The 141,931-nt window shown below is 52.1% G+C and overlaps 3 protein-coding genes and 1 long non-coding RNA gene across 9 annotated transcripts; 1 reads left to right on the top strand and 3 right to left on the bottom strand.

Annotated features, from left to right (window-relative positions):
- Positions 1-11,403: 11,403 nt before the first annotated feature.
- On the bottom strand, positions 11,404-20,797 carry GATD3 (glutamine amidotransferase class 1 domain containing 3). Of its 2 annotated transcripts, XM_081301109.1 has the most exons (7): positions 20,541-20,794; positions 20,179-20,231; positions 17,636-17,749; positions 16,928-17,047; positions 14,238-14,330; positions 12,844-12,992; positions 11,404-12,212 (listed from the first exon to the last, which is right to left on the bottom strand). In XM_081301109.1, exons 1-7 carry the CDS (start codon positions 20,700-20,702, stop codon positions 12,079-12,081), a joined length of 825 nt encoding a protein of 274 aa, XP_081157235.1. In that variant the 5' UTR covers positions 20,703-20,794; the 3' UTR covers positions 11,404-12,078. The 2 variants fall into 2 exon arrangements, with proteins under 2 accessions (XP_081157235.1, XP_081157234.1); XM_081301108.1 differs by lacking the exon at positions 11,404-12,212 and having other exon boundaries at positions 12,578-12,992; positions 20,541-20,797.
- Positions 20,798-20,943: 146 nt separating this feature from the next.
- On the top strand, positions 20,944-25,039 carry LOC308652935. Of its 3 annotated transcripts, none has more exons than XR_014022940.1 (3): positions 20,944-21,154; positions 22,836-22,917; positions 24,823-25,039. It is a non-coding gene; the product is annotated as an uncharacterized lncRNA (long non-coding RNA). The 3 variants fall into 3 exon arrangements; XR_014022941.1 differs by having other exon boundaries at positions 24,653-25,039; XR_014022942.1 differs by having other exon boundaries at positions 24,650-25,039.
- Positions 25,040-27,194: 2,155 nt separating this feature from the next.
- Positions 27,195-44,578, bottom strand: PWP2 (PWP2 small subunit processome component). Its single transcript, XM_081301107.1, has 21 exons — positions 43,999-44,578; positions 43,156-43,268; positions 41,771-41,865; positions 41,378-41,477; positions 40,822-40,965; positions 39,233-39,368; positions 38,733-38,977; positions 36,505-36,648; positions 36,115-36,185; positions 35,560-35,696; positions 35,154-35,302; positions 34,912-35,059; positions 34,497-34,647; positions 33,553-33,733; positions 31,987-32,134; positions 31,035-31,143; positions 30,618-30,683; positions 29,382-29,600; positions 29,131-29,281; positions 28,907-28,981; positions 27,195-27,927 (listed from the first exon to the last, which is right to left on the bottom strand). Exons 1-21 carry the CDS (start codon positions 44,014-44,016, stop codon positions 27,741-27,743), a joined length of 2,787 nt encoding a protein of 928 aa, XP_081157233.1. The 5' UTR covers positions 44,017-44,578; the 3' UTR covers positions 27,195-27,740.
- A 1,607-nt stretch (positions 44,579-46,185) lies between these two features.
- Positions 46,186-122,518, bottom strand: TRAPPC10 (trafficking protein particle complex subunit 10). 3 transcript variants are annotated; one of them, XM_081300696.1, is made up of 23 exons: positions 122,293-122,518; positions 106,324-106,405; positions 101,901-102,036; positions 91,341-91,537; positions 86,960-87,155; positions 83,282-83,393; positions 81,108-81,355; positions 69,254-69,400; positions 68,580-68,694; positions 68,094-68,170; positions 67,025-67,116; positions 65,331-65,471; positions 64,955-65,067; positions 61,744-62,258; positions 60,879-61,020; positions 59,500-59,658; positions 58,614-58,843; positions 57,527-57,627; positions 56,207-56,333; positions 55,199-55,369; positions 51,386-51,563; positions 48,352-48,546; positions 46,186-47,591 (listed from the first exon to the last, which is right to left on the bottom strand). In XM_081300696.1, the coding sequence occupies exons 1-23, from the start codon at positions 122,357-122,359 to the stop codon at positions 47,353-47,355; spliced, it is 3,780 nt and encodes a 1,259-aa protein (XP_081156822.1). In that variant the 5' UTR covers positions 122,360-122,518; the 3' UTR covers positions 46,186-47,352. The 3 variants fall into 3 exon arrangements, with proteins under 3 accessions (XP_081156822.1, XP_081156823.1, XP_081156824.1); XM_081300697.1 differs by lacking the exon at positions 106,324-106,405 and having other exon boundaries at positions 122,293-122,512; XM_081300698.1 differs by lacking the exons at positions 101,901-102,036; positions 106,324-106,405 and having other exon boundaries at positions 86,960-87,042; positions 122,293-122,510.
- Positions 122,519-141,931: the final 19,413 nt, after the last annotated feature.

Here is a 141,931-nt window from a genome sequence, read left to right as displayed (position 1 = left end):
GCTTAATGAGAAAGATTTCGGTCCTTCTGCTTTTTGGCTTTGGCCCAAACCAGGAAGTCAGGACTCTGGGAAATGAGAACATGAAGGAGCATCCAAACAGTGGGCTGCGCTGTGATCTCCAGACACCTCCACAAGCCTTCCCGCCACTGCTCCCCTTCCCTTTCCTTCCAGAGCCAGGAACGAGGGCCACGGGGTCAGGATGGAAACCATGAACCACAGGACACATCGAGGGGAACCCGATCTCTGATATCACAGCCAGAAAACTGGGCACCTCCCAGAAGCAGGAAGGCTCCAGCTGACCACAGAGGCACACCAGGACCCAGTGCTGCTCTGCGGCCTGACGGACGTCCTGTGGCCCGTCTGCACCTAACAGGCCCAGCCAGCCGCTGGCTCGTCCAGGGCAGTGCTCCCTGGGGTCCCACCGTCACTTTCTGTGTGGTGCTGAGAATGGAACCCAGTGCCTCACCCGTGCGAGGAGGCCTCCCACCGAGCCCCAGCCCAGCCTCCCATTTCTGACACGATGCTTCTTCCAGGTCTGTAAGTTTACCTGAGCGCAGGTGGCCTGAACTGTGAGACCTTTACCGCCACGAGGGGTGGACGTGTGGCCTCATGTTAGGAGGTGTGTGCCCTGCCTTCTTGGAACCTGTGAATGGTGGCCTGGCAGCCAGGTATCAATCAGCCCAGCTGCCAGAGAGGGAACACGTGCCCCACTGGATCAGAATTCCTGAGCCTATCTTCAGACGCGATCCCTCTGACTTCAGACTGCGTGCAGCAGACCTGGCCTTCACCATGTGAACTACTCACAAAGGCCCTTCAGTTACCAAAATGTGGCCTAAAAATTCACTGATTTTAAGCAAATATGTACACAAAAATAAAATTGTAAAGATAACCTGTGTCTCAAATGTTAAAAATAAACAAGACTTGTAATTAAAAAAAAAAAAAGAATGTGGCAGTTAAAGTACGTGTGGTGCCTGGCACGTGGTGGTGTGAGCAGCAAGGCTGGAAGGTTCCAGAAAGCCTACAGGATGGGGGAAGAATGTGGGCCAAGCCCTGGGACTGACCAAGGAACCAAGAAGGGGCCTGAGCCAGGGCCCAGCAGGTCCAGGCTGGGCCGACCCCCGCACTGCCGCCCAGCACCCCACGTCCAAGTACCTCCAGCCCGTGGCTCGGGGGCCGAGGCTGGGCTTTGAGGAGACAGAGGCAGGACGACTCCCAGCTCACGCATGACCCTCCATGACCCCTGGAAAACCAGAGAGCAGGTTCTGGTGGGGCCCAGGCTGTCCCTTCCGCACCCTGCTGACTGAGCCGTCGCTCACAGCCTCGCCAACCCTCTGGGCTGTGGGCTCCTGGGGGACCATGCCAGCCACAGACACGTCTCAGGACAGATGCCAGCCACCACACTCAGGGCCGAGGAGGAAGAGGCCTCAGAACAGGCACGAACCAGAATCCAGCCCCAGAGCTCATCTGGGGTCCTGTTGGTCAGGACCCTGTGGTTTCATACCTGAGCACATCTAGGCCCCGAGACCCCTCTGACCTCCAGGTGGACAGTGGGGAGTGGTACCGCAGAGCTGTCCGAAGCCTCTCTGAGTGGCCACAGCACCAAGGCCAGCAATCAGGTAAGGACTCAGCCCAGAGCAGCAGCCTTCTCCCTCCTGTCTCCCCTGCAGGCTCTGTTGCCTGTAGCCGCAGGGCACAGCGTCCGCCTGAGGGTCAGCCCGTTTGGCATGGACCTCCTGTGGCTATGGTGTGTTCTAGGAAGTCAACTCATGCTTCCCTGACACACCAGGGCCTGGCTGATGGCCCTCACCCCACATGTCCCCACAGACACCACTCAGCTCCTCACCCCCACATCATAGTGTCCAAGGTCAATCAGCCATGCGTGCCGTGGGCCGGAACTGGGCCCCGCTGGCCGACGGTGCCTCCAACCCCAGATGGGTTTTCCCTGCCCATGAAGCCTCCCATGGTGGCCACAGGGCAAGCGCCTTCACAAGCCACGGAGAAAACCTGCTGCTGTCCTCCCGCTTCTGTTGGTCAGACGGGCAGCAGCCGTCACCGAGCACTCTCCAGCTGGCCCGGAGCCACCAATGTCAGAAGCAGACATCCGCGCCAGCTCAGATGTCCACAGCCCTCCCTCAGGCCTTGTGAGCAGCTGTCCAGGACGCACGGGCAGGACCTGACGGTGCCCCTGACTGGCAGGTCTGTCCTGAAGAGGCCCCCAGCCTGGTGGCCCATCTCCAGGGTGACCCTGTCCTGCCCACACAGTGCTGTGTCCTCCTGTTTTCCAGCAGACGGGCTGTGGCTCGGGCCTTGGAGTGCCCAGCCACACGGCGGGCTGCCCTCTGCCTTTCTGCTGGTGCATGAGGCAGGGCTGTCCTCATGTCCACAGGGGCCTCCCAGGTCCAGCTCAGGGCGGCCCAGAGCAACTGCTCCAGTCATGAATGAGGGTGCCCCTGGGGCTCCTGCACTCCCCACAGGAGTCCAGGGTGGGCAGTGAGACCACCACCAGCGACCGTGAGGCCAAGAGCAGCTCCCTGGGAAGGGCCCCAGCCATGGCCAGCAGGAAAGCATCGCAGTGGGCAGGACGGCCAGGGGTAGCTGGTGCGTGGGGAGTGGGGGAGGCAAAGGGACGCGGCCCGCAGCTACACGTCTCTGCCGCACTCCAGGGGTCAGGGAGACACCCACACACCCATGTTCACGAGAGCCACTGCGGGGCGTGACCCAGGTGGCCCTGGCTGCATGAAGGGCAGGGGAGCCGAGGCTCACGGTGGAATGTCACTCAGCCCAAAGGACTTGACACCGCTACACGTGGGTGGGCCCTGAGGACTGTGCGCACAATCCCACCCACAGGAGGTCCCCGGAGTGGGGGTGCCTAGGCTGGGAGGGGAGGGGAGCTGTGCTCAGGACTGAGCCTCAGCTGGGAGGATGGAGGCCTGGGGATGTGGGGTGGCGGGGGCTGCACAGGTCCTTAATGCTGTGAACTGTGCTGCTAATGATGGCTAAGGGATGCCTTTCATGCTGTGTGTGTGTGTGTGTGTGTGTGTTGCTGGGGGCTGAACCCAGGGCCTTGTGCACGCAAGGCAGGCACTCTACCAACTGAGCTTATCCCAGCCCCTCATGTCGTGTATTTAACCAAAATATAAAAGCAAGTAATCCAGGTGCGGTGGCACACACCTGTAATCCCAGCAACTTGGGAGGCTAAGGCAGGAGGATCACAAGTTCAAGGCCAGCCTCAGCAACTTAGTGAGATCCTATCTCAAAATAAAAAATAAAAGTCCTGGGAATGTAGCTCCGGCACTTGTCTAGCATGTGTGAGGCCCTGGGCTCAGCTTAATCCCCAACATGGAAAAATATAAATCAAGTCTGACAAGACAGGGTGGTAGCCCAGCCTGAGCCTCCCCACCTGGAGCCCCCCCCCCCCCAGGAGCCCACCTCTAGCCTGAGTCTCTGTCTTGGCTGATGGATCCTCTGGAACCCCTTCCCTTGGTGCCTCCTCCTAGCACAGGCCCTGGCCCACCTAGACAGACGTGATGCCCACACAGGTTCCCAGTGCTCCGTCCAGCCCAAGCCTGCTGCCCAGCCACCCCCTCTCTTCTTTTTTACACCTGCCTGGACAGGCAGGCAACGGGTGACCTACTCATGCCTGGCCCTGGCAAAGCCAAGGGAGACGTGCAGCCAGTGCCCCGGGGCTACCCAGGGGGCTCCAGAGAGCCCACCCCCCATGCCGTGGCCCTCCCCCAGCTCCCAGCCCCTCCACCCAGGGACAGAGGAGAGCAGCACAGACCTGGGGAGGGAATGCCTCCCCACCCACTGGAGCCAGCACGTGTATCCCTCCAGGTCACAGGAAGTCGCTTACCCTGCAGCACCAGGCAAGAGAAAGCCAGGGCTCCCAGCCAGCTCCCTGCCTGCCTGGGTGCCCTGCCCTGGGGCTGGCCCTGCCCCAACTCAGAGCTGACTGGAAGGGACACTGTCAGGAAGCCTAGAGCCAGGTTCAGAGCATGCCAGCTGCCGGAAGTCAGAAAGACAAGCTGGGAAGGAGCAGGGAAAACACCCTCCCTGTAGGGAGTCCTAAACGCCCACAAGGACACAGAGGGAACACCAGCCAGAGTCCGCCCAGGGGGCTCAACCTCCAAGGGAAGCAGTCTCCAGGGAGAAGGGCTGCCACCGTTCAGACCTCAACCGGAAGAGCCTCGCGGGGCGGGGGGGCGGGGGGAAGCGAAGGTGGGGCGGGCGGGGCGGAGTGAAGGCGGGGCGAGGGCGGGGAGGGGCGGAGTGAAGGCGGGGAGAGGGCGGAGCGAGGCGGAATGAAGGCGGGACGAAGGCGAAGGTGAGGCGAAGGCGGGGCGGAGTGAAGGCGGGGTGAGGGCGGGGCGGGGCGGAGTGAAGGCGGGGCGAGGGCGGGGCGGAGTGAAGGCGGGGCGAGGGCGGGGCGAAGCGAAGGTGGAGCGGCCGGTTCGCAGCCAGGGCAGGCAGCACTGAGTCTGAGCATATCTGCCCTGTGTACCTGTGCGCACAGGAGCGCCCTGGGCACGGCACGCCAGGGCCCGGGAATGCATGATTACTGACAAGATACTGACGCCACCCCTGAGTGGTAGTGTTATTTGAAAGTGGGTGAATGTGTGTGCAAATCCTAGAGCAAACTTTAAAAAAGTTAAAAAATAAGTAAAAGTGGTGCAACTGATATGCCACAAAAGGAAGGAAACAGAACCAAGGGCCGAGCGTGCTCACCACGGGCAGGCCTGGCTCGTCCTCCCATGAAGACACAAACAGACCCACAGCGGCCAGGGAAGAGGGGACGACAGGCGCAAAGAAGCAAAGACCCACGGGAAGACACAGAGGCAGTGGACATCAACCCAACTCGCTCAGAAACACGGAAACGATCAGGTCTAAAGGCACCAAATGACGAAGGCACCAGAGTGGATCAAAAACCAGATCCAATTATATGTGCTTACAAGGACCCCACGTTAAATCCGAAGGCAATGCAGAGTTAAATAGAGATGGGCTGGGTGTGGTGGCTCAGAGGCTGAGGCAGGAGATCACAAGTTCAAAGCCAGCCTCAGCAATTTAGCAAGACCCAAAAAAGGCTGGTGATGTGGCTCAATGGTAGGGTGCCCTTGGGTTCAATCCCTGGTACAAAAAAATAAAACAGGATAAAATAAAGCGATAGAGAGAGAGATCCTACACAGTCATCAGGAGAAAGGGGGAGGCCGGAATGGCTCCAGGCAGCAGACTTGGGCAAGGAAGCTGGCCAGGGACGAGGAGGGTACTGCCTGGTGACAAAGTACACCAGAGGTGGCTCCATGGTCGCTGGGACAGCAACAGCTCTCAGCAACCCCAGACCCACAGGCAGGATGGGTCAGGGCGTCCCAGCCCAGCGGCAGGATGGGTCCCCTGGGTTCGATGGACAGCTACGGCTGCCCCATCCCATGAGGGCAGAGCCCACTCTTGAGCGCCCACAGACACTCACCAGGACGGACCAACATCCAGGTCAACAGACACACCTTAGGTGCAAGGGAACAGAAGTCACACAGGCCTGCTCTCAGATGGCCAAATTGAACAGACCAATCAACAACAGAAAGCTGGACACCCCCACTCAGACCAGAGAACCGCTGAGGCCTGCTGCACTACGGAGCACGCGCTGACAGGAGACTGACAGGAGGAACCGTGCATGACAGAGGCCAACCTGAGCTTCCATGGCAGGCAGCTGGGGAAAGAAGAGCCAGTTAAACCCACAGAGAGAGGACAGACGACGGACGGGGAGCGAAATTAACAAAACTGAACACAGGCGCTCAACACAGAACTCAGTTCTTTGAAAGGATCAGTGAAATGGATGAGCCTGGGCTAACTGCAGAAGACACGGAAGACACGAACCGTGAACGTCACAAATGGGTGTGGCCAGAAGCACAGCCTTGGGCTCCCAGCTGCCCCGACTAAGGGAAGGGACCAGCTCCCAGAGACAGCAGGCGACACCCACGAACCTCAGCCACAGACGGCCTTCAGTGGAGAGCACCAGGCGGGTCACTGCGAGCCCAACAGCAGCTCTCCACGGTGGCCGCCGAGGTCAGAGCAGAAGGAACACATCCGAATCCGTGCTGTGAGGCCAGCATTACATTACTGTAGCCAGACACAGAAGTCCAAGAAAAGGAGACTACAGACCAGCATCTCCACGAGCACAGAGAACCTCCTTGAGAAAATACCAGCAAATCCAACCTAATAACATCTAGAAATAGTTACACACCAAATCCAAACGGGTCTGTCTCAGGAAAAGCTGGTACAGCCTGTGAAAATCAATTAATGTAGCCCACCACATCAAGAGGTGAAAGAGCACACGATCTCATCAACACATCAGAAAACCATCTGCCAAACCCCACTATGGCAATGTCTTGGCTGGGCACAAGATCACAAGCCACTCACAGCTTTGTAGATTCAAACAGCAATTCTTTATTCCCGAACTCACACCGGCCTCTACACACACGTTCTGGGGAAATCCCAGTTCTGCCGCCGCCCCATTCACCTACTCCACGAGGCTTTTTTCAAATACTTTCTGAATCTCACGAGAACTCAAGGATCGGGCGTGCCTGAGGCAGCAGGATACGCCCTATTCCCCCGCAGGGTACACCTTAAACCTGGAACTTCCCTAAACCCAAGTCTTAAACCGGGAACGCCTTAAACCCAAATTATCCTAAACCGGGATACTTCCTCAAACCTGATCAGCTCTAAACCCGGATCCGCCCTGGTCCTTGAGCAAGGTCACCTTACATGCAATGTCAACAGCGAAATTCCAAGGAAGTCCATTTAACATGGGGTACACTGGCAAGGAAATTTCGATGCGTCATTCCTACTTGGCAATGGCCCTCAGCACCACTACCCATCCATGAAACCCGAGAAAGAGTTCACACACATTCCTGCTCAGGAAACTAATACCAGAGGAAACCTTCCTCCGTGGGATAGAGAATACCTACAAAACACCGACAACTACATCATTCTTGTTTGTTTGTTTTTAAGTGCCTAAGGTTGATATGATTTCTCCTTCACTGCTAATATCCTATGTTGTGTTTTTACTTTTTTTAAACAATAGAATGCATTTTGACACACTGTACACAAAGGAGCACATCTTCTCCGTCCTCTGGCTGTGCATGGTCAGAGTCACTCCAGTAGTGACACAGGTATGTAGGGTAGCAATGTCTGTCTCATTCTATGGTCCTTCCCATCCCCACTGCCACCCCTCCCCTCCCCTCCCTCGCCTCTGCACAAGCCAAAGTTCCTTCACTCTTCCCTGCCCTCTCCCCCTGCCCCACTATGGATCAGCATCTGCTTATCAGAGAAAACATTCGGCCTTTGGCTTTTGGGTTAGGTCACTCAGCATGATGTTCTCTACTTCCATCCACTTACCTGCAAATGCCATAATCTCATTCTTCTCTAAGGCTGAGTAATTCTCCATTGTGTGTATACACCACATTTTCTTGACCCATTCATCTGTTGAAGGCCACCTGGGTTGGTTCCATAGTTGAGCTATTGTGAACTCAGCTGATATAGACATTGATGTGGCTGTGTCACTGCAGTGTGCTGATTTTAAGTCCTTTGGGTATGAACCTAAGAGTGGGATGGCTGGGTCAAATGGTGGTTCCATTCCAAGTTCTTTGAGGACTCTCCATACTGCTTTCCAGAGTGGTTGCACCAATTTGCAGTCCCACCAGCAGTGTATGGGTGTGCCTTTTCCCCACATCCTCACCGACACTTATTCCTGCTTGTATTCTGTTTTTTTTTTTTTTTTTTTTTTTTTAGTTGTAGATGGACACAATACCTTTATTTATTTTTATGTGGTGCTGGGGATCGAACCCAGTGCCTCACATGTGCGAGGCAAGCGCTTTACCACTGAGCCCAGCCCCAGCCTCTTGCCTGTATTCTTGACAACTGCCATTCTGATTAGAGTGAGACGAACATCCTTCTTAATGCTGAGAAACTAGGACTTTCCTGCCAAGATGAGGACATGACGAGTACATTCCTTCACCACTACTGGAAGTCCTCGCCAACGCAGTAAGACCACAACAAGAAATAAAAGGTATGCAGACTGGGAAGAAATAAAACCATCTTTGTTTGCAGTTGAAATGATTGTCTATGTAGAAAATCCAAGAGATCTGGCAAAAATACCTCTTGGAACTAAAAGGCAATCATTCCAAGGCGGCAGAACACATGGTTAATACACCAAATTAATTGCTTTCCTATACACCAGCAATTAACAACTGGAATTTGAAATTAAAATTAAAATACATCTGCATTAGAATCCCCAATGTGAAATATTAGGTATGAATCTAACAAAATGTGTATATGATCTATGAAAAACTACAAAACTCTGATGAACGAAATCAAAGATCTAAACAAATGGAGGGAAGACTTAGTGCTGTTGAGACATCAGTCCTGCCCAACTTGATCTGTAGATTTAACACAATTCAGTAAAAACCCCAGCAAATTATTTTATGGATACCAGCAACTGGTTTTACAGTTTATATAGCAGCAGGGCATGGAGGTGCACACCTGTAATCCCAGCAACTTGGAAAGCTGGGATTCCCGAGTTGCAGGAGAATTGAATCCAAGGCCAGTCTCAGCAACTTAGTGAGACCCTGTCTCAAAATCAAAAGGGATGGGGATGTGGCTCAGTGGTAAAGCACCCCTGGGCTCAATCTCCAGTGCCAAAACAAGGGAAAACAACAACAACAACAACTTACATAGCAAGGTGTAGTCCCCAAAGAGTCAACACATAACTGAAGGGAACAGAGTTGAGGAAGCAACGCTACTGGACTTGGAGACTCGCTGTAAAGTCTAGTAACCAAACGGTGGAGAAGTGGCTAAGGAACAGAGGTCTGTGGAGGAACTGGGCCCAGACATGGACACAGCCAGCTGACCTTGACAGGCGGAGAGGGCAGTACCCTGGGGCAGAGACGGCCTTTGTCAACACAGGTGCTAGAACAACTAGACATCCACGTGCAGAGATCAGGGAATGAAGAAGGGGAGCCAGACACAGACCTTCCACACCCAACCACTGCCAGGAGAGGTTAAAATCAGATTCCTGCTGAGAAGACACCGTCAGGAGACATGGGACAAGCAACTGAGTGGCAAAGAATGGCAAGAGATGGGGGCTAAAGGACAGGCAGCTCAGACTGCAAAGAACTCCAACCCTCCACAGGAGGGAATGCACCCTGATTAAAGATGGGTGAAAGACCTCGACAGACACCTGCCAAGCAGGTCCACACAGGTGGCAGGAAAGCACACCGCACGTCCCTAGGGAACTGCAGATTACAACGAGAAGCCATTACCCGTGCATCAGAACCGCCAAAGCCAGCCCACGGCATTCCTTCCATTCACCCACAGGAGCTGACCACTCACTCCACAGAAAAACCCGCACGGCAGTTCACCTCCTGACGGCTGAAGGTGAGTGAGAAGTGTCCTTCAGCAGATGACGACAGATGGTGTGCGTCCAGGCAGCGGAGCAGAGTGCACTGCCAAATAGGAGTGAGCTGTCAGCCACCAGCATACGGAGAAGCCAGTCCGCGAAGACTAGGCAGGTAGGAATGAGAGCGCCGACCTTCTGGACAAGGTCCAGCTGTTGGCAGGGCTGGGGGTGGGTGCAGAGGATTTCTGGGGCAGTAAAGCCAATCTGTGTGGCACTGCAGAGGTGGACATGACATGGCACTCTTGTCCAGGCCCCAGAACATGTGGCTCTGGGCGATGACATGGCAATGTAGGCTCACCCACCAACAGATGGGCCGTCTGGGGGGACGGCGGCCGTGGGGGAAGCTGTGGGGTGGTGCACCTTCCCCTACCTCCCTCTGTCGACCTGGGAGCGGGGCCCAGCCAAGACGGCTCTGCCAGGACCCCTGGTGTGGAGCCCCACACCACAGCCCCTCCAGGGCAGTGCAGGCCTGGCTCCAGGCAAGCTGCCCCAACTTCCCGGCTGGCTCCCTCCTCCAGGAGGCCTGCTCCCTGTCCTGACCTGTTCCCAGCTCGTCCACAGGCTTACCCCTGCCCATGGGTGCCCAGCCTTGAGGGGCAGTACTGTCACCTAGAAGAGTGCACGCAGCAGGGCCTCAAATACTGTCCAACAAGTCGCTGGCTGAGGCCTTGGTTCTGCTCTGGCGCAGCCCCGCCCTGGGCTCCCCACAATCCAGACCACCTCTACAGTGGGGTCCTAGTGCTGTCCTGCCTGGACCTGCGTTCCCCTCGGCTCCAGCCCCCCAGGAACTCCGTGAGCAGGGACAGTGCAGGGCACAGGAGCCTGGCTACACCAGCAGACATGGTGACTGCAGGTGTGCTCTGGACACACTTGCCAGTTGGGTGTGGCCATGCTTGGCCACTTCAGACTGAGGTCAGAGAACATGCACCTGGACACTTTGGACTGGACAGCCAGCTGCACACCTGAGCACAGACAGTAACATCTGTCCACAGGGCCTGTGCAGACCTAACTAACTGCTCAGTGTGTGGGGGCCTCTCCCAAGTCCTCACTTCCCTCAGTGGTTAACTGCCGTTGGGTGGCCACCAAAGGCCACACAGCTTCTCCACTACTGCCGTCCCATCAGATGGTCCATCTGTTGGGGATGAACCTACATTGCCACGTCATCGCCCAGAGCCACACGTTCTGGAGCCTGCGCAGGTGTGCAATGTCATGCCCGCTACTGCAGTGCCACAGGGGAAGCGGCCACTCCCTGAGCAAGTGGGATATGGACGAGGTGCTCACACCAAGGGCTAAAGGAAAGGAGCCACCCTCATGTGGACGGGGGCTGGCAGGGTGCACAGGGGACTCAGGGTCGGCACTGCCACTCTGGAGACCAGTGAGCGCATGTGTAATCCATGCACTTCTCCAGATGCCACGTGTGAACACGTGTACAGCTGTGTAGGTTCAGCACACACGCTCAGGAGGAAGGGAGCCTGGACCCTGGCCTCCTGACTCTGGATAGCCCAGGAAGGCTCCTTGGCTGCCTCACACAAGGGCCAACCTGCTGCCACCCGAGGCTCAGCACACTGGTGGAAAGACAGGCCACCAAGAATCACGGTCCCGTGGAGAAGAACCTCAAACTGTTCTGCAGCGTAGGGAGCTGCGGGCCCCTCCCCTCAGCTCTGCAAGACCTGGCCAGTGCCAGAGGCACTGTAGTGGGAGGGGGGCTGGGGGTGTGCAGACACTGCACAACCAGGGCCCTGTCTTGCTCTGCACAGGGCCCACGGCCGGGTCTGGCTAGTGCTCCCTGCACACGTGAACAAACAGCGCTCTACCAACCCAGCCCAGGCTGCAGCCGCTGCCCCCGCGGGCCCATCTGTTCAGGCCCACAGAGCAGAAGGACGTCCAGGTGAAGTGTGCAGAGACTGGGACTTCCAGCCGAGTGAGCCCCTCGCCAACCAAAGTCACCCGAAGGACACCAGCACACAAGCAGCCTTTATTCTTCCCCCTCCACACACCTGTGAGCTTCTGCCATCCGGGAATCCACAGTCCACCCACCCAGTCACAGAGGGAGGCTGAGTGACAGCAATTTCCCCCTAACCGCAAACTAAGAGAGCTGAGGCTGATTTAAGAAACCTCAGGGATACAGCCCATTCACCAATTCCAGAAGGCCCAGACGTCCCTGTCAGGAGTTTCCAGTTTGGACAGGAGCCATGCTGCAGCTAAAGGACTGCCTGCTACAGAAAGTCCCTCCCTTAATCAGTGTCCACTTGAGACCACAGGGTCTCTACCCATCAACATGCACTTCTGGTCTCCTGATTATCAGACAGGTAACATAACAACTCGTTTTCTTCCAAACCCAAGCATCCCAAATCATCAAACCCAGACCGCAGCGTGGTATTTCCCTCAGGGTCTCTCCTGGACAGGGACAGTTGCTGGGGGAAGTGGCGACTGCTTGCTCCTCAGGGGTGGACAAGGAATGCTCAGCTGCCCTGTCAAGGTGTGGCTGGCCACTGTCCTGTGTCGAGGAGCCTCAGGCCAGACCCCTGTCCCACCGCAGAGCTCCCTGCTCAAGCAGAAAACATGAAGTCAAACAGAAAAGCAGCTCTGGCCCTGTGCCCAGCGGGTCAAGGGTGGCCGCCGGCTCCGCGTCATTTCCCTGTGAGTTCCAGCACCTTCTTCACCATGGCCCCGATCCCGTCGTGGATGTGGTGGAGGGCAGTCTCACACATGAAGGCTGGGGTCGTGACCACCTTGTTTTTCTGGTCCACGTGAGCTTCGTGCTCTGAAGTTAAGGAAAAATCATCACCCAGCAAAACCAGAGGCGGCGGCGAGCCTCGGCGGGCGTAGACTCTCCCCAGGTGCCCTCCCTGCCTCGGGGCCCCTGCTGGCCGCTGGGCCTCTCGGTCAGGTGGAAGACTGGTTTCCAGCTCCTGTGTCCAAGAGGACAAGGAAGCCTGGGAGCCCAGGGAGCAGAGAGCCGCTTCCAGAGGCACCGCTCCAATGCGCTCCAACGCGCTCCACCCGGGACGGAGGCTCTCCACGGCCCCAGCCCTCCTGAGCGCCGGGTGGTGCCTGGGCCCCCAAGGTCCCCACGGGCACCTCCCCTCACCGTGCTCAGGACCACAGACCAGGCGACCCAGGGTGCTGCCGTTCAGGGGACGCTCACTGACCACTCAGTGAGCAGGTGGGCAGTGGGTGTGGACACACGGGCTTCCCTGGCCAATGCAGGCCCATCCTCCAAACACATGGCATTAGGCTGGCCTCCCGGCCAAGGGCATCCACAGCAAAACCAGCAAGTACAGTTCTTGGGGACAAGGCCCTCTGCCAGGGGACCCTGAAGGGCCAAAAGAGAGTGTCCCATGTGCGCCATGTCACCACAGAGGCCATAGCCACCAAAAAGGATATGGTCACACCCTTCACACAGTGCTTGGCGCCCAGGGCCTTGATGGCCTCGGCAGTCCCTGCGTAAGGCCACTTGCCACCCTCTTCCTGCTCATGGCCCACGGTGACTTCAACACCTCTGAGCACTTTGGCCGCAAGGACAGGCGCGATACAGCACAGGCTGAAAAGAGAAAGCCTGCCGTGAGCACAGGGGCTCTGTGGAGCTGGGGCACTGTCCATACCCCGCAAACCGGTGCCTCGCAGGTGGTGGCACCGGGTGACCTGGGGCTCTTCATGAGCCAAAAGACCCCTCGGGGCACCCAGGCACTGGGCAGTCCTGGGAGAGCCAGCCCGTGAGGACCAAAGGGCACAGTGAGGCCAAGCTCCCCCAAGCCAAGTGGCTGACAGCCGCCCAGAGCCCCTGTGACACCCAGAACCCTGGCGTACAGGAACACAGACGTCCTCTTACTGAGAAAATGGACGAGGCCACTGGCCTCGTTGATGGTCTCCACTCACCAACAGGGAACACATCTGTACCCACTGCTCAAACCAGACCCTGTCTGGGGGCATGGCTGGCGTGGGGACACATCAGGTTCTGCTGGCAGTCTTGCTTGAGCTCTGACCTGTGCTGTGACCTTCAGTGTGCAGAGCCCAGCTGGTGTGCGTCAGAGGGCCCCAGGCGCAGAAGGCCAGGGGCTGTGACAGCCCCATCCACCCCCAGGGCAGAGCCTACAGTGCTCCTGTGGTGGCCAGGTGCCAAGGACAGGCCCGGTTTAAGGCACCAGTGCCTGCCCTAGGGGACCTGCTCTGCTCTCCACCAAGAGCTCTGACCCCAGACAGCCAATGCAGGGAAACCTCAGGCCCCTGGGTAGACTGTCGCAGTGCTGGGGTCCCCGCACAGCCCGCACCCCGACCACTCCTCCCATAGCGCACCTGGGCTTGCTCAGCTCTTCAGGGGTGCCCAGCCCAGGGGCCGTCTCCAGGGCAGAGCCACCTCCACACTGCACCGCCTCCAGCCGGGGAATGAGCTGCAACAGGGCTGGAGGACTGAGCAGCAAGTGCAGTGGCAGCTGTGGGCTGCACTGGGACGAGGTCACGTGGGACACTGAGCCTGGGCTGCGTGGGATTTCCTGAGGGAAACTCGCAGCACTGCCCGGCCACTGTGACCTGGCCCTTGACAGCTGTGACCGCACCAGTGAGAGAGTGGGGGGTGAGCTTGCACAGGCTCAGGGGCTGCTCTGATGGAGGACAGGGACACTGCTGCAGCCACGATAATTCTGAAAGTCCCCACCAGAGGGGAGGAGCCCCTCCTTCCTGGTCAGTTCTCAAAAGAAATGGACTCCCGAGGACAAGTGAGTGGTTTTGGAGCCCATGTGGCTCAGGGGGGCAGCTCCAGCGGAGGCTGCCCAGCCGCAGGTGCACCTACCCAATGGGCTTCCCAGCTCCGTGGAACTCCTTCAGGACCCGCTCCACGTCCTGGTTGACTCTGCAATCTTTCCCGTCGACAGCGAATGTGCTCCTGCCAGAGGAGAGGGCCTTCTCAGCGTGGCATGGCAGGCCGTGGTGTGGTGTGCCCACGCATCCACACTCCAGGTGCGACCCCACCCCCAGGGCCACCTCAGCCCACTAGCAACCCAAGCAAGCAGCGTGTGTGGATGTGCAGGGGTGCACGGCTGCCCACGCCCACGTGGCTACAGGCATGTTCCTGCTTCCCATAGAGCAGCAGGAAGGCAAGAGGCAGCTGGGAGGCCGCCAGGCATGGACAGAGCCAGTCTGCAACTACACCCAGCTCCAGGATCCAGGCACAAGCCCCGAAAAGTTCCAGAAAAAAAACTGCAACTAGCCTAAAAACAGCAAGAGATGCTTGCTTCACCAAAAAGGACTGAAACGACATTTGGCAAATGTCCACTTTCCTGCCTTTGAGAGCAGACCACTGGGGAGGCCTCTGCACTGGGGGGTGTGCAGCTGGCAGAACCTTTCACACTCACAAGTGCACGTGCCCCTGCGCCTTCTCCACGCTCTGCCTTCAGAACCTCGGCCTGCTCTGTGTTCTCCTCCCACTCTAGGTCCTCACTCTTCTGGTGGTGAGGGACACTCAGTGTCCTGTCGCAGCCACTATTCCAGAGGGTACATAAGTGTGCTGAACTTGCCAAATTCACCCTTTAAATGTGTGCATGTTAACTGTAACTCCAAACACCACTAAAAACAAACAATTAGAAACCCCTAGTGACCACCAGCAGGGACAACCTATCCTCCCCAGCAGGGCTGTGCTGGACAGCTTACAAACCAGCTCTGAACTAGACAGCACAGAGCAGGCTTCAGATGCTCCTGTCCGGCTACCTTTGGACCTTCCCATGTAAACAGGGCGCTGGCAGTGGTGGCCAGAGAGGGCCTGAGGTCAGGAGGGGGAGGGGGACTGGATCCCCACCGAGCCTCTGTCACTGCGGGACCCTGCCCTGCAGGCCCAGCGGCAGCCATTCTAAGGAGGGCCTACCTTTCTCCTGACAAGGTCACAAAGAACAGAATGGCAGTCAGAAAGACCGCAGCGTCTCCCAGAGCGGACTGCGAGCCCAGACAACAGTGTGACGGAGACCCACGGTCCTCAAACACCAAGGACTGCCCCAGAGTCGACTTCTAAGTTAACACAGGGGACACCAGCAAGCCACACAGGAGGCACGAACAAACCCTACCGCTGGCCTCTCACCCACGGGGCAAGGTGCCGATGGGCAGGGGTACGGTCACATGAACTCTTCTGTCTTTCAGGGGAACACTGGTCCCGTAGGAAGCAGAAACCCAGCTGACGATGCGCACACCCTGCTGTGTCCCCAAAACCAAAGGACACGGGAATCCAGGAAAGGCACGTGCCTGCTGCCTGCCCAGGGGGCACTCACCAGCTCCCCGGTTTGGGGACAGGGAGTGCATGTGAGGCAGGACAGTTCCTCGAGGGAGAGCGGTGTGGGTGCTGCAGCAGGGGTGGGAGCGGGAAGAACCCAGGAGCCGAGTTTCTGTATCAGGAAGGCCCAATGGGCCTGTCCCTCCCTTGTAGGTCCAGGGTGCCCAGAAGGTGCCCAGAAGGTGCCCAGAAGGTGAGTGGCCAACCAGGTTGCTTTATTCGTTGCCAGCTGAATAAAGGTCAATTTGTCACTGACCACACTGAGAAAAGGACAATCAGCGGGTACCCGGCCTCAAGGCAGCTGGCTGCAGCACCCGGGTGCGCCCACTCCTCCCGCCCAGAGTCTTAGGGCCTCAGGAGCTGGTTCAGTGGAGGTCAAGGCAGTGGAGGGGAGTCGGCTTTCAAACATTCAAATGACTCCTGCTGGACACATGGGTCAGGAAAGCCTCATGCCTGCAACCTAGGTGTGAATGCCACATGCAGGGGGAGGACACACGGGGAAGGGCAGCCAGATGGGCGGGGCAGCACGAGGGGCACCGAGAGATCAGCAGGCGAGGGTCGGGCGGCCCGGGCTATGGGGGGGCAGCACCAGAGGGCTGGACATGGGGCAGGCAGAGGTGCAGGCAGCTGGACTCTGGCTCCCACGGGGCACTGTGGCACTTGATAGCACCAGGGAAATGGCCTGGGGACTTGCAGAGCTCTGTTCAAGGCTCTCCCAGGAGAATCAGCATTGCCATCTCTAGGCTACAACACACCTAGGCCAGCCCCAGGAGGACTTCCACGAATGTCCAGGGACAGAGAAAGGACCTCTAGCGAACCTGAGGAGGACCTCCGCCTAAGACTCTGGCTGCATGCCAGGCCCTCAGTCACCAAGCTGCTTCCTACACAGCAGCCCAGGAGGAGAGCAAGCAAGGTCCTTCCCTCTTGGGCTACAGAGACCAATTTTCCCTTCTACAGGCTCTGAGAGAACTGGTCCTGGGAGGGAATCGCATCAGTGGCTGATTCTGCCCAGACGAGATCCACCAGCATGGAGCTTAGCTAAGAGGGCCACCAGGTGCCACGAGAGCTCAGAGAATGCAGGGAAAGAGACACGCCTCACTGAAATGCTACCTGGGCCCCAGGCCAACGTGGCTCCCTGAGCTGGACACAGGCAGGCACATAGCCAGACCTTCAGCTCAGGGCAGGTGTGCATGCTGCTTAGACCCTGAAGCTTAGATACGCACAGATTTTTGGCAGCTCCAAAGCCTCCAGGGAAGATGGCAGCATCGTGGTTGGCTGCACTGAGCTGAGCCAGGTCAGAGATCTTGCCTCGGGCGATCCTGGCTGACTCCGTCAAGACGTTCCTGGGAGAGAACACAGAGGGACACAGAGGAACAGTGTGCAGTCAGGAACAGAAAACAGGTACCCATGGGGACGCGTCCTGCGTGCAGCTTGCAGCACAGAGGGACTGTGTTCGTGTGTGAAGACTTGATGCTTGTCAATCAGCACTTAGGATGGCCACCCAGAAGAGGTGAGAGAATTCCAGTGGCCCTAAATTTATGTCAGAGGTTGGCCCTGCCCAAGGACTTGGAGCCTGGAGCCACCAGGAGTGGAAACTCATCAGGAGGTAGGAGAGAGGAGGGCGGGGAAGGCACCACTACTCCAGAGGTGTGAACCAGCCAAGGCTCAGTCACGGCAGGAAGCAACCGTCTGCCCAGGCTTGTGGGGCAGGTGCAGGCTTTAGGGGCCAGGGTCTCAGGAGGGGAAACGACAGGGGTCCTAAATGGGGCTCCCAGGAAACACAGCAGCAGCACCTGAGAGGCACCCCCTGTATGGAAAGGAAGGCGTGAGCACCTGGAGTCACAAGAGGCAGCACGCGCGGTGCTCCTACTCTTCCAGAAAGCATAGCGGGTGGGGAATATCCCGAGCAAAGCAGGTGCTCCTGGACACACCTGCTTTCACTCTCAGAAGGCTGCCCCTTGGTGTGATCGACCACGTGCATCTGACGGACATCAGGGGCAAAGATCTGGACCTCAGCCCCGCCACGGCTCAGGTGCACCAGGATCCTACAGGGAGAGAACCACAAGACCACAGCTTGGGGCATGCCCAATCCAGAAGATTCATGTCAATGTGCTTTTGACAATGGATATCAGCTAAGTGACAGACAAAAATTCCTAGTGTTTATGGATACCATATTTGCTCTGCAAAGTTAGGGTCACTTTGCTAATGACCCAAATGCCAGTGGTGCCAACTCACCTCCCCCTGGTGGACCACAGCAGAACTGCAGAAGCTGGCTTTCGGACAAAAGAGGGGGCAGCCGGGTGGCGAATGGATGGGCGTCACAGCCCAGAGGTATTCAGGTTCCTAGGCACCCTTCTTCACTCAGAACCTATCTGACCTCCTGTAGGCTGCCCACATGAGCCTCCAAGTATTAGGGGACAAGCAGAAGAGGATGGTGGGAGCACAAGTTTAGGAAATAATTCTATAAAATGGGCCCATTCTGCTGACCCCCACATGCTTTCTTCCTTTTTTTTTTTTTGGTACCAGGATTGAACGCAGGGGCACTTAGCCACATCCCCAGCCTTTTATATTTTATCTAGAGACAAGGTTTCACTGAGTTGCTTATGATCTTGCTAAGTTGAGGCTGGCTTTGAACTCACAATCCTCCTGCCTCAGCCTCCTCAGTCACTGGGATTACAGGTGTGTCCCTAGCCCCATATTTATTTTCCAAGAATCAATTTACCTGAAGCCCTGCCTGGCCTGAGTGGACAGGCTATGTCACATATTCCTCAGCAAACTACCTGCATTAAAAATGCAGGACTGAGATAATATTGATGGGAGAAACCGAGGTTACCCTGAAGGGGGAGACTTTTGTGAGCCTTTTCATAGACCAGATTCTGAAACCGAGGGAGATAAGAATAATTCTTCCTAACTATAAAATCTATAAGAAGGTATGGTTAAGAATCCAATTAGAACTGGTCAGCATAGGACAAGGTGACCTAAGTTGTCAAGGCAGTGGGAACTTGAAGGGTCTGATGTCACCTTGCTATCAGTCAAAAGTCAAGAGGTGGACCTGGGCGGGACTCTCTGGAAACTTTCCTGGGATCCCAAATAAAACTGGAGTGCAGGAGAGGTACTTTGTCCCCCTCCTCTCTGAGACTTCCCACTCTGTCCCTTGAGAGTGTCCCCTTTCCCTTTTCTTACCCTGCAGTAAACGCATTCCTGTTACCCTAAGCAACATGTCTGAAACTTTTCTGACTTGATCACAAGAATGGGGTTTGGGGGGGGGGGGTCTTTGTGCTGCCTCAGTTTCCTGGAAGGCCCCAGCCCTGTAATAGAGGGGACAGCAGCAGGTATGCAACACAGAAGAATGAGGGGCCTCTGGTTACCATTCAGGAAGTCCCATTGCTCATCTCCCCTAACTTTCCTGCATGAGCAGTGGGGGAGAGGTGCAGAGCTACATAGGAACAGGACAGAATGAGGTCCACCTCTCCAAGGGCACTAGACCACAGTGGGGGCAATACTGGAATTCACTAGGGTTTTCCTCTGTCTGCCACAATTCCAAATACCAACAAGTCCAGGTTCCCTAATCCTGCCCAGAATGCTACTCTGACTACCCCCCCATACACAGAGGAGGAAACTGAGGCAGGAAGGGTCATAACTTGCCCAAGATCACACAGTGCCTGCAGATAGGATCTGGTCCTAGTCACCTTAATGCTTCAAATAGTGCCTTGCCAATTAGCCCAGGACATCCCCATTCACTGGCCAGTTCCTGCCTCATCTGCTCTTTCTATCCATGCCCAAATCAGGAAAGGCATCGGGCCCTTTAGTACACCAGCTCAACCACTCAGAGGCTCCTTATGTCTGGGCCAACTCCAGGCCCAAGCTAGCACAGTGGGTAGCACCCTCAGGGTGGCTGCCCTGCAGAGCCATAGCCTCGGGCTCCTAGTGGATGACGTTCCTTTCTAACCTATGAACCAGAAGTGAGGTGGGGGATCTGCCTGTGGGCACTGAGCCCCCTACTGCCTGCCTACCTTTCCAGCAAAGCAAAAAAACCCCAGTTACTACCTCGGCCACTAGAAGATTACCTTCTGCACCCCACCAACAGATGAAGTTAGCTTCCTTGCAGAGGAAACACCAAGTGCACTAAGCCTGATCCCCAGGTTTCTATACGTAACAAAAAGCAAGTGAAACGTCACCGAAGTGAAGACAACTTTTGCCATTTTTAATGCAAGAAAAGGTATGGACGGGCTGGGGATGTGGCTCAAGCGGTAGCGCGCTCGCCTGGCATGCGTGGGGCCCGGGTTCGATCCTCAGCACCACATACCAACAAAGACGTTGTGTCCGCCGAGAACTAAAAAATAAATATTGAAAATTCTCTCTCTCTCCCCTCTCTCTATCTCTCTCTCTAAAAAAAAAAGAAAAAAGAAAAAAGAAAAGGTATGGACAATAGGAGCTTTTCTAAATCGCTGGAGAGCTCCCGCTGAGGACTTACGCTGAGGCCTCGTGGATCTCCGACCCGTCATAGACTCCGCAGCCCGACAGCACCTGCGGAAAGAGGGGAGCTGACCAGGGGGCGAGCTCGGCCGGCCGGGACCGTGCAGGGCAGGGGGCGAGCTCGGCCGGCGGGGACCGTGCAGGGCAGGGGGCGAGCTCGGCCGGCCGGGACCGTGCAGGGCAGGGGGCGAGCTCGGCCGGCGGGGACCGTGCAGGGCAGGGGGCGAGCTCGGCCGGCCGGGACCGTGCAGGGCAGGGGGCGAGCTCGGCCAGCGGGGACCGTGCAGGGCAGAGGGCGAGCTCGGCCGGCCGGGACCGTGCAGGGCAGGGGGCGAGCTCGGCCGGCGGAGCCGCACTCACCAGCGCGACCCTGGCCCCGGGGCGCGGCGCCGAGCCGTGGAGGGCCGCGCGCGGGGAGGGGGCCAGCCCACAGAGAGACAGCGGCCGCAGGAGCTCGGGGAACGGCGCAAACGCGGAGGCGACCACCAGCCTCGGGGCCACTAGGGCCCTCACGGCCGCCATTACAGCGCAGAGACTTCAGGGTCGGCGGGTCACGCGTGGCGGAGCCCTGAGCAATAGCTGGAGCTGCGCAGCTGCGCCGTGGGGCGGATCCCGAGCGCGCCTGCGCAGTGGCCGAGCTCCTTCGCGCTCCACCCCTCTGAGCGCGCGCCTGCGCAGTGGCCCTGGGAGCGCTGCTCCGCCGGCTTTAGGCCGCCCCACTGGTGGTATCCGCTTGTTCCTGTCTTGTAACTCTTCAGCGCCGTGCCCAGGGTAGCCGCGCACACCTAGTTTGTGACCACCCGCTCTCGCGCTTGCTGCCCGCGTCTCCCAGTTGTGACCCCATTGAGTCCCCGCTAGTGGCCGCTTTCCGCTGGCCCGCAGTGGATGGCGGGGCAGGCTGGGCAGCAGCCTTCCTCCCGGATTTACCAGATGCTCGCTGTTGGAGGACTCTGCAGCAAGTGATTTCACCCAAGGTCCTTCCTGTCCTAAAGTGACCGTCATTAAGACTTACTGTTAAACTCTACAAGATTGGGAGTCTAGAATAACAAGCACGAGGCATGGGGGACATGCCCTCGGAAAGTTCCACTCCTTACTCTTGGGCCTCTGTTCCGACTTCCTTATTTCTGGGGCGGGGACCTGAAGAGCCCCCTTGGAACCTTCTCCTGCTGCTGGGGAAGGTTCCCTGGAGTGTGCTGGCTTCTTATGGCTCCTAGGGCACATGACACCAACTGCTGGGAGTGTTGATTTCATTTAGGGTCCCAGGATGGAAGGCACCTATCCCTTTTACGATTAGGCAGCCAAACGCACATAAAGATTATTACAAGTGCAGGGACAGCAGCCCATGTGGAGTCAGTTGTGGAGAGGGCCACAGACTTCCGTCGGGGGAGTTAACTGGTGGCTTAAAGCAAGCAGGCCAAAGTTCCAATTGCCATTGTGGCATATCTGCCCAGTTTATACAGGGTGTGGGGAGTCAGTGGGGCCAATCAGGCAGGGAGGTGGTCACTAGGGAGTAGCAGTGTGAGGCAGAGATACCTGGAGAGATCACATTGAAGAAAGGGGACGAGGGAGCAAATAGTGGAAATAGTCCTGCTCCTAGGAATTAAACATCAAAATGCATCCATTTTGGTTATCACCAGGCTAGGGATACAGCTAAGAGGTAGAGTGCTTGCCTAGCATGCATCCATGCCTAGGATGGCTCTGGGTCCCATTCCCAGCCTTATAAACAAACAAAAAAAAAAAAAAGAAGAAAAAGGAAAAAAAGATGAGGTAACCCAGATGGCAGAGTTCACTACCACAGATGGGTGCTAAGAACAAGACATGTGCAAGGCAAGGCAGACTTTGATTCAGTGGGTCTGGGAGACCAGAGTCCCACCCACAGGCTTGGGACACAGGGCAGAGGCTCCTGGGCCCTATTGCTGAGCTCCGCCTCTAGCATGTCACCCAGAGCGCTGCTCAGCTAGTCACTGGACATGGATATCACCAAAAGCCTCAGGTGAGGAGGGAGCCTAGAAATCCTATATAGGGCAGGTAATAGCAAGGGACCCTATTTTCCAGTCTGTGTTGCAGAGATTATATAGGATCAAAACCAGTATTACCAGGCCTGAGCGCTTTGTTTCTAGTCTGCAAGCTTCTGTGTAAGTGCAGGTGGCTGAAGCACTTGGGTTAGAACACCCTGTGAGTCTAATGATGGTCTGGTGGTAGCAGCTCCCAGCACACTGGGTGTCACATGAGCCATCTTCCCCAACCTGTGGTGTGGCACCAGCTGGAGGCAGGTGGGCATGTTATTAGCTCCAGCAACTAGAAGAGGTGGCTTGGGTGCACCATCCACTGACCTGGGTCTCACTGCTGGCAAAGAGGCTGTTTGGTCCTGGTAGACAGCATACATGTGTTACAAGGGTGAAGCACTGCATGGGGGAATGGTGTCCCCTTCTGTGTTGTGGGGAGCCACTCTGAATGACCATGCCTTCCAATACTGATGCACCAGGCTGTCTTCTTTGTGGGTGCACCCCTGGGGTTTACACTCACCTGTTCCCTTGTAGCCCTGCCCCTTCTGCCCATTTATGGATAGAACCTTCTAAGAACAGTGTCCCCTGCAAGAATTAAGCTGACTTTCAATCTCTCTCTCTCTCTCTCTCTCTCTCTCTCTCTCTCCAGCCTCTCATGACTTTCTCTTCTTCTCCCTTTTTGGGAGACTGAGGTCAAGAGCCAGGGAAAGTGTCCTGAAGCTTGTGTAAAGGTAAGTTGTGTCTGTGTCCCTACAAATTCACACAAGTGACCTTAGTTCAGCTGCCCATGCTGGCAGGTGGCGCCTGAACAGGGACATTGGGGGGAGGTGAATTTGGAAGTAGACTTCGGTGAGCATGCTTTAGAAATTCAGAGAATTGGGCTGGGGATGTGGCTCAAGCAGTAGCGCGCTCTCCTGGCATGCATGCGGCCCGGGTTCGATCCTTGGCACCACACACAAAGAAAGATGTTGTGTCCGCCGAAAACTAAAAAATAAATATTAAAAAAAAGAAAGAAATTCAGAGAATTGTGGTGTTTTGGGGTTGTGAAAAAAGCAAACAAATTGAGAGCCAGGGATGTTTAAAAATTATTATTGGCAATTGCACATCTTCAGAAAGATTTATCTGATGATCCTGGACACTTTAATTAACCAGAGAGGGAAACAGGTCAAAAGGGCCCAGCTGGCTCAATTCCTAAAAACAGTGACATATGCCCGTGGTTTTGTGAAGATGATTTGCCAGATTTGCGTACTTGGGAAAGGCCAGGTAGAAAATTGCCTGAAGGCTGCCTCTCTGCCAAGCTATCCAGGGGCACGATAGAAAATATTCAAAAAGTCTTGACTGCTCTAGAAATGTGTCTTTTTGATAACCCAGACAAAGACCAATGGTTTTCGGAAGATTTGTTGAAAGGGCTGCAAAAAGAAATTAGAAGACTGGAGCAAGAAAACAGCCCACAACTGCTCCCAGGCAGTTTTCTCTATCTGTAGCAGAACTGAGGGCAGAGTAAATTCTCGCCCAGTCTGCAGCTCACAAACAGCAGAGGGCCTTGGGGTGAGAACAAACGTTCAGCCACAGCTGAACCAGAGACAGTGACTCACCAGCAGCCAGCAGAACTCATGGGTAGGGGCATGTGCTAGAGAGGAAACCAGCCCTGATTGGGTTTCCATGAGGCTGATCCAGGATGGAGGGAAGGAAAATGGACAGGAAGATACTGATGAAGCTAAGCCACAGTCTGAAGAATCCCAATCAGAGAGTGAGACTGAGCTGGAGGAGGGCTTTGGTAGGTTATGTTTGACGGGCCCTGCGTCCACCATTCTGATCTGGCCACTCTCCTCCAGGAGAACGAGGTTCAATAACTATTCTGTACTGGCTGTAGCCACACTTTTGCCACGCCAGTGTGGCCTTAGGACAGCACTGGAGACGGGGAGGACGTTGCAGGTTTTCAGCTTTTCCCAGTTTTTGAGCAGGTTAACAAGCAAAACCAATGTGTCCATGTGCATGCTGTGGTTCCTTTTAAAACTCTAAAGAACTCAAAAATTCTTGCTGTACTTAGTCTAAATTCAGCATTTGTTTAAAGCCTGCTCAAGTCTTTATGTAGTGAGCCTCTGCCCCTGCATGATTGGATTACTGGCTAAAGCATGCATGCCTTTTTTTTTTTGGGGGGGGGCGATTATTTATTGTGGCAGTCCAACTGGACCAATTATTGCACCGAACAGGCTGAGAGAAACTGCAGGCAAGGCTTTGAAGCCCCTCTAGAGATGTTAACTGGAACTGGAGATTTTGCCAAGTTGAAAAGGCAGCTAAATTATGATCTGCCAGTTTACGATCAGATTAGCTATTGTCGAATAAGCTCATTTATCTATTAAGCTATAATCACAAAAACAGAAAGGGGGAGATGTGACTAGAACCCCCCAAATAACCTCAATCATGCTCTGTTTGTTTTAAACTTTCTAAACTGTGACTCAGAAGGTCGCCCTGCAGCTGAGCAACACGTCTTCCACAGCAATAGGCCCTTTAAGGAAGCGTGGAAGATTTGCAGACTGGCCAATGGAGAGGACCAGATCCAGTGACTATGTGGGGCAGAGCTCATGTTTGTATTTTCCCAGAAGGTGCTTTTCTTTCTATTTGGGTACCTGAAGGTGCCATCAGACATGGAGGACCTAGAACCAAGATTCAAAGATTGAAACAACTGAGGATCGATCCAGAGCCACCAGACCTGTCTCCCCCCAATAAGAAAAATTCAAAAGAAGAGGGGAAAGAAGATGGCCCAGAGACCCAATAGTGAAGCTACCCTCATGGAAGCAGCTAACGAATCTGATGCTGCAGGCTGAGCAAATGACTCCGCAGCAAGGAAAAACTAGGTCTCTAACTATGATGCTCGCCACAATACTAGCTCTACCGAGCTGTGAGGTAAAGGGGAATCAGGGAGAAACCTGTTGAGCATATTTTCCAGATCCACCTCTTGTACACTCAGTGGTGTGGACTGGAGAATCCATCCCAGTATTTACTAATGACTCATACACGATGGGAGGATTTACAGACACCCATATTACTGTCACCCACATGACTGGATTTACTTGTCTGGCTATAGTGCTCAATTTCCAGGTGTTGGTCCCATGATAAACATGCTGGCTGTCCAAAAGTACCCTTTGAGGAAAAGACAGCAGTTGGGGGACCTAGACCAGCTAACCGTACTATCCCCAGAGACTCAAAGCATTAAATCAGATCAGTTATTAAAATGGAACTTTCAGGGCTGGGGATGTGGCTCAAGCGGTAGCGCACTCGCCTGGTATGCGTGCGGCCCGGGTTCGATCCTCAGCACCACATACAAACAAAGATGTTGTGTCCACCAAGTACTGAAAAATAAATATTAAAACATTCTCTCTCTTTAAAATAAAATGGAACTTTCTCATAACAAGCCAATCATTTCAGCAGAATGTCCATGAATACCTCACTGTCTTAACTGTTCTGCGATACAAATTGGCATCTTTCCTAAGTGGATGGATTGTAGAAATACTTTCCCAGTACAGCATAAGGTGTCTAGAAATAGACTGACCGCCTAGATTTGACAAAAAGCATTTATGCAAGGGTGCTGCCATGACCCCTGGAAAATTTTAGTAACATCTTGACCTGCAGAAAAGGTGGTATTCAGAAAGATGTCTGGTGCTTAATTGCTGCCTCGGAATTTTTACATTTTACTGACAAATCTTTACCAGACTTTGTAGGCAAAAATTGTAAGGAGGGTTACTGTTATGGCCTGTCCAATCTCCTTTAATTACTGGAAATGTGAAAGTTAAAGAATAGATATTTTGTAGCATGTAATAACTGTAATTTAACTCACTGTATCACCAGATATAGTAGAGGGAAAGGAGCGCAGATACAATATGTCATCAGCCCTCTTTGCTCTCATTGCCAGCTGATACTTCAGAGCCAGGGTACGCTGAGGCTGGTTTCTAAGTCTTACAACAGGCACAAGCCCAGCTAGCAAGACCTAATGTGCTCTTGGACTCGGAGTATTGGGAGTAGTTGCCTTAGTTTCATTTATTGCTTCCATGGTCACAGCTTCAGTGGCCAATCTCAAAATATTCAACATACAAATTTTCTTAATAATTTGACTAAGAACACTTCCAAAGCTCTTCATAATCAAACAAATATTGATAAAAGGATCGTGACTAAGCTAAATGCCTTCTAGGCTACTGTCATAAATATTGGTAATGAGCTTTCAGCTTTGAAATTCAAGGAAAGGCCAAACATCATGCTGACTGTGTATTAGTGCTGCCAAATACAGTGCTCCCCAATGGGATTGGGAGAAGGCTAGAAACCATTTGTTAGGTATTTGGCAGAATAATAAGAGCAGCTTGGATCTTTTGGAGTTACATTACTATATACCAAGATATACAAAAGAGTAAGATTGATTTTTCGGATCCTACTTCTTTAACTGATCAAATACCTCGAGAGTTAAGTGGCTTTAACCCTGGAAGCATTCTTAAACACTCTGCATGGTACTGTTCTCCTTGCTACTAATTCTCTCTTGTGTTGTAATCATAGGATGTCGTGCCTTCAGGACAAGAATCCAGGGACTCGAGATAGTGACTCATCACCTGCTTTTTCAAAGAAGGGGAAATATGTGGGGAGCTGCAGCTTTAAATGACCACGCCTTCCAGGCCTGATGCACCAGTCTCTGACCACATTTGTTGTGGCTTGGGCATTGACCCAGCTTGGACAGCAAGACTGTCTTCTTTGTAGGAGTGCCCCTGGCGCTGAGTTACACTCACCTGTTCCCTTGAAATCCTACCCCTTTCTGCCCTTTTATGGATGGAACCTTCTAAGAACAGTGTCTCCCCAAGAAAAGCTGACTTCTGAACGTGCTCGCTTGCTCTGTCGCCAGCCTCTCGCGACTTTCTCTTGCTCTCCCTTTTTGGGAACCTGAGGCTGAGAGCCAGGGAAGCCGTCCTGAAGCTTGTGTAAAGGTAAGTTGTGTCTGTATTTTGTTTTGTGTCCTGTGCTAGTCGGGGGTGGCACTGTGTGGTCGTGCAGGCTGGCACAGCAGCTCTGAGAGAGCTCCCCCATGTACACCCTCCAATGTCAGCGTTCTGAGGGGCTCCCTGCCCTGACCTGTGCAGACAGATCACCAGATCACAGGTCCAGGCAGGCGGCCACTTGCCCTGCCTTCCCTGCCTCATCCCGGGCATGCCGTTCAGCTTCTCATACCCACTAACAGTATATTAACACATTTCCAGAATCTCATGTTTCTAATCCCAAGTTTATCTTTAGAACTTTGTATTAAAAATATAAATAACTCCCATTAAGTTTATATGAGTCCACAAACACGAACCTATTTACATTTCGTGAAGGCAATGTTAGAAAGTCCTCACTGAGGGATCCTGGCCCATGGCACCCAAGTGCCTGCCTGGGTGCTAGCAGGTTGGCTCGCTGTCCTGATGGGCTGTGTGCTTCTCAACGGAAAAGGGAGACCCCATGACAACATCCCAGCACTTTGGATGCACTCCCATGTCCTGGGCCCAGGTGACAGGAGGTTCCATCCCTCTGGAAGGTCTCAACCAAGACAATCAGGAGCCGCAGTGGCACTGGGCTCATCTCCAGCCCCTCCTAGCAGGTTCAGACTGTCCTCATCGGATGCTTCCCCATCATCCTCAACTCCCGGCAGGTCCAGGGGGCGTTTCACACCCTGCTGCTTGGAGATGGCCAGAGCATACCGCAGGTTGTAGCGGTTCCAGTCACAGCTGTGGGTACAGGGCATCACGTCAGTACAGGCATCAGCTCCACTCCACCAGCACCCCAGCCCACCTGCTCCACAGGATCCTCTGCCCTCCCTGCCCAGATCTGGGTTCTGCCCAAACGAATGGCCTCCCTGCCAGGCCCTCGCACTGGTCATTTAGAAAGTCAATTGGTCACATCACACATTCCTGACACCAACAGCTCCCAGGAAGATAGCAAACCGACTCCGTGAAGGATCACCGGGGCAACGGGTGGCTAGCAGGGTCCTCCCCCAGACTCACAAGTTGGAGCACACCAGCAAATCAGCAACAAGCCACCAGATGAGGAATGGCACCCTAAAGCCCCAGCCTTCCTGCAGGGAAGCCTTGATGCCAAGGAAGCAGAGGCATCTGGAGGAAGGGCCTGTTCTAGACTGAGCCCCATTATAAAGACGAGGGACAGCTCAAGGATAGAACACCACTGGGACTAGACTCCAGCGTTGGCCCAGGGACCCAGACAGGGCAGGGAACAGACCTGTCACCAGCCCAGATGGGCACCAAAGAGAAGCAGACATCCTGTCAGGGCAAGCTGGGAGATGCAGTCAGGTTGTCTAAGCAGAAGGGGTGGCCTTGCAGAGTACCTTCAGTGTCTAGGCACCGTCCAAGCCCCTTAGATACACTCTTATCAACACCAGGCACCCTGTCACCAGCCAGCTCCTACTGCTCATGCAGGAGACATGCAAATCCAGAACAGACAACCCCGTCCTAGGACTGTGACAAATGCCCTGAGGTTGGAGGTTCAAGCTGCACCTCAGGAACACCCCTTCTCTGGCTCAGCTCCTTTAGCACCAGCTGCACCAAAGCTGTGCTTCAAACCCAGCATGGGTGGCACACTCTCCAACACTGGAACCTTCTGTGCCCAGGTCAGGTGGTGCAGGGAGCAGTCCCAGGCACAGAACCCACGACAAGAGCTCGAACCCCACCCTACCGCCAGCCCCGCACGTACAGCTTTGCCAGATCATCCAGGTGCCGCTGAAGGCTCTTCTGAAGGAACTGGACGGCAGGCAGCAGCCGCCCTGCACTGGAAAGGAGACACCCTCAGAGTGCGGTGGTTACTGGGGGGCAACACCAGGCCCAGTGCATGCTGCTCCTGAACACAAAGCCCCCATCACCACCAGGATCAGCTGGCCATGTGAAAGGTCACACCAACAGCAGGGAAGCCCAGCATACCTGGGCTTCAGCTTCTGTCCATGGGACATGAGCAACTTCTGTGTCCATATGAGGTAGAATTCAAGGTGACGAGACACTTCAAATGAGGAAGCTAAAAACTCAAGTGCCTTTTCTACATACAGCTCAGGAAGAGAAGCACTGACAACTTCAACTGCAAAAGAAAAGCTACGCTTATTCTGTGACGAACCAAAGTAGCAAAGAGAGCAACACCTCGGGCCCCTGAGCTTCCACCTGACCAGGCCCCTGCTCACTGTCTTCCCGCGGCACGGCCTCCAGGACTTCTTGTACCAGCTTCTTCTCGTTGAGCCGGAAGGCCATAAGGATGGCCCGAGTGAACTCCTGCTGGTGCAGGGCCTCCCGTACCCGCCCAGGGGTGATGCTGGTGTCCAGCTCATATGGGTCGAAGAGCATCTGGGCATCCAGGGAGAAGATGAGGAGCCCTTCTGTGCTGGTGGCTGCCCAGCAGCGCCCTGGGGGATGAAGAGTGAAAGAGATTTCTCAATCTTTAAAAGAAAGGCAAGATGTTAAATATATGCTCACAGTCCAAACACCGAAGTGCAGGAGGGCACTGGGACATCTTCCTTTTGCCACCCTGCCCCGGGGAAGGAACTGCCTGGGTCACCCTGTTGGACGGCACCCCAGGCCTACTGCCTGCACACGTGAGCAAGGACACACGTGCCTGTTCCCTCTGCTTGCACCAGGAGCCTGTAAACTTTTCAGTATGAGAGAAGCCAAATGGTCCCTGCTGTAGCTGCACAGTGCCTGGGACACGATCACAAGTGATTTGTCTCAGGAAAACCTGAGCTACAAAACTAGGGTGCTGGCTGGGTGTGGTGGTGCATGCTGGTCATGCCAGCGACTGTGGAGACTGAAGCAGGAGGATTGTTGATTTCAAAGCCAGCCTCAGAAACTTAGCAAGGCACTTAGCAATTCAGTGAGACCCTGTCTCTAAATAAAATATAAAACCATACTGGAAATGCGGCTCAATGATTAAGCACCCTGAGTTCAATCCCATTACCAAAAAAAAAAACCCCTAGGTGGCTGGGCAGAAGTGGCCCTGGGGTCCTCTGGTTCACAGGATGCAAGGCTCATGAGTGGTTCTGCACCTGGCTTTTTTGCTTCATCCATTTTGGAAAGCGCTGGCTGATGATCCTCACCTTGCTCTGCCCAAGGGGACCACGTGTTCCTGAAAGGCCCAGATGGACCCTCCTGCACGCCTGAGTGCGCTTAATAGGCCTGAGGAGGCCACCTCCCAGGATGGCCCTGAGCCACCACATATCAAAGCTTAATGTGCCTGGGGCAGGAGCTCTCAATAGCAGTCCCTTCTCAGGGACAAGGAGACCACATGGCAGCAGGGTTCATCACCACATTCCCACTTGTAAGGGACAGAGTGCAGTGCAGAGCCTGAGGGCAGCTCTGACTGACCTTGTCCCTGGGAACACAGGTCATGACACATTGGGACCAACAACCCTTCACTCAGGGCTCACCAGTGGGAGAGAAGTGCAGTGAAGTCACTCTGATTTCAGGTTTAAAGTGGCGAGAGCTCATGTCACCTGGGAAGAAAAGAACAACTGCAGTTACTGGGGAGCAAGTACATTCACATTGCTCCCCAGTAATCAGAAGATGCACAGGAACCCCTGATCCACCCTGTACCCCAACAGGGCAGAGTGGCATAGCTGCGTGCAGTAACTCACAGGACAGTCTTTTGTGCCCGGCAGGGATGATGGCACCAGCACCCCACCTGCTGGGTCTTCCCCAGGCACCCCCCCCACCACCCATCCAGCAAGACACCAAGATGCGGTAACTGCTGACTCCGTAAACTGCAGCCCCAACCAAGAGAGCAGAAACACTGCCACAAAGAAGACCAGGCGACAGGCAAGACACAGAAGGGGACCTCTGCTCACCTTTCTTCACACCTGGCAACGGAATAGCAACCCCGTCCTCTTCCCCGGCATCTTGGTCAATGAGCGCCAGGTTGCCAAACTCCGTCATCTTTCTTCGATTCAGAAATTCCTAGAACAGCAAAAGCCATGAACACCTTCTCCTCATCTCCCTCTCTTGCTTGTGTGCCAAGCAGACAAGCCGCCCACAGTGGACGAGCCTCTAGCCATGAGTGGAATGGAGACCAGACCACAAGTGGGCCCTGAGAACACAGGACAAGGCCAAGGGGTGCTGTTCCTGGTCCCCAGTCTTCCTTCAGGGCTGGCTGCACAAAGCGCAGGTGGAGGCCACTGGAGCTGAGTGTAGGAGTCCCACTCACCCTTGCACACTGGACACCACTGCCACCATTACAGGAACAGGCCCTCGCCCACAGCGGACATCTGCTTGCACATGAGGGCAGCTGCTCCCCGAGGGAAATGTGGACACTTTCTCAGGAGCAGGAGGGTGGCTTCTGGTACCACAGAAGGCCCTCAACTCTGCCCAGAGGCCTCGGTTCTCCTCAGTCCACATCCTGCACTCCTGAGAGACCAGGGCACGAGGAGCGACTTGGACCACAGTCTGAGGTGTGCAGAGAGCAGGCACCCATGGGCAGTGGAGGAAGAGCCCTCCCACACTGCAACCAGACAGATGGCCCAGGTGCAGGCAGCCCACCAGCACCTTCCACCCCCACTCCTTCCCTTATAGGGCTTAGTGTATGGCCCAAGCCAGTGCACTGGGCACTCCAGCCCTGGCCACCCGCTCAGGTGGGGGTCAAACTCTAAAAGTGGGGAAAGTGTCAGGCCCTGGCAGGTACTGCAGGCATGTGGCTCAGGAACCGCTCAGCCAGTCACAGCTGTATGTTAGTGCTGACCTCACAGCTTGGCTGGGGCCCAGGTTGTCAGAAGCACCTATGTCAGGGCCCACACAACTGCTCACCTCCATGGCGTCCAGAGAGAGGTTGCAGGAGAGCTCAAACCGCTTCACCAGGATCTGCTCCCGGACGTGGTAAAGGCACACAAACCTGGACATGCCCCCCGCCAGGATACTCTGGCCGTCTGCAGAGTAGCACAGAGTGGTGAAGGCCCTGGGCAGAGAATAAAGGCACTCAGACTCACACCAGGCCTCTTGACGTGCAGCTCTGAAGAAGTCAGAACCCCATACCAGCGTCCCCAAAGGGGAGCCCTCTCTCCTCTCCAACGCCTCTGAGGCTCCCTGCCTGACCTTACGTAAGACTCTCACACCCACGGCCTCCAGCAGTGTGTGCACCCACTCTGTCAGGAGAGAACCAAATACATCTGCCAGGAGGCAGAACAGGACCACGTGGCTAAAACCAGGTCCATATTGGCACATATAGTCACCCGCCCACCTCCAGTTCTCCCACAGCCCCTTGGTAGGTCTGCAAAAAGCAGCAGCTATGCCCTGACTGCCCTGGGTGCCAAAAACAGGGAAAAATGGCCTTGGGACAGCAACGGTTTTTGAGATATGACACTAAAAGAACAAGGGACAGCAGAAAAAAAAAAGAAAAGAAAAAAACTGGATGCCACCCAAATTTGTGACACCACCACAAAAAGTAAAACAACTCAGAAGAGAAGGTATCTGCAAATCCCCACCCGCAAAGGCTTCATGCCAAACAGGAAGAACCACCACAGCTCAGTAGACACCCGTGAGTACACACCAAGGTCCCACCCCTCCTCCACAGAGGGCAGAGCCAGCAAGCGCACCACCTCTGCTGGGCAGAGGAATACGGGCTCTGGACACCGACGCACCCGAGCAGACCGGCTCTGTCTAAGGAAAGGACGTTGGTGACAACACAGGGAAAAGGGACCTGGTGCTTAACTGGTGGGAATGCAAAACGGGGCAGCCACTGCAGAAACAGCCTGGTGGTTCCCCACCAACACAGAACCAGGCCTGGCGGATGCCTGCCAAGCACCTGGAAGGCAGCTGGTGTACAGAGGCTGGGTCTGCTCTCGTGCAGGGCAGCTTTGGGCCTTTTTGTTTTAAACACCAGGCTGATGACATCATTGGAGAGAGGGAAGTTTGGAGTTGGTTCAGACTTTGGGCTATGCACATTCACATTCAGCAAATCAAGACGGCCTCCCCAACCCCTTTCTCCTGCAGTAGCACTCTCAAGAACTAAGAATTACACCAGAAAGAAAGTGGCTGTAGGGCTGGGTGTGGTGGTGCAGGCCTGTAATCCCAGCGGCTTGGGAGGCTGAGTCAGGAGGATCACGAGTTCAAAGCCAGCCTTAGCAACAGTGACATGCTAAGCAACTCTGTGAGACCCCGTCTCTAAATAAAATACAATATAGGGCTGGGAGTGTGGCTCAGTGGTTGTCTCTGAGTTCAATCCTTGGTACCCCCCCACCCACAAAGAAGTGGCTGTAGGAACTTGGTCCCAGGGTCCTGGTTGGGGGAAGGCCTCAGAAACCACCAGTCCCTACAAGCTGACAAGCCAACAGGAGCGTGCGAAGCAGCTCTGGCCTGTGCCCTGCTGGCACTCACTTGCCCTTGGCCGAGTGCTTGGCCGTAATCTTGTCCAGCTCCTTCCTGCCTGTCTTGAGGTCATGTCTGCCTTCGATGGAACCCGTCTGTATCGCGTTCTCAGGGTCCCAGAAGGTGATCTGTGAGTTTAGCGTGGCCACAGCTAGCTCTGCACCATCAGGCCGAAAAGTCACAGCTAGAGCTAGAGAGAAACAAGCCTCAGGCTCTGAGAAAGACCCCCAGCTGGCAGACAGGCCATGCTCCACACCCGAGGAGACCCACAGCCCCTCTAGTGCACAGGAAGCTCCCCCCAAGGGAGGTGCCAACGCCAGCAGGCAAGGGAATTGCACACCCTGGCTGGGAACAAGCTGGAGGGGACAGGGAGACCCCCAGGACCCCGGATCAGGTTGGACTGGCCAGAGGTGAGGCTGGCAGCTGAGTCACAGAAAGACCACTCAGGGGTAAATGGACAGGCCAAGTGCAGAGAGGACATGTAGTGAGGGCTGCAGTTGCTGAGCCTGGACTAGGGGTGGGGGGTGAAGCAGGGCCTAAGGCCTGATTCAGGAAAAATGAGGGGTGGTCAGGCACCCCCACAGCGGGCTCAATCCCAGGCGCATCAGCAGTGCACCAGCCACTGACTGGTCAAGCACAGCGGCAACTCTAGAAAGCAGGGGGAGCAGCTGCTCCTGGGAGCCCTGTGCGCAGCAGACTGGGAGCCCAGCTGAACCCCCCAGCCCCAGGGGCGTGATGCTAGAAGCACTGCCGCCCAGTGTTGGCTAAGCACCGTCAGCCTCAGGGCTGCCCTGCACTGCGGGGTCTGGGCTATTCTTCTCACCTGCTAGGCTCATGTCACACACACAACCAAGAGCCAGGCAGGCAGAGGGATGAGATGAGACCAGAGCTAGACCAGAGCAAGACACACTTTGGCCCCCGGTCACTGTCTGCCAACCCCAGCTGCAGCTCACCATCCGACGTGAGGGTCAGCGTCTCCTTGGTTCTCCAGCTGTCGAACATGTCCCACAGGCGCACCGTCTTGTCCCAGGAGGCACTGGCCAGGATGGACTTCATTGGATTAAAACACAGACCACTGATGGGCCCCTCGTGGCCAGACAAAACCTACAGAGGCACAGAGGTGTGAGAAGGGCCGACACAGTGCTCCAAGAGCTCCACACCACACGTGAGAGGGAGACCAGCTCCACCTCTGCCCTCTGCCAGGCCTGCAGGAGAGGGCCCCACGTCCCCAGCCAGCATGCCAGTGCTCTGGGGGCCAGACCAGGGTGGCCCCTTCCCCATCAGGGCATGGTCCCTGACTGATCCTGACCCCAGGTCAGCTGGGGCTGGACTGCCCTGTTCATAGGCACTGCACACACAGGCACTTACGTCAAGGAGCCTGCCCGTCTGCATGGACCACACAAAGATCTCAAAGGAGTCCTGGGCCCCGGCAGAGATGATCTCCCCACTTGAGTCGACGGCCACACAGGAGAACTGGGTGGGGCGCGGAGATGTGAAGGTGCGGAAGTTCCGGTACCTGTGGGGAAAGGAGCCCCCGGCTGGCATTACAGGCCAGTGTCAGACACCCTCGCCTGTACGTGGGCAGCCACACCCACGGCAGAGGCCATCACCTGTGGAGGTCGAAGGCACGCACGGTGCCGTCCAGGGAAGAGGTCACGATGACAAAGCCGGTGGCAGTAAATGCCACACCAGTGACCCCACTGGAGTGTTCCGTGAAAGTGATGAAGCAAAAGCCACTGAGGGTGTTCCACACCTTGACCTGCAGTGGGACCGAGGGACAGTGTGAGCACAGCCAGCCACCTGCCTCCAGGTGAGCGAAGCCTGAGGCAGAGAAGCAAGCACCTGGCTACCTCAGACCCAGCTGGGGCAGGAATGGGGACACAGGGACACCCCAGCCCTCGCCATTCAAATTCCTGTACATGTCCCCAGTCTTCAGAAGCCAGCAGGAGCCACCCACAGCTCTGCATGGATGAAGGCCCACCCAGCTGCCTGCTTCCAGTGCTGGCCAATGCCCACCTTGCCGTCGTCCCCACCAGTGACGATATACTGCCCGTCCGGGGAGTAGGCCAGAGATACCATGCTGTTGAAGTGGCCTTGCTGCTTCAGCACATAGGACTCGCTCTGCCATTCCCATACCAGCAGCTGGCCAAGGCCTGTGGGTACAGGGCCACAAGTCCCTGACTGATCCTGACCCCAGATCAGCTGGGGCTGGACTGCCCTGTTCATAGGCACTGCACACAGCACAGACCCGAGGACCAGGGCAGAGAGCAGCCCCTGCCTGGCAGGTGGCTGGAGTGCAGGCCACTAGCCACGACTGCAGACTGAGAGACTGAGGCCAAGAGGCCATTCAAGGAGAGCTGTGGGCAGGACCACAAGTCAGACAAGAAACCCCAGGCCCCAGACTGGAGAGGAGCAATCACCCTGGAAATCACTCTCCTGGCCACATAAGCCCCTGAGGAGCTGTTCTGCTCACAGCCATGGCCTGTAGCCCACGACACCGAGGGACCTCAATGGTCCTCTGGCAGACTTTTCTAGGACATTCGATGTCTACAGCTCGGCATGGAAACAAACCTGAGCAGCCAAAGGCAATCCAGTCCCCAGAGCTGTTGATGGCAACTGAAGTGATCCTCTGATCTGAGATGCTGAGCAGAAAAGGGCAAGAAGAGATGAGCAGAGGAGTGCCCGTCGACCCAGGGCCGCCCCTCTCCCTGCAGCATCCTCAACCGCACTCACTTGTGGAACTAGTATTTTAATTTTTTTCCGTTTCAAAGATGAAGAACAGAAGAGAAAAACCAAGGATAAAGAATAATCCCCCCCCCCCAGACCAAAATCCAGGGCCACAACACAGGCTACAGGCTGGTGGGAGCCACCCCGGGGACTGTAGCAGGCTCCCTGATGGCCTCCCAGCAATCACTAAGCCCCGGGGCAGGTGCACGAAAGCCCAGTGAGCAGAGGATTCACCTCAGTGAGTGGATGAGGTTGAATTCTGGGAGCTCATGCAGATGGAAGATTCCAGAAGCAAAACCTGTGACCAAGAGGCGAATCTTCTTGTGATATGCTGCAGCTGTCACGCTGTTGAAGTCTCCTTCTTTATTGAAGAAGTACCTGGATTGATAGGTGGAGTACTGTAGAAGGAGGACCATGGACCTAGCTGGCAGATCACCCTGCTCACCTCAGATGGCCACACCCCGGCTGCACCTGGGCACCGGCTCACTCAGCTATGATCTGAGCTCAGGACCAAGACACCTCTGATTGTGTGGATATGAAGTGTCCCCCAAAAGCTCCAGCCAATGCAGGGATATTCACTACTGGACTGTGAGAGCAGTGACCTAACCAGCCCACCCCAGTCTGAATGGCTGACTGGGTGCTAATCGTGTAGCAGGAGAGGGTGGTATGTCTGGAGAAGGGGCCCCTGGAAGGGTGCCTGTTCTTCCCTGCAGCCTTGGCCCCACTCTGCTTCCTGACCTAGCCAGCAGCTGAGCAGCTCTGCTCTGCTGGGCCCTTCCACCGTGATGCTGCTGCCTCACCATGGACCCAGAACAATGGAATTAGCCATCTATGGACTGAGACCTCTGATATCATGAACCAAAAACACACTTCTCCTCCTGGAGGTGATCCTTGACAGGTATTTTGGTCACAACAACACAAAAGTAAACAATGCCTCTTAGATGGTCTCCCCTCCTGCCCCTTGCCAAAGAGGGTAGGGTGTTCACAGGGAACATCACCTACAGGGAGGCAGGGGATAGGTGCCCATCACTTCCTGCCCGTATAACCAAGGTGACCCTGATGACACCTCTGGCTCTCTGTGATCTAACCCGTTCCTGGCTCCACATATGCACAGCACAGCTGTCCTCACCTTTCCCTCTTAAGGTGACTGATGCCAAAAGGGCCATCCCCCGCACTCTACACTGGTGACTGCAGTCCCTCCAGTGAGTGACCCTCACTGGACAGTGCCCTGCAGCTCCTCCTTCCTGGGGTCTCCTTCAGTCCTCACCCAACTCCTCACTCCAGCTGCACTGTTCTGAGACTCCCACGGGCACCCAAAGTCCAGCCAGACCTGCTCCCCCATCTCCACCTCCGCCTGCCCACGGCCCAGCACGCTCCCACCTCTCACATCCTAAATTCCCTCTTAGCCCGGCACCTCCAAGGCCAGTCTAGTCCGGCTGCCCCAGCCCCAAGGTCCTGCCCTTGTCACTCCCCAAGGTCCACTCCCCTTCAAGCCAGGGAACCTCCCAGAACAGAACTGAACATGGACACCCCCACCCCATGGCCTAGCATGAGGCCACCTGCCATCCCACACAGCCACACTACCACTGTGCATCTCTCATTCTGCCTGCCTCTCAACTGGGAGGGAGCCTCACTAGACAGATAATAGGTCCAGGCCAAAGTAACTGCTGAATGGAGGCATCTAGGCTAGTAAAATCACAACAGGGCAGGTTACAGGTGATGCATGGTCCTCAAGTGCCCACAACCTACCTATGCCCTGTACCCTGACTCTAGGACAGTTTCTCAGCCACCCAACAGACCTAGTTTGGAGGCCACAACCCTAGTCTGTGAGGTCCTGGTCACCCACCTGGGTGTGCTGCTAGAGAAAATGAAGTGCGTGGAGTTGCCCAGCCCAGCCGATGCAGGGATGTTCACAACTGTGAGAGTAGTGACCTAACCAACCCACCCCAATCTGAATGGCTGACTGGGTGGGTGCTAATCATGAAGCAGGAGAGTGTGGTATGCCTGGAAGAGGGGTAGCCCAGAGCTCCAGGGGACAGGAGCCAGAGAACCCACCGTTCACACCCAGCCAACGTCTACCAGTGCGTCCTCCTCGCCTTCGTCTCATACCTCATCACCTCAGCCCAGCTCATGCTGAGTGCACCACGGACCCCTTGTCCCCGAGGCAGAGGAAGGCTCACCTGCACTGAGCAGTGTGGGGGCTGGCAAAGCCACAGCATTCTCAGGCACACCTCCCTCTCTGCCCCGCCTCTATGTCCTGCCCCAGGTCACTAAGGCAGGCCGGGGCTCTAGGTCCTGGGCATGGTCTCAACACCACAAGTACTCATGGGGTCCCAAACCGGGATCCAGACAAAGGTCTGTTCTCTGGACCTCCATGTGAAACCCATGTTTACATCTGAGGGTAGGAGATGCCACCACCACACAAGTACCACACCAAGGCCACCACTGCCCTCAAGACCTACTTGGCCAGACGTGAGTACTTCACTTTTCCCTTCTTCTCCTCCTCAGCAGGTGTGGCCTTCCCCCGAATGGTGATCTCTCTCTGTCTCTCCTCCTCTTCCTCCTCCTCCTCCTCCTCCTCCTCCTCCGCCTCTTCTCGCTGCAGCAGATCTGCCTTCCAGCCTGTGGGGGCTTTCAGCCTCAGGCCCTCTGGGGGTGTGTCACACTGCCACACACACAGGGCTCCATCCTGGCTGAGTGAGTACAGCTGCAAGGGAAGCACATGGCTGGGACTGAGCCAACCAACCTGACCCAGGCCAGCCACAAGCCTCTACACCAAGAACCCCCTCTCCCGCTTAGGTTCTGGGCACAGTTCCACTCAAGGCCCCTCAGAACTGCAACCCTAAAGGTCTTCCCGACAATTAGGACAGCCAAGCAGCAGCTCAGGGAAGAAGGACCTGCAGCCTGCCCCAGGGCATTCCGCCATCACTGCTGGCCTAGGGATCTGGGGCCCAGGGCATACATCCAGGCTGTTGGACTCGAAGAAACAGGCCACGATGGCATCCTTATGTCCCCCCAGTGCGTAGTAGATGAGGTTGTCCCAGCGTTCAGCTCCAAACACCCAGGTAGACATGTCTTTGCTTCCAACCACAAAGCACCTGGAACAAGACCACACAGCTCCTCAGCATTTGTGACCAAGTGCCACTACCACCACAGCAGTCCATGGCAATGGAGACTCATCTGCCCTCCAACATGAGCTGTGCAGAGACCACCTGATCCCCTGTGAGGGACTGAGAGGTGGCTCGGGTGCCTGTGGGCACAGGAAAGGCATCCCAAAGCAGTCCTGTCTCCTCTCTGGAGCTGTTGCACCCATCATGTGCCTTTCCTGGGAGGCCACCTCCTTACACCTTCCAGGTGCAGCCAAGACGCAATTCCAGTGCACTCTATATATGGCACAAATAGCCGTACGCATAGGACTTAGTGGCCCTTGGTGGAAGGAGGACAGCCACAAGGTACACCTGCCCAAGCCTGACCCACAGTGTGGGAAACCATCCTTACACGTGACTGAGTCACACTCCCTGGCTGGGTGCTGAGGTGCTCAGTCACAGAAAGGTGACAGAGCTTTCCCCTCCCTTCTTGGGTGCGAGGGTCAGTGTCTCGTGCATGCGTGTGTCTTGCTACAGCCCCATGGGTGGAGCTATGCTCACCTGTTCCTTTGTAATCTAACCCCTTGCCCTGTTTAGGATAGAATCTTCCATGGAAGTGCCTTGTGTGTGTCCCCTTCTCTTACTGTGCCCTTGGGTGTGGCCTACCCAGGTGTCAGTCAACCTGATGACACTGGACATCATGAAGATACTCAGCCCCCTGAAACCTGAGCCCCTGCCTCATTTGAATAGCTTCTCAATAAAAGGGATCAGCGCGTGCTCTCGCTCTCTCTCTCTTTCTGCGGACCCTTAAGGTCAGAGGAGCCGTCACAGCAAACCCAAAGAAAAAGGTATTGTATCTCTTGTGTGGTTATTTTGTGCAGCCCAGTTAGCCCAGTTTAACTGGAGTGACCCCCGACCGAGTCTTTTAGACTCGAGAACAGAAACCCGGCACTACAGGACACTCAAGCATGCTTGGTGCATTCTCCCACACTGCAAGCCTGTCCTGGGTGCAGAACAAGGTGGTCCTGTGAACAAAAGCCATGCCACCTCTACCAGCTGCTGACCCAATCGAATGCACACTGTCTTTAGGAGGCCAGGAACTCCCTGGTCACCTCTGGAGCAGGAACAGCTGTGGACACAGACTTGCTGTGGCAGGGCCTCAGGCAGTCAGCCTGCACATCATGACACTCACCAACTCCTGGCAGCACAGCTGCCTAGGGTGTGCGGTGACTCAGACTGAAACTTAATTCTCATTTCTCCCCAAGATCCAGATTCTGTTGTCTGATTTCTAGTAATAAAATGCCACATCACTGCAGACCTGACCAGGAGCTAGCCGCCCGGGGCCTCATACTGTGGGCCACACCCACACCACACAAGGCTCAGGTGAAGACATTTCAAAATGCAACCCTGGGGGGTGAGAAGGAAGCTGTTTGCTAGAGACCGGTCAAAGGCACCTCAGCCCCACCTGGAGTCATCGGTCCAGTCGATGCATGTGGTCTCATCGTATGGCCCAAAGTAGGTCTTGTCTAGGACGAATGCATTGAATTCTCGCTTCTTCCCAGGGGCATGGTACATCTGAGCGAGGCTGCCCTTTGTGACGACAAACTTTCTATAGGAGATAGAACAACGACAGCCCTGATGCCACAGAGCCTCAAGACACAGCTTGGCCGCGGGAGGGAACACGAAGAAACAGAACCAAGTGGCATCCTGCAACACAAGCCTTCTGCTGGCAGGACACCAGCAACGCTAGAGGACCTAGAGCCCACCTTCCTCTGCCTCGCGGCTGCCCCCACCCTCAGACAGATCAGGGGTTCCTGTGCCCACTGCTGCCACACGCTGCTTATTTTTTATAGAAATAAGAAAATGCAAAGAAAGAAACAAACAACAAAAAAAAACTAGCAATGATGACAGAGTATGCCTTGAAGTGTCAGAGCTAGGTTCTGGGCTATGTGCCCAGGTGACCGCCTTGAGCCTGAGTGGGAGGAAGTAGGCAGGTGGGCTGGCGATCCAGCCACCCTTACCTGCCATCCGGAGAGAAGGAGACGCTGTGCACAGAGCCCTTGAAGTGGTAGTGGTGCAGCACCGACCTGCAGACCAAGCTGACCAGGAGTGCAGCACCCCCTGCAAGAGGCCAAGTACAAGCCTATAGCTACTTGGGGACCCCCAGAGTAGTCTCAAGCCTCATCTGCAAGGTCAAACCATAGCAAGGTCCTGTGCTAACCATGGCCCCTGTGTGACTAGAATTCTGGCCCCAGGGAGGCCAGAGAGGATGCAGAACCCATCCTTGGTACACGTTTGTCCTAGAGACCCACTGGAGTGTACAGTGGATGTCTTAGCCCCTGGCCCACCCTCAGCGGACCTGGTGTTTGCTTTATGCCACCTTCACACCCTAGTCCTTCCTCCCACCCTCTTACCTTCATCAACAATGATGGCGAGGCGGCCATCTGGGGATAGCCCCACACACTTGATGTTGTACCTAGTGGCCAGGGGTAGTGTGTCAGACTTGTTGCTGAAAGAGACAAAAACCACGTTGTGCAGTGGGTCTGTGTCATCAGACAATGGAGACAGGGCGGGCTTCAGACCAGAAGCCAACCCTCCCCACACGACCTCGTTTCCATGCCACTGATTCTGCACAGAGTTCATCTCTCACACTCCCCACAGAGGAAGAAGGAATGGCACTGTCCCTGGAAGAAGCTTGGCAAGACACACTAAAATAAAACCCTTAAAAACAGGTTTTGGTTACAATCAACTTTGCCTCTAGACTGATATCCAATTAGATTCTGTACCAGTTCAAAGTCAGGAAACTGGAAACAAGCTGAGTGCCCATCAAAGGGTCCCACCACAATAGCCACATGTTGGCACACTGCTCATGTTTTTATAGAAACAAGAAAATGCAAAGAAACAAAAAAACAAAAAAATTAGCAATAATGACAGAGTATGCCTCTAAGTGTCAGAGCTGGGTTCTAGTTCTGTTGTTTTATTCTTAGTGAGCATGTTCTCCTAACTCTGGAGAGCCCCCCACTAGATGTTATTTAAACAAAACAGTCCTAACAACACAGCAGCCGACCTGACCCAGGGGTCAGCGACGTCCTTCACCAGTTACTGCCTGCAGGCAAAGCAGGTACCACTGCCATCTCATCTTACAGATGGAGAAACCATGGCCCAGAGTCACCCACTTGGAACAGCCTCAGAAAGAAAAAGATGCCACTCAGACCATTGTGGAGGGTTGGCCCAAGGACTTTCCAACACTTCTGGGAAGGAACTGAGTGCTGCCTGTAATCAGACAGAGGGGAACTATGCACGTATTCAGAAGAAACATTTAAACCTGAGCAACCAGAAATGGTCTCCAGCTGCCAAACTGGAACTGGATACCGTGGGACTGCCCATCAAACTAGGAGGCAAGGCCACTCGGGAGGCCTCTGAGCAGGGGTTGAGATGGCCTTTGCTCCCCCAACCAACATCTGGCCTTAGAGAACTGAGGCACCTCCACCAATGGGGAGGTACTAACCCTGAGCCATATACCACCTGCCTGTACCTCCATAGGAGAGGCAGGGTCCTTTCCCATGCTACTGACACAATTAAAGATGATGTCAGCCTTGTAGACATTAGGGGCTGAGCTAAGACACTAGAATAAAGAACAAGGAACTGGGCAGGCAGTTCCACTACTGACCCTACTAAATCCTTGATCTGTCTCAGGCCACTTAACTAACGGGTGTGCCCCAAAAGGCAGGCGAGAAAGATGCCAGCTGCCTTCACACACAGGTTACCACTGTTATTAATGTCACTTCAGCATACTTACTTCTTAAGGTCAAATATTGTGACTCTATTCCCCACAGGACTGATAACTGAATTTCCATCGCATGTGAAATTTAAGTTTCCACGCCGATAAACTGTACCCAGCAAATTTGAGAACTGAAAGGAAAATAAAGCCTTCTTAACAACAAAAAAAATAGTCTCAACTCCCTGAAGGGCAAAGTGAGGGTACTTGACAAGAGATGAAACCGAGGGCCAGGCTGCAGGATTCCTGCTCACGTCGGGGGCATTTCCTGGGCAGGAGCGGAAAAACCAATCCTCAGGACCTCAGGGCTCCCCCAAAAGGGTAAGCTCCCAAGAGGGGCGGCGGCCTCTGCCAGGGGGAGGCGACAGAATTCACATTTCATGAGAATAAAGCTGCAACGTTGGACCAGGGCGAGGAGCATGCAGGGTGCAAGACACCCCCAACAGTGTCACATGACAGCACGGGCCGTACAGGAGATGCTGTCAACCCCGCAGACCTGGACCTCGCGCGCCGTCTAGAGGGGCTCAGCGCACACACAGCGACCCCAGCGGCTACTAGCAAGGTGGTGGGGGGCTGCTTCCGGGGACCACCGAGCGGCGGCCTCTGTGGGCAGGAGGGCCATCTGTCGCCGTTCCAGGGCCCTCGGACCCTGTGGGGACGCGCAGGGTTGGGGCCCGACGCCTCGGGGACACACCGCCACGCCTGGTTTGCACTGCTGGGTCCTGCTCCGGCTGCGACTGGCGGCGACACAGGGAGCGCTCGCAGGGACGGGGACGAGCACAGTGCGACCCCGCCTTCCCCCGCCTCGCGGCCGCCCCCTCCCTCAGGCCGACCAGGGGTTCCCGCGCCCACCGTCCTGCTCACCCGGTACGCGAACTTCATCGCGGCCACCACACGTGCCGCGCCCCAGTCCGAGCGCCGAGTTCCGGCCTGCGAAGGTGGGTGCACAGAATGCACTTCCGGGGCGGAGCCAAGCCGACTTCCGCCGCGCGCACTTCCGGGGGGCCGTGGGAGGGTTCCGCCACGCGCTTAGGGGGCGTCCCGAGGCCGACGCCCGCCGAGCCTCGCAGCGCCGAGGCCGCGGGTATAAGTGGCAGCCCCTTTGTGGGCAGCCCGATCCTGGGGACGGGACGCAGCGGCGCCCTACAGAGCCGCAGCGCGGGCTGCCCCCGGCCAGCCGTCCTCCCTCGGCCTCCGAGGCGCTGGGAGCGTGCGGCCCCGAGCCGGGAGGGCGAGAGCGCGAGGCACCGCGGCCCGGAAGCGGGTTCAGAGAAGCACGGTTTGTCAAACTGCGTGTTTTCAGAGTTTTATTACATTTTAAACGGTTTGATACAGTGGCTGCAGCCTAACGGTGTCGCCGAAGGGTGTGACTTTCCCTGGGAAGCTCGGGCGGACCCCGACCTGCGGAGCGAGTCCCGCCCCGTCCAGGGGGGCGCCGCCGCCGCGGGCCGCCTGGCCACCTGTCCTGACCCGCGACGGTAGAGCCAGGAGCGCGGCGACGGACGCAGCTACAGAAAAAGCAGCGTAACTTTTTATCTTAAATTAAACCTGGTGTTTATTTCATTTTAAAATGCAATTTATTTTATACACAAACAGTGCATAAAGCTTTGTGTGTCTTTATGGGATTTCCAGCCTCAGGACCGCAGACTCGGTAATGCAGGAACCCACCGGCCGGCGCCCACGGGGCTGAGGCAGAAGTCACCCATCTCGGTACAGTATATTCCCACAGGAGAATCAGGAGTTATAATTTTTCCAATCATAGGAGAACCCATGAAATTCACAAAAATTATAACCAGTTTTCTTTTCCACTTACACGTTCCACAGGTTCTCTGTACAATGGCCACGTATTCTTTGTTTTTGATACACACATCCCATTAGGCTTCACAACTGTTCAACAAAACCAGCCTCCTCAACACAAAACCTTGCAACAAAAATCCAGTGACAGCCTCTTGGTTACTCGTATGGTGAATTAAAGAGACAAAAGATGTTTTTCTTGTTGTTATTGTTTTTTTTGAGTGACATTCTTTTGTCAAAAAAAAAAAAAAAAAACATTCATCTTAGTTGGCTAAAGATCTTCTAAGTGATTGGGGAAAACTGGTTTCACTCATTTTCCAGATCAGAAGAGACACCATGGGGCTGGGGATGTGGCTCAAGCGGTAGCGCGCTCGCCTGGCATGCGAGCCGGCCCGGGTTCGATCCTCAGCACCACATACCAACAAAGATGTTGTGTCCGCCAAGAACTAAAAAATAAATATTAAAAATTCTCTCTCTGTCTCTCTCTCTCTCACACTCTCTCTACAAAAAAAAAAAAAAAGAAAGAAGAAGAAGGAGACACCATAAACATTTTGAACCTCCCCTTTGTTTTCCTCCTGTAGATATATGGAATTAGAAAATTCAACCTGAGAAAGCAGACGCCAGAAAACTGAAATAGAATAAACTAGACACTGAATTCTGCCCCTCTCCCAGAAGGTAAACAGGGGAACTGCATATCAAAAAGGCCTTTTTTTTTTGGCTCTAGGCCAACAGAGACCTTTGCTCAGGGTCTGGGCAGGATGGCAAGCCAAGCATCATTTTTATATATATAATTAAAAAAAAAAACTCGTTGGAGACCCTGGACTTTAGTGCCTGGAGTTCTAATTTGCCTACCTAGTTTGACCAAGTTTATATGAATATCTTCTTTACACGTTTCTCCAATTTCTAAAAAATGAAAAGGGGGGGAAAATCATACCACCTTTATTTAACTGAATGAGTTAAACGCCAATGTACAGAAGTCTGAAAATGACTGCTCGGTTGCTTGGCTTCACTCTGGGCTCCGTGCTCCCTGTCCCCTCAGCCTCCTGAGCGTGGCACCTGCTGTGGTCAGCCTTGCTGAAGAGGCTCCTGATCTCTCAAGTTAACCAAGGCCCCACCCTCTGCTCCCACTGATGTTGACAAGTTCAATTCTAAGCACACTGTACCGGTGAATTCAGAGAACTATTTCATATGTACAAAAATACATCGCTTTGGAGAGCTGGAAAAGGTTTAATACATACAACACTTATTTACAAGCTGTTAACTTTCACACCAGTAAAAACAAACATTTATTTTGTCCTTGATTTTTGGTGCAACTTATACATAAACATTACATTAGTTAGTCTGTACTTTTAAAAATAATAAATCAACCATATATACAATTAAATTTACAACTGAAAGTAAATTAACTTGTTGGTATGGTCTGACTGCAACTGAGTGGACCAGCAGAGGTTACCCCAGGCCCTGAGTCCTACACACAGCCTGGAACACACCAAGAAGACCCCTCTAATCTGTACTTTAGATGGAGCATCTAAGCTTCTAAGACTTAAGGTGCAAAAGAAAGATGCTGATTATACAGTTACAATTACATGTACAGACTTTAAAAGTGAGAGAAAAGTAAACAATATTAACCCTCACATATGTAATGACAATTAAATACATATTTAATTCCAAGTGCATATGATATTCAATCAACATTAGGGGAAATGGGTCCAGAAACATTCTTTCCTAAGAGCTTCCAATGCTGCGTTGTTCCTTATGCCCTGTTCTAGACTTCCTCAAGTTCCTCAAGTACCTTTAGCAGGCTCAGCCGTGGACCTCCCAGTCAGCCTGGCTCTGGCATCCCAAGGCACACAAGGGGTTTGCTCTCTCCCAAGCCCACCCTGCACCCCGCCTACCTGCCCTAGGAGGTGTTACTGTAGAAAAGCACATAGTAGTGGTCTGGAAGGAAGGGTTGCATTTCACCCCTTAGAAGACTCACAGTCCTCTCGGTCAGGAGGCCAGGCAGCTGTGTGGCCAGAGGGCACACAGATGTCACAGGAAGACTACAAGGCTTGCTGAACTTCCATCTGAAAGTCAGATGGGTCTGCACACAGAACCAGCAGAGGGAGGCTGTGGGGGAGACCCAGGGTAGCTGTGTTAGGAGCAGCGAGTGGGTAGGTGAAGGAAGCTGGGGCTCTGGGCAAACACTGGACACCAGCACAGGGAAGGGGAGGGAAGACGACAAGAAATCCTGTTCCAAAGACAACACAAAAGACGCTCTTTCTCCACTGACCAGCTGACTGATGCCATTCCCCGACACCTCCCTGGCCAAGCAGAACAGCCAAAGTCTGGTTAGCACTAGCATGTTACACCAGAGAACAGTCCAGGCACGATCCCTCAAGTGCACTCACAGCCAGTCTGCGGTGTCGGCCGATCCGCAGGTTGTCATGTCACACTGACTTCTAGGACATGGTCATCTTGACTGGGAATGACCAGGACCTGCATGCCCATGCTGGAGTTGAAGACTTGCCCGGCAGGGAGCGCCTGGAGCCGGGGCATGGGCAAGCCTTTGTGCTCGCTGCTGGCGACTGAGGCCACACTGCCTCTACTCCGCACACTGCTGCAGTCCAGCTGGTCGTCTGGGTGCTTGTCCACCGACAGGCTGTCGTTTTCTATCCAGCTGTCTGCAGAACACACAAAAGTGAGACTGAGCAGGAGCACCAGCCCAGAGGGGCAAAGCTGCCCTGTGCTGACCTGTGGGTGTGAAAGAGTGTCACCCCAGGCCCTGCCTTAACAGAACCCTGTGGATAGAGAGAGGCTCAACCCTCAGAGCGAGGCCAACTGTGACCGGGGACAAGGTTCTGTACTAGTTCTATCAACTCTGAAAACAAGTTGATTCTCCAGTCTGCCCTGCATACGGAGAGCACCTCTCCATGAGAGGCTATAGCCTGCTTACTGAACTGACATGGACAGTCCCTTCCTTACAATGGTTCCACCTATGACCTTTTCCGCTTTCCAAAGGAGTGAAAGCAGTACACATTCAGTGGAAACCACCCTTCAGATTTTGAATCTTAATCTTCTCCCAGGCTGGTGACATGTGGTTGGACCCTCTCTTGAGAGCTGCAGCAACCAGCAGCCTGTGATTACCAGGGGACAACCAGCCCCAGGGTGCACCGTGGTGCCAGTGTCTTCTGGGTACTGCGTTTTGAATGCTCTGGAACCTGCACTTATCTGTGCTCACAAGGCTTCAGGTCAGAGGAGTCTGCCCTCCCACAGGCTAAGGACTGTGCTGAGCCCCTGAAGGGAGGCCTGGCTAACCAGATGGCCGGTGGGTCAGGCATAGTGGAGGTATTTCCAGCTTATGATACTCTGGCCTGATGGCGGGTTGTCAGATGGCCTGTCATAGGTCAAGGAGGTCTGTGCCCTGTCTCCCGAAGTCCTTACCAGCATCCAGCTGTGAGGAGTGTGCAGAGTGATGAGGGAGGTATTTAAACAGCCGGATGTCAGGCAAGGGCAGGTAGCCCGCAAAGAGAGGCATGACTTCCATGTGGACTCTGTGAGTGGCCTGAGCAGCCACAGGCATGGAGACGACACCACAGCTCTTTCCGCACACAGCCCAGTTGCTGCTGTTGTCAACAACTGAAATGAGGAGGCACAGGACATTCAGTACTCACGCCAAATTGAGGACCACCATACATTAGCCCTTGCACCCCTGACAGCGGAAGCTCCAAACGAGGCGGCTGCTCCTTAAAATGCCGTTTGTGCTTCTGTGGCCAAGGTCAGCATTTCTGCTAGTCCAGTGCTCATCAGCCCCGGTTCAGACTGGATCACACTGGCCCGCACAGAAAAGCACTTTTCCTTCTGAATAAAGAATGGTTAAAACAGCCAGGGGCAGCAGTACAGGTAGCAGTTCTCTCTGATGAGCAGCAGCATCAAGACCAGCGGTCTGGATCCAGGCCCTGCCACTCACACAAGCCTCCAGGGCCTCAGGTTCGACCGCCCTGTAGAGGCCACTTCCTAAGAACGAGAAAGGGAGATGCACAGAAAGCACGCAGCTCCACGCTGGGACGCAGCAGAGTCCCAAGGTCTGACAGCTGCTGTCATCAACAGCAGTGCTCAAGACAACCTGTACTGGCTCAGCCAGGTCTAGCACCCCAGCAGGCACTCAGCAGGACCAGCCTGGGAAGGGACAGTAGCAGGGTGGAACCTGGGGACAGGAAGGCAAGCAAGACAGGACTTGGCCTCAAGAAGGAGATGCAGCAAGGGGGCTGCAGCTCCCCATCCCAGGGACATATGGAGGCACAGACTCGCTTAGTCCTGACCTTCCTGTTCTTCACCACCACAGACCTAGAGGAACAAACTGCAGCTTAACTAAAAGCATCCACCACGAAGCAGCCACCACTGTCAACCCAATCAAACAAGGAGCCTGGGTAGGCACCTTTAAAAACCACGGAGGTTTGTGGAGCAACAGTGGGAAGAGGGTGAAGCCATCACCAGCCGCCAACCTGTGCCACCTCACGTAACAACACAGTGACCAGATCACAGCCCTCCTGGGATGCCCAGCTTCTAGAGGTACTTGTGGCCTGGTCTGCCTTTGGGTACAATTCCACAGCATCTGCCCCCCATGTGGAATCAGAGACCAAGCACCACAGCGCAGGCACAGAACCGTCTGCTATCACTGTCACCAGCCCCCACTGCCTCCCCACCCACACTGACCTTGTCCACACTGACCCCCCTCTTGCTCCCTGTACTGCTGTCGTTATGAGAATATCACAAGGGAACGGCAGCACCTAGTCGGCGGGCTTGTCAGACTACCCAGGGTGCTCAGCCCCTAGGAGCTGAAGGACATCAGGGTCCCCAGGTCCTGAGCAATTGCACTTTCACCACCTCTGGCCTCTCAGGGGGCGTGTGCAGGCTGTGCTGTGCGCTGGGCTGGCTGCTGTTCCCAGGGAACAGTCTTCTTACTTGAATCAGTGACAGAGAAACACGAGTGGTCTTGGTAGTCAGCAAACATTTCTTGAAAGTGGACCATATGAGGCTGTCACTTCAGAGAAAACCTAACAGTATTTGTTGCCAGTGATAGAATTTAAAACTTCTTCAGGATTTGGAGAAATTTGCAATTACCACTACAGCCTGGCAAAGGTAGTGCTCAAAGACTCACCAGGTGAGCTTCCAAATGTGGACATTTTTTTGGTACCAGGGATTGAACCCAGGGGCTCTTCACCACTGAGACACATTCCCCAGCCCACACCACACACTTTTTTTTTTTTTTCTTTTTAAACTCAGTGAGACAGAGTCTCACTGAGTTGCTTAGGTCCTCACTAAGTTTCTGAGGCTGGCTTTGAACTTGTGATCTCCCTGCCTCAGCCTCCCGAGCTGATGTGATGTGCGCCACACGCTCAGCTCAAATGCAGACTTCCGAAAGTATGGAGTGGAGCATGTCAATGCTAGAAGGTCTGCCTGTTTTCCCAGTGGCCAGTGCACGGCATCACACAGGGAGGGCCAGGCAGAGATTCACTCAAATACAGCATGAGCAGAAGGGTTTACAGAAATGAGGGCCTCAGGGGCACCCATGTGAGTTCAGACTCCTGGCACACCGGGTCTTAAAACCCACAGCATCAACAAGAAGAGCCCGGGGTGGGGATGTGGCTCAAGCGGTAGCGCGCTCGCCTGGCATGCGTGCGGCCCAGGTTCGATCCTCAGCACCACATACCAACAAAGATGTGTCCGCCGAGAACTAAAAAATAAATATTAAAAAATTCTCTCTCTCTCTCTCTCTCTTAGGAAAAAAAAAAAAAAAAAAAAAAAACAAGAAGAGCCCAACAGCTCCAACAGCCCTCTCCCAGCAACAAGTCTGACCAGCTGGAGATGCTTCGTGTTCTCCAAATAATCAACCCATCACCTCAGAGCACAAGTGAAGCTTCAGTGGCTGCTATTAAGCTAGACATCTAAGAGATTGCCATGTCATTCTTCTCACCATTTTGGGGGCAGTTACTTTCATGAAAAATGCCATGCTATGGGGTTACTGTTGTTGTTCTAAAGTAAATATGTACATATTTGGCTCATCAGTCACATTTACAGTGGGTCTGAGAACTTCTGGACTGAGAACTTCCGAGCCAGGGCCTCGGTGGAGGAGGGACAAGAGGGCCTGGGAGAGAGCAGTATGGGAAGCTGGCAGGCGTGTGGTCCTGGAGCCTCAGCAGCTGAGCAGCGGGGAGCAGTGGTCAGACCCTGGGACCCAGGTAGGCAGGAGTGCCACTGTATTCTCCATGTAAGCCCTGAAATGGCCACATAAATCCTCACTAAAAAGCACTCCAAGTAATGAAGTTCAGCACCCGGGAGCCCAGGCTGCACATGAACCTGTCGGTCGGCACTTGTCATTCTAGAACACTCTCTCCTAGGACTGCACTGTGAGGGAAGGGGTACACCTGATGCAGTGGACTGCCACAAGTCAGGAAACAGCAGCCTCGAGACCTACCTTCATACATAAGCTTTGTCGAAAAGTACTCATCAGACTCTGTCAGAGCTTCGTCCTTGTCCACCTCCAGCAGGTCTGCGAGTCGTGTGATGGACACTTCCAAGGAGCAGAGTGAGCCTGTTCTGCAATATTCTGCCCCCACTGCAGGGGATATCTCAGCCTTCACGGTGTACAGCGTCTGGGAAAGAAGGGACAGAAATGACCTGAAGAAACGCTGCTGGAGGCCAGCACAGAGCTCCCCACATGCTTGAGAGCAGCCGAGCAAAGTAGCTGCCTGCTCAGTCAGCTAGCAGGGCAGCTGCACCCTTGCCCTACACAGCTCCTGCTGGAGACGCCATGCTCAGGAGTCCAAGTGCCAGGGCCTTGATGCCTTTTTCTAAAATTATGGGCATTTCCAAGCACAAGAAGAAAGGAGAGTCCAACAGCTCTTCATGTGCCTCCCACCTGGATTTAAAGACTAGCATTTTGCTTTGTTTCCCCCTCTGTATAGTCATCCATATTTCTGAATATGCCTGAGGTATTTTGAGGCAATACTGCTCACCCTGTCGTTGCACCCTCTGTGTTTAGCATGCGTTACTAACAAACAGACACTTTCTTACCAAAACACCATGCTATTACCACAAGAAGCAAAATTAACATGAATTCCTCAGTATCATCCATTCAGTTCACACAGAAAATGGCAAGAGGCTCATTCAACACGCCCAGGGCTGAAGGAGCCTGCAGGGGAACACAAGCCCATCTGAGGAGGCCCAGGGGAGCACCCCTGGTCCTGAATGCTCCTGAGCCCTGGGAAGGAGATAGGTGAGCTCACCCGAGCGTGGAGGGAGCTCAAGTCAGAGTGGTGATGGCGAGTCTGCTCCCAAGCATGTGTCCCTGAATGCTGTTTCCTGGCCACCTCTGGGAGGGAGGAGTGTGGCCAAGGACCAGCGGGGTCCTTCAGAGAGGAGCCGGGCAGCGCCTCTTGCTGGACAGCAGCTGCTGAGGCTGCGGCACTGATCAGAAATCAGCCTCTTTGGAAATGAGCTCCAACAGGCATGGTCATCAGATTCCTGACAAGGGTGTCCAAACCACCCCATGGGGCAAGAGGTCTTTTCAATCAGTGGCATGAAGACAAGTGATGAGCCACCTGGAAAGACTACACGCGGGCCCTCCCTCTCAAACGCAGAAATCAAACTAACTGCATACCTAAATGGAAGCATTAAGACTATAAAACTCTTAGATGAAAATGGAGGAGGAGAGCTATGACCCTGGGTGAGGAGATGATTTGTTAGATCCTATATCAGAAGGTCAAGCAAAAAAAGAGAGAAACTAGACTTCATTAAAATTAAAAACTTCTGGGCTCAAAGGACACCATCAACAGAGTAAAAAGACAACTTACAGAATGGGGGAGGTATTTGCAAAGTATACATATGGTAAGGAACTGATACATGGGATATATAGCTTATAATTAAATAACTGTGGGGTTACAAAGACCTCCATTTAAAAATCAGCAAAGGATTTGAATAGACATCTTTCCAAAGAAGACATACAATGGTCCGTCAGCCAAAACATGTGTGGCATCAGTAGCCACAGGGAAATGGACATCACAATCATGAGATGCCATCTGCATCCCCAGAAATGACTGCACTCAAAAGGAAACAGGAGGGCTGGTACACAGCTCAGCTGGTACAGCGCTTGTCTCGCATACACGAGGCCTTTGGTTCAGTTGCCAGCACCACACCAAGGAAAGGAAACAGAAGCTAGAGTTGGTGAGAATGTGTGGGAATTGGAGCCGCTGGCTTGCTGCTGGAAACAAGAGTGGTGAGCCCTCTTCCATCGACAGTTCACCCCCAAGGGGTTTACCCAAGAGACCTGAATACATCTGTCCATGCAAAAACCAGCACACAGATTTCCCCTAAGTGGAAATACCCAACCCCAGCCACTGGTAAATAGATAAACACATAGTCTATACACACTGGGGACTATCAACCAGCCCCAAAAGGAAACAAAGTCCTGACGCATGCTTCAAAATGAATGAACTCTGCAGGGCACAGTGGCACACACCTGGGATCCCAAAGACTCAGAGGCTGAAGCAAGAGAATCACAAGTTCAAGGCTGGCATTATAATAACTTAGACCATGTCCCAAAATAAAAAATAAATAAATAAAAAGGGCTGAGAGTGTAGCTCAGTGGAAGAGCATCCCTAGATTTCACTCCCCAGTACCAAAAGAAGCAAAAAAAAAAAAAAAAAAAAGAACTTTGAAGGCACTGTGCTATAAAAAGCCAGTCACAGCTGTCACACCTGATATGATCCCATTAATGCATTAATGTAAAAGGTTCAGCAGAGGCAAATGCAGGGATGCCAGGTCCCCTTTCCTGGCTGGGTGATACCCGCTGTGTGAGTGGGCCACATAACCACCTGTTTATCTACTCGGAGGTGGCTTGAGTCTGGTGGCTTCACTTTGGGGAAATCTGGGTATCAGCTTTTACATGGACAGATATATTTGACTCTCCTGGATAAACATCTAGGAAATAATAATCTGCCCACAGATTATAGATTTGCCAGGGGAAGAGAGAAGGAGGCGAGAGCATCTGCATCCCCACTGATAGGTGCCGGTTTCCTGTGGACGGATACAGCATTCCAAAGTATGACCAGACCCAACTTGTGCACTTTAATGGGTGAACTTAACGGCACATGGGTAACATCTTAATAAAGCTATTCCAAAAGCAAGTGGTCCGATATATATTTCTGGTCTCAAAACTCCAGTTTTGAAAAGAGCACTAATTACCAAACACTTTCCTCTACCTTTCACTCAACCTCCACAGCTCCCCACAGGGAACTCTCGGCACTCTTGACCTGAAGAGGAAGAAAAGCACGGAGACAGTGCTGCCTCGTCACAGCCGTGTGCGCACACCACACTGATTCCACCGCAGCTGCTCACAGGCCACAAAGGCACCTGTCTGCTCCAGAAGGACACGCTGTGCCAGTGACCACACGTGGCTCCAAGGCAGACCAGGCAGCTAGAGAGGCGGGGTGAAGGCTTCCTGCCAAGGACTGCAGGCACAAACACCTTCCCAGCAGCCTCGAGACGAGAAAGCAGGAGCCACGAGCTGAGCGCTGCCTCTGGGTCGGCCCAGCACTCAGCCACGCAACCTCCTGCAGGGACGCGAAACCCACTGGCTCGCTCACCCAGCTCAGTGCCACGTCCACACCACACTCAAGCTGCCTTCTACCAAAAGAGGCAAAGACGGTAAGAAGATGTGCCATGTTCCACAGAAAATCTTCTGAAACATTTTGGCTTTTCATCTAAAAACACCAGACATGCCTTGGAAAGCGATGCCCTCTGCCCCAGGAGCTAGCAATCAAGATGGAATGGCTCCAACGAGTGTTCCCATGGAGTGCAGAGCACTGCGAGGAAGAGAGGGGCGTCTGTGCCTCAGGTGTGTGTGCCCCTTGGGGTTGCCACCTGGGAAGGACCTGGGTTCCACAGTAAAGACAACCAGTGACTCAGTTACTCCAAGGACAGGCCATTTTCCTTGAGTTGCTGCTTCATAACACTGAATAATCAAACAACTTAAAATCTTGAGGATATAAAAATATACGCCACCTAGCTGGGTGTGGTAGGTCATGCTAATCCCAGCATGAGGCTGAGGCAGGAGGATCTCTAGTTCAAGGCCAGCCTCGGTAACTTAGCAAAACCCTGCCTCAACTAAGCAGGGGATACAGAACACTAGTCTAGGGTGCAAGAGGTCCTGAGTTCAATCCCTAGCACCACACACACACAAAAAAGATGCCACCTTTTGCTTTCCCCTCCCAAATAATACATTACATACAAAAAAGTTTTCCACTTGAAATTCGTAAGTGTAGGGCTTTAAGGAGATGGACAGCCGTTCCTCAGAAGCTGGGGAGAATCCAACGGAGAACTGGCAGTGCAAGGCTGGGGGAGGCTCCTGCGTCCACTGTATCTCCCAGACAAAGAACACCGACTGCTTGCTGTGGATGTGCTGCAAAGAGAGCCATCATTGTGATGTCACACAGCACAGGGGACACAGAGGACCAGACACTGCACTGCACACAAAGGGACCTGTGTGTCGGAACCTAATCACCTGCCTACACATGCTGCCCGTGGCCCTGTGGTGCCACTGCCACCTCGGCCTGGTCCCACAGGACTGGAAGAAGGTGCTGAGGGCTTAGGGGCCCAACTTCACAGCACCAGTGATCACAAGAAAGGAGCTTCAAGAGTGTGTGTGAGTCTGCAGTACCCCACACACCTCTCGCACAGGGGATGCGCTAGGTGTGAGCATGTCACGTGTCCGTGGGAAAGCCCTGTGGAGACGCTGAAGGTGCAGACATCCACAGGAAACACACGGGAGGGCGGACCAGCTGCGCAGCACCCAGCCAGGCAGGGAGGCCCTGACACGACCTCACAGAACTGCACCGGGACCTGGGGCCCCTCCTCCCCGGCACAGGCAGTTTTACTTAGAGGCAGAAGGGAGCCATCTCCCAGGGGAGATGCAAGCACAAGCCTGCATCTGCATAGGCATGTCTAGAGCAGAACAAGTTGAAGAGGAAATTCTCCCAAACACGAAGTTACATCTGTTTGTGGTCCATCAGCTGCATCCCCCAGCCCACCCTAACAAGCCCGATACCCCACAAGGGTGCTCACACAGCACTACGGCGTCTGCGAGGCACCTTAGAAGCTCCTCCCGCTCCACACGGGGACTCTTCTCTGCAATCACAGGCTCTGCCTCACAGAACGCCACGCCCCTTTCCCCTGAACGCACACTGCAGCCTGACGTGGACCGTTGCTGAGAGCCGGGGTCAGTCCCCAAGAAGCTTACCTGCTGGCACCGTGCATTCAGTGGAGCCAGCTGCAGGTCAGCAGCATTGCCGACGTCCATGAGGCTACTGTCTGACAGCTGGAAGTCCAGTTCTGACAAGTTCTGGACACACACCTGAACATACTTCCTAGAGCAGAGACAAAATGTGACTTTGACATCTGAGAGTCTTGTGAAATACATTTCATCTCTGTTAGGAAGACCCTCACTGACTAGGGAGCCACTACAGCAAAATAAGAGTGAGTTGTTGCATATATTTTACTTCAGATTCCACACATAAAAGTGCCAGAAAAAAATCAATCTTTTAAAACAAGCTATTTCGGCGGCAGAGGGTTGGCGCGCCATGCTCATGACGCAGCCTCTCTAGCAGACAGCAGACTGTGAGGAGGGCCAGGAAGAGCAGCTGCCTCCTCCTGGGAAGCCCAGGACGGGGCTCCCCCAGCGCCACCCCATGGAGCTGTGAGACAGCTCGTCATCAGCTCTCTAATGACAAGGTTTCTGACATGTGCCACACAGCACCGTGGCTTCTGTTTAGCGCATTGAGCTTCCACCATTAACATCTACAATTCTGACACTTTCGTCTCCAATTTACCCAAATACCATCAATGGATGAACAAAAGAGAACCACACAGTGAGAGGCAGGCGGTGCCCGAGCCCCGTGATCAGCGCAGCACCATCACTCCAAGCAGAACAAGCAGACGTGTGCCTCCCCAATGGTGTCCCACGTCACCTCCAAACTCTCCTATCCCTCCCGTCTCTATAGAGGCTGAGCGGCCTCTAGAGCAGCAGGGCCTGAAGACGTGTGGGGTGGGGAAGGGCTGCTGCTAGCACCTAGAGGAGAGCCTGGAGACGCTGCTGCATTCCCTGGAGTACACACAGGGCAGCCTGCAACAGGAAACCCTCGGGCCCAGGCCAGGTTCTGGAAATCCCTCGCTGGAAACAACTAGCAACTGACAAGAGATCCAGGAACAGGAAGCCGAGTTACCCAAATATCGAGGACACAACCAGCCAAATCCAGAATGGCAGTCCTTCTAGAGGTCCCAGAGTCAAAATACAGGAGGACAGGTAAGAAGAGCTACTAGATGGGCTTTTATGGACTCCAGATCAAATAAACCAACTATAAAATGTCACTTGTGAGACAGGCAGGAAAATCGGAGCACACACTGGGAATCTGTGCCTCAGAATCAGTCCCTGCACTACAGGGCGTGGACCCCTGAATGAGCAGGCTGCAGACAGCCTGTGTGCGGAGAATGCACCTCACTCTCACTGGAGCCATGCTCTCAATCAACAACCGCCCCTCAGCAGAGTCCTGGGCCTCCTTACCGGGTTCCAGAGGAGAGCAGGGAGTGCGTGGTCCTGAAGGGCACACTGAATGTCAGTGCAATGACAGTGGAGTAGATGGACCATGGGCAGTCGATTGACACCTGTGGAGGACACAGAGGGGCACACTCAGCCTACCTGCCCACCAGCACTCCACCACCACCACCCGTCCGGCTCTGCAGCGCTGCTCATGCCCTGGACATCTCACTATGGCTCATTTTACTCACTTTTCAGAAAGCCCATTTCTATCAAGCACATGCACAAACAAGCAAGTAAGAAGTTAATCACACAGACAACAAAGACAGATCGGGCAGGCGCGGTGCGGCTCTGCAGCGTGGCCTGAGGGCTCCAGGCACCTGGCAAGCAGGGAGCTGCCAGTTGCTCTCCCACAGGGGAGCTTAGTCCTCAGACACATCTAAGGACACCATCTAGTCACCTTGTCCAAGTGCTGTGCACTGAGAACTCAGATGAGGGCAGGAAGGAAAGTGGCCTCGAACTTCCTTGTGTCCCCACGTGGAACAAATGAATACACCACAGAACATGCACCCATCCAGTACCAGCCAGGCCTCCTGCAAAACACCACCTGCACCTCCCAACCGCATGAGGTGAGGAGAAAACTTCCTCGTGTGCTCTTCTCAGATGCTGGCTGTCTGGTACCTTGAGCCCCTGACTCTTCCAAGTGACTGTGTATGTCTTCCTATTCGGTGCATGTGCTACAACTTGCGGGCAGTGGAAAAAAACCCTCAGAATCAGTCCCTGCACTACAGGGTGTGGACCCCTGAAGGAGCAGGCCGCAGGCAGCCTGGACCTGGGACCAGCGCCAAGGATCTCTCCAGTAACTGTCAGCAAACAGCAGCCCCAAAGCCTGCCCACAGAGTTCCTCATGGTTGAGTCTCACAAGATGCACACCTGACATAGCTGCTCTGCCGCTCACAAGACCAGCAGACTCCCCTCACTCCCTCAGTGTGGCGCCTGCAATGCGGCCAGGAAAGGGACGCTTCACGGGCACAAACAGGAGCAGAAGCCACCTCACACGACAGGCAGACGGACAGAAGCTGCCAAAAACGCAGCCAGCCTACAGCCTCCCTACCTTGTGGTCTGTGGTAACCATGCAGTGACCAGTTCTCTGTCTGTCCTTCTGCTTCCTGTGGATCTCCGGTGTCCCTTGAGTGCCCCTCTCCCCCATAGCTGCTGAAGCTGAAGGTAAAGACAAAACCTCTAGCTCAAACTCGATCACGTGGTACGCAGGCGCAGCAGGCAGACCGATGCTTGTGACCTTGTCAGAGGCCTGGATCCGGAGCGAGGCGACAGAAGACTCCTCTGTGGGGGATGCAAAGAGCCCCCTCAGACACACGCATCCCCTGCTAGCCCCTCTTGTCAGCAGGTAGTGGGCCCTGCATGAGTTCCCGCTGTCCTGTGCACCACAGGGAAAGACAACGGGGCCAAGGGAGAGGCAGCAAGTCCAAGAAAAGCCCCAGGACAAAATGGGTCAACAGGGGAGTCGCAGGGTGGCCACTGCTCCCAGGCTGAAGACTTGACAGGGCAGGTCTTTCGGGCGTGGCCCCATATGCCACTGCATGCCTCCAGTGGACCATGGCCTGCCCAACAGCAGAGCAGGCCTTCCTGTCGCACTCCACGGTTGGTCTGTGGGCCCTGGGCATCCTCAAGGGCTCTGACCAAGGCCTACAAAAAGGGTAACTGCTCGAGCTTTCCAATGGTGGTGGTGGGGGGGGGGGTCCCTGTGGAGTGGCATGGCTGTGAAGCTGCACCATGCATCACCAGCAAGGTCACACCACCTGGCACCAGACCAGGAGCCAGGTCAGTCCACTGAGGAACCTCCATCAGATGCCCGTGAGGACAGCAGGGGCACTGGGAGGCATCAGGGCATGCTAACTGGATGGTGGGACATGGGTCACTTTCCTATGATCCACCACACCACCCACCTGCCTCACGACAGGTGGCACCAGGAGTCTTACCTCTCGAGTTGGAAAAGATCGTGGCTCTGTTCTCGGTCTGGCACAGGATCAGCATGGCCTCCACGTTGCTGAGCTGGAGGCTGTCCCCATTTTTTACTGTATAATGGCCAGTAGTGACAGTGAACTTGACCTTCTGAGGAATACCTGCCAAAAGGCTATCTGAAAGAAACGAGATGGCAATCAGCATGCCTCCCCCAGGGAGCAGAAGCTCACAGCCTGCGAGGAGGCCAGAGGAGATGCTGTTATCCGAGACCTGTGCACGGGGACACTCCTTGAGTTCACTCGGTCTCCGTTCCCTGCTGCCCTGACTTCCTCGCAACAGCCTAACTACAGAATCAAGGGGGATCTTGCTGGGAACTGAGAACTGTGCACCTGGTCACAGACGGGGGGTCTCAAAACCCACCTGCCAGTCAGTGAGAGAGAAGCAGATAATGAGGCTCAAAGACAGCCACAGTAACAGAGTGGCCAAAGCCATTCAGAAGGTCCCCATGTTTGATTCAGAAGTAGCCTAGCAAAATGGCTGGCCACTGCTCACCCCCCGCCAGAAAAAGGGTGAAAGTGGACTGGAGGTTCTGAGCACCCCATCTGGGGTTGGCAGGAGAAGGCAAGAGACCAAGAATAAGAAGGAACAGATGAGTCCAGGAAGGCCATGGCTAAAGGCAGGAAGGACAGTGAGGGGTTGGGGGCAGCCCTGCCCAGCTGCCGCTACTTGGTCCCTCAAAGGAACAGAGCTCAGCCTGTCTCCTGATCCTTCTGTGTGAAAAAGCCCCTTAAGAGATGGACTGTTGACTGTTGTGTGTGGCATCTGAGAGCCTCTGCTGGTGACCCTGGCAGAAGTTTGAAAGAATAAAAAAAAAAAAAGGCTTTCCTTGGTATTGTTTCCAAATGGAGAAAACAAGAACCAAGCTAAATGACTAAGACATCCATTCACCAGTGTTTGAGAAAGCACCCTGTGGTCTTCCGTCGTTTTGAAAACCAACCTCTTCTAGTTTTAGAACTTATCTAAAAGGACAGTAGCTCCAAGTTTCTCAAATGCCATGCCAGAGGGTGAGGCTTTCGCAGCACCTCTGAAGGAGAAGGCTGGCTGAGAGCATGGAGCGTGACTACGTCCAGTTGGGCCCCTGCAGCTGACCTTTGCTGACACTGGCTGACTTTCTCCTTTCTTGTTTTCAGATACACCACAGCTACCATAAACATGGAAGCCAGCAGTGATAGGAAAACGAATATTCTGACCAGCAGCAGAGTGACAACGGGTTAGTGCCAGGTACATTTCCACTGTGCTACCACGGTGCCGCTTGTAGACAGACACGGCTAACGGACGTGAGAGGAACCTGTCGGCACTGCCGCAGCAGCCTCCTCAAGGGCTGCAGGCCACTCACCAGCCAGCGGCTCCACGTGCAGCTGGGGCTCCTGAGAGTACACATCGTACTGCACGATGGGGTAGATGTGCGGAAGGACGAACCACACGGGGCCCACTGAGGCACACAGCTGGCGGAGTGTGTATGTTCCAGGCTCCTTGGCCTAGGGTCAAATCAGACATTTGGAAAGATAGCCTTTTGAGGTTACCAGTTTTCTAGTAAGGCTGGACCATAATCTCTTCCAAATGCTTCTCCTTCTCCCTTCTAACCCTCTGCCCTGTGCATCCGCGCCTGCACTTGGGCTGTTCCAGGGTGCCCTCTGCATCTCCCATTCCCTGATTTTCTGAGCTGATGCTTCAGGTGGACTCCACACTTCTAGTTCCAACATGAGCCCCTGCCATGGCGCTCTCTGTGACAGCACTCTGTGGACATGCCCAGTAGACCTACTTAGCCCACGGGCAGCCAAGTGCCTCCTCCTCCAAGCCTGGCCCCTTGGGCGAGCGAACTTTACTGGGCGTGCTGCGTCTAAGATGAGTCTGAGCAGCCAGAGGCAACTGCTTTGACACTGAGTGGCCACAAAAGGAAAACAGTTTGATGTGAGCGCGCCATCTCCTTCAAAATCTTCTGATAACAAACGAGCATTTTAATACTCAGGGAAATAGCTAAACTCCCAAATAGCTACACAAAGAACTTCACTCAGAATTTATCCACAGCTGAAAAACTGTATATATATATATATAGATAGATAGATAGATTTTTTTAAACACGAGTGTATCTTTCCTTAGGGACAAGACTAAACAGGCGAGCCAGGCAGGGGGCTCCCCTGATTCTCACACTTGACCATCCTCTCCACCACCCCACATCCACTTCCCAGTCAAGCACGTACCTGGGTCCTGAAGGCTACCCTGTTGGCCCCAGGCTGCAGAGTCACACTGGTGCACCGCAGCACGTGGGCCCCGTCCTCCAGGGCCACCCCCGAGGGTGTTTCTAGAGAAGAGCCACCTTCCTGCTTCCTCAGGAGCATGTGGACATTTCTGCAAATAATCCCTGTTGTGTTCAAGGAATTATCAGAAGGGCTGCGCTCGAACATCTCCGATAGCTCCAGCGCAGGTGAGCTGTTCTGGGACACAGGGAACAGTGAAGTCTCGGCTGGAAAGTTAATAATCCCGTTGGACGTCTTGTGCTTCGTCAGCCACTCAGCAGTCTTCCGGTAACTGTTTTTCTCTATGTTGAAGTGGACATTGACAGCAATCTGGTCCATGTGGACGGGGACAGGCATCTGGCTGTACAGGGTTATCTCTACAGAGAGAGCGCCACCCGCGTGGACCACGGCATTGGAAGGGTCGAAGTGGAGATCCCTCAGTTGTGCAAAGGAGTGCATGGGCAGCAGGATCCTGTGACCTGTGAGCACACACCACCGCTGCCCCTGAGCCCAAGGCACGCCTCCTTTGGCACCAGGAAGCAGGGCCTGGGCACGGCCAGGGCGGAAGCACTCGCTCAGCAGGAGAAGCAGCAGTGACCTTCGCGGGAGAGCAGGGAAACCATCTTCTGCCATCTTAACCCCTCAGAAGCACTTTGTTAAAAGCAGAACATGAACTGATGCCCAGATACTTCTGGGGAATTATAAAATCAACCAAAATTCGGGTTTACAAATATGCTCCAACAAACTTGAGAGAAATAGGTCAACTAACTTCTCAGTTTCAACACAAACTCTGTCAACAGTCTAATTCCTAGAGTTGTTTTCAGGGGATCCCAACTCCTTCTCTTGATCAAGGTATTCTCAGGCCCCTGTACACCTGCAAGTGAGCACCAGTGTTCGGGGCCTCTGACCAGAACCGCAGCCAAGGGTGGCTGTAGTCACCCTGCTGGGCGAGAACCTGCCACTCTGGCCTTGCAGCCTCCTTTCTACAAGCACCCTGGTGGGGAAGGCTGAAGAGACCACCACTCATCAGCCTCAGGACAGGGCTGGGTGCTGTCCAGTGGCTTGGACTGTGCGAGGCTCTGGCTTCCATCCCCAGCTCAAAAAAAGAAAAACAAATCATTTTTGATTACCTAAAGGAGACCTGCTGAGACAGGTGGCATAAGAGCACGTGGTAAGTACCGATGGGACGCCCTTCACTCAGGGTGCCAAGTGCCAACATCACCTCCCACACCACAGCAGACGTGGGCACCACACTAACAACCTGGTCAGGCACACTAAATAAGGCTACAAAGCAAAACCATTGTCCTGTCACTCCTGAAGCCCATCCAGGTAGCCCTCTTGGAGGAAACCCATCCTAGCTGTCAAGGATCAGGCAAACCTGGAGCCAAAGCCTTTGGAAAACTCAGCTTTCACGTGATAACCACCATGAACGGAGCTGTGCCCTGAGACGTATGTGGTGAAGCCCTGACGCCCTGCATGTGGAATCTGGAGATGGCCCTGTCAGGTTAAAGATTAGGCTGGCTCAGATCAGGAGGGTGGGACCTTTTGATGGCAAAGTGCCCTCTGAGACAGCAAGGGACACCAGAGAGCTGCTCTCTTCTTCTCGTCCACATGAGGACACAGCGAGAAGGCAGTCGTCTACAAGTCAGAAAGAGGCCCTCACCAGAACCTGGCCCTGCCGCACTGACCTCAGACTTCCGCCTCCAGAACACTGAGAAAACAAATGCTCGTGGGTACGACTCCATCTCTAGTATCTTGTTACAGCAGCCTGAGCTGAGCAGTAGAGTGACCAATTCAAAAGGTGCTCCTCTTGGTAAGCTCAACATAAGGAGTTAAATCATATGATAAATTTAATCTTGCCACACAGCATCATCATAAAGTGTACTTGCCAGAACATTTAACCTGGGATCAATTCCTGGTACCAAAAAAAAAAAAAAAAAAAAGTCAACCTGCATTCAAGCATTGCAGTCTCACTTCCATTTAGGGGTAACCTTGATGAAACACTGAGACAATTCCAGAAGGTGGGCCAGTCTAGGGGACAACTGGATCCGAGCGTGGAACACTAACAAGAGACAAAGCAGGGTCACATGGGCTTGAAGACACCCAATCAAGCCAGGGAGAGGTCAGGATTCTGAGTGGAGCACCCAAGAAGGGTCTCTTGAGACAGGAAGCAGACTGATGGCTGGCAGGGACTGGAAGAGCAGCAGGGGGACCTTCTGGAATGAGGACAGCGTTCTGCAGTGGCCTGCAGTGGTGGCTGCACACAGCTGCTGAGTAGGGCGCTTGCAGTGAGAGGGCCACAGGCACATGCACTCCACCTCCACAAGCAGAGGCCAGTGTCTGGACAAAGAAAGAGACGGGAGCAACCGAGACATCACAACCAGATGCAGCACGTGATTCCTCACTGATCCTGCTAATAACTCATGACAAGAGAAACCTGAACACAGACCTTAGCAGAACCCCTTGGGTGTGGGTAGAGACCATCCATCTAAACTGCTCTCAGACTGCAGCATTACACCATGATCTGGAGTCTCTGTGAAGTTCAGCAAAAGTGAAAAAGGCAAAAAAAGACATAGACATGCGCTTGCTGTACACCAAAACATTGACTGCTGACTCTGGGAGGTCAGTGTAGCTTGTGTTATTCTTCTTACTTTCCTCTAATATTTGAAAATATCCATAATAAAGTTTAAAATGTTAGTCTGGGGCTGGGGATGTGGCTCAAGCGGTAACGCGCTCGCCTGGCATGCGCGGGGCGCTGGGTTCGATCCTCAGCACCACATAAAATAAAATAAAGATGTTGTGTCCATCGAAAACTGAAAAATAAGTAGATGGGGTAGAGAGAGAAGATGGGAGGAAAGGGGAGGGGGGATAGTAGGGGATAGGAAAGGTAGCAGAATACAACAATTACTAATAGGGCATTATGTTAAATTGTGGATGTGTAACCGATGTGATTCTGCAATCTGCATTTGGGGTAAAATTGGGGGTTCATAACCCACTTCAATCTAATGTATGAAATATGATATGTCAAGAGCTTTGTAATGTTGTGAACAACCAATAAAAAAAAAATAGCAGCACTCAACAAAAAAAAAAAAAAAAAAGAAAAAAGAAAACTGAAAAATAAATATTAAAAAACTTCTCTCTCTCTTAAAAAAAAAAAAAAAAAGGTTAGTCTTACCCGGGCTGTCCACCTGTTGCTTGGCAAAGCTGAGTATCTCTTGGCAGAAGTGTGCCCGCTCCTCCTGGGTGAGGTGACCATCGCTGGCCAGAAGGCTGCTCGTCTGCAGATAGCTGGAGTGGAGAGTTAAGGGGCCAGAGGACCTCACACAGGGAATGCTGGAGGCAAAAGGGCTTCCAAAGTCCTCTTTGGCCTTCCAAGTGTGGCCCAAAGGGCATCCTTCATTTTTTTAATTGTGATTGTTGTGTTTTTAATTATCAGAAACCTGAAGTTAGAGTTTAAAAACCAGGGGCCAGGCATTCAGTTCACACAAGGACGCTGTAAACAACCTTCCTCTAAGAACAGAAAGCAACAGTCCTAGTCCAGAAAAGGATACTTTTCGATTTGCCCAAGGTGCTTCTGGCACTCGGCCAGCTGCTTCCTCGTGTGAGTGACGGGCAGGGCCCAGCCCTCGGCCAGGTAGGTTTTCAGAGCCCCCTGCAGGTGAGCTTCCGCCTTCTGTGCAGACCTTTTCCTCCTGGCAAAGTCAACAAGCACAGCTCTTGTGAGAAGGGGATGTGCTCCTTCCGGGGGCACCTGCTGCCCCTCACACCCTGCAGGACACAAGCACCACCTCTGCGTAGTTCTGGCTGCTACCCCTCATGGGAGAGCACTCTAGACCAAGATCCACCCGGGGCTGCCAGGCGAGGGCTGAGGAGTGGCTGGCAGTAACAGGACCACCTCGCTGCTGCCAGCACCAGGCATCATTCATCAATTTGGGTGAGAGGTGAGAGCAGAAGGGACTGCCAGGGCTGCCCAGCAGTCATGCCACCCCAGACACATGCAAACAGAGCCCTGAGGCCCAATCAGGGGAGCTCGGGCAGAGAGCCACAGAGAGCCAGGAGGGATTCAATCAGCAACATGTGTCATTAGGAGGAACCTGCCCGGTCCCAGGGAAACTGAAGAGGCTCAGAGTAAAACCCAGAACAGTTCAAGGTACAAACCACTGGGGCCTGCCCAGTTCAGAAAAAAGCTGGACCCCCTCCTTCCCCACAGGGCTGAGCTAGGGGAAGGCCAGCACTGCCAAGCAGGCGCCAGGGCACCAGGGGACATTCCCAAGTCCGCCAATCTACTCTGGAAGTGGGAGGAGTTCACCTTTCCTAATTACACACTTAGGATTAGGGTTAGGATTAGACGTGGCCTTCCTGCTCAGGTAACAGGCGCACCAGAGGGGATTCAGGAGAGCCTAGTGCTAGCCTTGGCTCTGCCATTGATGTTCCGGAAAACAGAAGGTGCACTCGGACCACCCACCTGTGAGCCCCTTCCCAGCCGCTCACATCAGCTCACACACTCTCCTCTCTTGCTTCAGCTGCTGAACTTACTATAAGCACAGATTTCAAGACCTCATTTGAAATGTATCTTTTTCTGAGAGAACATTAATGAATACATGGCCTTTATGTCTTTTCCTTATACTCTGTATCTCTTTCCAACTGAAACAGCAATTGCACGGCCAGCCAGGCTTTCTTCTCTTCTACAGGCTGGTTTTATCAAACACCCTAGAAATAGACTGAATTCGTGGTCTTTTCTTTGCACTCAAACTGCAGCTGGAACAGGAACAGAAATTCGTGTGCTATCTGAACACACTTAGCAATCACCTTGGATTGCCCTCCAGCATGCGCCCAACACACGCAGCTGCTCCATTCCCATCCTGCTGAGACGCGAGGGAGGAACTAGCGGACACTACAGAACAACACTTCAGTCCAAGTTCCCTTGGGGAGAAGATTCCCAAATACCCCACACAGATCTTCAAAGTTACTTATAATATTGTGTGTGTGTGCGTGTGTGTGTTAGAGAGAGAGAGAGAGAGAGAGAGAGAGATTAAATAAAAGAACTTCAAAGACCAATAAGTTATTAGGAATAACAAGTTAAAAGCCTCTCTTTCACTTTTCAGAAAAAAATTAAAAACCAAAATGACGGTAGCTGAAGAATAGATTCTACATTTAAGTACTCGACATTAACTCCACACCCAAATCTTCTTTCACTATATATGTGAAATGTTTAGAATTCAGAGAAAAGTTCAAGAGCAATTACATGTAGAATTCTGCTACATCTTTCCCAACGAGTTTGGCAGATCGAGTCCTCCCGATGCTCGTGTACATTTCAATGGTAGCATGGGACAGATCCTGTGGAAAAGGAAAAGCAGAATTACGTGCTTGAATTTGGTTTTCTTTTGTATTTTAGTACTGAGGATTGAACCTAGGGGAGCACTTAACCACTGAGACACATCCCCAGCCCTTTTTTAACATTTAGAGATAAGGTCTCACTGAGTTGCTAAGTGCTTTGCTAAGTTACTGAGGCTGGCTTTGAACTCACGATCCTCCAGATTCAGCCTCCCAAGCCACTGGGATTACAGGAGGGTGCCACCATGCCCAGCAAAAGTTCTTGAATTTTTAATGCTAGACAAATCCTATGTGTATTTATCCAAAGCTATAGCAAAAGACATTGTTATTAATAGTAACATCATTTTTTACTTGGCATTTATTTTTGTGTTGTTTTTTTGTAACACGTAACCAGTATGGTCAATAACGTACATGGGTCCATACATACACATAAATAATGAAGGACGATAATAAGTGCCTATGAATTTGTTCATCACAAGAGTAACTTTTCAAAGTCCTTTTGTCTGAGGGTGCTCTTTCTCTTCTTTTTCTTTTTTACAATTCCTAGAGCAGGCCCTTTAACAACATTTCTGAGGGTTCCCACCCATCTGTATCCCAGGGGACACGCTCACAACCCAGGAACTGAGTGGATCTCCCACGCTACTATCCATGCTGCTTTCTGAAGTCTGTCTAATCAAATCTTGTAAAATCAAGCATAATAGCTCTGCCCAACAAATGGTTCCCTTCATAATTTCTACTTATTAAAGGGGCAAACCCATTTTGAACAAAACTGTATGTATTCAAAGATGCATCCATGCCTAATTATGGCACTGAGGTATTAATAAACATTTGACGAACAATCATTCCATGTTTTGTCCACAGTTCCCAAGGATGCCAAAGAAATAACCCAAGCACATCCCAACTCCAAAGGTCAGGCTAAAGGGCAAGTCTCCCATAGGTGGAGCTGCCCCACGGGCACAGGGAGCACTGTCAATACTCACCAAGTAGTGCTTTTCAAAAGCTTCCACCGAGGACAGGGCTTCTCTGAGCTTCTTGTAAGGGCTCTGAGCTGTGTTGGCTTAAACCAAGAGAGACAAGATCCTTATTCATCTGCATTCACATTTCCCTTCCAACAGAACAGAGCTGCATCTGACTCGGTGGCATTACGGACGCAGCCAGACCAACCAGAACTGTACTGTCAAGGCCAGCATCCCTCTGCCTCTGCCCTCGGCCCCCCTGAGCTCTTTCCAGCTAGCACACTCATGAAGTAGTCTAACCCCTTCATAACCTCTCGCTGACCTCTGAGGCCAGACTTTTCAGAAACATGCATTACAAACACTCCAATGGATTAAATTATTAAAATGATCTGAGACGGCCTCAAATCCAAACAGTGTGATAGAGATACTATTCATTTTTTCTGAATTCCACTAGTAGGAGTGCTCTCAGTTCAGCAGGTGTTCCTTACCGTACTTCAGCAACAGTAGTACCTGTTTCAGGTCGCTCGGCTCCCAAACCTGCCAAGAGATCAACTGTCCTATTGAGATCTTCTGAATTAGGTCCTTTCTCTGACACGAGTCCACAGAGGTAGCCCAAGGCTTTTAGCTGTTGAGATAAACCCACAATTTCAACTGATTTCTCTTAAGAGACAGTAGAAAATTAATGAATTCAAAGATAAAAGATTGAAATTCAGCTTTCCTATCCAAATGACTCAAATCTGGATACAGAAATCCACACCATTAGGATCATCTCAGACCCAGACACTCCCTAAGGTGGTCCCTGGCACGGCTCTGAGCCAGGTAGCCTCTGGTTCCACCCTCCATCCCCTGTGCCAGCGGAACTCCCAGTCGGCTGCTCCTCTGCTCCCCAGCAGCCCGCCTGAATGCCACCTTCTGCCTTTCCGAACTAGGTGGTGAGCTCCGCCCTTCTCATCCACCCCTTCCTCACCTGCAGCCCCGTCTCCAGCACAAGCACAGGAAGCACTTGCTATCTAGTGGGTAAACTCACAGCAGTAGGGAGCCCTGACCCCAGAGCCATCCAGGCACTTCAGGCTACAAGAGCACCTGTCACAATCTCAACAAGCAAGACTGCTCCAGAGAGCTCAGGGCTCCTGCCACACAACACCATGTGGATGTCGGGAGCACTCCGCACCCAGAGGCAGTACCTTTTCTGTGGCATAGCTCCACAATCCCACTGTGTGGGCAATGTTGGAGTCTATCTGTGCCCGGTCGCAGCAACCTTCTATCCTCTGCAACACCTCCAGACAGCTCAGAAACACCCAGCAGTCCAGAGCACCAGGTGGCACAGAAACCTGCAAGGACACAAGTGCAGGCAGGTCAGGGTGCTGGGGAGAGCAGAGACCCATATAGGCCACGTGGGTGTTCAAGACTTCCAGCCCGGGAGCACCCACCCAAACTCAGGGCTGCAGCCTGCAAAGCTTCAGGGAAGAAGTGCCACTGCAGGGTCACACAGGGAGAAAGGACGGAACTTATCCAAAGACAACTGTGTTTGTTATTTGATGTTATTGAGTGACTCAGCTGGGACATGACTTTCAGTTATACAACTAAAAACTTAAACAAGCTGGGAGTGATGGTCACACCTATAATCCCATAAACTCCAGGGGCAGAGGCAGGAGGGTCATTAAGTACAAGGCCAGCATAAGCAACTTAGTGAGGCCTTCTCACAAAATACCAAATAGAAAGGGCTGAGGGAGCAGCTTGGATTCAATCCCCAATACTGGGGGGGAAAAAAAATATATATATATATATATATTTTTTTTTTTTTTTGAAACCATATTAAGAAAAGAAAGGCTTCCCAAAGGCCAGTTATGCTCACTTACACTTAGCGTGGGACCTGGCAACTTCTCAGTTTGAAGGGAGGACTTCAGAAGACTGGTCACATTAAGACAGACTACACCCGACAGCAGATATGCAATGGCTCCCAGGAATGACCCAGGGATGCTCAGCCATGATCAAGGCGTGTGGGGATGGGGTACTAAGGAACTCCTGTCGCTTAGTTAGCTATGTACTGGAATGTTCCTGACAACTCTAATGCAACATCCAGGGTGTGCCTGGAAGACTGTCTGGGGGATGTGGATGGGCACACAGACTGGCTGTCACTGGAGCCGCTGCAGCTGCTGATGGATACCAGTAAGTTCCCTCGACTATCCTCTCTAATTCCGTGCTTATTCCCTTTCCACTTAAAAGACAAAAAAGTTCTATTATCAGAAATGCAAAAGCATCTACCGTACGTATGGTAGATGACTCTAAGACACTGCCCCCAATCCAGCCTCTCTGAAACAGGACTGGGTCTCCCCATCGACCTTCACTTACAATAACGGCAACGCTAGCTTTGGTCTTGGTGGCACTAACTTCATGGAGTACCTTAGTTCTGGTGAAATAGGCTACTGGGGTAATACTCAAATGGGAACGTGAGTTCTACCAGGTTCTGCACCAGACCTAGGAAGAGCTACCTCATGTTGAGGAAATGGTCACAGAAGGTGTCCTCGAGACACCTGGGAACAAACAACACAAGGACCGGGAATCAACTGGAAAGAACCAAAGATGTCTTACAGACGCCGACCTGCCCAGCTCTGAAAGATGAGAAAAACCATTAAAATCCTTTCAAATAAAGCAGCATAGAAAAATATGCACCATCAGAAGCTCTGTTCACAAAGTTGTGAGACTCTCTCAGCAGACAGCAGGCCATGCCAAGGGTATGACCCCAAACAGCAAGACCTTCACCCATCAAGCCAGGGTGGAGCAGGGCCCCTTCATTCATGGGACATTGCCACCCTGTTCCTGACCCCCTGAGGCCTTCTGTAAACAAGCCAACTTACCTGGGCTTGCAATGGGCACAAAAGGACCTCCTGAGAGAATGACAGGCTTCTACAGAGGACCTACACGACACTTTGTGTGGAGTCTCTACACAGACAAATCCAATGAGGGAAAGACAGCACTGGAGCTAGAGAAGAGGCACTGGGGCCGCGGCGCACCAGGAGCACACATCAGTCTGAGCACACAGGGGCACGCTGCATCAGCACCTCTGGCCACAGCTACTCTCCAAACTCAAGGTCAGGGCAAGAGCAGTGGAGAACCAAAGAAACACAAGGGACAGCAGACGCCCAGAAATGACCCAGAGGCCACACCAAGGTGGGAGAGGGCGCCGTGAGCAGACAGATGTTTCCTTGGTGTATGTTTCTGCAAAGAGCAAGCCCTGCTTTGGCAAGCCTTAACGACAGAGACTAGAAGCCACTGACAGAGCAGCAGCTGCCTTCCTAGGGGCAAAAATGATAACCCTGGGGCAGCCATGGGCAGTGAGGCCCACACCCACCGAGGCACAGGGAACACACAGGAAGCTGGAGCCTCCCCACAGCCCTGCCGCTTGGGGCCCAGCACCCATTGTAAACTGAGGTTTTACTGAAAAAGCAAAGAGATACGCATGCTCATTTGCCAGCCAGGTGGTGTCTTCAACTCCTGGCACTTCCTTTTGCCTCTCAAGCTACCGAAGCTCTAAGTGTAGCTGTGAGTGCCCCTCAGGGCTCCAGCAAGACCCCAGCTAAGCACCCCAAAGGGGAAGGCATCCTTTTTCTCCTCCACACATTCCAAAGGCCTGACGGAAATGGCTGTATAGCATTATCTCTCCTAAGACTTTCGGGAACTTTAATGAAACACATTATTAAAAATACAGTTGTAGTGATATTCCCTCATTGCTTTTAAAAAATAAATTTCAAAGCACATACACTGAGATATGTAAAGAGCACAAATTCTAAATCTAGAACTCAATGACTTTTTCCCATATGTAAGCACCACCCAAGGAATAAAAACCTTCTGTCTTACTAGAAGGTTGTCTCGACTCCTTGCCCCAGTTAGTATCTACTTCAAGAGGTAACTACTAGTTCTGGCTTCTGGCTTGTCTTTGAACTTCAGATGCATGGGGTCAGACACTCTATCCTCCCTAGCATGCATGGCTCCTTCTTCAGCATAATGTCCTCAGGACCCTGTCGGTGGCTTCTTCTCATGCTGTGCCTGATATCCTATGAATTCATCACTGCTAATAGGGGGTGCTTCCTGTCCACTCTGGGTAATGCCGTTTGCAAGGCCACCCCACCTCCTGGGGGAGCCTTCACACACTCAGAAGCTGTACCTGTGCTCCTTCCACTAGAATGGCCCTGAGGCTCAGGCTCCTCCCCGCCACGCCCTTGCTGTGTGCACACTGAGAGGAGTGAGCTGGCGGCACAGGAGGCTCACTGGCTCCTCCAACAGTGCCCCACACAGCCAGGGTGGTGCTGGGAGCTGCCCCCAAAGCAGGGCCTCCCAGCAGCCATCTGTAGGCACATGTGACCTCTAGCTAAGCGTCAAAGCCACTGTGCCCAGGAACACATCTGCACACTGCTTTTATTATTATTATTATTATTATTGGTTGTTCACACTGCTCTTTGCTCCAGGAGAAGAGCCGTGAGATGAACCAACACTGATTCCCTCACCAATGCACAAGCTTCCAAGTGAGTCCCTTTGCTCGTCTTATGGCCAGACACGTTTTTCTTGGGGATATACCTGGGGATAGAATGGTTGGGTCAAAGGACAGGCTATTTGAAGCATCAGTTGACGTTGGCAGAGAGTTTTCCAATGTGGTGGTACACACCAACACACACAGAATCTAGCTCATGGGAGTCCTAGTTTTTCTGTCTTTACCAACATGTAGAACTTCAATCTTTTCTTAAATCTCATTTAATCCAGAATGGTGGGACTTGAGAATAGAAAAGGTCCCACAAACTTTGGGGAAAAAAATGATTCCACAGCCACAGTTTTAAATCTGTCCAAATGAGCATCTGCTCCCTCCCCTGCAAGGTGGCTGGTGTGGGAGGGTGTCAGTGACAAACATGCACAGAGGCGACGGGACTCAGTCTTGGCCGGCGTCCCTCGGTGCACCTGGAACTCCCTGCCACCCTGACACAGGACTCTGCTCTGCTCTAAAAGGTGGGCACCTAAGTTGCCCAACTGCAACTCTGGGGCTCACCTAGGAGCCAGTGGTGGCCTCATCTGTTCCCACCGGCAGGACGCTGGCCAGCCCCACAGACTCCCGGGACACTTCACTCTTTGTCTTGTGTGAACAACACACTTCTAAAATGAATTTCTTAATATATATATTCTGTAATTTTTGTTAAAGTCCCTCCTTGTCTCCTGATTCCTGAAAAATAAGTAATGCAAAGAGCCACTGTCATATTTTCCAAGCATAAAATCAAAGCCACTCCTGTCTTCTTTTTTGTGAATACAGCCTACAGAATATGACGCCCCCAGAGTGTCCACCCTGGATAGAGACTAAGCAGCAGCCCCGGGAGCTCCGAGCCTGTCACCCTCCCTCCGTAAGTCCCCAGCAGGACAGCTCGTCAGAGTAGTCCTGTCCACAGCAGAGCTCGGCGTGTCAGGAATCCAAAGGCATGGTTTTTACGAGTCACACATCCGTCCACTCATTCCCGTGCTCTGCTTGCTCACTTCATGCTGCTCCTCTCTGCATGACCACCAGGACAACGTCGCCCTCACACGGGGTGGGAGCTTGGGTTTTCCCCATGCCAGGCCGTGAGTCAGACCTACGTGTGTACCTGCCTGGTGGTGGCGAGCACGTGCCTGCCTTGCTGCATCACACCTTTCCACATGGGTGTGGCATTCACACCACAGTAAGTGCAAACCCTGCTCTTCTGCTGGCCACCACTGCTGAGCTGTCCGTTGGTCCTGGTGGTGGGCACGCGTGCTCTTCACGTGCCCAGAAAGACTGAGCGTTGCTCACGCCTCCCGGCCAAGGCTGTCCAGTACCTGGCAGCTGGTCTTTGCCCTGGGACCCACAAGAGCTCTTCCCACCCTACCCAAGGGAGCTCATCCTCTCCTGACGCGCGAGCTGCCACTCTCCTGCACCACAGATGGCCTTCCGCTGACCTCTGTGTGCTCCTGAGAAGCACCTGCCCACCTCACACACACTCTCCCACGCTACCTCCCAGAGCTGGCTTCTTCCTCTCATGTTGAGTCGCAGATCCTCCTGGAACACACTGTGTCCACAGCTGAGCTACAGGCACCCTTTATCTGAGGATGCCCAGTGGGCTCAGCGCCACTCATTGGATTTCTCCAATCCATTCACTTAAAACCTACCCCGGCAGTCTTACCTCAGAACCTCGCCCGTCCCCTTGGACCCCGGCACAGGTTTGTACACTCTTCTGGCCTCCGGCTGCGCCCTGCTCCTCCTGCCGGGGCCCCCAGCTGCTAAAGGCTTCTGTGGCACGTGGCTTCAGCCTAAGGGGGCACCTCACTAGCTGTGGTGCACAATGCACCCCGTCGGCCTCCCCTGCCTCCCCTTGGGCCTCCTCTCCAAGCACACCTGCCCCAATGCACTGGCCACGCTGAGCTCTTTCACAGCTCTTCAGGGACACTGTCTGCTCTGCCTGAAATCCACTCCTATGAGCGGTCACCTGGGGAGTGCCCTCTCACTGAAGTACATGGGCCACAGGGGTAGTGCATGGTCGGCTCTGGACTGTCCCCCACAGGTCCGTGTTTGGAAGCCTTGGTCCCCAGGGCAGCAAGCCTGGAGGCTGGGGTCTGGGGAAGTGATGGGGTCACAGCTTCATAATTTGAGTGGACAACTGGGAGGTGGTGGGAACTGTAGGCAGGTGGGGTGCGGCTGTCTGGAGGACACAGGTCAGCAGACTGTGCTCTGGGGACTGTGTCTTGTCCCTGGTCCCTTCCTCTAGCTCCTCTTCCCAGCCACCAGGAGGTGAGCAGCTCTCCTCCCCACGCCCTTCCACCGTGATGTCCTACCTCACCGCAGGCCTGAGCGGTGGAGCTGGCTGACCGTGGACCGAACCATGAAACCATGAGCCAAAATAAATCGTTCCTTCTTTAAATTGTTCTTGTCGGGTATTTAAAAGCTGATTCACACAGGTGGGTGTGTTCTCTGCTGGAAAGAGAGCCTACAACACTTGGCACAAAACACGCCCAGCAACGATCAGTTGGAGGAATGACTTCTAAGATGACTCTTCCAGAACCTTCCCCGTCACCCAATATGTGCTGCGTGTAGCCCACCCTCCCCACTTCATGCCAGAACCACATCGCTGCCCAGCAGGCTGGGCTCTACCAGCCCCAGTGGGCTGACCGTGGTTCTTGCAAGGGGAAGGGGCTTCCTCTCCACTCACTACTCTCTCACCACAGTGCTTGGCAGGCAAGCAAACGTTTCCTGACTATTCCCGAGGGTTCCCCTCTCTCTCCCATCTCATCAGCTGCCACCCTCCAGTTCTGGTCCCCCTGGCTCCATGTCACAGCCCTAAAGTTGCACTTGTCCCACAGGATTCGTGTGTGCCACCACAGGGACCTCCCCACTCAAGGAACTAGTGAGGTGTCCACTGTGCAACGCTCAGGGAGCTCTACTGCTCTGCCTCTGCCAGGCGGAGCCCGCCGCCAGCTGGGACTGCACCTCGCCTCTTTCCCTGCTCTGACCTGGGATCCCAGGCTGACCAGCTGATCACAATGATGTGTCATGCCACAGCCTGGCCACCACACCTGTGACTGGCTGGTTCCTCTGAGGTCACAGGGGGCCCTGTCCCATTTGGCCACACTGTTCCACAGCAGAAAGTGAGCTGACAAAGGTTAAACGCCACAGAGAAAACACAGTTCAAAACAAGCAAACAAACGTTGGCCATCACCGTGACAGACACACAGTGGCCTTCTGGAAAACACCTTCCTGTAGCCCTCCATGCCCCTTTGGTTAAAAAAAAAGACACACGTGTCACACTGTTCCTGTGCCAAAGGCACTGCTGGTGTGGCTGAGAATGAGGAGGGCCTTCTAAAGGCCACTGGCCATGTGTGTCCCTGGCCTCACAAGTCCACCTGTACCAATGTCTTCCAAGAATGTGAATATAGGACACACACTGTAACTCGAGGCTTCCGGACAACGCAGCTCTTCCAAGAGCAAACAGGAGCCCAGGACTGCAGCTCAGCAAGCACAAGAAGGCCCAGACCAGAAAGGGACCCACGAGGAAAGACCCCTCACAGGTGCTTTTGTATGCTGTCACACAGGGAATATATTTGCTTTTGATAAACGGAGGGAAATAAGACACAGCTGGAGGGAAAAAAAGAGTGGGGGGAGGCCCTGTGTAGACACACGACTCCTGTGGGACAGGTGCAACTTCAGGGCTGCCCCAGCGTGTTCCACAAGGTGGCACGATCCCCCATTTTAACATCTCCATCAGGTCACTGGCCCAAGGCTAGGAAGTGGCTCCCCCAGGTGGGCACCCCCAGGTGTAGGACCACTATGGTACTGCTACAGCGGCAGGCTGATGCCTGACATCCGCTCCGCTGCCTCCTATTCTCTGAGAGTCACTTTACATCAATAGGCAGACTAAACAGGAGGCTTCTGGGACGCGGTGCACAAGCCACAGAAGCGCACACAGAGCACCTCCTGCTGCGGTGACCTCATAAGTAAGGAGCTCGGTGATGGAGTACTGGGTCACAGCCCAGCCGCAGGAAAACACAACAGTTGCCAAACAACTTCATGCAGGCTCTGTGTACCTGTGTGCTGACAAACACAAGCGTCAGGAGCCACACGCCTGCCAGCGTTGCTGCTGAACAAGCCCCGCCTCTCGTCTCCCCGGCTCGGCTCGCCAGGCCCTGCATGTCAGAACTCAGCTTTGTGTTTTGTTTTGGTACCTGGAATTGAACTCAGGGGTGCTCAACCACTGAGCCCCATCCCCAGCCCTATTTTATATTTTATTTAGAGACAGGGTCTCACTGAGTTGCTTAGCACCTCGCTTTTGCTGAGGCTGGCTTTGAACTTCTGATCCTCCTGCCTTAGCCTCCCGAGCCACTGGGATTACAGGTGTGCATCACCGCCCAGTTCCACACCAGCTTCTTCTTTTTTTTTTTTTAAAGGTTAGTTTTTGGAAATTCTTTTTTTTTTTTTAAAGAGAGAGAGAGAGAGAGAATTTTTAATATTTATTTTTTAGTTCTCGGCGGACACAACATCTTTGTTGGTATGTGGTGCTGAGGATCGAACCCGGGCCGCACGCATGCAAGGCGAGCGCGCTACCGCTTGAGCCACATCCCCAGCCCCACACCAGCTTCTTGACCATGGACATGAACACAAGAAACAACCCACAAGAAAGCTAACCCAAAATGGTAAACGGCTTTGTTTTTGAGAGTAGAGACAACTTGTAGAAAAATTAAATAAGTTTGAGTCTTCTGAATCTTAAGTCTTTCCGCAAAAATTTAAAAGAAATTATAATAAGTCTTTCAAGTTACTTACCAACTGCCAAACTTAAGATATAACAGCCTCCTCCCTGCTAATAAACAAACACAACCTCACAGAAAGACCCCACCTCAGACGTGAAGGGTGGAGATGAGCTGGTGACAGGCCCTGCACGCCAGCCAGCACCAGCAGACCCACTGAGACCCCCGAAAAAGGCTCCAAAGTACTCACCTTGGGCCTCACACAACGCAGGATTGGGCACTAAGCCTGGCACCACACCACCCTTCCCATGCCCCACCTCACTCAGTCCTCACCACCCAAAGGACAGCTGGTCTTCACCTCCACCTCAAGGGTGAGAAGAGCGATACTGGGGGGAAAGGTAAGGGAGCTCCGGTTCCCAGCAGAGGCAGTAAGTCTGCACCCAGCCCACCCAGGGCTCCTTGCTCAATGGTCATGTGAGAACCTGATTCTCACACAACTGTCAAATGGGGCCAGACAACCAGTACACAGTGGAGCCACTCCTGACCTGCAGGGGTCACCACAAACAGTGCCCACCTCAGTGCTGAGAAACGGGCAGATGGTACCAAGGGGACTGTGGGTACCTCAGCAGTAGGGACAAGTGAGTGGGACAAGGAAGGTACCAGGAGTACCCATCCATGTGCTGGGGAGAAGCAGGAACCAGAAGTAGGTCACTGGGAGAGAGAAACTACCAAAGGGGATGAGGTACAGGGTGGCACGCCCTTGTCTGGACCCAGCATGCAGCTTGGTCTGATCCTCCTAAAGGGGACACCGCACAGCTAGAAAAGTGCCACCAAGTGCCATAAACATGACTCAGAGAAGGGAAAGTCAAGGCGACAATGACAATTCCACCTCACAGGGACAGGCGGTGGGAGACCCACAGTGGACAAGAAGCACCTGAAACAGTACACGGCAGTCAAAGGCCCAGTGCACTCCCCACCAGCAGAGGAGGCCAGGGGGGCCACTCCCCCACCAGCAGAGGAGGCCAGGGGGGCCACTCCCCCACCAGCAGAGGCGGCCAGGGAGCCAAGGGCAGCATGTGCTCAGGGCCAGCCCAACACTCCCCAGGAGGCTCGGAGTCCTCATAACCTCCCAGCCCTCTTTCCAGGGATCAGGGGTAGCTGACAGGTTCCTTCCCCCGCAGCCAGAGGCTCTGCAGAACTCAGCGCTGCGCAGCGATACAGAGGCGGGAGCATGTTGCCTAGTAGTGAACGTCTTCCAAAGCCACCGCACACTCTGCAAACACCACGGGCAGAACCGTGGCACATGGGAGGCCAGAGCAGCCTTCAGAAGAAGGGCCGCCAGGCCACTCCCTCTGTAGGTCACAGCCCACCTCTCTGGCCACTTCACACCCTCCCTACTGGCCCTGCTGGGGAAGCTGGAGGTACTCATCAGTGCACTCAAGGCCTCCCAGCATTCACAAAGCCTGGAGGAGATCAGGGACAGGAAGACAAGGTCGCAGTAGCAGGCACCTCACTCCTTCCCTGAAGAGCTGCCTGGGACCAGCAGTTCCCTCCCCAGAGGCCACAGCTCCTGCACACACTGTGGGCTCTGCCCAGGTCCCACCTGGCTCTGGGAGCTCATCCCCTCCTTTGGCAGGCTGGAGGGTGTATTACTACTGTGCTGGGTCCGAGGCACAGAGAAGATATGAGGAAGATGGTTAAATATTGGAGTTATGACTGGGCCACAGACTGGTCTGCACCATCCTTCCAGGCTTTCCAACGCTCACCCCAAACAGGTCACAGCCCTGGGCTTGTGCTGGTTTCCATGCCACGTCTGAGCCTCCTGGGCTCTCCCCTCAGTGATGAGACCTCCATCAGGTGCTGACTCCTGCACACATGGGCCAGGGAGCTCTGTTCTACCAGGCACTGGGGCCCCAACACCCTGAGGGTGGGTGTTGAGAGCCACAGCCAAAGGGGCCCCAGCAAACTTCCAGCTGCCAGCTGATGATTGGCTCACAGCGGCCCCAGCAACATCTAGCTGATTGGCTCCTCTGTGGTGATGTTCATTGGGCTGTTTCCCTGCCCTTTCAGACCACGGAGCTGCTCATTGGGGGACTTCTTTGGCTCCGCCCACGCGACCCAGCCAATCGGCCTCAAGAGCAGGAGGATTGTGGGAGGTGGTGAGGGTTGTGTGGGGGTGAGAGGCTTGTGGGAAGCAGGTGGTGGCAGTTGGGCTCTGAGGGTTTTTCCTGAGGAGCTGTTTTGTTTGGCATTTGTAGTTCTAAAAATAAAGTTCGTTTCTTTTGACAAGTGGCTCCTGAATTGTGCCCAGCCAGACTGCGGCAGGTGGGCACCAAAGCAGACTCCCTACAGCCATACCGTCCTAGGTGGCCAAGTATATCTCATTTCAAGGTGAAAAATGGTTGAAAAGTGGCATTTTTCCTCATTTGCTTGACTTACAAGAAAAATACTTGGATGAAAATTTTAAATTCTTGAGTTTGTGACTCAGCTGAGGCTCTGAATTAAGAATTTCTCCATTAGAAATTAACTAAAATAATTTCTCTTCACTTAGGTTAAAAAAGTATTTAAGTGCTGGGGTTGTGGCTCAGTGGCAGAGCACTCACCTAGCATGTCTGAGGCACTGGGCTCGATCCTCAGCATCATATTAGAAGTAATAAAAATAAAGTTATTGTGTCCATCTACAACTAAAAAAATTTTTTTAAATGATTAAATCTTTTTTTTGTAATTTTTTTCAGTTAAAGATGGACAGAATGCCTTTATTTGTTTTTTGTTTGTTTTGTTTTGTTTTAATGTGGTGCTAAGGATCAATCCCAGTGCCTCACATGAGCTAGGCAAGCACTCTGCCACTGAGCTATAGCCTCAGCCCCTGATTAAATCTTTTTAAAGAGGATTTCAAACTAAGTATCAGGCCTGTTATTTAGTATTCTAGGGTACAAAAAATAAGTTATTCTATCATAATACACCCTCCTGCCAAACTTTTAGTCAATAGAGTAAATGCAAGCTCTGAGACCTTTCCCCAAGGGCTTGACAACAGCTGTGTCCCCTGGGCACCCAGGGGGGACTCCCATGATGGGACTTGGTTGGCCTGGATGCTGGCTGGGTCCAGTTCCTAGACCTGGGGAAGTCACCTCACCCACTCAGAGGTCTAACAGGGCAATGGGTGGGGATGCGTGTGAGTGCTCAGAACGGCAGGTGGCACTCCACATGGGCATACCTGTGCTCTTCTGGGTACAGAGGCTTACGAAACCCTCTCGCACCACAGCCCATGATTCCATGGCAGGGAGGTCCCGCAGCCCTGTGTATCAGCACAGGTGATCAGTCTAAAGCCTTACTCTTCAATGCACATACACACACCCCAGTCATCCAGTAAGCTTTATGTCACTGTCACCAACATAGCTTGCCAGGTCACTCACGCCCTGTTACCCACACGTCCATGCCCATAACCAGCTATCTGGGAAGTGCATCCTGAAACAATGTCCATATACAAAATCCAGTGAGTACCCTTCAGGTGAGTGACATCTATCAGGGAAGGCTGCTCCCCTGGTGTCACCACAGTCACCTTACAAGCTACACGGAGACCCCAACCTGAGAGGCTGACTTGGCCAGCGTGGACATCACCACGGGGAGAGTAGAAACTAGACTTCTGAGCAGCTGATCTATACAAAAAGTGACTAAGCAGACAATCAACTAAGTCAAGAACATGCAGAAAAGGCAGCCGGTTCTGCAGCAGGGAGAGTCTGGGGAAGGCCACAGTTTACTTTCCTGTGGGGAGAGTCCAAGGCAAGTAAGTGGGGAGAGGAGCTAACTCACTTCCAAGAGCTTCAGCTCCTGCACACAGCTGTGCAGCAGCTCCAGGGCCCGCTGAGCCACCTCCCACGGCCGCTGCAGGAAGAGGAGCAGGGTGCACTGGCGTGAAAACAGGTAACTGCGCAGGTCCAACAGGGTGGCTTCTTGCCTCTGTATCAACTCCCGCTTCTCCATATCTATGGGCTTGCGGAGGACCAGTCCATTCCAGCTCTTCACCGGCTGGCAGAAAAAAGTCAGCCAGTTGGCACCATCTAAACAAATACACATCATGAAAGTTGCTGACCACAGGTACCTCACCTGGCTGAGGTTCCTGCTCAGGACCAGGAGCCCGCATGGAAGAGCAGGCAGCTTTGCAACCAGTTACTCTCTGCCAACACACCATACACCGGCTAGGGCCTCAGGATGGGGTGGTTCCATGAGCACAGGCCTCTGGGTCCTGGCTTCCCACGGCTGAGCACAGGGTCTGAGAGTCCAGGCAGCAAGGCACACCATCTCACCAGGCCCAGGGGGTCCTAAGTGGGAACAGAACACCTGGGCAGCCAGGCAGAGGCTGAGAGGTCGAGTTGGGAACACCACAGGCTCTGGGCCAGTCAAGGTGAGGCCTTGGGAGGAGCGTGGAGGGGGCCTCACCTTTACCTACAGTGCAGCCTGCTCACCTGACCATCCTGGTGTTTTGTCTTCATTACTCAACAGGTTTCCCTTGACTTATTTCCCTAAATCAACCACATCAACTACTAAGTGCAGCTCCCAGAGGACAGGAGAGCAGGCACGGGAGGAGACAGCAGCAACAGAGGGGAAAGCCTAGCGAGTCAACATGTCAACAAGGCTGCCATTTTAACTCACAGCCCTGAGACTCAAATACGATCTTAAACTAAATGTGGAGCTCTACCGTCATTCAATCTTTTATATATATATATTTTTTCAAGTTATAGTTGGACATCATACCTTTATTTACTTATTTTTATGTGGTGCTGAGGATCAAATCCAGCGCCTCGCACATGCTAGGCGAGCGCTCTACCGCTGAGCCACGACTCCAGCCCCAAGTCATTCAATCTTTGAAAAACTTGTTTGATCTATTTTCTCACTCCAAAAGAGAGGTGTGGCTGCCAGGTCCTTTTTGCTCCTGTAAGGAACGGCTGACACTGGTGTGTGGCACTACTACACACCTGACCAGCTAGGCTTACGGCACCTTCACTCACCGATGCCAACTCCTGCTTGGGCTGCTGAAGTCTACACTGGTGACTGCCAACTCGGCAGCATCTCCTGCCAGATCCTCCCCCAAGGGTCCTCATGGTCACTCCCAAGTTCCATGTAGGTCTCTGTGTCAAAGCGACCTGCCAAGAGCAGCTGTCCCAGCTGCCTGTCTCAATGTGTCCCCTCCCATGGTCTTTGCTACTGTAATTTCTCTTCCATGAATGCTCCATGAAGGAGGGGACGAGTTCCTCACCGTACTAGAACCGTGCCTGGCATGTGGAGACCCTCGATAGTGTGCTAAAGCAAGCTCATCACTCGGCCACCACTCTTGGTCTGGGCTTGCTTTGGTGTTTTAAATTGCCCTAAATTAATTAATTAATAAAGATTTTTGGAGGGGGCAGTTTTACCAGGGATTGAACTGAGGGGCACTGAAACAATGGGCCACATCCCCAGCCCTATTTTGTATTTTATTTAGAGACAGGGTCTCACTGAGTTGCTTAGCACCTCGACCAGTTGCTGAGGCTGCCTTTGAACTCGTGATCCTCCTGCCTCAGCCTCCCAAGCCACTGGGATTACAGGCGTGCGCCACCGCGCCCAGCTACTTAAATGTTTTTAAAAGACTGATGAATGCCCATTACGGTGGTCACATAAAATTCACAGTGATGGGCTTCAAGTACTACAAACCAAACCAAGAGAGACGTCCACTTGCATGGTAATAGGAGGCTTGCAATCAGAAGCATCGCCAGCAGGCAGCTAAGCTGTGGAAATAATACTTCACACCTGAAAACAGCTTGTTAAGTGCTTTTCCACTCTCCTAAAAGTGAGAGTGACCAGTTCCTACTCCTCCTTTTACACCCTGAGGAACTGTGAGACCATATCCTCTGTAGTTTGCATGACAACCACGAACAGTGACTAAACGTGGGGTAAGCAGACTACTTGGGAGTGGGAAGACTGAAGAGAGACTCGCTGCAACATCTACTCACCCCCGGCCCCGAAGTTGACGACGTACTGCGAGAACAGGGCGTCCAGCTCATCGTACTGCACCAGGGCATCTTCAAACTGCTGCAGCATCTCAAAGACAAAGGCGAGCTCCTCCTGTGCCCAAGAGACGTCAATCAGCTTTCTGAAGCCGCACGTGGCAGTGAAGGGCAGCAGAGGAGCACACAGCGCATAAGTGACGCCCCCACCAGAGCAGAAAGTCCCCTGGTGACGCCAGCACCTGTGCACGCCAGGGACAGGGACCAGAGAGCAGCAGGGCAAGAGGAGGACACGCACGCCACCATGTGGCCCTTCTCGCCTGTCACACGCCACCCGCATCTCCCTGCCCCTGTGCTGCAGCTCCTGCTTGCGGTCCCTCTGGTCCCCTCAGGCTCTCTGCTGCAGGTCCCCCCATGCTCCCTCTACTCCCTTCTGGTGAGTGTACCAGGGCACGGCCTCACACAGCACTATGCCTCAAGAAAACGCGGCCCCATCTGCGAGCTGAATACGTCTCCAGGGTGCCCAGCAGACCTCACGCCTGCACGCCTGCATGTCCAAACCTGACTACAGTCTTCCCGCCCTGACCTCCCAGTGTCACCTCCGTCACAGCCACCCATCCCATGTGGAGGAGTCCCGAGTCTGTGAGAGATTCCCAGGCCCCAAGGCCAGCCCCCCTTCCCTGCACCACCCCGGGACCTCACTCAGCATCACCACAGCTCCCTCGTCCCCACACATCCCCAGGCCTGTGGGACTTCCTCACGCTTCCTTCACATGCCCACGAGGCCTGCTCTGCAGCTTCCTGCAGGTGTGGCCGTCGCCCGCTCAATGAGGTGCCCCACACCTCCTGCAGCATGGCCATCCTCCTCCGAGCCTTCCCTGGACCTCCACAGCCAGCTCTGCTCCCAGGGCTTGCATCCCTACAGTGTGTGGGCCACAAGCTCACCAAAGCTGCATATGGACTTGGCCCTAGCCCTAGGACAACCTGCCATGCACTGAATGGAAAAATGTACAGAGACCGGCAGGAAGAACTTTTTTCTGATTTCCTCCACGGCAGGTTTAAGGCGGAGCCAGGAGGGTGTGCACACACACAGACACACACTGGCACGGTCCACAGGTGGGATCCAGCTCCACCCTGTGCGACGACTCCAAGCCCCAGGGCCGGGGTTGTGCTGGAGGTCCTGAGCGACGTCCACAGCTAGGTACCACTTTCCAGCCGCAGCTGGGCTCATGGCACCCTGGGCTGAGGTCTCTGTGGGAGGGTTAGAGTTCTGTCTGTAAGGCATGCACAAGAGGCCCAGCACGTTCAGCAGGCTTCAATGCCAGCTGTGATGCTCCACCCGACCTGACCTGCTCCCTACAGACCCAGCTCTGTGTCCTGCAGCCCTCCACACACAGGCGGGCGTGCTCACAGGGGACTCCTCTGGCACCCTGCCCTTTCTTTCTTCTCTTTGTGAGGTCCTCCTGAGAATGAGCACTGCAGTGTTAATTTGTTCAATAGTGATAACATCTACCGTATCAATCATTTTGACTGTACAGTTCAGCAGTGCTAAGCACATGCACACTGCTGTGTGACCCATTTCCAAATGGAAATTCTGTCCCCATTAGACCACGACGACCCAGGGCCCCTAGCTGCTGGCACCTTCCCCTACTGACCACAAACTGCACTAGTCCGTCCTCAGCCAAACAGTCTCCCAGTGTCTGTCCTCGCGGACTTCTTCCACTGAGCACAATGTCCTCAAAGCCCATCGCCCACAGCATGGGTCAGAGGTTTCTCCTCGCTCATGTGCACCAATGAACTCATTTTAGATTCACAGAAGTGCAGCCCCTGAAATGCTGTCCATCTCCATCCAGCCCTTTGTCCATTCCCAAAACGTCAACATCTAGCAGTAGTTCCGTGATCACACACAGGAATCCCAGCACAGCACCGTCCAGCAGGCAGCCTCATTTGAATCCTGCCGGCTCTCCTACTAGCAGCCCTCGTTCTGCTCCGAATCCCACCAGGACTCCACAGGGCACCCGGCTGCCACTGCCCTCAGTCTCTGCGGTCCTTCCTGACCATGGCACCTTGGAAGAGGCTGGTGTTACTTTGCCTAGTGTCCCTTCACCTGAGTCCATTTGGTGTTTTTCTGTGACTGCCATGAGACTGTTTTAGCAAGGACGATGTGTCTTTCTCACCCCCTAACAAGCAGGTCACCGTGCTGATGGTCTCACTGTAGGCGCTGCTGGCCTGGACGGGTTGGTTCAGGGTCTGCACTGGGCCTCTCACTGTGACATGATGGACCTGCTCCTGGCCTGGGTGCTGGAGGGAAGAGCTGAATCTCCTGCTCCGCTGACTTTATAACCATCTACGTACCCTATGAACACGTGAGTGGAGGTGAACTGTGCTCCCTGGGTCACGCCCAATCCTGTCCTCACCCACTGCAGCCGTGGCCTTCAGCAGTTCCCTCGGGTGACGCCTATAGCCTCTGGAGCCCTGTCCCTTTGGGTATTCTTTACTCCCTGGTATCCAGGACCCTCCCGTGTATTGCCTACCCTAACCCAGTTATAAACCACTTCTCCAAGGAGCTCTGCTCCCTGTTACCTGAGGATGGAGTTTAGAAACCAAGGTCTGGGCACTACATGTGCCCCTTGCTTCTGCAGTACTGCTGCTGCTGGGCCTGTCCAAGGCCAGAGAAGGAAATGCACACATGCACATTAATCCTCACACAGTCCACGTTTCTGAACCCACCCATCCACCCACCCATCTCAGGGCTCACACTGCACCTCCATCCTAGTCCAGCACCCTCCCTTCTTGTGGCCTCTCTCTTTCCTTTATAATCCCCAGAGACTATGACCAATAAGCTTGAAGAGTGAAGGGCCAGGACAATTGGAAAGGTTTGCAACGTAGCGATCACTCAGAGCATTGCTAGCATGCTCAGATCCCCTTCCGCGTACCAAGACTTCACACATCCGTAAGACGTAAGCCCCGGAATAAAAAATAACATTCAAAATTGTTCATCAGAATGGGTCCTCTACTTATTCAAAGGGCACTATTTCTTCAGTAACCAACTAAATTATATCTACAAGTGAAACTTGGGCTTTTTTCCTTAGGAGATGCTGGACAAGAGCACGGAACCCTGCCAGCAACACCTATCTTGTTCCACAGTGTCAGGAGGGCTTCCCTTCCCAAATGCAACTGCTACACGTCCGAGTTGAAGAATTTTCTTAACAGGGAAAAAGAACTGACTAGAAACTACAATTTTAAAATCCCAAATATTTTAGCAAATTAGAATAAAGCTCCAGTTTAACCCAAGTCTTTATTGGAACCCAGGTCACAAAACAAAACCATGGAGGACATGTTTACAGAAGCCATCCCTAGTCACAATGCCCAGGCACAGCAGGTAGGGAACAGGACCTCCAGCTCAGGCCCACCCCCCACGGCTGGGACCCTCCGCCTGCTTCACAGCAGACACCCAGAAGGCCCCTAAGGCCAGACAAAAGCTCGTCTCGGAAGCAGTGCTGAGCCCCAAGGCAGCAGGACCCCTGCAGACACCATCTCCACCCTCTGCTTCTCCAACCAGGAATGGAGTGTCCGCTTTGGCCACTGTGCCATCTGGTCTTAGAACCAGGCCCGTGACAACCGCCCGGGAGGGCTGCCTCGCTCAGGAAGTGGGGGCATGGGGCGGGAACCACGAGTCAGGTACCTGCACCATGAAGTACTCGCAGAAGCTCCAGCCCGGCTCAGTCCTCTTCTCCCTCAGGGTCCGCATGTCATCCTCAAACTTGCCTAGGTTTTTGGTGAAAGACATAAGAAGCAATGTCCTGAGTTTGGTCAGGAAGGCATTCCAGGATTCCTGAGTTCGAGAAGAGTCCTTCAAAGGGTCGGACAGCACAACACACCTGCAAAGACACCGGGGCCCATCTGTGAGGCTTCCTCCATCCCTCCTGCCCTCCGGCCCTCCTCCTCACACCAGTGAAATCTGTTTGACAGGCAGGGGCCAAGCAGCCTATTGCCACATGGGCAGTCGGACTGCAGGGGTTCCAAGGACAGTCTACGCACAGCGAACTAGAGGGAGAGGGACTCCCAAGGGGCCCTGGACCTCAGACCCACCGGGGACTTCATCAAGTATGGTGACCCAGCCCTCCTTAGCTTGCCTCTCAGGATCCTTGGCTCCTCACAGACAGGATGAAATCTGCATCTCTCCACCCAGCAGAGGGGACCAGGGCCCACCTCAGCATCTGCCTCAATTCCTCTCACTGTAGCCCAGGGCCACCAAACTTGTTGTGCCCTCCTGCACCCCTGGGCACCCCGCTCACCCTGAGGTGACTTTCAAGGTAAAGCTGCCCTGGCCACAGATGTGCCCCTACCATTAGCCTGAGCTCCTCAAGGAGTGTTAATAAACAGGCACTAGATCACAGCTTCACACAGGCCTGAGGCATTTAACTAGAGAGGACTGCACTACGGTGCTGAAATGCCAAGGCAGTAGCTACTGTTAGGAGAGTTCCCGGGGTTGGAAAGGCCAGGCGCTCACCCAGTAGGAGAAAAGGCTCCTCTGCTTAGCCTTGCTAACATGGTCTTTCTTCCTAAAGAGGAGACCTGGACACAAAAGTGATTCTAAGACCTTGATACTATGAGTGTCAACATCTCTAGTAGATATTTTATGTGAGCTATCAACAAGGAGCAAAATGAACTGCTGCTTGGATTCGCATTCTCTGTGCCCCAGCACAGCCCCGGTGGGAACTGGCTGAACCCGTGCTGTTACCCACCAGCGGGCAAAACAAAACGGGGGAAACAGCACCAGTCTACACGTCCACCCTGTGAGTCATCAGAACCAAGAACACCGAGTCATCCCGGCCACTGTCCCCGGGACACGGATCCTTCCCTGAGAGGTGGGGCCAGCACCAGCCACTCCTGAGGACCCCAGGAGTTGAAGTGTCTTTATTCCACTGTACAAACCGTTAGTCCCTCAGTTCAGCAACACATCCTTCAGGTATCCCCAGGGTCATAATTATCAACATCATTCCTGACCACACAAGAACTCTCTTGCATACCGACAGTGGGACGGAATGGACACACTGACCACCAACAGCTTTTCCTGTGGTAACCTGTGCTTATCAACCAGACAGGAAAGAGTCACTGCGCACCAACCTCGATTGAGCCCTCCAACTTCCCCTATCTCTCGGCCCTCACTGTTTCAATAAAAAAGAACTAAACTTCAGAAAGTCCTCACCAGCCCACAGGGTGAACTGGAAAAGGGTGAGCCTAGAAAGCTAAGGGAGTGAGGGAGGGACAGCGGACCAAGAAGGCAGCAGCTACCAACCAGTCAGACTCAGACTCTCTAGCATTTGCCCAAAGTCTGAAAAATACACAAACCTTTAACCAAGCAATTTTCCTTTAAGGAATTAACCCTAAGGAAATAAGGATGTTCACTACAGTGAGCTAGAAAGATGTTCACAACAATAACAACAACCTGCAGACCCAGAGAACTAGAAATAACCTATGGTACATTTAATACTATGGAATATTATACACTCACTAACAGTAAAGGTACAGAAACACATTTATTGTTCATGGAAAATTTTTACAACGTGTTAAGTGAAAACAGCAAGTATAATATGTATAGTTTGATATCACCTTAAACGTATAAATGCATAATGAAAAAACCTGGAAAGTCCAATGACTACCGAGAACATGTAACATAATAAAGAAACTAAACACATGTACAAACCTAAAAACACAGTAAGCCACTTCAGGGCCATATTTTCAAAGAACAGATATTATGCTGTTAAAAGACAAGTGTCACTAGAGACCACTATCTTCAAATTTATGAGAATCCAATCCAGCTTTTATGTTTAAAAATATAGATAGGTTGGGCTGGGGATGTAGCTCAGTTGGTAGAGTGCTTGCCTCACATGCACAAGGCCCTGGGTTCAATCCCCAGCACCACACACACAAAAAATACACACACACACACATACACAGACACAGAGTTTTGTTAAAGGACTGTAATTTGGTTGGGAGCAGTGGCACACACCTGTAATCCCAGCAGCTCAGGAGGCTGAGGCAGGAGAATCACGAGTTCAAAGTCAGCCTCAGCAACAGCAAGGCCCTAAGCAACCCAGTGAGATCCTGTCTCTAAATAAAATACACAAAAGGGCTGGAGATGTGGCTCAGTGGTTTAGAGGCCCTAAGTACCAAGAGAGGTGGGAGTGAAAAAGAGGGAGAAGGGGAGCTGCACAGAAGATGGAAGGAGAACCTCATTATTATACAGAATACATATATGATGTTGTAATGAGAAAAAGAAAAAAGTGTGTCACATTAGATTGAATAGAGAGAAAGGATGGGAGAGGAGGGGAGGAGTAGGGGGGATAGGAAGGGCAGCAAAATAGAATAGACAATATGATTGATGTATGTACACTCCATGTATGTATTATATGTCAAAATTCATTCTGCTGTCATGTATGACTATAAATAAATAAATAAATAAATAAATAAATAAATAACTGCAATTTAATGCAAATTGGAAAAGGGTAAGCCTAGAAAGCTAAGGGAGTGGGGAATGGACAGTGGACCAAGAAGGCAGCAGCTACCAACCAGTCAGACTTATTCAAAATGGAATAAGGCATGTTTAACTTACAGAGAATGAAATGTTAAAATTTCAGTAAGTAGGGCTGGGCTGGGCTGGGGCTGTAGCTCACTGGCAGAGTGTTTGCCTCACATGTGTGAAGCACGAGGTTCAATCCTTAGCACATAAAGATAAAAAAATAAAGGCATGCTGTCCATCTACAACTACAAAATTTTTTTTTTTTAATTTTCAGTAAGTTAAGTTGTAAATATAAAAGAACAGTCATCAAAAAATAAGTTATTTTTAAATGGGCTCAGTAGAAACATACTTTTGGCACTTAAGTAAAAACTGCAAACGTGATTAATAGTAAGCAACAGGCACCTTGGAAAAAACATTACACAACTGGAAACTGGCTCAGTCCGACTGATGGCCTCCACGTTACTCTCCGCTCAGACCCACGACACAGACACTTCCTTGGCCGTGTAATGCAGCTTCCTTGCAGCTGGGCTCTCAAGTCCCCATTGCATGCTCTGCTCAAGACATCCGTGAGCATGCCTGAGCCCCCGGGGACAACGGTCAGCTACGGTGCCTGAGAATGTGGCTAACTAGCACCAAGTACTCCTTAAGGAAACCTCCCGTGAGCGTAGGCTGCGTGACACTAAGTGAGACGGGTCTCCACACGGCAACGTTTGATTTGAGCCACATATTCATCAAGTCTGAACGTGACCATGTGCCTGGTTTTGTGTGGAACGTGAAAGGCACCCAGAATCCCAGCTCACTGGGGTACCGCCAACACATGGACTGGCCCTGGCTGGTTGGCGCTCCAGACCGTTCACCCCTGCTCCTTCCTTACCCCCTCCCATGCTGCGCTACAGGGCCTCCTGCCCCGGGACCCCTCCCTGAGTAGGTAGGCTTCCCCTCCCGCAGCTCGCACAGCACCAGAAACTGCCTTGGCAGCCCCTGCCATGTGGTAACCACGGAATGATGATCTGTCACGCCAGGCAGAGAACAGCTCAGCACTGTGGCCAGTGAGGTCAAGTGCCAGCCTGGGACACATGGCCATCAGTGGCACAGCCAGGTAGAGAGGCAGCAGCATGCAGAGAGGCCGCAGGGGCAGCAGATGGGAAGGTAGGCCCTGGGGCAAAGGCAGCACTTAAGCTCCCTGTGTGGGCTCTTCACAGGGCTGACCACAGTAAACACAAGAAGGCAGTCCCATAGCCTTAAAAACAAAAGTTTAAGGAACGCTGCTTGACACAAAGACTGTGAGACGTCTCACTGTCAGGCTGCAGAAAGGGTCCACCGTGTGGGCTTCCCAGAGGCTCAGGGCCAGGAGCCTCTGCTCCCAGTGGCACTTGGGGGTGACCGCTTACAGCTCCCTGGCCTGACGGGAATTTCAGAGGGTGGGATCAAGTGCTCCCCATTGTTCCCCAAACCCTGATGAGTCGACAATTGCTACCACCCAGGAAGCCAGCATTCATCCAGAACCAACCAAACGAGGAAAATGTAAAGATACACTTACCTGTCGCTCTGTTTATTACAAAAATCATTTCTTATTTTGTCCACAATAGAAGTTCGGGGGAGGATGTTGGTTTTGTTTTTTTTCTTGGCATCATTTTCAACCACCACTATTAACCAGTCCACAGAGCTATGGGCCTTCAAGATGTTCTGCCACTTGGTGAGGTCATCTTTCACCGTAGCTTTGTACACTTCTGTATCCTAGAAATGAACACGCCACTGTGAGAGTGAGTTACTCCTTCAGCTCACACAGCACATGTGTTAGATGACAGTAAGTGGCCACAGCGTGCTAGCACACTGGAACGGGATAAGAGCCCAGGACACCAAGCTTGGGTGCTGTGTACAGCTTGGCACCTGTCCCAGAGCACTCTCCCAGGACACCAGTGGCCTGCGGGCAGCAAGGGCTTAGCCGGGAAGGACACCAATGGCAATGCTGTCCACAAAGCTACCAGGGACGTTAAAGCCCGGCACCACCACAGGGGCTCTGTGCCCATCACCACAGGATTGCCACACCACCCTGTGCTGGCCAGACCTCTGCGGTATTCTGTGCCTGCACTACACCAGGGTGGCCTCCTGTGGCTGCCCCACAACCTTTTTTCCACGTAAGCCCCTAGACCAGCTCCAACCTGTAAGGCCTTCGCAGCCTTCCGCACGGCCCTCAAGGCCTTCCAACTTGGAGCTAGCGAGGAGCTGCACTGCTCCTCACAACCGGTTCTTCTGCCCCCTCATGTCCCACACTTGAGCATGCCAGAAAGCACCCTCCTACAGAGAAGCACCGGGTCAGACAGTTCTCTCCCAACCCAAACCAGGAAATCCCACTCTCCTTCTTAACGGTGATTTTACCTGTAACTGCCCGTATGAGCCATAAATCCACTCAGCAGACACTAATTCCATTTACTTTCAGAAAATCTAAAACCAAGACGTATCTCATCTCAAAACTGAGCATATAAAAATCTTTGGAAACAATGGCCATATTCAAATACCTACTTTCCCCTCATTTACTGTTTACACATTTACTTTTGTGGTGCTGGAGACTGAACCCGGACCTTGCACATGCAAGGCAGGTGCTCCCCCACAGAGCCAAACGCCAGCCCTACTTTCCCCTCTTCAGCATTTTCTCCATACCATCCCGCCCCATGTCCCCAAGAACATGAACAATGCAGATGTGTGCTGGCTTGACTGATCACAAATGAGTCAAAACTTATATCCTATATCTAGTGCCATCTTTGGCTAAATCACTGAATAGCAAGTACCAAAAGGCAGTTCTGATCATTTCTACACTGATTTAAGAAAATACATCCTGGTTTAAATTAGAAACAAATATGACCCCAAAAGATCTTTCCTTAAAAATTAAGAGGAGGGCTGGGAATGTGGCTCAAGCGATAACACACTTGCCTGGCATGCACAGGGAGCTGGGTTCGATCCTCGGCATCACATAAAAATAAAATAAAGATGTGTCCACTGAAAACTGAAAAATAAATATTTTAAAAAATTCTCTCTCTCTCTTCTCTCTTTAAAAAAAAAAAAATTAAAAGGAAAACCATCTTGCAAAAATCCATATTCTTCAGGAGGCTGAGGCAGGAGGGTTGAGAGTTCAAAGCCAGCCTCAGCAACAGTGAGGCCCTAAGCAACTCAGTGAGAGCCTGTCTCTAAATAAAACACAAAATAGGGCTGGGGATGTGGCCCAGTGGTCAAGTGTCCCTGAGTTCAATCCCCAGTACCCGCACCTTAATCATGTGCGGCACATTCTCCTAGGCACAGCAGGTCTCAGGACTCAGTCTGAACTTCACGTGTACCACGCACACTGTTTCTGGAGGGGAGACCCAAGGCCAGAGGACTGCAGTCCAGGACTGCAGCGCATCGCCTGGCTCCTGGTCCTCTCTGTTCTGCTGGAAGGCCCACAGGTGCCCCCATGGTCACCCCCACCTAGTTCCAGGCTGAAGGTGTCTCTGCACTAGAAGGAGCAGCTGCACCCTGAAGGGACACCAGAACAGCTCTCAGTGCCGGTTTTCAGGGACTCTCCAGAGGTGACCTTCCAAGAGAAAGAGCAAGACAGAGGAGGAATGTAGTGTTCCAAACAACCCTGAGGCGAATCAGTTCACTCTAGACAGCTGTCACTCCTCACAGAGAGCAAAGAGGCATTTCCAAAGTCACTCAGGGACCCTTAGGAAACCAAGTTGAGGCAGGGAGGTGACAGGAACATGAACACTGGAAGAGCCACGATCAGGGAGGAGAAACCGGAGATGATGGGGCAGCAGCCCAGGGCAGGCACCAGGAGCCACCCCAGTGGCCAGAGCTCAGTTGTGTAAGGAGGATGCCCAGGTGGTAGTAGGGGGAGATGTGTCAAACTGTGGGACTCCAAGTGACATGAGACACAGGGTGTCAGAGACCAAGCAGGGCAAAGAGGGCATCCCTGCTGGAGATGACCACAGATCAAGCAAGGCATGCCGAGGGCAGGGTCCAGCATGCGATCAGCCAAGTGTAGGGCTGGGGCATCACCTGGAGGAGCAGGACAGCAGAGACGGGAGGAGGGTTAATCACCGGGGTGACTCAAATAAGCAAACCCTCAGCGGGGAACACGTGCCAGGTTCTCCCAGGGGAGCCGGGAACCGGCACGGTGGGAATGTTGCGCTGGCTGAATCATGGCCAAGAGTGCTTGCACATGGACAACTACATATGGACATGAACAGCAGGGGAAACGTGCCCGCCTGGGTGTGCACATGTGTGCACATGACACGCTCTCCAGTGGAGCTGGTTGAGAGTACCTAGCACAGAGCACACCTCACTCTAGATATTGGGTTCTTAGCACTGTTTTCCAACAAGAGGACCCAGAGTCTCTCAGAGTTGTGGACCCCAGGATGAGACAAGGGGAGGACGCAATGAGCTTGAGAGTAAGTGCACTTCCAAAGCTCACAGGAACCAAGTCAGCGACAACTGAGTGTTCCAGTTTACAAGGACAGTAACAGAATACTCTCCACTGAACACCAAGAAAGGGAGTGCGCACAGAACCAACCAGGAAGCGGGGCCCTCCTTCGGGCAAGGCGAGGAAGGGACCAGATACATGTGGCATCTGACACAACCGAGACAAGACCAAGAAACACAAGTGGCAGTAAGGGACAGCAGCTCCTGAGAGATGAAGAACAGACAGGGGCCCTCCAAGTGTTCCAGCTAGCTACCGTGGACATCCCCGCCCTCAGCACAAGGGAGGGGAGCGGAGGTAAAGGCGGACAGACTCCCCGGGTACTGGATGTAGAGTGAGAGTCCAGGTGGCCAGACCACACTGGACGGCAAACAGACGGGGAGAGTACCAGCACAAAAACCCTCTGTGTTCCCAGAGACCCATCACAAGCACATGTAGGACTGTCCAAGGCAGGACAAGGCCATCAGTCAGCACCCAAGGCACAGTGCTGGGCACCCACCCAAGGGCAGGAGCAGGTCCGTGCCACAGATGAAGAGCCAGAGAGCTTGGGACAGCCTTGCCACAGCAGTGAGAAGTGGTCCTGGACTTGGCTGCTCCAGTCCCAGCAAGTCAGAAGCTACACCCAAAAGAACCAAATTCAGCAAAGGATTTCAACTGAATAAAGCTCAAGAACATCTAGAAGAATCTAACACCCAGCTCCAACGAGATGAAGTCCACAGTGTCTAATGAGAAGTGGCAGGCAGACAAAGGGGGAAGGGCACGCTGCACAACAAGGAGACCACTCCAACAGGCGGGTCCCGGGAGGACCAGCACCACACACTGTCCCTGCAGCACAGCTCGCAGGCTCCAGGAGCAGAGGGTTGAGGTGGGAGAGACACCCCTGGGCACCCTTTAGAGACAAAAAAGTATGTCTGAAGGAGAAATGCACTGGGAGAAAACTAGACTGACGGAGCAGTGCAGAAGAAAGACGAGCTGACAAGACGGCCAACAGAAGAGACTGTCCGAGTGGAATGGGGGTGGGGGTGGGGGTCTCGAAAAACACCAGCGTGATCCAGAGAACTACTGTGGGACTTTGAGGCCAGGGGCGACTCTGTCAGTCATCACCGACACTCCTCCGTCCAAGGGGAGAAGAAAAAATACTTAAAGAAATGATGACCAAAATTTTTCCAAACTTGATCAAAATTATAAAAGCCCCCAAACCCTTCAGAAATATGAAGAAATCTACTCCAAAGCAGATCATTAATCAATCTTAAAAAACAGTGATAAAGTAAAAAAAATCTTAAAATACCAAAGGAGAAAAATACACTTTACATACAAAGCAACAGAAGCAAAAGTGAAAGACTTCTCGGAGGAGCTCTGGAAACCAAAGTCGGAGGTTCCAGGCCAGGCAGGGCTGCTGCCAAACCAGAAGTCCCCATCCTGTGAAAATACCCTTCAGAAACAAGGCACAGTGAAGAGCCGGGACCTGACCACCAACAGAGCCGCACCGACACACCAGTGAGATCCCACCACTCCAGAGGGGCGTGGAAAGCACACAGCAGTCACCCCCGCGGGAGGGGAAGGTGGTGTCCGTGTTGTACTCTCGTCTGACAGCGACAACACACAGACACCAAGCCCAGGAGGCACGGCAGCACCACCCAGGCTGGAGGGACATGCTGCACACAAGCAGAAAACCCTCCCGCAAACAAGAACTTACCAGACTGGGGACTTGCTGGCTGACCTCACGCAACCACTGCCTACACACAGTGTCACATGTGCTAAAGCCCTCGACACTGCCAACGGACTCTAGGCACCTGTGTTTGAGGTGAGGGGGTACCAGGGATTGAACTCAGGGGCACCCGACCACTGAGCCACACCCCAGCCCTATTTTGTATTTTATTTAGAGATACGCTCTCACTGAGTTGCTTAGCGCCTCCCTAAATTGCTTAGGCTGACTTTGAACTCGCAATCCTCCTGCCTTAGCCTCCAAGCCACTGGGATTATAGGCATGTGCCACCGCACCTGGTATAGGCACCTTTCTAATAAACAAAAGTCAAGATTAATTAAAAAACCATGCTCCCTATAGAATGTAATTTTAAGGAAAAAAAATCTCATTCATAATGACGACAAAAACAGCCTAAGAATAAAACTGCAAAACTTTGTGCCAGGCACAGTGGCCCACACCTGTAATCTCAGTGGCTCAGGACGCTGAGGCAGGAGGTTCGCAAGTTCAAAGCCAGCCTCAGCAACTCAGTGAGGGCCGAAGCAACTCTGTGAGACCCATCTCTAAATAAAATATTTTAAAAAAAAAAGAAAAGAAAGAAAGAAAGGAAAAGGGCTGGGGACGTTGCTCAGTGGTTAAGCCTCTCTGGGTTCAATCCTGGTACCAAAAAAATGCAAGACTTTATGAAAAATGTTGTGACTAAACCTATAAAAAAAGGCACAAAGCGTGGAGAAGCACACAGACTCTAGAAGACTCCCAGCTGCTGAGATTCTTCTGAGAAGTCACAGTGATGACCTCAGGCAAAACCCCTCCTGCCCCTCTTTCTTTCCCATTCCAACCACAGTGGCTCATCTCCACCCCACTGGTGGCCACTGCAGGGTTGCAAGGCTGGGCCAGGAGGCCTTCCCAGGGATCCATACCCTGGCGAGCTGACCTCCCATGGCAGAGCAGCTGGTTCTGAGAACAAGGGGCCCATCGGAAAGCACAGCATGACTTCGGGTGACTTCTCTATACATCAGAGGCCACCCAAGTTCAACCTGAGGGGCAAAGACCCACCCTCTCAACAGAGAGGAACAGGCAGGACAGGACACACTTGTTCAGCCTCGCTCAAAAGTACAATTTGCGCCTTTGCCATGCGGAAGAGAAAATGTGTACCAGCCAAGAGGCTTATTTTAAAAGAAGAGATATCAATACATATTACTAAAATGTAATAATTAAAAGCCTGATTCTAGCCCAAACTAGACAATGATCAACAGAAGTGTCCAGAATATTATACATGCAGGGTGCTGATTTAAAAACTGAGTTGACATACCTAATGCATAGAAAAAAGACTGTTATGAAATATTGTTAGGCCAATTTGCTGCCCACTTAAGACCAGAAAATCAGACCCTCAACTCCACAGCTCCTACCTACAGAAAAATAACTTGAAGCTAACAGATCAAACATAAGCCACAAGTTCTAAACTTATTAAAAGGAAACATAGGAGAAAATCAGTCACTATCCTCAGGTAGACAAGACCTTCCTAAGCAAGATACACTACGTAGAAGCCTTGTTGGTAAATCACATATTTCACAAATCACGTTAGTCACAAATATCCACATGCCAGACAACACACACACACACACACACACACACACACACACACACACACGTCTCTCTACAGAAGATGCAAGAGAAATAGAAACACCCACCACCTGGAGACTGCCACGCCACCGCCTGCTGAAGACAGGCCAACTGGTGGCAGCCAAGCCAGCAACGCCCCAGCAGCACCGGGAGGAGACCTCGTGACAGCAGCTTCAGCACTGCAGGCTGAAGACGAGAGGACACACCCGACACACGAAGTGTCCACCAAACTCATCCTGCATTTGGTTCCAGAGAACAATTAAGTGCCATAAGGAAAACACCCTAAGAACACTTCTGATCACAATGCAAGAAAATTTTTAAAAATTTTTTTCTTCTAGAAACTAGTTGTCTATTAGACAACTACTGGATAAAATGAGAAATACAAACAAAATACAGAATTTCTGAAAAATAAGGATAAACCCTCTAATATATTTAAACAATTAATTAAAGGAACATTCATGACTTTGAGGACTGATATCAATCAAAACCTAAGAATGAGGCTGGGGACACAGCTCAGTTAGTAGAGGGCTTGCCGTGCCTGCACCTGGCCCTGGGTTCAATCCCCAGCACCACCAAAAAAAAAAAAAAAAAACTTAAGAATGAAAATAAACACATTTCAAACTCAAAAGAACTAGAAAAAGAATAAAGTAAACCACAAGAAAATACAAAGAAGGAAACAACATAAATGAAAGCAGAAATTAATGAGGTAAAAAATAGACTAATATGGGGCTGGGGATGTGGCTCAAGCAGTAGCATGCTCGCCTGGCGTGCGTGCGGCCAGGGTTCAATCCTCAGCACCACATACCAACAAAGATATTGTGTCTGCCGAAAACTAAAAATAAATATTAAAAATTCTCTCTCTCTCTCTCTCTAAAAAAAAATAGACTAATAGTAAATCAGACTAATAAATAAAAATCCTGGCTCTTTGAAAAAAAAAAATCAAGGAACTCCTACTTTGAGGAAGGAAGAAGGAAGAGAGCGTGAGAGTGCATGAGGGCACAATACAGAAGAGGTAAGGGAAACCTGGCCACATTTTCAAAGTTACAAAACAGACTTCTTTGTATGTGCACCTCAGTAAAAATAAACCTTAACTGAGATGCATAATTTCTAAGGAAAATATAACTTATTAAAATGAATAAAGGGCTGAAACAGACCAACTTCACAGAAGGGACCCAGAAAGTTACCAAGGAAATACTCTGTAAAAGGGTGTGGGCCCAGGGCCCAGGGTTGGGACTCAGTGGTAGAGTGCTTGCCTAGTATGTATGAGGCACAGGGTTCGATACCCAGCACCACATTAAGAAAAAAAAAAAAAAGGTATTGTATCCATCTACAACTAAAAAGTTAAAAAAAGAGACGTGGGCCCAGCCAGCAGGGGGCGGGGGGGGGGGGGAATCCCAGCACACCTGAAGACCAGGCAGCTCCAACACAACCATCTGTTCAGAAGCACAAAACAAGAACTCCCAGATGCCACTCAGGAATCCAGTACGACACTGACACCTGCACTTCATACAGACAACACCAAACAAAAGCTAAAGACCAGCCACCTGCGAGCACAGACTGTAGAAGCCTTAAATAAAACACAAGCCCACTCCAAAGCCATACTAAGAAAATAAGACCCTAGCCAGGTGGACTCACCCAGGGATGCAGGCCCCAGAGGAAACCCACAAAAACAATTCAGGACATCAGAGATGCAGGGGGAAACAGGGTTGTGTCCCCCGAGTCTGACAAACCCTTTGACAACTGCAACTCGTATTCTTTGAGAATTCTTGAGAAAATGAAAATGGATGGCCACATGAGCACATTCCTCTGTCCTTCAGCCAGCACCCACTGATGGGAACTGCGACAGGCATTCCCACAGAGGTCAGGCACAAGGCAGAGACAGCCACCATCTCCTCTGCTATTTGACAATGTCAGATCAGAGATAAAATTCCAGCCACAAAGACTGAAAAAGTAAACTCTCTCCCTCTGCATATGGCAAAACAGAAAGCCCCAGACGGGGACCTAGAGAATCAAAGGTAAAACTAATTTCCACAATCAGAGAAATCGGCTAGGTTACTTAATAAGGAAATCAATCAACAGCCTCACATACACAAAAATGACTAGACAATACAATGGGAGCAAAAGCCCCATTTACAAGCAGCAACAAAGTCATACATATTTAACAAGAAATACAGCAAGTGTACAACACAAAAGCAAGTGTGCACAAAGCCAAGAGCCCTTGCTCCTGGTCAGGAGGCCCAGACATCAGCAAGACACTTGTTCTGCACATGTACATGTTCTGCACTTTCCAACCTGCGAGCGTAGCTAGGCAAACGCGGAAAGGATGAGCTGGGGAGGACTTGGCCAGCCAGACAGACTCCGTAGCACTCTGTCAGGGTAGAGAAGCACAAGTGCACAAAGGCTTGAGCTCCACTTGGACTTGTTTTCACCGTGGTGCATGCAGCAGCTCTGAGATTCTCCTTTGCATATTATAGGAATGGGTGGATAATATCCACACTGATGCTGTTGAGTGAGGAGAAGCAGATGTGGAAAAGCTACCGGAAGAGCCTGAGGGTGGAGGCCACGCTGGAAGGCACTGTTATCGACTCACAGTCTGTTGGACACTTCCTTCTCAGCTCTGTCTACCAAGAGGCCAGGGACAGCAACATGCCCGTAGGCACCCAAGAGCACACGTGCTGCCCAAGGACAAGGACTCCAAAGAAACAGCTGTGCCCAGCTGGAATAAAAGCCACAAGAGGGCTGGAGTTATGGCCTAGCAGCAGAGCGCTTGCCTCGCACGTGCAAGACCCTGGGTTTGATCTTCAGCAGCACCACAAAAAAATAAATAAGTGAAATAAAGGTATTGTGTCCAACTACTACTAAAAAATAAATATTAAAAAAAAAAAGCTACAAGAACCTAGAACACCTTGGTATGCACAAAAGTTAGAAAGTGCTTGAAAGGACACAGAAGTCAGCTGAAGTGACTCTCACTGGCCAAATCTAGACCAGCCTGGGCATCAGAATAAGCACATGGAAGGGGCCATAACCCCTGAATAAATGAACACACACTGTGTCTTCCTCGGGGTAGAGGATGGGGGGGGGGGGGGCAGATGCTTAGGACTCTTGGTAAAGAGCGTCTCAGGAAAGAACCGCCACTGGAGGCCAGATGTAAGTGTGAAAAGGCTGGACAGGAAGCAGGGTACTGAAGTCTTGGAGTGGCACCCCAGAGACGGTTTACTAGTCATCAAGGGAGAAAGCAACAGAACTAGGAAGAAATCAGACAACTCTGGGCAAATGGTCAAAATCCAAATTATGATCAAAACCCAGAATTATGTCCGGGTCAGAAATACACAGCTGCAAAACACCCAGGCTCTGGAGTTAGGCATGAGGGGTCAAGAAGAGGAGGGTTTGCCTGGCAGGCTGGGAAGGCCATTCTGCCTACCAGGCCTCTGGCTACATCTGGAACCTGGACTGTGGGGGGGTTTCCAGCAGCCTGCAGTACGAGGGCCTCAGTGGGCCGATACTGTGTGCGTGCACAGTGGGTTTATGCCAAACACCTGCTTTGCTTCTGGAATTTTGTAGGTGCCAAGCAGAGGGTTTCAGGTGATTGACTTCAGTAAAAACCCTGAGTGCTGAGTGGCCAGTGAGCTCCCCCAGTATGCAGTGCCTCACACACACTAGCATGTCGCTGCCCACACGTGACTCTGCTGGGAAAAGGCACATGGGGTGAAGTGCAGGGGAAACCAGGCACAGGTCTCCAGAGTCCAACACAATAAACACACACACAAAACACCTCTGCAGCCCAGCCTACAGGCTAAAAGGTCCCCTGGTGATGACTTATGTGCCTTGAATGCTGCTAAATGCGTAGAAGAGTCCACATAGCAAGAAAGGACCCAGAATTATGTCTGGGTCATAAATACACAGCTGCAAAACACCCAGGTTCTGGAATGCTCCCTCTACAGCCACCCAGTCAGTGAAAGAGGTCATGGCTAAGCAGATGAGATGACGACGGTCACCAAGGACAGCACAAGGGGGAGGGTCGCGAAAGGGGCACTAAAGTAAGAATTAAACATAGCTCAAACAGATCAAACCTGATGGCCCCAAGGCACCATGAGACTGCACCAGCAGGGAACACGGGAACTGAGATGTACTGGGATCCCAGAGTGCTGCACACTGGCCAGGAGCAGAAACACCCAAGGACACAGCCATGCATCTCGCAAAGCAATGAAGATGAGAGACCACAGTGCAGAGGCGACCTGAAAGGCAGACCGGACTTCCACACTCACCCACGGGGCTTCAGCCCACTCCCAACATCTTCTTCTCCCTGAACCAATACTTACACAGCATTCTGTCCAGTAGATATGAAGGAAGGGGAAAGTGAGCAGAGCTTTGTTTCCTTCCTTGGGCAGCAGCTCCTCTTTGAACTGAACAAAGTTTGATTCCAGGTGAATCATCTTGGGAGCCCGGCCATAGGATCTACAAACAATTTTTAAAAAGTAACTGAGAAAACAACTAAACAAGGTTCAGCAGGGATGCAACAATAAATAATTCGATCCTATCTATGAGTTCAGAAGCAAATACAGTATGAGCATGACCAATGTTCTGTGCAGAACCACTGGAAGCACCTCACACACACCCACGCTCCCTCCCGTTAAGTGCTGCTGCAGAACACACACAGCAATGCTCCCCTGACGGGTCCCACTCCACCAAGGCCCCACAGCCCGAGACAGCTCTCGCACGACAACCACCCCGAAGTCACTGGAAAAGAGGAAACGAGGGCAGCTCTACAAGTCAACTGCACCAGCACTGGTGCTCGGGGGCAACCTGTGTTACCCAAGGAGCAGAGTTACCTCGTGATAAAGAACAGGCTTTTCTTGCAGAGCTCAAATAAAATAGTGGCACAAACCTCCCCTTTTTCCTCAGCCCAAGAAAGAAGCCAAAGAGAAATCCCATGAGTCACACAGCTAACCTAAGGTCCTGAGAGGAGGCTGCTGTGCTCATGCCTAAAAAACAAATTAAGCACCATGTGTCTTTTCCCTGTGCATTTTATTTTCCACCTCGGTAGCTGTGTTTGAAACATCTACGGCTGGATTTTTTTAATTCAGTCTAGGGATGCTCTGGGTTTAGTCAATTGAAGCCGATCATACTCAACACAGTTACACTTCTGCTTGAAAGGGTGCCTTCACTATTTGCAAGCTCTCCATCTTCCCCATCCTTTGTGAGGATAATCAAGTTCTCTTCTTCCATTCTTCTGTTCTGCCAGCTTCAAAGTTTAGCCATCTATTTCTATTTTGGTTACATTTTCACTTTTGGGGGATATGGGGTGATAAGTTACCAGGCTGGCCTCAAACTTGCAATCCTCCTGCCTCAGCCTCCTGTAACTGGGATCATAGGCATGGGCCACGGTGCACAGCCACGGCGGGTTTTTTTTCAACACTTTTTTCTTTTCTTTTTTTGCTGTGCTGAGGGTCAAAACCAAGGGCTCATGCACACTCAGCAAACGCTCTACCACTTAGCTATATCCCCACTCCAGCAAGTTTTTACTTTAAATATTCTAACACACCACATACACCTTGTCTACAGTTACATTCTGAGACTAACACTGGTGTTCTTTGTGGGACGCACCCTCGAGTTACTCAGAGAGGCCAGTACAGCTTCTGATCTTAGAGAAGTCTGTGAACATTGCCGCCTACTGCAGTACCTCCCCACTAAAAGCAGAGGTCCCTGGGGTCGCCCAGGGCCAGGAGCAGGAGACTCTCAGCCCGAGACCTCGAGAAGCTCTGGCTCAGCTCTCCCTCTCACTAAAGCATGAACGATGAGCCCTAGTTCAGAGCATTTTCCCTTACCACCTCAAGACGACTGCTGTTAATTTTGGACCTCATACTGCATTTTAGATGCAGTTAGAGACTACACATCTGGCTCTTCCTCGCTTTCCTCCAGTCTCCTGGCTCGGTGTTCATTTTCTCTTCAACTATGTGACATCCAGGGATTATTGCAGAGTCCTGGTCTGCTTCTGGGACACTCCTGGTACTGGTTCTGCCAGTCTCCCCTCCCTTCTGTCCCAGCTGCCCTCTCCACTCACCCACCTGCGCAGCATGGGCCATGGTCTTCCGAGCTCCGTCTCCAGCCTGCTCACTGGCCCTTCAGCTAGACAGCTATTGTGCATCTGATAAGGTTTGTTTCAATATTTTTATTTCTAAGATCTAATCAATTCCCATTTTTTTACCAAAGTTATATGTGCATAACATACACTATTAAGCTTTTGGAACACTCGCGCGCGTGCACACACACACACACCCTACGACGGTGCTGCCTGTCCTGCCCGTCTCTGCCTTCCTTCTGTCTGAGTTTCCTAGTGCTGCTGTAACAAATTACCATGGAGCTGGGGGCTTTGAAACAACATTTGCTTACTGCCTCACACTTCAGGAGGCCAGAAATTAAAAATCAAAAGTCAGCAGGCTTAGCTCCCCTGAGTCTATGTGGGAGGTTTCTTGTCTCCCTTCCAACTTCTGGGGGCTGCCGACAGCTCTGGGCATTCCCTGGTTTGTGGCTCCATCTCCACCTCCCCCATGTGCCTCTGCATTCTTCCTTTCTGTCTCTTATAAGGACACCTCCTGGATTTGGGGTCCATCTTAACCTAGGAAGATCTCACAGTGAGCCTTACCTTACGTATACCTTCAAAGACACTTACTCCTAGTAAGGCCCCATTCTGATGTTTCAGGTGGATATCCCTCACCTAAGACTCCTGAGTTTGATGGGCACTCCATCGGTCTTTCCCAGGCCACTACTTTTCCTGAGATAAACTCTCCACCTTCTTGCCCAGGAGCGGTCTGGCTGTAGACCTCCTAGCCCTGGGCTTGAGCTGTTCAGAACTTAGCTGCTAGTCTTAGAATGGCCCCTCTCCCTGACTTCTGCAGGGCCTCACATCCATGGGTCGGGAGCCTCTCTGTCCACTGAAGGTCCTTCAGGCTTCTGCTGAGGCAAGGCAAGAGCCATTTGCATGGATGCCACTGATGGATGGGGTGGGCACCTGGGTTGTGCTCCTTGTCCACACCTCTGCCAGCCTACTTCCCAGAGTGGGCCTCGCCCTTGCCTGCCAAGACTCTGCACTTGGTCATGCATTATGAACCCAGGCTGGGGCTCAGCTCTTTTGGCTTTTCTTTCCCAACCTTTCCATCTTCCTCCTTCTCCCACAGATGTGTCCACATCTCTCAGCTGCTGTTGTCCCCTCTCTCTCTCTGCTATGGTCTGTACATGTGCACCACAGTTCATATGTTGGAAACCTGCAAGAGTGTGAAGAGTGGGACCCTCAAGAAGAGCTTAGAGTAGGAGCCGCTGCATGGGACTGGACGGTGCCATTATCTGGCAGCAGTTCCACTGCTGCAGGTGTGGGTTCCTTAGGAAAGAAGAGTCTGGCCCTCTGCCTCTCCGTCTTCCCTGTGGGATCTTTCCACCCCATTAGCACAGAGTAGAAGGCCCTCGGCAGATGCCACCCGATCTCAGCCTTTGCAGCCTCCAGAACTGCGAGCCAAGTGACTTTCTGCTCGCTGTGGGAGCTGCAGGCTGTGGCGTTCCTCTGGTAGTACTAAAGGGCCAAGGCACCATCCTTGTGTGGGTCCAACGGTGCAGTCCTTGGCTCTCATTTAGAGGGCTTTTAAGAAGGTGCAGAAATGGCAACATATGCAGTCTAAGTGGCTTCTCCATTCAGTTTTCTTTCCCTCATTACCTCCATCTTGCTTCACAAACATCCCTTTCTTCTTGTATCTTCCTGAACGTTCAATAACACATGCTTATTTGAAATCCTGCACAATTACTCCGCTTCTTTAGGCATTAAGTTCTGCATTGGCTGAAGTGTTCTCTCTCTCAGCCACTGGGCCTCCCGGCATGTGAACGTGCTTTCTCTAAGAACATCCTCTCTCACGCGGCACTCCTGACGCCCACAGTACAGCTGAGGCTCACTAACACTGAGACACCATCATCAGGCACAGAAACCAGACTACATGCCTGAGGGCCAGGGCAAGTCACCAGAGAGCCTTTCACATTGATAGGCAAAACCAATGGTCAGAGAGGAACACCACACAAAAGCCACAGTGACAGGGACGGGGGAACAACAGGAGGTCAGGATGCACCCTGACTACATCAGGTTACCTTACTGATGTGTAAAAACCCAAACATTTCCACAAATAATATCTCACCAGGAAGATTCCCAGCCAATGACTTCCTCTGGACAAGTCCGTAGACAATGGGACCTGTGTGTACTCAAGAGGCCAACTACAGGAACAGGTGACCAGGCCTCTCTTCTATTTTTCCTTCTAATTTCTAAGTAACATCTTTTCATATAGCTTCTTATCCTTAAGGAAAGTACACGGGTGCTTGGTGAGAAGCTCTGGTAGCCCAGCTGCTAAGGGGTATATGTCTCCCCAGCAAGCTGCCTGTACCTTCAAGATACTGTGATTCACCAGAAAGAATCACAAGTCATTCCTACAAACATTAGTCTTTAACTTAAAAAAAAAAAATTGCCATCCAATGTCTCATTAAGAAAATCATGCTGGAGCTAGCTAGAAAGCACAGCCCTTGGCTAGAATGCTCAAGGATCAAGCACCCCAAAAATTACAGAGCATCGTCCAATGCCTTCAACAGTAAGATGCAGCTCAGGGGAAGCCCTTCCATTCTTGATGACAGAGGCCCTCGCTTGTGCTGCTTCACCTGCTCCCACACCCAGAAACTGCAGGTGGGGCTACAGCCCAAACCCAGGCACTGTACCTTCTCCACTCCATTGGCTCTCTGGGAAGCTGCTGGGACAGTGTCGGATAAATAGAGGTAAACAAATTCTGATCTCCAGCACCTACAACGGAATGAAGAGAAATCCAGTTATGGCACTTGTAGGTGGGTAAATATAGACAAAACATGCTTTTATCAAAGTGTATTGTTGGGCAATTTTTTTCAGTAAAAAGACATCACAAACAAGATTGTTTTGTGTCTCTAAATGACTAATCTCAAAAACATCCAACACTTAACACATACAGCTGAACTTAACCTCTCAATACCTCCATGAGATGGCCAGGGCTCTCCACAGGAGAACAAGGATCAGGAAGACACCGCCAGAGGCCATGAAGTCAGGAGCTGCTCAGCCCCCAGCCCTGTGCTCTCCAGCCTTCGGAACTGTGTAAGAGCCAGAAAACTCCACGTGGGAAGGGAAACCCAAGGGATGAATGTGGACGCCTTCCTCCAAGTAACTCCAGCGTCCCCCAACGCCAGCAGGAGCTGCAGTGCTCACCCCCCAGCCTCTCACCTGGCCCTGGCCAGGATCTCCTGGGAGGAAACAACTCACAGACAGGAAAGCAAGGTTGGAGAGGTGGCTGTGTCGGGGCGCAAAGCCAGCCCACGGCAGGTATGGTTACAGCAGGGACGTGCAGGTTCACACTGCACACCCAGCTCTTTCATCCTAGCTTTACAGAACCAAAAAATCCATTTACTTCTCTCAAGAAATGATGGCATAACCTTTAATGGATGCTAAAACTGTTACACTCAGAAGGTCCTCTTTAAGCAAAACCATTTTCATAACTGCCTTTATACTGATCTAAAGAAGTCATCAGAAACTGATGTAGACCATTAATACACTTGCTTATTTTGTGATCATGAACCTAAAAAAACTCTAAAAAAAAAAAACCCACATGATGATGTCAAGTCACTGCAGAGAGAAAGCTCATTTATTTATTTTTTTGTTCTTTTTAGTTATACCTGATAGTATTTGACATACCACATAAACACAGAGTGTAACTTCCCATTTTTGTGGTTGTACACGATATGGAGTCACACTGGTCATGTATTCATGTACGAACATAGGAAAGCTATGTCCACTTCACTCTCCTGTCAAGAAAGGTCATTTCTCTATATATGAGTGGAGTGGTTGGGGTGGCACTGGGAACCTCACTGTCCAGTCCCTGTCCTGCTCCTCCACTGACCAGCTGCCTAAGGGTCATGAGCTAGCCATGCCATCAAAAGAGACAGGGCACCTCTGTGTCTTTTCACAATGTCAGAATTTACTAAATAAAAATAAATTCACATACTCGGTCCATTTATCCACTTCATTGAACTGGGTACTCGTGATTTCACTTGGTAACAGTGACCCCAGCATCACGAGGTCTTCATTCTATTCCAATCTTAACCTCTATTATCAATAAACTCAAGTCATGCATCACACTTCACTTGATGACAAACAGGTCACAGAAAGGCTGAGAAAGGCTAAGACAGCCACAGGATTCAAAGACCTTGCTAGAAGTGAAGGCAGGGCTGACACAGATGCAGAAAGTCACACAGGTGACCACACACGGTACACAGGGCAGCACTGAGGTGTCAGCTGTAAGTGGGCTGTGTGGCCACAGGGGAGACAGGCTGAACTGAAACCTGGGAGAGGTGGCTCTGGCCATCTTCCTGGGCAAGGATCCTGAGGAGTGGCCATGTGACAAGTCCACACCTGCCACGCCAGCGTGAGGCACTCTCCTCTTACACAAGGGGCTACATCTGGTGTGGCTGGCACCTCTGTGTGTCTGATGGGACCTGACATGCCACATGCCCACGGACTCCTATTTAATAAGTTCACAGATGGTAATTTCTTTTTGGCATGAATAAGTCATTGGTCAGTTTGTGCCTTATGATTGGGCTGGGCACCAGGTGGCTCACCTGTACAAACAAGGTGTAGTAAAGTTTCTACCTTGGCACCTGTACTCAAAATGTAGTAACATGGCAAACTGCTGCTTTATGACATGCAGTCACTCGGGGCAAGCAAGGCCTGAAAGCCGCCGTCCTGTACACCATGGGGTCACCCAGGGCAGGGACAGCCTACTCTCCACAGTAAGCTTGGGGATTTAGTGCCTCGGGGATCAGATGTAAAGCAGAAAGTAAAAACGGCTCCCCAGCAAGGCCACAGGGCGAGTGAGCAGTGGATGTGCAGATATAACCTAGAGTAGTGGTAAAAGGGCTGCTGCTGCTACATTTTTATGGAGATAAAAATAATTTTTATATTTTCACTTAGCACTTTCATCTTGTTCATTTATTTGGCAGTCATCTCAGAAATCAATTCAGTGAGAAAATCTTTAGCACCAGGGTGTGTAGCTCAATGGCACAGCATTTGCCTATCATGCTGGGGCCGTGGGTTCGATCCCCAGCACCACCAAAACCAAACAAAACAGAAACCAAAAACACCTCTTCTGTCAGCTTCAAGTTTATTTTTTGCCAATTTCTATTGCCTCATTAAAGGTTTCCATAGATATATAAAAATCTTTACTATTCACTAGATGGAAACTAAACCAACCACATGGAAGCTTTCTCTTTTTTATTTAGTTTTCTGTATAACACCTCACTCACACACACACGCACACACAGTCCCTGCCATGCAGTGTCACATAAGTACACAAGGAACACGTACACAGAGTCTGATAACCCTCACAAGCTTGCCCCATACAGAAGGAAAGGGTCGACCAGAGCTCTGGTCTGCGACAGAACCTGCACAGGTGAGGGGCAACAAGCGTTTCACATCTGAAGCTCTCGGCCAGGGCTGGGTGAGCCCCTGGTCGGGACTCAGAGAAGCAGTGTGGTGGTGGGATCAGGCCTCGAGTGGCCCTTCAATAACAAACAGCAGAATGAAATATGTGATCTATCTAACACGCGCTAAACAGAAGACTCTGCAGAGACGGCAACTCTTCAAACATGCTGCTGAACGCAAGCTGCAATCCAATTTAGGTTGTGTCCTCAAGTTTGGAAACGTCACTATGGAGGGCGCATCTTCAAGCCCAAGCCCGCCCCTGCTTGCTCAGAGACCACATGTTCATTAACTGCTCCTCATCAGCTTTCGGGAAGACAGAATTTCAAATAAAATAAAATAAAAAACCTCTGAGGTCACAAACTGGGAAGTTGTCTCGGCCTATTCGATAATGTACAGTGTGGATTTGCTGTAATTCATGCCCAATGTCAATACCATAATGAAAATTAATCTTTCAAACTGGGAATTCTGTCATGGGGAAAACTAATGTTGAACACATAACTATGGAGCAGGGAACCCCCACACCAGCGTCCTCCTGAAGTATATGTATGAAAGCCTTCCACATCTGGGGCTGGGTGGGAAGCAAGGAGAAACAGCGCCTAAAAAAAGGATCCAGATTGCATGAGCAGGAAGCAAGGCCAAGTCACCCCTGTCTCTTACTCAGACACTGCCCCACTTCACTGGAAGCTCCTGTGGAAGAAGAAACACAAGCCCTCCACTGTTTAAAGAAGACCTCATGTTAAGAAGCCATTTGCAGTCAGTGAGATGGGGATCTTCTTCCTTTGGCTGCCTGATGTCACGGACCCCAGCCTCGGGTCTGCTGGAATGCCACGATGTTCCATCACACACAGGGGACCTGCCCGGTTGTCACTGGCTTTAGTTATGTATGCCCACCCACCTGGCCTTCCTCCTGGTCCTTACATGGCCTCTGCTTCTCCTCCTCCAGATCCTCAGCCCTGCATACACACACACGTATATTCTCTCTTCCTCCCTCTGTTCTTCTCTCCCAGGGGTGACCAAGAGAAAACAGCACAGCACATTAGTGCTCATCGAGTTTATGCTATGGGAATTTGCAGAGAAGGGACTACGACAGACACATAAAGACGAGACAAAGATATAAAGTCCCAGCCAGGAGTGGTGGTGCAGGCCTGCAATCCCAGTGGCTTGGGAGGCTAAGATGAGAGAATTGTAAGTTCAAAGCCAATCTCAGCAAAAGCAAGGCGCTAAACAACACAGTGAGACCCTGTCTCTAAATAAAATACAAAATAGGGCTGGGATGTGGCTCAATGGCTGAGTGCTCCCAAGTTCAATCCCTGGTACCAATAAAAAAAAAAGATATAAAGTCCCCAAACCCAAAGTCCTTATTTATTTATTTAGTAACCAAGGATTGAACCCAGGGGTGCTTAACCACTGAAACACATCCCCAGGTCCCCAAAGTCCTCTCTCTTTTAACTTGAGGGACAACTGAGCACACATGCCATGGAGGTTCAGAGGTCCATCCAAGGAGATGACCATCATCTTCTCCAGCCCTCTAAGACCAGAGTTCACTTAAAATTCTAAAAATTTTCAAAAGAAAAAGATTGGATAAATGTACCCAAACTGAAAAACACCAAAGGATCAGTATTTAACAGTTTACATAAATTACACAAAAGAAAACAGGAGTGTTGTAGCAGCTGGAAGGAGTCGTGACACTGAAGAGGCCCCGCCTGCTCCAGGTGTGCCCTGCTTTTGGCTATGGACAGACGCGTTTTCAAACCACTTTATCCAGATTACCCTTCACCTCCCGACAGTTTCCTAACAGTACAGACATGAAAGAGGAGAATTTGGCACTTTAGCAAAATACTCTTAACATTTACCACAGACCACAGCCTTCTTGCAGGGCTCTATCCCAACGCATGCTAGAAGGCAGCTGCCAGCACAGGCTGTCTGACACAGGGCATTTAAAACAGCAAAATGAAAAACAACTCAAATGTACCAATGGGGACTAGCAGTGTAGACCTCAGAACTGCTACAACACGGTGGAGCTCTACACAACTGTGAAAAGGAGTATGCCATACAGCCCAGCACATGTTGAGTGCAACGCGGGGCAAGGCATTTAGGCGGTCGTGTGGCACCCTACATGGTGGCTCCCTGGATCTGCAGCACAGTCATCATCTGGCCTTGGTCACACACTGGTCAGACCCTGCTCAGCCCTGGTCGTGCAGAACTCCAGGCATCTAACAAGTCCACCAGGGGATTCCAACACAACTCAAGCTTGAGAACCTCCAATCACCCCAAGTCCATCGAGAGCTGAGATTTTTCAGTGCACAAGAAAATATAAAAGACAGCGTAGTTCAATGAAACCCCAGTCTTTGATTTTAATTTAAAATACTGCTTTCCCTAAAAGGAACCAGGGCTCCTTGCACAATCAGCGGACTGTGGACTGGGGCAGGAAACGTACAAAGTGAGCTGGGGCACTTGCCACGCCAGACAGTGAGAACCAGCCTCTGAAGCCAGCCTGAAAGAGGCTCTCGGCAGCCAAAGATTCGACAACATGCACACAATGAGACAGCCGCCACCACAGCCTCAAGTACACCCAGCAATTCTGTGACCCTTTAAAAAAGCCACCCGATCACCACTGCAGGGTGCTAGTGAACCAGCTCATTTTGGGGAAAGATCAAGTGTGCAGCACCACTGCACTACTGAGTGACCAAACACTGTAAGCAGTAAGCATGCATATATACATGCACGCACACACACACACACACACACACACACACCCTTTCTGTAGCAAGATTCCAACCAACAAATGAAAAATGCCAAAATTACAATATCACCATCTTGCAACATTTAAGGATGGAATGGAAAACCAATCAGACACACCACCACTGAACAGCGTGCAGAACCAAAAGGAACTCAGCAGCAGCGGAGCAGCCGAGACAAGGTGGCCTATAGCACATGGCAAGCCACAGGAGGAGCAGGGAACTGACTGCATAAAAACTGTGTCTGAACGCTAGTTTACAAAGTTGGGAAGGTTAAGGCAAATGGGAAATGTAAACATTGAATAGTTCACGTTAAGAATTATTTTGGGTATGTTAAAAGTTGGTAGTGATGTCTTTAAAGTCCTTATCTAGAGACATATTCTAAGCTCAAATGCCATAACAAAGTGACACAGACAGGTAGGCTCAACAGCAGAAATGCACTTCCCACAGTTCAGAGTTGGAAGTCCAAGCCAAGGTGTCAGCAGGTCCACTTGCTGGGAGGCCTGCTCCCTGGCTTGCACATGCCCACCTTCTCACTGCATCTCACCTGGCCTTTCCATGAGATGGAGTAGTAGTAGTGGGAGACTCAGCACCTCTTCTCCTCTTCTTACAAGGCCACCGATCCTATCACGAAGGGCTCCCACCCTCTTAGCCTAATGTAACCAAAGGCTCCACCTCCTAAATGCCATCACGTGGGAGCTGGGGTCTCAGCATAGGAGTTGGAGGGGGCACAAACATTTAGTGTACAGCAGATACAGTTATGACGTGCCTTTATCATAAACATTTATATGATGTCTGAAATTTGCTCCAAAATAATATAGAATGAGGCAGGGACTGCCCAACTCACTGGCTGCTAGGAGGAGAGCTCTGTGAGAGCTGGACCTTTGCTCACAGGTAAAGCCCCACCAAACACCCACAATAGTGCCTGGCATGGAACAGGGGCTGGTACAGTTTCAAGTGGTGAAAATGCCTCAGCACTCATGTGACACACCAATCAAACCAGGACCCCACAGGATAGGACATCCTACAGCAGGAGTAATGGCAAATTTTCAGACTCCAAATTGCATTTTGGAATGAGTAAGACTACTAAGAATTTCTAGTGTGAGTTTGAGTTCTTAGAATGCTCAATGAAATTTATTTTATTTTATTTTTAATTTTTATTCTTAAGTTTTTTTTTTTAGGTGGACACAATATCTTTATTTCACATTTATGTGGTGCTGAGGATCGAACCCAGTGCCTCGTGCATGCCAGGCGAGCATTCTACCACTGAGCCACACCCCAGCCCCTCAATGAAATTTAAAAGTGATTTTCCATTTTACTTAACTCTCTGGAAAAGGCTGTCTCTGAGGGCTAGTTTTAGGGACAGACCTGCCTGTGCCTGTGGGCAGATGGAGTCTGACTTCCCTGAGCACTGGTGAGCCCATGCTGGAGGAGAGCCAAACCTCTCGGAGCTGGCCCTTGTGGTTACTAAGCACTGATAACCACGGTCACCAAGAGCACAACTGGCCCTCTGCTCTTCAAAATAACTTCAAAATAATCTCAGACAGCCCTCCCATTGTCAAACTTGATGTTTAAAAGCTTATTTTTTAAATCATCTCTATTTGTTTAAAAGCTTATTGATTGGTCCAGGTGAACTAAAATGCCCACAATTGGTGTGCTCCAGATTTTATCACCCAAATGGGTTGTTCTCAGTTCTAAGGCTTTGCTGAAAACTTCAACTCTGAAATGTATGCAATGACCTAATAACTGCTCTCAGCTGAAAATAGGAAAACTTTCCAAACATACAATGCTCTCAGGTGAAACCAAGGTCTAAAACTGATTTTAGTTTCTTCATTATTTCCCTACTCATGTTTTTTTTTTTTAATTTGCAAACAAGAGTCTAAAATAATATTGAGAAAGGAAATACCATGTAATAGATATCCAAAAAAGACCGAACAAAGGCATTTATTTCCACAGGGAAAAAGTAAGAGCGTGCAGAAGGGGCTGCTCTTCTTCTCAGAAGAGGCAATTCCACTCAGTGTCAACACCCAGAAGAATCCAAAGCCCCAAAGCCAGGAGGAACACGGACTCTTGGTCAAGAGGTCGGGAAGGACAAATTCACAGAAGCAGAAGCAGCATGTAAAACTGACACCTGGTGAATGCTAGCCACTGACGCTCAGCAGGGGATGGAGACACCACAGCAGAGGGGGTTGAGGGGCGGACCCTCAGAGCTGGGTGTCCACATGACCTCGTTTGGAGAAAGGCTCTGTGGAGATGGGATCAAGTTCAGGGTGATCATCCCAGATTACCTAGAGATACATACTGTCCTAGGCCCTAAATCTGATGACAAGTGACAAGTATAGGAGAAAGAGAAAACACAAGGTGAAATAAACAGGGAGAGGAGGTGGCCATGAGACAACGGAGTGACCAGCCACGGGTCGGGGATGCTAAGGGTTGCTGGGAACCCCAGGAGGTACAGAGGCTCCTTGACTTCAGCCATCCACCTCCAGGATGGGGTGGGGGATCGATTTCTGTTGTTTTAAGCCACCCAACTTGTACTACTTCTGTTATGGCAGCCCTAGGAAACTGATACAAGCAGGATGAATACAGTGCCCTTCCAACTCACCAGGGCACGTCTCGCCTCACCTCATAAACGTTAAGGCAGCACAAGTAAACAGGTAACCCAGAATTCAGGAGACGTCAAACTACTAATGAATCTATAAAAAGAACCTCATGGACAAAAGACACAGACACACTAAAATAATTATGATAACACTGGGTTGGACAAAGAGTGCTTTTTGGTTTGGGTTTTATTTAGGGGCAGGGAGGGCACTGAAGATTGAACCCAGAAGTGCTTTGCCACTGAGCTACATCCCCAGTCCTTATATTTTTTATTTTGAGACAGGGTCTTGCTAAGTTGCTGAGGGTCTCACTAAGTGGTCAAGGCTGGCTTTGAACTTGCAATATTCCTACCTCAGCCTCCCGAGTCATTGGAATTATAGGCATGAGCCACTGATCCTGACCAGAGAGTTTTTATGTATGACATGAAAAGCACTATAAGAAAAATTAAGGGTTTGTCAAAAATTAAATAGTTTGCACTTCAAAAAGACACCATTAAGGAAATGAAAGGGCAAACCAAGCTGGGAAAAAAAGAAAAAATCTTCAAATCATGTCCGAAAAAGGACATACATCCAGAAAAATTAAATGAACTTTTGCATGTCAATAATAATACAATTAAGGTCTGGGGCTGTAGCTCAGTGGCAGAGCACTTGCCTAGCATGCGTGAGGCACTGGATTCAATCCTCAGCACCACATAAAAATAAACAAATAAAATAAAGGCATTCTGTCCATCTACAACTACAAAAAAAATTTTTTAAATGCAATTAAAAGATGGGAAAAAGACTTGAATAAACATTTCACTGAAGAGAATACAGCATTTAGGGAAACACAAATAAAACTTAAAGCAGATGCCACTTTATATTCTTAAGATGATAATAGTTAAAAAATAAAAAGACAACTTATCACTGAGGATATGGGAAAACTGGAATCTTTGCTAGACTGCAGTGGGAATGTTAAGCAGGACAGCCACCTTGAAAAGTATATAAATAAATGAATAAAATAAAGATCCACCAACATCTCAAAAAATATTTTTTAAAAAAAGTTAAACATAACCTTATCATGTGACACAGCCATTCTCCCCTAAGAATCTTCACATGAAAAATGAAAACGCAGGTATACATGCAAGCAAATTTTCATGGCAGCATTATTCACAAGGCCAAAAAGTGGAAACAATCCAAGTGCCCATCAACTGGTGACAAGATGACCATGCTGAGGAACAGCCATAGAGTGGAATCCTCCTCAGCAGTAACAGAAGGCATGCTGACAGCAGTGCACTGCGTGCACCTAAACTCCGCAGGTGAAAGCAGCCAGATGCAAAGACCACACCTGCATGGCTGCACTGCGCACAATATCTAGGAAACCAACCTGTAGACGCGGAGCATGGGGTGCCCCAGCTGGGGCAGAGCAGGGATTAACTGCTACCTCTACCAGCATTCTTTTGGAGGTAACAGGCTGAATTGTCATGATGACTAGAGAATTCTAAAAACTTACCAAAAGTAGTGTTCAATTATAGTATGTACATTAAAGTCAATAAAGCCATTAAAACTATGACTTTTTTCCTACCAAATAATAGTTGGGTTTTTATCCCCACAACCCATCAGCCTGTCAAAAAATAAAAAAGATGCATTCTCCCCTACCTAGTGTAGGGAAGTCAAACCTGGGTATAGCTTTTCACAGGGATCATTTGGAAGAAAGTTTCACAAGTCAAACTTCTCACCTTTTGATCCAACAATTCCACTTCTAGATTCCACACTTGATAATAAAGATGGACTGATGTTCTCCTAGTGCATTTGTAAGGTTTCAAGTTCAGTTTTATAGAATATGAAGTGTATCTTTGTCCAAAGCCTCCTCCAAACACCAGATGACCTCTCCTTAAGGATGCTTCAGAAGATCCTCCTGGGCCCCAAGAGTACCTTGGTTTGGTCACCTAGTTATATTTTACTGACTTGAGGTTTAAAAAAAGCCTAACCAAACACAACTCCTAAGACCTTGCAAATCTGGTCTCCAGATGGGTGCAGCGGCTGTGGCACACGCCTGTAACCCCAGCAGCTGAGGTAAGAGGATCATGAGTTCAAAGCCAGCCTCAGCAACAGCGAGATGCTAAGCAACTCAGTGAGACCCTGTCTCTAAATTAAAAAAAAAAAAAAAAAAAAAAAACAAGGCGTTGGGGATGTGGTTAAGTGGCCCTGATTTCAATCCCCAGTACAAAAAAAAAAAAAAAAACTGCTTTCTGGCCAACCAGTTAGCTCTATTTGTTTTACTGGATTAATGGGTTCCTCAATTCAAAACATCCAAACAGAGAATGTGCCTGTGTCAAAAAGCTAAGGGCATATAATTTACCTAAAACAAACCAGAGAGATCAGGATTCAAACTCTCCAAGGATTTTCTACAAAGCTCTGTTTGTACTTAATAATTTTATGGTAGCAAAACCTTCTGTCTTATGGAAGCAAGGACGACATACAGCAGGGTTTTCCCTTGGAGAAATGCTCGCTCACTCACTCATCTTACTCAGCACCTGCCCATGCCAAGCACTGTGCAAGGTGCCAGAGTACAGCAGTGGCCAAAGAGACAACGTCCCTGTAGTCATGAGCCTCACACCAGCCGGGGTTAGGGTGGAGAGACAATGAACACAAAAACAAGCACTGGTGTCGGGGGTTGCTGAGCCAAGATGGCGAAATCAATGGGATCCCAAACCTAAGTGGTGTGGGGGAGGTGGTCAGAGCAGACCTAGAGTTTGGTGACATTTGAGCAGATACCAGAGGGCAGGCAGGAGCCACCATGTCCCAGGAACTCAGGAGAAGAGAAGGCCGAGAGACACAGTGACAAAGGCCAGAGGCCAATGCAGGTTGCAGGGGTCCTGGGCACAGCAAGGAAGCCAGCAACAGGGTGGGGGCTGTGTGTCTAAGGGGTCTTTGAAGACTGCTCTTGTTCTGTTTTTCATTTTTGCTTCTTTGTGCTGGGGGTAAGAGCTCCACCACTGAGGTATACCCCAGTCCTGTGGAGGTTCCAGGAAGGTAATGAGCCACTGGAGGGGCGGAGCAGAGCGCTCAGACGCTGGGACTTCTTGGAAGGAAGCTAGACAGAACAGGGAGGCCAGCTGGGAGGCCGTGGCAGTGGTCCTGGGAAGATGAAAACGCCGAAGAGTTGGGAGCAGCAGTAAAGGAGAGAGAAACAGCCAGACTCTAGACATAGTTCAAAACTAAACAGATTACACGTGCTGACCACTGGACGTCAGCTATAGTTGGATAAAAAGGGATTCATGAACAACTCCAAAGTCATTGATCAGTAATTTAAACTCAAAAGTTCTCTAAGGCCAAAGAACCGTGAATAGATTTACAGTTCACGTTAAGAACAGACCCAGACGAGAAATGACTTGGGAAGAGGAAGGACAGCAGAAAGGAAGGCGGGAGTAGAGGAGGAAAGGACAGAAACAGGAAGCTGGCAATTAGGGACCTGTGGTCCCCATCCTCCTGGTCTGCAGATGAGCACAAAGCCAGTAAGAGAGTGGGCCCTGGAGATCCACCAGTATCCTGTGAGATCACACATACTAAGTCACCTCATCCCATCAACTGGCAAAGAATATTCCTGTACAAAAACTCCATGGCAGCTGTTGGGATACAGTGCTTAACAGACCTAACTGCTTAATGAATGCAAGCCCCAGGTATCCCCTTTAACCTAGAGGTGGTCTGGAAACTCACTGAAACCCAAGGCATGTGAGCAGATAGCGAAGGGTCTCTTCTCAGCAGCTGACTTCCTGTGCACTGACTACCTCCCAGCCACTCTCTCCAGAGCTTCATACACGCTCCTTCTTTTAAACTAGTCGACCCAACTGTCCATGTCACAGATGAGGTCTGCAGAGATCAAGTGTGGCCAAGGTCACTACCTGAAGACACAATTGCTCCTAACCAGCCTCAGGCAGAATGCCACACCTATAGAACAAGGTGAGCACTCTGGTGATACCTTTACTCCTGCCTCCAAACACACCCGAGAGCAGCCCAGGATCTGGAGGACAGCTTCCCCCCTTCTCAATCATGATTCAGCCTACATGGTTCAAAACCTACATGTGTGTTTACCAATTAAGAAAAAAAAGTTCCTTCCAAATCAGTGGAAAACAATGCTTCCATCCCAAGCACCACACCTCCAAACCTGGAGGAAAATTATAATGTTCAAGTGCAAAAAGGTTAGCCTGCAAGGGAACCCACACTCCAACCAGGTGCTGCCTTTCTTCCCCTGTCAAAATGCAAAGATTTGGAACATCAGATCTGGAACCCCAAAAACAGATTCAGAAAAAGGAAACGGGCAATGTAAGATGTTACCAGCAAAAAAAGATCATCTGGATGGAGAGAACTATTATTTTTTCGATATTATATAACTCCAAGTTGACAGCATGTGCTATCTTAGGCACCGTGCCTAACAGTGAACAAAGAAAAGTCACAAATCAGTGGAAGGATGTTGACTTTGTCCATTAATGAGACACCTGGAGAAAGAACAGGTCTTTCCTAGCAGGTCCTGGGTCAGAAACCTAAGTCTTTATTCTGAAACAGAATTGACCATATGGTTGGGGTGGGGTAGGGGAATCTAAGCTAGAACTTAAATTTAGATCAAATGCATTCCCTGGATTTGTTTCAGTTCATTGAGCATTCTCATGATTAATAAATTATACAATAGATATTCAAACTGCTCTGACTGGGTGATTCATCGCCCAGCCCCACTGCAGAATAGTTTCAGAAGCATTCTTCAGTATTTACAAGCTCTAACTAGCCTTAGTGCGAAGTGGATCCTCTCCTGAAGTAGTCTTTCCTCACCAGAGCCCATTAGGCAAAAGTTAACAATCTTTTAATGATGGATCAAAATGTATTAAAACTTTCAGGCAGCTTCAAAATAGTATTTAAATAATTCAGCAAGGTTTAAAGTAACAATCTACTCTATTTACCCCTAATGTCTGAGAATCTCTCATTCTTCTCATGCCCATGCATCTGCCTAACAATGTTAGTACCATATGTTCCTAAATTTACCTGAACCAGTTACTTTTCAGATACTTCTCAAAAAGGTAAGCACAATTTTTTTTTCACTAAAGCAAAATCTTCCAAGTCTATGGAAAAAACTGATAATAAGCATAAACTGCTTTTATTTTAAAACAAATACAGCCCCCATAAGAGTTCAAGGGCTGGCTAAGGATTCAAGGAGATGTGAAGTAAGAACATTGCAAATAAGACATAAATAGATATTTTAAAGCAAAAATGCTTCAAACTAACATAATATGTACATAATATTAAAAAGGCTGTAAACTGGCCCCTGAGTAGAATTCTTCAGGCATTTCCTACTACCCTTGTCTGCACTGCTTAGGCCAGGTCCTCCTAAACAAGCCAGCTGAAAGCCGGAGGACGACAGTGGGATGAAGTGAGACCAGGACAAATGCTTCAGCCTCAGACACGTAGGAATGGAGTCTCAAGCATGAACCATGAAGTCAGACGCTCTACATGTTAAAAAAAAAACTCTACTGCCAGGTGCAAGGGTGCACTCCTATAATCCCAGAAACCTAGGAGGCTGAGGCAGGAGAATTGCAAGTTCAAAGCCTGCCTCAGCAACCTAGCTCAGTACTAGGCAAACTGGTGAGACTGTCTCAAAAAAAAAAAAAAAAAAAAATTTAAACGGCTGGGGACATGGCTCAATGGTTAAGTGCCCCTGGGTTTAATCCCTGGTACTAAAAATTTATTAATTAATTAATTAAAACTCTACTTTCAAAGAGATCTGTTTTACTTTTCAAATGAACTTTCTCTGAACATTTACTGAAGCCACTTTCTTTTCTGAGATTCCAAAGAATGAAAGTTGCCCTTCTGAGACAGCGGTTCCATCAGTACAACACTTCCTCGTTCTGCTACTCACACACAGAAAACGTTCCACCAATACACCACATCCCAAGAAGCTGAAGGAAAGGAAACTGCACCCCACAGCTGCTTGTCATGCATACCTGTGCAAAACTGACCATCAAACTTTTCTCAAACACTGACTACAGGATAACAGATTCTAGCCCTTAGACCTGGCAAAACCTAACAGAGTAAGAGCTCTCGGGCATTTATACAATGCCTGTGGAAATTCTTCCCAAACTAACAGGAGGAAATACAATCCGGTATGTAGGTGCCCCACCTGCAATGAACGCTTATCCAGCATTCATACTGCGTGCAGCACTCCATGAGAAAATTTTCCATGATTTGGAAGACACTGAAACTGAACGTGAACTGAGCTCACCTTCCCTGAGGAATCAAGAAGCACCTAGGAGTGGCAAGGCCTCCAGACAAGCTCTGACACATCTATCCACTCCAACAGAATGTGCAGAGTCCAGCAAGACTCTCAGTTAACATTCTGAGAAGTTACTGCAACTATGCAAGACTCCAACTTTAAATCAGACAGTCACCTCTATAAGAAAATCCATTATGTAAAGAGGAAGCAATAACGTAAACTTTATACAATTTCTCAGGCATCCAACAAGAGGAGTTTACAAGGATCATGCTTATTCATAAAAGGAATGAAGGGGGAAAGAGGAACAAATAGAGAGAGCAGAGTTCTGGAGACCTACATAGCACTGGGCTTTGCAACATAGGAGACCTTCTGCTTCTTTTCAAAGCATAGAAAGAACTTGGAAAAAGTTAACTGCACAATGTCATTAATATATAGAAAATACATGCTGTCAACAGTCAAAAATCCAAATACTTGTAGTCTGAAATCCTGCTCAGCAAGTCATCAAAATGTCAGCCAACATCTCAACACTTCCCACAAGCCCGTTGTTTTTTAAAGTCTTTATTTCTAAAGTTATACTTTAAAAAGCATTTCCTTTGTGTGTGCATTTAATGTAAGGAAAAGAAGCACAGGCACAGAGATAGCAATTCAGCTGTCCTGAGCTGGGCCTGGCACGTGGAACAACTCCTCTGACCACCAGGCCTAGGATTCTCCTCTGAAAAAGTGCCCAGCACTTGCCCAGAGGGCTGCAGGAAGCTTCAATGACAGGGAACACCAGCTGTGTCAAAACGGGGTTGCACTGGTCACCTGCAACTCTGGCTACCTAACACTTACCAAGAACAACCTGTGCTCTCACTCCCTGTGCGCCTGCAACTCGGAACTGAGAGGCTTGCCACGAGCAAGCTGACCCAGCCCACTGGAAAGGCCCACCCGGTCCCGGCCAGTGTATCTGCAACTTGGGGCAGGTCGGGCCCGCAAGGGACTGGTTGGGGGCCAATGGAATCTACAGGGGTCGACAGGAGGCTATACGGGGCCGCAAGGGATGCCGGGTTGCAGTGGGCAGCAAGGGGTGACTAGGGGCTGACCAGCTGGGCGCTGGGGGCTGCACCGGGTGTCCAGGGGCTGGCCGGTGGGGCTGCTGCGGGCTCATGGGGTGACACGGCTGCCGGCTGGACTGCTGGGGGCTGCACCGAGTGACACTCGGCTGGTCGGCCGGGCCGCTGGGCACAGCACGGGGTGACCAGGAGCTGGCCGGCCGGGTCGCTGGGGGGTGCACCGGGTGACACCCGCTGGCCGCCCGGGTCGCTGGGGGCTGTACCAGGTGACACCCGCTGGCCGGCGGCGTGCTGGGGGCTGCACCCAGCTAGACTACTCTAGGCTGGATCCCGCGGCCCCGCTCCCTGCCCGGGTCTTGGCAGCGGCCGCCCGGGGCAGTCGCTGTCCCACGGCCCGGCGAGAGGCGTCCCCGCGGGTCGCAGGTCGCCGGGAGCGGGAGGCCGGGCCGCCTCCGGCCACACCTCCAGGAAGCGGCAGCCGGGCGGGTGAGGCCGACAGGGCCCGAGTGGCCGGGGTGGCCGGAGCCCGGCCGCGCCCCCCGCCCGCGCCCGCACTCACAGGTGACGATGGGCTTGTTCTCCATGGTGTAGATCACCGGCGGCAGCGGCTCCTCAGGGGCGTCCATGGGCGTCCGGCTCACCGGCCCGGCCGCCCGCGCCCCATGGGCCCCCGAGGCCGCGCCGGGCCCGCCGCGCCCGAGCCCGAGCCGCGCCGCCGGCCCCGAGGCCGCTCCCGAGCCGGCCGTTCGCCGTGCCGCCCGCCGCCGCCGGCCGCGTCCACTTCCGGCCTCGGCGCCGCCGCATGACCACTTCCGGGGCGCGCGGCTTAAAGGGGCGGGCCTTCCCTCCGCCTGCCCTCCGACGGAAAGGGCCCCGGGGCGCCGCGGCCGTGCACCTGCGCGCGTCTCCTGCGCGCGCCCACGCCCCAGGCTCCGGCGGGCCTCCGCTCGCGGGTTTCCCTGGGCCGCGAGGTCACGTCACTGCCAGGAGGCGGGACCCGAGGGACGGCCTTCCCGCCACCGAGATCCCGGCCCCGCCCCCCGCGGGCCGAGGCCCGCTTCCCCTGGCGCGAGCCGGCCCTCGGGCGTCCCCGGGCTTCGCTCCCGGCGCTGTCCGCTCCCTAACCGCTCCGCGGGTCGCGGCGGTCCCTTTGTGTCCCCACCCTCACCCTCGCCTGCCACGCCGGGCCTGGCGTGGTACGTGTTGGGAAGGCCGCGAAATAAAGCCTGGCTTTTCACGGCACGGAGGGCAGGTCTGCGGGGACTTGCAAGGGAATGACCGGGGGCCAGTCCGCAAGCGGAGGCCTCTGCCGAGGAGGGTGCCGGGTGCATCCTGGGTGCGAGGCTGCGGGCCGGGAGGCGGGCGGGGACCCTGGCAGCCTGCTGAAGGAGAAGGCCTCGGGCGTCCCGGAGGCGAGGGCTGGGGCTGAGAGACCCCGCGGTGCTCCTGGAGGAGTGGCTGTTAGAGATTGGAAATGCCACCAAGATTGCGGGGGAGCAGTGCTGCAGGGAAGACCTGTCCATGCCATTAACACATCTGGGACATTTAACTGAGAGATTAAGGACCTTGTCCCCAGGTGCCAGCAAACTTGTTCTGAAAAGTCACAGAATTGTACATGCCACGGTACAGATTTTGTCAGACTCTTTTTTTCTAAAACAACTTTTTAAGAATATAAACACCATTCTTAGCTCAAGAGCTACACAAAAATAAAGGTATTGTGTCCACCTTTAAAAAAAATGCATTCACAGGCCAGATGTGGCCTGTGAGCCATATGTTGCTGACCCCACCCTAAAATAAGGCCCACTCTACACCTGCCTGAAGAAACCCTGCAGCAAACCCTGAGAGATCCTCCTGAAAGAAGGAGCTTGGACATCAAGTTCTGCCGTTTGGGGGGGCCGGAAACACCCCAGGCATTCAGCAGACCCAATGGGCAGCACAGAACTAAGGCTAGACCAGCCCACAGGGAGAATGACTGGACTGCAAACTGGAACAGACTCCTGAGAGGAAGATAATCCAGAGTCTCTGATATTTGTTATTTTCCAATGTCCAGTACACCCTAGAGAATTACTAGACAGGCAAAGAAGCAGGAAAATATAAGCCACAGCCAAGACAAAGGGCAGCCAACAGAAACCAACCACCAAGGGCCAGGTGAGATTGACCAAGACTCAAAATGCTCTCCAATAAGTACATTCAAAAGGCTAAATGAAGACACAGGAACTCACAGCAGAGAAATAGAAACTATTTCTTAAAATGACCGTAGAACTGAAAGGACACTAACTGAAATGAAAATCTAACTGTATTGATGGTCAGCAGATAGGACGTAGCAGAGGATGGAGTTGGCAATCTTGAGGACAGATGAGTGGCATCACAGAATCTGAAGAAGAAAAAAAAGACTAGAGAAAAATGAATAGCGCCTCGGAGACCTAGGGGACGGTATTAAGTGGCCTCACTCACGTTACAGGAGTTCCAGAGGGAAATAAAGTAAGAACAGGGCAGAACATTTTTTTTTTTTTTGAAAAATAATGGCCAAAAAATTTTTTTAAATGGTGAAAAACATGTACTTACAGATCAAGAAACTTAGCAAAACCCGAGCAGGATACGTACAAAGAAAATCACATGCAAGCACATCACTGTCAGAAAAAAGAGATACAGAGAATAAAATTTTAAGAGAAAATCTTAAAAGCATTCAGCAAAGGCCAGGGTTGTGGCTCAGTGGTAGAGCACTGCCTAGCATGCATGAGGCACTGGGTTCAATCCCCATAACCTCATAAAAATAAACAAATAAAGGTATTGTGTCCATCTTTAAAAAAAAAAAGCATTCAGCAAATTAAGACATGGCCATGAACTTCAAGGGAAGGACAGTGGGGGTGACACAGACTTCTCATCTGATACAATCATGGCCAGAAAACAATGGTAAAAATATTTAAAACGCCAAGGTTTAAAGCCTGTCAACCCCAAACTCTGTAACTTGCAAAATTATGTTTTTTGAATGAGGGCAGAAAAAGATTTTATTCCAATGAACTAAAATTGAGACAATTCATAGCCAGAGGGCAGGGCATTCACAAACCGTTGCAGGGTGCTCTTCCATGAAAGGAAATGTGGGAATTCGTGTCAGGAAGGAGGGAAGAGCTCTGGACTTAACGCCAAGTGGGAAACATTAAAGAGTATGCCTTTTCCTCTTGAATGTATGTAGAGGTAAAGATAAGACCACGATAGCATGAACAATGGATGGAGAAAGGATATCAGATTTTTAGCTTGCTACATGCGTGCAGTGTGAAATTTCAGGTACAGAGTGGGAAACGGGAAGGGCTGTGTACAAAGAGGGAAGAGTAGAAAGTGATGTGGTGAGGACTTATTTTCTGCCCTAGAGCAAAACCACTAGAAAGTAAATAAATGAAAGAGGTTTGGCTAAGAAGCCAATAGAGGAAAGAAAATGAAGTAATGGAAAATATTTGATCAATCCAAAAGCAGATAAGAAAAGAATAACTGAAGAATAAAAAAACAGAAAGGAGGCTGGGGTTCAGCTCAGCACAGAGCACCTGCTTAAGCATGCACCAGGCCCTCGGTCCCACCGCAAGAAGGATGGACAGAAAGGACAAATGCAAATGACCAGTTACAACATGAGAAGATCTCCACATCTGTTAGATGTGAGGATACAGATCAAAGTGCAGAGAGGGTGGGCTCAGGGGTGGAGGTGTGCCTGGCATGTGTGAGGCCCCGAGATCCCCAGCACCCCCCCCCCCCGCACATACACACTACTACTACTACTACTACTACTAATAATAATAATAATAATAATAACAATGCCCAACAATAAGATGCTACCTCACATCCACTCAAATAGCTAAAATGAAATTTTTTAAAACCCAGAGAATACCAAGTGTAGACTCCTAGCCAAGGAATCTGTGTGTCTTTTACACCTACAGTCTGTTCTCAAAGAGAGCTAAGTTCAGATATTCTGGAAAAGCAGGCCCTATCAGCTTCCTATATGGACAGGGCTAGGTCTGGCCATGGGACAGCGGGGCATGGGAGGGCGGGAAGGCAAAGGCCGGCGGTCTCTCATTCTCTTCCAGGCAGCTCTCTGGCTTGGTTGTTGGACAGGAAACCACTGCTGGGCTGTTTTCCCTCTGAGGACACCTACTAGAGTTTTGTTATTTGTTTTTTGTTGTTGTTACTTTTTAACAGGGAGCTCAGGAAGTGCTCAGACTGAGCGTAAAAGCTGATGTAGCAATGTCTTTTAATAATGGTGAACACGGTGCTGCTCCCTTCATGAGTGTCCATGCTTCTTCCCAGTCCCTTTTCTCATGAGATAGTGTTTTGGTTTGGTTGGTTGGTTTATTTGTTTGTTTGAAAAGTTGCTGGAACTTGAGCTCAAATGGTCTTTCCTGATACTTTGCCTCCAGGTTGCAAAGAGCTTGCTAAATGGTGCGTGGGGATACTGTGTGAGCTACATTGAAAGGGCGGCCCACAGGCTTTGCCTAGGCCCTCTCCGCAGAGGATTGAGCCAAAAGTAATGGCAAGTCAGTGAATATGCATAGCACTGTATTCATAGTAACCCAGAACAGGCACAACCCCGCCGCCCTGCAGTGGGTGAGCAGCTAAATGAACTGGCACATCCACACCTTGGAGCACTACTCAGAAAGGAAAAGGAAGGAAGTCCCAGCGCAGGTGATAGCCTTAGGGGGCCTCCTGAGAATAGGGCTCGGTGGACAGAATCTGATGCCAAAGCTTATCGACTGTTGCTTCCGTTAACAGAACCCCCCTGAAGTAACAGAATCATAGCACTGGAGAAGAGGTCCGTGGTTTTCAGGGGCAAAGGGGGCTGTGGAGTGCAGAGAGCAGTGGGGTGGGTACAAGGGCAGCTGCCTGGTGGGGAAGGGCCTTCTGTCTTGACTGTATGGACATCGATACCTGGTGTGACACTGAGCTGTTCTGCAAGGTGTTACCACTGGGAGGAATTGGGGAGGGTGCACCAGATTCCTCTCAACTGCACGTGAATCTACATTATCTCAAAATTAAGTTTTGTTTAAAAGCCAGCTGACCTGAGTGGTGTCATGTGGATTTCCTGAGTTTCCCAAAGGGAGCCACATGTTGCTGTTACTCTGGTCCCTGACTTAGCTCCCCATCCTGGTTGTCATTCCTACAGGCTCCAGGTGCTTGGGGAGGTCTCCAAGGCAGCACTGGGCTGGCTCCACGAGGCCCCCAGCCCTGCCCTCTGGCTCAGATGTTTCCTGATGGGCAGTCTCTGCACACGTTCAGCCTGTCCTCCCGTCCAGAAGCGAACAGTCCACAGTGGAGACAGCAGCAGGCGATTATATGGGGGAGCAGTCCCCTCAGGAGTAACCCAGGAGATGCCATGGGGACATTGTTTCACTGAATGAATTAAAACTTAGGGAGGGCGGGGAGAACTGGCAGAGCATGGGGCAGCACCCAGTCAGCCATGGAGCCAGGGAGGCTGGGGAGGGCCTGCTGCAGTCTGGCTGGGCACGAATAACCTGGAGGTCACGAGCCACGTGTAGATTCAATCAGGAACAAACTTTATTCCAGAACCCACACGAACTCCATGGGCACTCAACGGGAACTCCGTGAGAACTCAAAAGTAGCGGGCACCCGAGCGAGGTAGCAGGAGCCACCTTATTGCCAGACAGCAGAGGTTTATATACACAACTGAATACACAGTTTGTTTCAATTTCACATCATCCAGTTACAGCAATCAGTCATGATTTTAATAATTATACACAGCTTAACTTAATTATCATCATCTTAATGGCTCGCTGGCGTCACTTCTCAACCACTCCTTCTGGCAAAATGCCAGGCGCCATCTTGACTTGGTTGGGGCTCTCAACAAGGGCCCACTCCCTGAGAAGCAGGAACTCTGTCCCTGTGCTCCTTGATCCAGTGACTGCACCTTGAGAGTGCTCCAAGGAAGGACCCCCCAGACCTCGGTGAATAAAACCACGTGTGGCCACGTAGCTTGCGCCAGCCCTCAGCAGCCTGCCCCCCTCTGCTGGTCCCAGTAGTGCTCAGCACACTCGAGCCATCAGTGTCCAGAGAGCCTGCTCGCGTCACGGCTTGCACAGAACAGCACGCCTTCCTGGGCTTTCTTTTGCATAATGGGATTTAAATAAGCAGCAATAATGAAATCAGACCTGGCACCGTGGACGGTGTTTCCGGACACTCTGGTCCATGCTCCTATTTTTAACACAGCTGCCTTTTTCTTTGGCCTCCTGACAGTCTGGACTCTCATGCCCTCTCTTCAAGCTGAGAGGACTCCCCCAGACACCTGCTGCGCTCCTGCCTCCTGTCCCCATCGTGTATCCCGGCATAATGTGGCAGGAGCCTTGGCCTTCCTGATGCTCCCATCTGACTCCACACTTTACTAGCTGTTCTCAGGACCCAGAGAGCCACCCACTGCCCCGGGGGCCACAGCCATCTGTGACCTGGCTTAGCCACAGGACGAGGCCAACTTCTCTCACATCAGCTCCTGGCACATCTGATATTGGGGTGACATGACAGAGGGTGGTGAAAGGAAGGGCCAGGGGAGAGCTGAGCTGCCGGGATGCCAGACTCCAAGGGCACCCAAGCTTTGTGGGAGGGGGCTGGAAGGGTGGGTCAGCTACCAGAATTCCTGTCTGACCCACATCACTGGGACAATGGAAGTGGCCTAAATGGCCACAAGACAGGGGTCCCTGCAGTACACATAGATGATGGCAGACCCATTGGTGTCCCAGGTCCCTTGAAACCCAGCTCATTTTGGTTCAAATGCAGAACCAGAAGTTCACCCATCTGAGATGATAAGGACTCCACATTTTACCCCAGGTCTGGAAACTTCTCCAAGGATAGAGGCGCAGACAGGGGCTCTGGGTGGGTAGATATCTGGGCAAACCTCCCTTGGCTCAGAGGGGCTTCAAGCTCAGGAGACAGCCCAAGTGGGACCTTCTCAGTGACAGTCCCTGTCACAATTACCTGTTTTTCTCTCCCCTCCCCACCCTCCATGCCCAAAATACACCACCTGCACCCGGGTCCCTGCTCACTCTCAGGACTTGCTGTTCTGTGATGGGGCGTTTCCACACAGGCTGCTGTCCAGCAGCTCCAGGGCTGCCCAGGACTGCAGAAGAGGTGCCTCCGTGGCCTGGTTGCCTGGATGGTAACTGTCCAGCCCACGCCCTGGAGGGGCTGTAAGGCGAGTGCAGCAGTAAGGGCTGCCTTTTGAGCATGAAGAGCTTCTGCTATTGTTCATAGAAAGCCCAGTTTCTCCTGTATCCTTTCATGTTTGGAGATCACAGGCCAAAGAGGGCCGAGTGGCCATGCTGGCCAGGCCTTAGCCCCCAGGCCTAGCACAGTGCCAGTGGCAAGCAAGGACCCTGAAAGCAATTGGCCAGCTCTCCCTGGCAGGATAGGACAGGGCTGGCATGTGTCCACAGAGGTCCATCTGCCCTGTTATGTCCAGGCTGGCACAGGGACAAGTGGGCTTTCTCAGCAAAGACTTGCTTTTTTCCATGTGGCTCTTGCCATTGCCTGACCCCAAGGGCTGCTTCCCAGGGCCAGGGGCCACTCTGCCCCCTGGGCTCCTTTTCTAGCCTCTTCTCCTGGAGATGTCTGCAGAGGCCTTGGGCAGACACAGGTGACTGAGCAGATGCCAGGGGAGGTTGGCAGAGAGCTGGGAAGGAAGGTATCTGCCCTCCCAGGGTAGCTGAAGCACCCGAACCCAGGAGAAGGCAGGTCTTTGTTTAGGGTACATCCTGGAGCAGGGCACAGTGCCGTGGCAGAGCGTGGCCTAGCATGTGCAAGGCCTCAGCTCTAATCCCCAGGCTCACAAAAAGAAGTGAGTTTAAAACATGCCCCCTCCCAGCAGAAACAAGTGAGTGACCATCCCAGCTGCTCAGAGGGGAGTCCACGACGGAGCAGGCGCCAGGCAGGGCTTTCCCAGGCAGAAGAGAGGCGCACTTCCTCTTCCCCCCGCCGAGGGGACATTCGTGAATGCTGTCCTCATGCTAGGCCACCAGGAAAATTTCTGTGAGTTTCCACCATGTGAAGGGGGACATTTTCTGATAATGATACAAACACACCAGAGTTTGGCAAAACTGGAAAAAAAATAAACAACAACAACAAGGAAAAAAAACCCACGAGTTTACCTGGAAATCTACGAATGTCTCCTAACTCCTGGATCAAAGGGCAATATAAACCTAAACCGCACAATCCCTAAAATCAAACCCAGCGAGAACACGCTGTAGCGGGACGGTGAGCAGCGCTTCCTGGAAACACATCCTGAACCCCAAAGTCCACTTTGTTAAAGGAGAAGTGAAAATGAGGGACTTTGTACTGACTGAAAAGGCTGGAGAATCAAAGGCAAAATGAACAATAGGAGAGTAGAAGGAACGAGTCACAAGACACAGCAGAATCAGTGATGAGAGAACAGAAAACAGCAGAGACCAGCACTCTGGGTAAGGAGGCCAGGGTGAGGCAGAGGGGGAGGAAGCCCGGACACAAAACCCCGACAAAGACAAGGTGAGAGCTCGCCCAGAGCCAAGAAAAGATGCTCTTAATCCAAGTGACTTTTGCATTTTAAATCAGGATGAAATATGATTATCTAGGGAAATCTAACCTTGGAACAGACAGACCCAATGGAACATTCCAATTATTGGAGAGCCCTTTCCCCTCCCTCCACAAAATCCCACCGACCAGCAGCTTCCCAGGGAAGGTCCAGCAGCCTTTAGCCCCCTCCCCAGAGCACCAGGAGAGCATGAAGACACACAGCTTCTTACCACACAAGTGTGGCCTGACGCCCAAGCCTGAGACAGACTGCACACAGAGAGAAACGCGGACACCCGCGTACCTGACAAAACTCAGACACCCAGATAGAATATTAACAAATGACTTAGCGTCAGCATGCTAAATAAAGAACACCTGTTGTCACTTAATTGGGTCTATTGCAAAATGAAGAGATGAGGTCGTAGAGGAAATGATCCTGGAACCCAGCATATTGGAGGACTTACAGGGAAAGCCTCGTGGTCACTGCTGTGGTCTGAATGTGGCTCCCACAGGCCACATGCTGGAAACCTACCCCCTGCAGCACTGTTGGCTCGTGAGCTTCCGAGAGCCCCACCGCGCACACAGAGGGCTGGAGGCTCTGAGCTCACCCTCTGGCTCCTGCGCTCACCCTCTCCGCCTTTCCTATTCCACCATGGATGACACTCCAAGAGGAGGCCCTGACCAGATGCCAGCACCTGGACCTGGGACTTCCCAGCCTCCACAACCACAAGGAGCAAATTCTTATTGTGTACAGATTACCCAGTCAGTGGCATTCTGCTATGGTAGCACAAAACGACTGAGGTCAATCCTTCCAGGAAAAGCATTTATTCACCGGGTAAGAGGCGCAGGCCTGTAATCCCAGCAGCTTGGGAGGCTGAGGCAGGAGGATCACGAGTTCAAAGCCAGCCTCAGCAAAAGTGAGGAGCTAAGCAACTCAGTGAGACCCTGTCTCTAAATAAAATACAAAATAGGGCTGGGGTGGGGCTCAGTGGTTGAGTGCCCCTGAGCTCAATTTCTGGTACCCCTCTATAAAAAAAAAAAAAAGCATTTACTCAAGTTCCACACACATTCTTAATTTTTTTAATGCTCAATAAAATGGGTATCATTTAAAATGGGATGCTTTCTGAACAGGGCAGCATATGCAGCATTATACACACGTAAATGCCAGGCCAAAGTCAGCAGTTTTTCCCATTAAAGTCAGAAACGAGACAGGAACAATACCGTCACTATTACTTCACATCGAGTCCATTATTGGCCAATGAAATTGACAGGACACAGAAATTGGAGGTGTAAACACTATCACTGTTTTGGAAATTAGATCATCATACGACTATATGAAATCAATGTTAAATGAACACCATCACAGGAGTACTCAGTAGACTAATCATAACATCAACCTTAATGGGTGAAAGGCCATAGCATTCATATTATATATATACACATATCTATGTCATCAATTAATATGAATGATAATACATCAATAGCTAGAGAGATTGTGTGTGTGTGTGTGATACAGAAGAAGTGATGGAAGAAGGGACTCACAAGAGCCACATAAAAGATGAAATGCCAGGAAACCCATGTCCCAAGCAAGGTGTGACACAGGAAGGAATCCCTGAGAGACCCAGACTGACCTGAACAAACACCGGCCAGGAAGCTGATGGAGTCACACTTCTGCCAACTCCTAAGTCACTACTAAATCTAATGAGATCCTTATAATAAAATATACTAACTGGTGCAGGATTGCTGCAGAAGAGAAGGTGATTCCAAAAATACACAAAATATAAACAGAAATGAGTGGAAAGGAAAATGTGCAGAGGAAGAGCAGGGAGCCCAGCCGACCAGGCCGCAGGGTGCTCTGCAGAGCCTCGCAAAGTGGGCACCCACATAACAGAGACGGCGCAGTTCAGGGCAGGCTCCGCGCTCCTGGGAACTTCAAGCAGAAGGGAACTAAATGGACTTTACATGAATATTTTGGAAGTATTAGAAGAGATCAGGAGGAGAGGATTTGAATAACGAAACACAAAATTGTCTTTCAGTCCTTTTACTGCCATTTTAAAAAAAGGGCTGATTTAGTCGGATGGATGATTTATGCCACCACTGTTGTCACAACTGCCACCACCACCATGACCACGACCATGACCATGACCACGACCATGACCATGACCACCATGACCACGACCACCATGACCATGACCACCATGACCACGACCACCATGACCACCACGACCGTGACCATCACCATCACCACCATGACCACGACCACCATGACCATCACCACCATGACCATGACCATCACCACCATGACCACCATGACCATCACCACCATGACCATGACCATCACCACCATGACCATGACCATCACCACCATGACCATGACCATCACCACCATGACCACGACCACCATGACCATGACCACCTTGACCATCACCACCATGACCATCACCACCATGACCATCACCACCATGACCATCACCACCATGACCATCACCACCTTGACCATCACCACCATGACCATCACCACCATGACCATGATCATCACCACCTTGACCATCACCACCATGACCATCACCACCTTGACCATCACCACCTTGACCATCACCACCATGACCATCACCACCATGACCATCACCACCATGACCATGACCATCACCACCTTGACCATCACCACCTTGACCATCACCACCATGACCATGACCATCACCACCTTGACCATCACCACCTTGACCATCACCACCATGACCATCACCACCATGACCATGACCATCACCACCATGACCATGACCACCTTGACCATCACCACCATGACCATGACCATCACCACCATGACCATCACCACCATGACCATGACCATGACCACCATGACCATGACCATCACCACCTTGACCATCACCACCATGACCATCACCACCTTGACCATCACCACCATGACCATGACCATCACCACCATGACCATGTCCATGACCACCATGACCATCACCACCATGACCATGACCATGACCACCATGACCATGACCATCACCACCTTGACCATCACCACCATGACCATCACCACCTTGACCATCACCACCATGACCATGACCATCACCACCATGACCATGTCCATGACCACCATGACTATCACCACCATGACCATCACCACCTTGACCATCACCACCATGACCATCACCACCATGACCATCACCACCTTGACCATCACCACCATGACCATGACCACCATGACCATCACCACCTTGACCATCACCACCATGACCATCACCACCATGACCATGACCATCACCACCTTGACCATCACCACCATGACCATGACCACCATGACCATCACCACCTTGACCATCACCACCATGACCATCACCACCATGACCATCACCACCATGACCATGACCATCACCACCATGACCATCACCACCATGACCATGTCCATGACCACCTTGACCATCACCACCATGACCATCACCACTATGACCATGACCATCACCATCACCCTGACCTTCATCATGACCAACATCTCCACTGCCCCATCACCCATACCAATACCATCACCACCACTATTACCACTACCACCATCATCTATCACCAGTTCCACATCACCACCACCACCGTCATTACCAACACCTTCGCCATCACCAATGCTGGGCTTGAACTTGAGATCCTCTAGCCTCAACCTCCCAAGTGATTACAGGCATGCATCACCATCACCATGCCATAAGATGTTAATATCCAAAATACATAAGGAACACAGAGAATTCCATTGCAAGGGAACAACCTGATTTTTCAAGTGGCAAAGGAACTGAATAAACATTTCTCAAAATAAGACAGACATATGGCCAACAGGTATTTGAAACAACACTTAACATCACTAGTCATTTGCATTGCAGGGAAATGCAAATTGAAAGCACAGTGAGATGTCACCTTACACCTGCAGAATGGCTACTCTAAAAAAGACAGAAGGAGGAAGGGTCGGTGAGGATAGGAGAACAGGGGGGAAGGCCAGCCAGCACGGCCGTCGTGGGGAGCCGCACTGAAGCTCCTCAAAGAGCTGAAATAGAGCTGCGATGAGACCCGCAGTCCCACGCCCGGACGACAGCAAAAGAGAGGAAGTGGGCTCGGGGACAAGGAATCAACCTAATGATAGACCCAGCCTGATTTTCTCTTAAAATTGGGAGCCATCTTGCCACAAAGCCATGAAAAGCTAATTTCGGCTTTACTATAAGTTACTGCAGATTCTGAACTAGCTTGAAATGCCTGCCGTGCCTTGAACTCACCCATGCCTGGCTCTCCGACAGTTAGCAGCCCTCTCTGAAATTTTAGTGATGCCTCACAAATCTTGGCCTTCCCTGGCCAGATAACGACCCTCTCTGAGGCTCTAATGACCTTCATAAATTCTGATGCCGGGGCCAGCAAAAATGTCATGCCCGTCAGAGTTTGTTATCTGTAACCCGCCCCCCCACTTTGTGTAACTTTCTGGGCTATAAAGCTGGGCTGCAGGAAAGATGGGGTTGCTGTCTTGTTCCCGCGGTTTAGGGTGGGAGAGGCAGCCCGGCCGGTTGAAATAATAAGCTTGCTTTAATTTGATTTTAATTTGAGTTAGTGGTCTTTTCTTGCGTCCTGGTCTAACACTAAGCATCTACCAACAGACGAGCAGACAGAGAAAATATAGCGCTTATACACAGTGGAGCCCTGTTCAGCCCTGAAATGTAAAAAGTGTGAGATGAAGGGAATTCTTACCTGAACTTCCTATGCAGTCAGATGTAATGAGTAAATCTGGGAGAGTTGGGGCTCTGTTGTAATACAGAGCCGTCTGGCCTAGCGCGTCAAGCTGCTGGAACAACACACCGTAAACCATCTGGCTCATCAACCACAGAAATGCGTTTCTCACTGGCAGTTCAACGTCCAGGTGAGGGTTTGTGTCCTGGTTCAGAGACTTCCCCTTGTGGGTGGGTGGACTCTCTGGATCCTCTAAAGGACGCTAACCCCATCACAGGGCCCCAGCCTCATGGCCCACCTTGTAGTATGGTCACATTGGACGGTAGGTTTTAAGATGTGAGTTTGGGGGAGGAAGACATTCAGATCACAGCAGCCTCCTTCGGACTTTTCTTTAAAGTCAGCCCTTTTCTCCAACCTTGGGGCCCCTGTGTCCCTGGCTGGGACTGTGGTGACCACCAGCAGCCTGTCCCTCTCCGTGGGTGAAGCATACCCAGAGACGTGTCCGGGAACAGGTGCAGGGACGTGTGACCTGCTCCAGGAACACCCGGCCAAGAAGCCACCCCAGAGCCTCCCTTGTAGGCCCCAGAGGGCTGTGCCTCCGACACAGGAGCAGCGCTGCCCGCCATGTGGGCAGAGTGTGCAGGGGCTTGATGTGAGCGGCCAGCTACAGGAAGTCCTGGCAGAGCAGGGAGGGCTCAGAGCTAGGGGCCGCTTGGAAAGCAGAGGGGCGTGAAGAGGCTCACTGGAGCCTCGAGACCCACTGTGTGAGTCAGCTGGAGCCATGGGGCCGGGAGCGAGTCCTGCAGCCTAAGCAGAGCTGGTCCACACCAGGAGACAGCCCGGGGCCAGAGCTGGGAAGGGCACCCACGGGGTTCCTGAGGCACTTCCTGCACTCAGAGCCGGGCACTGGCCAACCACAGCCCTGGCCAGCGCAGACGAGGGTCAGTTCTTGATCCTGCAGGACACATGGGGACCCTGAGCCCCACTGGGCAGAGAAGTCGTGAAGTTGGTAAGACCCATGATCAGGCTCAGGAGAGCAGCTCCTGCCCCTGAAGGCAAAGGGAAGGTGGGCAGCGCCAGAAACAGGGGCTGAGCCAGGGCTTCCTGAGCCTATTGGACTCCCCAGGATCGATCCTTCCCAAAGCAGAGGAGCTGGCAGGAGCTGCCTCATGCATTTTTAAATGGCCATCACTTGGGGTCACCCTCTAAATGGGTTGTGTGAACCTCAGTGGCTCCAACCAGGTGGCAGGAGGCCCCAGAGAGGCTGCAGGGCAGTGTTACATCTCCACCCTCAGTGGCCTCCTGGCAGGAACCCAACAGGGCACCAAGAACAGGCCCCCTGCTCCTCCTTGCTCTGAGACCGACTGTCCCAGCGGCTCTCAGCCCAGGCCAGCAAAAGCACAGCGGCAAGGCGCCAGGGCGGTGGGGCTGGGTCCAGGTGCTTCCTGAGGGCTTTCTCCCCGGGGCTGACCTCCCTCCCTGTGCGTTTGCTATTGATGATTCCAGGCTTTTAAAAGACAAGGATCAGCTATGGCGACTCCGGTCCGAAGCCGTGGTGACGAGACATTTCTCTGGTTCATGTGAGAGGGGTGGCTCAGGCAGGGCACAGCAGGTGGGCTTGAGGGAGGGTACCCAGTCTGTCCTGGGACCACCCGGGTCAGACTCCTAGGGATCTGAGCCTGAGCCCGGCCCTGAAGCCGGGTCCATCATGGGGGGCGAAGGTGGAGTGAGGTGGACCCTCATCACTATGGGCTAGCTCGCGCTGTACCTTCTCTTCATGGTCTTTGAGAGATAATGGTTATGGGCATTTTGTGGTTGTGGTGGAGTTCTCCTTGGGGTCTGGGCCTGAATGTCTGCCAGAAGCCCATGGCTGGGGACATCGCACACACGCACTGGGCACCAGGTTCCGTCGGCTGGACAGGCGACTGGGCGGTGGGCCCTGGCTGGAGGAAGTAGGTCATGTGGGCCTGCCGGGGGGGGGGGGGTTTGATCTGTCCCCTGGCCCTTCCCTTTTCTTTTTGGTTTCTGGCAGCCGCCAGGCCTTCCACCATCAGTTTTCTGATCTAAAGCTGGCTGACCAGGGACAGAACCCTCTGAAACCATGAGCCAAGATCAAGACTTCTCTCCTCCTCTCGGTTGTTCTTGTCAGCATTTGGTCACAGCAGTGAGAAGCTGAGCCGCAGTTCTAGGTGACGTCATTGACTAAAACTACTCTGTAGCCTTGGAGGACGGGCGTGCTGCTACTGACTCGAGAGCAGGTATTGTGCTAAAAGGAAGTCCAGCACCCTGAGGACGACGCACAACCCCAACGGCAGCGAGGTGCCACTTCACACCACAGCGGAGCTAGACTCAAAACGTCAGAAGAGCAAGTGCTGGTGGGGCTGGAGGGGGCCTCTCTCCCAGCGCTGGTGGGAGTGCCAGATGGTCAGCCCCTGCAGAAAGCACCGAGCACTGAACTGCTGTGTGGCCAGCAATTCCATTCCTAGAACATTGCAAACGTCCACAGGAAAACTTGGACAGTGGCAGCATCACAAGATCCAAAATGTGGAAGTGGCCCAAATGTCACCTAGGAAAGAATGGGTAAATAAAGCGGGTCTCTCCTGCGGTGGAATAGTATTCGGCCATAAAAAGGAATGAAGCACTGCCGCACGCCGCCCTGCGGTTGAACCTCGAAAACATCAAGCTCAGAGAAAGCAGCCAGACACAAAAGGTCAGGGCTGCGTGGTGCTGCTGCAGGTGTTGTTCAAAAAGCGGGGTAGTGATTGTCTGGAGCTGGGGATGAGGGGCCTAACTGGGTGATGGATAAAAGGCCTGTGGCTTGGGGTGGTGAGTATCACGTCATGTCACCTGGTCACACTTCGCAGCTCTGCGGGAGAGAAGCCACAGGTGGGACACTGAGGCGGGTAAACTGCTGATGGTGGTCTGGGCTGCCCTGCAGTTCGAGGAGACGCTCCAGAGGGCCCAGTGGCCGCGTGCTGGGAAGGGGCAGAGGCTCAAGGAGGTGCGGTCAGTGCTCCCCACAAGGCACCCCTCACTGAGGCAGAGGGCTGCATGAGCGATTGGCACTGCTGTCACTAGGGCCCCAGAGTGACTGTCCTCAGGTGGCCAGTGCCACGGTTGGATGGTGGCATTGAACTGGGGATGTGGCTCAGTGGTTAAGTGCCCCCAGGTTCAAACCCTAGTAAAAAACTTAAAAATTAAATGTGTGCCTTATTCTAAAATCTATTTGAAAGAATACAGTTCAAGAGTAACCAAGAAAATTTTGAAGAACAAAAGGTGGGGGCTTGCCCTACTAGATTTTATTTTCGGCCATGAGGATGGAACCAGGGCCTCATGCCTGTTGGCAGGGCTCTACCACTGAGCCTCGCCAGGCCTAAGGAATGTCTTCCGCAGCCCCGGTAATCAGGAGAGTGTGATTCTGTGCAGACAGACAAGTGGATTGACGACCCAGTCAGCCCCCAACACGTGCTCCAGGAGGGCTCCTCACAGCACGGGGAGGAGGTGGTGGGCTGCTCCATCAGCCGCCCTGGCCAAGGTGCTTCTCAGGCAGGAAACGCTGCGGTAAAGCTGGACACACCTCCGCGTGCGGTGCCTCCGACTCAGAGGCGAAAAAACTGAACAACCACTTTCAGAAGAGAAATGCAGGAGACTGATTCTATGACTGGAAGCAAGAAAGGATTTCCTAGCAAGATATGGACATGAAAAACATAACAGAAAAATCCTTAAAGTCACTTTCATTAAAATGAAAGAAGTCTGTGCATCACAAGATACAAAAAAGGGAAAACGCAAGCCAGAAATGAGGAATTTTATAACACAAAAGATTGACAGAAAGATCAGTGCATCCCAATTCTATGCAGAATGCTTGTGAATCGATCAGAAAAAGGCAAACGCGCCGTAGGAAAGGAGGGAAGCTGTGGAGATTTCAGGAGAGGAAGCCCCGGCATCCAGCACGCTCGCTCGCTGGCCACCTCGAGCTGAGGCAGACCCCCCGCCACACCAGCAGGTCACATCTGACCACCACTCTGCCCACTGCACCATCACCCTGATGACCAGCCTCCAAAAGAGAATCCCACTCCCTGGGCAGTCAGCATGAGAGACGGAAGAGAAGGGCTGAGTCCAGCTCCGCAGGTGAGGGCAAAGGGGCAGGGTAGTCGGTGGGACCCGGAGGGTCAGTGCAGGTGAAGTCACTGGCGTCTGTGCACAATACATGTGCAGAAAATGGCAGCGTCACCCTGCTCTGGGGGTGGACTTTTGGACCCCTGAGGTCAAAGTTCAGCCATCTGACACCTGTGCAGTCCCCAGGCAAGAGTGAGTGATCAACAAAAGCCACCTTCAAGTCCCTGAAAAGCAGCCTGGACAACCATTATCATCACGACCCACATGACCGGGGACAGAGGTGTCCTCTACAGCAGCGCTACTGGGTGGGATACATACTGCAGCTGCCTGACCTCCAATGTTGGTGACTTTAAAAGTCAGCTGAGTTGGTGTGGTCACACACACCTGAGATCCCAGCCACTCGGGAGGCTGAGGCTGAGGAGCACAAGTTCAAGGCCAACCTGAACAACTTAGCAAGATTCTCAGTTTAGTGAGACCCTATTTGAAAATGAAAGGACTGAGAGTGGGGCTCGTGGTGAAGCACCCCCAGGCTTGCTCCCCAGCACCAGAACCAAAATCAACACAAAGAGCCACCCGACGGCAGCAAGCAAGGGGGGAGCGAGCCCAGCCACAGTGGGAGGGTCCAGGGAGAAGTGAGTCCCCTCTCAGTCTGCACCTCCGTACCTCACCTTGAACTCTCAGAGGTATGTGTGGGGTGGTCAGTGTCATGAAGCTGCAGTCCCACAGGAAATGCATGGACTGTAGTGACACAGCTGTGAGGATGAACTTGGGGACCAACCCACTGAGTCCTGGCTCTGAACAACACTGAGAAAATAAGATCAACCCCTTGATGGGATTCCCTCGGTCTGAAAACCGTGAGGCGCCTCTGCAGGCTGCAGCAGCTGCGCAGCACCTTCTTTGTTGTGGACGCTGGCACCAGGCTGACCAGCTCAAGGTCAGCCTTGCCACTCAGGTCACTGCGAGGTGAGTTGATGGTTGTAATGGCCTGAGGACGCCGCCAGGGGCGCTCCTGCCTTTGTTATGGTTTGGGGATCAAGGTGCCAGCCGTGGGAAGACTGGCACTTTCTGAGCTCACTCTGTCAGATCAGGCGAGGCAGACAGCGACCCAAGGAGGCCAATTTAAAAGGGCCGCTGAACAGGCTTTATTGAGATATCACTCCCGGGCGGAACTCGATCAGACTCATAGAGTGGACAGGAGGAGGGTCTGAGGAGAAACCGCGTGGGAGCTTGACCGGACTGGACTTTTACGGGGCTCACAGCAGGAAGGGAAGGGCTTGGGACAGGAAAAGGTGTTCTTAGTGTCCCTTGTCCCCTTGGAGTTGGTCAGGGGAGTTGGCTGAACTCCAGGATTGGCCAGGGGGTCCTGCTGATTGACAGGCGTTAGGAGATCTGGCTGATTGACAGGCATTTCTGCCGGCGCCTGATTGATGTCCCCCCCCCACCTGCGGGCTGCTTTGTTCTAAGTGCCACCAAGTCACCACCACTGACCTAACACACCCCATCCCTTGTGGGACAGGGGACCAAGCGGTAATGGGCAGGTACTCCGGGGCCCCCAAGTCCGGAGTGGGCACGTGTTTGCGCCCCTTCTCTCCTCTGCCCGCGGGTTGGTGTGCTGCTGGGGCAGGTTCTTCCTGGAGCCCCCCACTTCTCTGAAGGCCTTGTGGCTCTTCCTTTTCACCCCCCCCCCAACCCGGTGCTCCCCAGGCCTCCAGAGCCATGCAGAACAGCACCCGGACAGAGATGAGCCCGCCGTGCAGGCAGCCTGGGAGCTTCCAGCAACATGCCCCTTGGAGACCCACCTGCCCCCCCTTCCAAGACCTCTTCCTGCAGTCCCTCACCCTCCACCCCCTCCTGCCCTGTTTCCCGGCTCCGTGTCCCCAATGGCCACAACCACGGGGTGTCCTCGACCCTGTCCTTCAGCTGGCTCTGGCGATGGGAGATGAGCAGGACATTGGAGGAGGCACCACTGCCCCCTTTTCATAGGGCAGTGGCCTCGGCTGGCCCTGTGAGTCAGGCTTCTTACAAAGCCCTGGCAGGTGGGTTTGACCACTGAGCCATCGCCATCATGAGAGTCTTTTGGATGAACTGAGACATTTTAAGACAGTGTGTGGAGCCTCTTGTCCTGAAAGTGATGAGCACCTGGGGGACCCTGGGGACAAGTGTGCCCAGAGGGCTGCCTTCAACCAGAGGCAGGATCTCCCCGGGGAGCTCTGTAAAGACCATCCCCAGCTCTGTGCACCTTTGCTGCCTGATCTGACTTCCTGACTCAGGTCTCTGCAAACAGGCTCCTCGGTGGGACGCTGCTTCGGGTGTGGTGTTCCCCGCCTGGGTGGGGGACTGGGGCCCCATCCCCGGCCTCCATGTGTTGCTCTGGGCGGTCAGGTCCTGGTGTGGTTGGCCAGGCGCCCACCTCCTTGTGTGCCTGAGGCCATTCTCTCGTGGAGGTGGACGCTGTTGGCCACGGTGCTCCACGCAATCATCTCTACCACAGCAGCTCGGCACATCACAGTGAACACGACGGAGGCAGGGACCTAAGGAAGTGTCAGGACACAGTGGGCTTGGAAAATATGACACAGAGAAGGTTGAAAGTGACAGAAAAACGGACACTGGAGCAGAGGAGCTGTGTGAGGTCCACGGGGAAGTGTCCAGAAGCCCGCCACAGCCACAGTGATGCCCTCTCCTCCCTGGAGGACAGTGCCCTTGTGTAGGAAGGAGCCCTTCTGATGGGGTCACTCCACCTGGCCATGGCAGCTGCCCAGGCAAAGGGTCCAGAGCAGGACCCCAGGTCTCTAGTGAGACCCAGTGCTCCAGGGTGTGCAGATTGCCAGGTCTGCGCCCACTCACTC

Source organism: Spermophilus citellus, assembly GCF_964194105.1.
Source record: "Spermophilus citellus genome assembly, chromosome: 7".
NCBI classification, from domain to species: Eukaryota; Metazoa; Chordata; class Mammalia; order Rodentia; family Sciuridae; genus Spermophilus; species Spermophilus citellus.
The sequence above is the reverse complement of the archived record's forward strand: the minus strand, read 5'-3'. Positions and strand labels throughout refer to the sequence as shown.

Excerpts from the sequence above, each read along its gene's own strand:
- TRAPPC10 (XM_081300696.1), bottom strand. The coding sequence starts at position 122,359 with ATGGACGCCCCTGAGGAGCCGCTGCCGCCGGTGATCTACACCATGGAG. Across the intron at positions 83,394-86,959 it reads GCGAGTACTTCATGGTGCAG|GAGGAGCTCGCCTTTGTCTT; the intron begins GTACCTGACTCG and ends TCTTGGGCACAG. Across the intron at positions 59,659-60,878 it reads GCACGTGGAGCCGCTGGCTG|ATAGCCTTTTGGCAGGTATT; the intron begins GTGAGTGGCCTG and ends CGTTTCTTTCAG.
- PWP2 (XM_081301107.1), bottom strand. Across the intron at positions 35,697-36,114 it reads GATTGCCTTTGGCTGCTCAG|GCCTTGGCCAGCTGCTGGTA; the intron begins GTTTGTTTCCAT and ends CTGTACCCACAG. Across the intron at positions 29,282-29,381 it reads GGCCGTGCCGCGGGAAGACA|TTGAAGTTGTCAGTGCTTCT; the intron begins GTGAGCAGGGGC and ends TTTCTTTTGCAG.
- GATD3 (XM_081301108.1), bottom strand. The coding sequence starts at position 20,702 with ATGGCGGCCGTGAGGGCCCTAGTGGCCCCGAGGCTGGTGGTCGCCTCC. Across the intron at positions 14,331-16,927 it reads TTTGGAGCTGCCAAAAATCT|GAGCACATTCGCTGTCGACG; the intron begins GTGCGTATCTAA and ends CTCCTCTGGCAG. Across the intron at positions 12,993-14,237 it reads GGAGCTGGGAAGCCCATTGG|CCTGTGCTGTATCGCGCCTG; the intron begins GTAGGTGCACCT and ends TTCTCTTTTCAG.